Below are 119106 nucleotides of genomic sequence, written 5' to 3' on the forward strand. Positions count from 1 at the left end.
CTTTATGTTTTGTTGCTTTCAAGGGTAAAAAGAGAGTATAATGGTCTTCATTCCCCTTCATCCCTACTCCTCTCCTTGTGCCCTTCATTATTTTCTCAATCATCTGCCTATGCCCCATTACCCCTAGTATCTCTTCCTTCCCTGTTCTCTGAAGTTTCTCCTCCTTGGAATGTCCTTCTCCTTTTTCTCTCTTTCTCCCTTTCATTTTCTTTCCTAGACACCACTTGTCACCAGACTTTCTGCTTCACAGACTCCCAGCCAGCAGCTTTCTACATTCCTCATCTTTGCTTCTGATAGTTGCTGGGTATTAACCTTTTGGAAAGAAATCTCTTCTCTCCGATACCCTGTAACCCACTGCATCTGGAAGCTGATGCTGACACAGCTGCAGCCACAGCAAAGACCTCTAGCAAGCTGCCCACTCTTACGGCTACTGCTGCAGCCTCACAGCTGCTACACTGCTTCCCAACTCCAAGGCTGAGGGGTGTTTTCTTTCTTTTTGTGAGTTGGATGGGGGTACTTTGAATTTTGCATCAATTGTAATTCAGTGGTTACTCCTGAACTGCTCCAACTCAACAGGAAAGGAAACCAAATGCAACTGTGCTGATCCCAGATTTGCAACCTATATCCTTCAAAAGAAATTTAAGAAGTCATGCGCATATGGCAGTGAAGAAAAATCACAGAAAGGGATAGCATGTTACACAGTAAATATTGACAGATATGCAGCAGATATGTATCCCACTCCTTGCTTTTGCTCTCTCTCTTCCTCTCATCATTATTCTATCTCAACAGCCAGCCCTGTTTCTGCTTTCTTCCATCTGGCAGCTCTCAGAATAATCTCACCCACCTGTTAAATGAGAGAACGTCAAGTTAAATTTACAGCAGGGCCTGGAAACAGGATGCTACAGAAAAGTATTTTAATTAAAATCCTCTAATTGAATGCATGTTTCCTTGTGAAAAGGGAGCTGCCAAGAAGGGCCTGATGTCACCACCTCTACTCCCATTTGCCACGAAGGGGGGCAATTGAAACCAGCTCTCAAGGTGGAGAGAGGAAAGGGCATTTCCAGGGAGTCTTCCAGGGTCGTCCCTGCAATGCTGCTGGACAGTTCACGGAAGCCTTGCCCTTGTACCAGAATCAGAGCAGACGATGATACAACAGCTCTGCTTCTTCTGATCATTATCTTTGCAGAGTAACAAGCTGCCACATGTGTAAGGATGTGGGGTGATACCTATGTGAAACCTGAACTCTGGACAGAAATCCAACAAATATAAAGCCTGCCTCTGACTTGGAGATGACCATGGCGTGAGCTCTCCTGGGAATGTTTTGTAATCAGCTTTGTTAGGCAACCAATAGGGATTTCAAGACCCATCTTTCAGAAGTTACTGGAATAGATGCACAGACAGAGAGCAACATTTTCACATAGAAAGGGAGGTGGAAATTGACAGCAAGAGACAAAAGTCCAGGGCTACCATTGGAAGAGCCTGGATTACCATGTGTGATAATGGATGGGGACAGCGGACCCTCATCTGGACACACTGTCAGCATGGGATCTGCTGCAGGATGTTAAATGTGGTGTTAAACTGCAATTGTCCACTAACTGCACAGCACTCAGAGAAGGAAATAACAGACCAGCTATGTTCAAACAAATGAGAGTGGGAGCCAGAAGGAAGTATTTGGGAAGAAGAGGGAAATAGCAAGTGCTGTAGAACTGTGTCACTGCAGTGTAACTCTAACTCTTCTAAATACTATGCAAATCCACTGACACGATGTACTTCCTGTAACCACAACACCTCTGGCTTTTCTTTCCTTGTTGTACAGTAGTTAACTGTTATGAAAAAAAAAAAAAAAAAAAGAGTTACACAGAATAAACGCACAGTACATGTCTCTATCTGTAGTAACAATTCACAGCATTCTGCAATATTTACAGTTTTTTCCATTAAGTTTTCTACAACACAAGGAGGGGAAGTTTGGCACCACTGCATTCCTCTGTCTCCTGGCTGGTAAAGGTCACTTCCCGAGAGCCTCAGGTCACAGAGGAGAAAAGTTCCCGGCGCCTTCAGGTGTTTGCCAGCCCTCCTTCCTTGACAACAGAGAATCCTTTCATAAAACACATTCATTTTATTTTTTGATATTTTTATGCTTCATTGGCCTATTTAGAAATCGGAAAATCTTACATCCCCTCTTGAGAAATCTGGCAGGCATGTTTGGCTCATGCTGGGAAAGCAAAACCACTGGCAAACCCTCCAGCCTTTGCCAAAATGTAAAATGGAGAGTCCAAGGGCTAGAGGCATTTTGAACATCCGTTGGGAATAGTGGGGCATCGTGCATAAAAGACTGAAGACCTAGGGAAGGGTAAAAGATTTTTTTGCACAGAAGATTCCAGGGTGCAAGAGTGACTTTCAGAACAATGGTGCAGCTCCCAAAACCAGTAGGTAGGCCAGGTTTTTAGGGCAGTGGCAACAGAGAAACCAATACTTGTACTTTTTGCCTTTTGAGTGTCACCTACATTCTTGTCAGATGGAGCTGCTGCTGCCTTGAGAAAGTGCTGTTCAGTCTAGAAATACAGTAGCTCTTTGCACACCAGGACCCATATTTAGCTATTTAACAGCAATTCATCAAATGTACTCTGGAGAATGCACAAGCATTGATTCATTGATGGGCAGCAGAGCTGGTGGACCAGTAGTACAGGGCCAGGGCAGCAAATGTGGGGGTGTTGAGACTAGGGATAGGGGTTGGAGAGAAACTCTTGGGATGGTTTGGAAAAAAATTGCTGATGATAGAGTTTACTCTGCCAGGCAGAGCTCAAAATGGGTATTTGTGTACACATAACAACTTATAGAATGCAACATAATAGAAATGTCCCATGAGATGCTTACCATAGTTTTTTAAGAAACACCTTGTAAACATGCTCCATGGTATGCAGAACAATCTCAGTGTTGAACAAGTGCACAAAAATGGAGAAAAGCTGCTGAGGGGCCTAAGATTTCCACAAAAATATTGCTCTATAGCTGCATTACCCAAAGTGTATTGCTAAAAGTATTAAAAGAACCTGGAAGTGGGATTCAAATCCTCAGCTGATGAAAACATTTCTGTAGTTTGCAAAATTTGCATTTCACTTCCTGCTAAAATGTCTCAGAAGAGTGCAGACACATGGGAAAAAGTTAAGACTCTGCCTAAAATCCTTTAAGTAATCTACAGCACCATGAGTGTTCAGCTGTAAACTTAATTTGGAACATATGGACCTCATGAGTAATTTTGAAGCAATCAGAAGGTAACAGCTCAAGATCAAGAGACAGAAAAATACAGCTAGTGCCATATTTCAAGCTTTGCACAGTATACTCACTTGGAGTGCCAGGAATATCCATTCCTGCCCAGTTGTTATCAGGCTGTTAAGCTGATATATAAAAGACAGTGAGAAGTGTTGTCACTTGCAGCAGGGATCAACAAGGCTGACTGAGCTCCAGAGCTGCAACTATAACTGGAAGAGTCAGTGTCATTTTCAAGGGAGTTTTAGAAGCAGAATAGATGATAGGAAAGAAAGAAAAAAGCAAAAGCTAAAAGAGACCAAGGTTGAAAGGAACTTCCCAGCAATCATTTAGTCTTTCCCTAATGCGCACAATGGGGAAAACCTATGCAAGACCAGGCTGCTGTTTCAATAAAGCAAATATTCACCTGGGAAAAAGAGTGCCCAGCTGAGGAAAACTGCAAAGGGAGGTGAGCTGGGCCAATGACTGCTTGTTTTGGGTCTCTTGTTAAAGCTCAGCCCTGCGCTGTAGTTGGCCTGGAAAAGCAGCAGGGTGGCAATGAAAGGGGTTCCAGTTGGTAGATACTTGTAAGAGACAAGCTTAGCCAGCATGTGGTGATGCTATCTGGCTGACTTCTTGTGGCTTTTGGCAGCCTCAGTAATTGCAGCCAGCATCTGAAAAAGTCGTGGAGACTGAGCTCGACATTCACTTCAAGTTGTCACTCCAGGTTGGCTGTGAGGCCAAGCTGTGTGGCCAGAGCCCTGTGTGGATGTGAGAAGCTGGCCCTGCCTTTGGTTAGCTTGCCTGTGCTCCTTGGAGACATAGCTCCAATTTTTAACACTGCCAACATGGAATGTCTCACTGCTCTGCTGACCATTTTTAAGGAAAATGTTAATCACATGTATTAGTTACAAAGAAAAGACTCTACAGTCCAAACCACTCAGGTTAGTAGCATTGTTACTGGCACACTGCAGAGCCTAAGGCATGTCTGAGTCATTACCGTCAGCTAAATGAATGTAATATTTTTAGTGAGGGAGTGTTGCGTTTTGCAAACATTAAGGCTTTTAATGGAAGAACCTGTCTAATGTGAGTGCATATCTGGGGATACCACATTGTCACGTATGAACTGTAAAACAGAGGTTTGGGTTCTCCAGAAGCTAAAAAAGGATAGCTCTGGCAGTCACTCACCCAATTATCTGTGTGACACCACTGAAGACCTCCTTTAAAGAGAAAAGTATCCAGGCTTCACGCAACAGCAACTGGATGTGTGCCTACTACCAGAAGGTAACAAAGTGCTTGAACACTTTGGGGTGCTTGAGGTCTGAAGAGTGCACAGATACTTCCCATTGCTTAGCAGCTGCTTAACCTTCTCCCAGAAGTCTGTAGGAGCTCAAGGAGTGTGCTGGGCCTTCCACTGCCAAGTAGTCAAGCAAAAAAGTCCTCCCCATTTTACTATTAGTAAAGTATTACTCAGCTAAGGGTTGGTGCACTCCTGAAAATGCATTCAAACAGGGGCTTCTGGAGACAGATCATCTACTCTTCCTGCCCTGTCCCAAAACTGTGCTAGAACTTACCTACTCTGAGCCATGCACTAAGCTGTGTAGGCCCACAGCTAGTCAGGGGAGGGGAAAAAATGTCCCACCTCAGGCACTACTATTCCAGGAGTCTGTACCAGCCCTACAACTCCTTCTCCAAATCCCCTTTGCACTGACATTGGTTTAAGCATCATGTAACTAACACTCAGCTTTCATTGCTTTCCCCTATTTCTTCATTTTCTTGCCCAAAGGGACAATTTCCCAGCTTCTGACTTGTATGTGGTTGTTTCAAGATCAAAATACATCTGTCAATCCCACATAAAACAAGGGCTCCATTTCCTGCTCTTTTCTTCCCTGGAGAGAGAAGAGTTGCTGCTTTGTCTTTGTGCTTTTACCCCACTCATACTGCATTCCCTCTTACCTCTTCATAGTTCCTCCTTAGCCTTTTCCACAAATTTCCTTACTGCTGTACTCCCCTCCTCTCCTCTGTAGCTCTTTGATTTTCATGTCCTCATTCTGGACCACTCTGTTTTGCTTTGCCTCTGCATTTCTCTCTGCATTCCCTCAAGTTTACCCATGCCCACTGCATTTTTTTTGGCATCCTCTTCCCTCAAACTCCTTGGGCTCTCTTGTTTATCCCCAGCTGTGACTATAGCTAACAACAGCTCTTCATGTCACTCTCACTCCCCTCCCTAATTCCCTGCCCGCCTTTCCAAGAACCTGCCCCTTTCGTCTACCTTTCCAGGCTCATTCTCCTGTATCTATAAGCAGCCTGCCAGACTCCTGGGGGCTTTTGTTTCTGGGAGCATCTGGCTGTTGGAAAGTTGTTGCCATCTTGGCTGAGGACCAGCTCAATACAAAGTTACTGGGAATGACTGCTCTGTTAGTTGAGAGCCTGATAGAAAATGCTGAAAGACGAAGCCGTTCTGGATAATGTGGATTTGTGTCAGCAAATACTGAGGGGAAAATATCAATATCAGGTAATTCAAGACTTGTTAGATATGTTTAGAGGGTGTGTCCTCTTTCTTGTTCCTTTCTTGGGTTCCTCATTTTCTCCTGAAAGTTGTTCATCCTTTACTCTGTACCTAATGACTTCTGCTTTTCTTTTTTTTCTTTTTTTTTTTTTTCCTACCATTTTTTCCTCCCTAGTGTTTAGGTTATAATGAGGGGTAAATTAATTGAATCGACAAGAAAGAAAAAATAATGAGTCTCAAATGAATCAAGACAATATCCAATCACAAGTACATAAAAATCTGATCTTCAAATACCTGTGAAAATCATGGAAAAGAACTCAAAACCAAACTGCATGTGAAACTGCAAACAGGATGGAGGTGGGGGGGGGAGCAAAAGGAAAATGCATGACAAATCCACATGAAGTGTCCCAGACAGCTTTTGTCTGTGCATAAATGGTTTTATGGGATTCTCTGCAGAAAAAGGAACAAAAAAATTAAGGAGTTGAGTTCAAAAGATCAAGTTGCATTTTCATTGATCTTAGACTTGTAAGAGCTACCCCATCAATCACAGTTGCTTAAAAATTCCTATTAATGGTCTCAAGTGCTGGGGCTGCCCATATGGTTCATCTTTGTAACATTTGGGCATCTCCCTGGGAGCAGTGTGAGATCTGTCAGTGTCAGAACCAGACACTCTGTGCTCATCCCCACATCCCCACAAAAGCTGTAAGGAAAATACTGTCACTGTAGGCCTGAATACCTCCATATGATTCCAGACAAAAGTAGCAGCAGAGAATGAGAAAATAATAAAGACCAAAGGATTTGTCTTTCATAGATGCTGGGGACTGCTGCAGACCAAGATACAAAGACCACTGTCTGTTCCAGAATGTGTATGGCACAGCTTCAAGCTAAGGTTGCCCAGAGAGGTTGTGGAGTCTCCCTCCCTGAAGATATCCAAAAGGTGCCTGGACACAGTCCTGTGCAATGTGCTCTAGATGACCCTGCCTGAGCAGAGGGGTTGAACCAAGTCATCTCCAGAGGTCCCTGTCAAGCTCAGACATTCTGTGATTCTGTGAAGGTGCTGCATGAGATGAGGAAAACATGCACAGGGGTACTAGATGTGCTTTTACTCAGTTGAAGAAGTTGTCTGGCTGTGGGCTTTGGCATATGGACATCCCTATTAATATGGACAGAAATTAGGAATGTGCTTGATGCTAAACACACATTAAAGCCTTTCTGCTATTTCAGACTAACCTATCTATCCAAGCTGGCTCCGAACCCTTAATGTCATCAGTTTTCCCTGGAGGCAACTTACTTCTAAAGCCAAAATTCAACAAACAGATTATTCCTTCTAACAGGCATAAATTTCTCTTGGTAATAGGTTCTCCTTCTTTCTTGTATTGAAGAAATTGTCATGAGGATGCATTTCTGGACTGGATCTTCATCTTAGGTTTGCATGTACATCTTAGGGAAACGTACACTGAGAGTAATTGTGCTGAAGCCTGACTGTTATGAATTAGAGCATTCACTTTGCCACTGTTGTCCAAGAAGACGTGACAGAGTAAGTAGGAGCCATTAATATGGCCAGGAGGTCCTGAGTTTGGTCCAGCTTTCTAGAGAGAAACTGTGGTGGTTTTACCGTGCTGGGCAGCTAAACCCCACAACCGCTCTCTCACTCCCCCTCCTTTAGATAAGGAGGGGGAGAAGTAAAGCAAAGAACAACTCACGGGTTGAGATAAGGATAATTTAATTAAAGGGAAATAATTATAATAATTAAATAAAGACTACCATGAACTAAACAATTTAACTAAGGGGAAAATAAAAGGGAAAGGGGAAAAAGGGAGGAAAACAAACAAACAAAATAAATGAAAGCTATATGGAAGTGCAGAGGAAAGAAATTACTCTCTACTTCCCACAAATGAGCCATGATTGACCACGTCCTTGAAGCAAGGCCTCAACGCACGCAGCCGGTGTTCGAGAGGAGGACCGACGTCTTCTCAACGAGAGCCCACCCCTCCCCTCTTCTTCCTGTTTCCACCTTTTATTGCTGAGTGTGACACCACATGGTATGGAATATCCCTTTGATTGGTTTAGGTCAGCTGCCCTAGTGATGTTTCTCTCCTCACTTTTTTGCCCACCCCCTAGGAGGGTTAGAGAAAGGCCCAATGCTGTGCCACTGCTGCTCAGCAGTAGACACAACACTGGTGTGATAACACTGCTGTTCCAGCTACAAGTACAGAGTACGGCACTGAATGGGCTGCTGCCGGGAAAGTTAACATTCCAGCCAGACCCAGTACAGAAACCTACAGTGGTAGGAAAATATTCACAAACCCTACTCCTCTCACACTCTTGTTTTCCCCAACTGGATCACAATTTGTTTTTAAAAAAGGGAATTACCTGTAGCTAAACAAGGTCAATGCAGTGTCAGAGACAGAGTGGCCACTTCCTCTGCAGGAGGGATGAGAATTACATGGGATGCAAAGCTCAGGTGCTGCTCACACAGGGCCAGGGCTGAACGATGGTCTGCCTCCTGAGGGGCAGGGGAGGTCTAAGCAGTGATAGTATGAAATATGCTATAACAGAAATAGTTTTCTGGAGAAGTAGGAATAGAGCTGAGATGTCAGCGGTGTCAGCCTTCCCTCCTCGAATACCCAACCTGCTGCAACAAAGTATTTGCAAGCACTTTGGATTAAAGTTCAGCTTATTGAACAGAGGCCTGGCTCAGGCCAAGCATGCAGGGACTTTTTCCTCCTTCTCATTCTTTGTATACACATACAAGTAAGCTTTTTGCAAGCAACAATGCTGAATGTCTGTGCAAATTCACTATTTCTCACATTTTCACCTGGTCTCCCTTACGCATCAAATTTTTGAGGGGACAAGAAAAGTGGTCTGCATTTTCTGCACATCTGTTTCTTTCCAGTTCTACAAAGTTTCTCTCTGTAGCTTCAAGAAACCACTTTGGTTATTTTCTCCTGGCCAGTTCGAGCCTGCCTCAACTGTGCTCAGAGCAGCAAGTACACTTTTTCTGGTGGCTGCCTTTGGATCCCGGCAAGATGCCATAGTCAGTGAGATGAGAAATGGTGACTTCATGAATAAGGGGAGGGAAAAGAGGGGGCGAGACTGAATTTTTGGTTTTCTACATTTAAATCCCATCAGGCTTTGTGTTTTCATTTCAAATTCTTTCCAAAATACTGTATCTATTTTCCTCCAAGATACTATGACTGAAATGACTTTATGTTTTGAATCTACTGATTATTTTTCTAAATAGAAAGAAGTTATTTGTCTTTAAAAGCATTTAAAAATCAACACCCCCCCCAGGAAAAAAAGAAAAAAAAAAAAAAAAAAAAAAAAAAAGGACAAAACTGACTTAGAAATAAAGCAAAAAACTGAGAAGATATGAGTGCTGTAGAAACAGGCAGGTCACAAAAGAGTTAAAGTTCTTTACATGTGGCCAAGTGAAATAAGACCTGGAGGGATACATGGCTCTCCCTTCAGCACCTCCTGGACTCTGGGGTGTGGGCTTATGAAATGCCTGGGAGGCAAAATTGGCCCCCATTGTGTCTTATTTAATTTGGCTACTTAAAGGACTTTTTTTTTTTTTTTTTTTTTTTTTTTTTAAATTTGGCTTTTCCTATAGCTCTCACACCTTACTTTAATGCAAGCACCCTTTACATTTCAAACGTGTCTTTTCCCCAAGTTTCCACACCATATTGTTTGGACAACTGTCTTTTCCTCTGTGCACTTACACAATGGGTGTTGTTGCAAGCATAGTATGAGAATTACTGCCTGGACTACCAATGCTTGGTGGTGTCAAGCAGCATGTGACAGTCTCTTCCTCCCACCTGACTTAAGTGTTGGAAGTATAAATGAAGCAACATTACTTTTAACGCAGTACCAAACTGGCAGAGGTGGAGCCTTTTGTGGTGGTTTTACCGTGCTGGGCAGCTAAACCCCACAACCGCTCTCTCACTCCCCCTCTTTTAGATGAGGAGGGGGAGAAGTAAAGCAAAGAACAACTCACGGGTTGAGATAAGGATAATTTAATTAAAGGGAAATAATTATAATAATTAAATAAAGATTATTATGAACTAAACAATTTAACTAAAGGGAAATAAAAGGGGAAGGGGAAAAAGGGAGAGGGAAAGGGAAAAATAAAAAGAAGGGAGGAAAACAAACAAATAAAATAAATGAAAGCTATATGGAAGTGCAGAGGAAAGAAATTACTCTCTAATTCCCACAAATGAGCGATGATTGACCACGTCCTTGAAGCAGGGCCTCAACGCATGTAGCCGGTGTTCGAGAGGAGGACTGACGTTTTCCCAACAAGAGCCCACCCCTCCTCTCTTCATCCTGTTTCCACCTTTTATTGCTGAGTGTGACATCACATGGTATGGAATATCCCTTTGATTGGTTTAGGTCAGCTGCCCTAGTGATGTTTCTCTCCTCACTTTTTGCCCACCCCCTAGGAGGGTTAGAGAAAGGCCCAATGCTGTGCCACTGCTGCTCAGCAGTAGACACAACACTGGTGTGATAACACTGCTGTTCCAGCTACAAGTACAGAGTACAGCACTATATGGGCTGCTGCCGGGAAAGTTAACATTCCAGCCAGACCCAGTACACCTTTGTCGTCGCTTCTACCAGTGATTACAGTCTTGCAAGAAATGGAGTAGAGACTGGCATAGAGTATATATGGCCTTAGGCAAATCTTTTTTTCTTTTCCTATGGTCTGTAAAATGGGCTATGCTGCCTTGACAAGCAAGGAAGATGCAGAGATTGCTTATTTAAAACCTCTAAGTGCTATGACTGTTGAAAGCAGAGGAAAAATTTTCAAGTGCTATTGCAAACAGGAGGATGTAGGTAGTTTTCTGTCTATATAAAGCAGCAAAAAGCCTCTTCAAAGTTGCTCACCATAAAATAGAATTTAATAGAAAATCTATATTAAGTTTTCTTGCTACATGATAATCTTTATTAAAAAATTAATGTTGAACTAGTTTGCTGAAAAGCAGTCAACTCATTTTTGCACTGAAGGAGAAGCAATCTGTACTTGCAGCATTAGAAATGTGTTCACCCTCAAGTAAGTACTTATCTAAAAGGGCTGTCATGGAATAGTCAGAACAAGGCCTAGAGTGGATGAGAAAAGTGCACAAAAGTCAGAAGTGCCAGCTGTTGAGACCAGGCCAGAAGGTTGTGGGACCACATCCGTTCTTGTCACTGCAGACTGTCATTCAATGGTAACTGGGTCAGGAAGCACCATAGTTTACAGCACTTTCCACGTGTGGGGATTGCATCAAGGACAGAACTTCTTTCTGCTTAGTGCCACCAAAAGAGTCCTAGAAAGGAGGTTCTTGCTGCTACACCTCTTTGGGGATTGAACACCAGCAGCCAATAACATTTTTCTTTCTGTTATTGCTGTGAAAAAAAAAATCCAGGAGGAAATCTGAAAAGCCAGGAAATGGAAATGAATGGCTGGACACTGTGGGATTGCTACAGGCAGCTCTGGTTCAGTGAGCTTTGCTGGGCTGCTGCTTTACTGGCCTGGGAGATACATTATAAGATGATATTTAGAAATCATAAATAATCTCATTATATTGCAGCTGCTAGTGTTCTGGGAGATATGGATAAAAGCAGTGGAGAACTGAATTAAAGAACCCCCCAGCGGCACAATTGTGGCAACAGCTGAAGGAAGAAAAAACATAGATATTATGGATGAATGAACCTAGAGAATTTTTTAGGTTTGGATTCAAGCTCAATTGCTCTGAGAAATTGTGAACTCCTCACTTTTCCTCTTAGGAGCAAGTCATAGATGCTATATGTTGCTCCTTCTGTTGTAGAACTCTTGGACTAAGAAGTGGAAAACAGCATTAGCATTGGGCATCTAGCTCACAGACCACCCAGGACCACTCCTGCAGTACTTTCCTGAGCTTTAGAGCTGTGACAATTCCACAGCTAAATTCGGCTTGTCAAGCTACTTTACTTGATATTCTCCCTTTCTTTCTTTCTCTCTTTCATTCTCCCTTTCTTTATCTATTTCTTTCTTTCTTTCTTTCCTATTTTTTGAATGTTTAGAGTATTAATACAAAAAATCTAATAAATCATATTTTTTGATTTCAGAGAGAATGTTTGCTTTCAAGGGCTGATTTTTTGCTGACATGATTTTTATTTTTGTAGTCAGAAGCTGAAGAATCACCATTTCCTTTGGACTAGTTCATATCTTCCATTCAAGAGGAAGAATAGTTTATTATGTGTTATCCATAGATGATATCTGAGCTACTAACAGATCATTCTTCCAGATTCTATGTTGTCATTTTTCCTATGTGTGTATGACTAGTTCTTTATCATTTTTGATAAATGCACTTTATTTTTCTTTTCTGTGTAAATTTCTTCAGACCAACAACCTCCTTTTGTATAATCTTTTATTCTCTTACCCTCCCCTCCCCCACTCAGTTCACTAAAACTTGGTGTTGATATTTTCTGATCTTCTGTAAAGTTTGAGACTTCTCCCATCTTCATAATATTCAAAAAGTAAGAAGTTAGAAGTATTTTATGGATAATACTACATGTAGAAACATGTTACAAAACTGAGCACAAAAGTGTATGGAAGTGGAATTGATTTTTATTTAGTTTTCTAAAGGAGGTAACACTGCCAACTCACACACCAGATTCATGAGCTCCAACACATGCACCTCTAAGTATTATGGGCAGAATCACCTGCATACAAGGGATGATTACCATTGAACCTTCCTTTCATCTTCTGTCTTTCTTCTGGACAGGTCTTTTACACCTTTCAGAAGCCATACCCATCATAAATCTTAGATGACATTGCTGCACTTCATCTTCTCCTTCCTCATTTTGGGTAGCTTGCTATTAAAGCTTGTCTTCTTGTTGGTTTACAGGAATATAAAAGTCACACAGTGTGCAGTAACATTGTTGCCATCCTTCCATGGCCAGATTGCAGGTCTTCTGCTGTTAAGTCATTGGTGCTGTGATGCTGGTGAAAACAACACATTCCTCAGTGTTTACCAGTTTCACTGCTGTTGATCACGTCCCTGGCAATCAGTATAGGTCATTATCTGAATCTGTGCTCTTGTACTTCTCTGGTTCTTTTTTATACACACATCTGCATTCATACTTCCTTTTAACTAATCTTAATATTTCCATATACAGATCTTTGCATAGCAACATAATATAAACTGTGGAGTACAGTGCTGGCCCTGCTTTGGATGGTGTTGGCAGGCTGTACTTAAATTTATGCTGAGTTAATTGCACCACAGCTTGTTTCAGCTTTACTGGGAGAGGCAGATGCAGGTAATTACATCAAGGCTCCAATCACTAGACCATATTATTTATTTAATATATCAAATTGGCTGCAGTTTTCCTTTATGTTCGTTTCTGAGCCAGTAACACCATCTTAAAATGCAATGGTATTAATGTGCAATTACCTGAATGCACATTAAGGGAAATGTTATAAAACAGTTCAGGTAGGAAAGAAACTAGAAACCATGTCACCCCTCCTGATGTCCTGATTCTTACAAAGGAAATACTGGGAAGGCAGTGAGTGCTGCAGTGTGTCCCAAGGACTGTCATTGGTGTGATCTGAAGGGGGAAACCCATCCTTTAGTGAAGGCACCTACTGTAAGAACTTGTACGGGCAGCCTTGCCTGAATCAGCACCAGCTTCCTCATCGTCCTAAAAGAAGGGCTAATGCTTTCTGCTCGCAGGCCCAGATAGGTCAGTTCTGGGTCTCTGCAGTATTGCTGAGTGCAGTCAGCTGGAAATAATGCCCTGAAGTATGCTCAAGGGGATACATGAACTATCAAGAGCCCTGTATGTGAAAGTGTCCAAGAGGAGCCCACAGAAGTCACTCAATATCAGCAGAGAAGGGTATTATCCAGCTGAATGGCAGAGCTTTCAAAATGCTCTGCAAATTTAGAACATTACTGGGATAAGAACAGCATCTGTAGGAACTTCAACCAGTGTAAAATTACACAGGCTCCTAATCCTTCTCCCCCACAGCATGCAATGAGTTCCATATTGAGACAGAAAAAGACTAGCTCGGTGTTCCAGAGATAGACCATTGCACAATTAACCCTGATGTGGAGGTTTATTGCTCCTCCCTGAATCAGCTGATGCTGACCACTATCCAGCACAGGAGCAATGCTCATCACTGGGCTGTCACAAAACAATGACAACTGCATGCAGCAATATAAGCTGCTGTTTTCCAGTCTAGTCCCCCTTTCAGGCATATCAGAATTATTGGGGATTTTTACTGTGGACAGGAGTTAATATTTAAAGAGGTGTACATAGCATATTGCTCACACCATCTATGTGAGAGTTTCAGGGACCATGACTGTGTTCTATACAGGTTGCTAGATAACAATTACAGAAAAACTAGAAGGAGCATTCAGAAAACTGAGTGAGCCACAATCCCAGCAAAAGTTTTGTGGGCCAACAGCAAGCTATACAAATCCCTTCTCAGCAGAGCAATACATGTATTTGTGATTGTCTTAGAAATGGTCCTGTCAATGGACTCAAAATGCTGGGTTAGAGACCTGGCCAAAATGTCTGGGCCTGGAGGCTGATTCTCTAAAGAAGAAAAAATGCTGAAGGAGTCAGCTGTTCCTTGGGTGGAACTGGCTTATTTATAGTAAATAATCCCTTAACCGCACCAGCACCCTCCTCACAAAGTTCTGTCACTGCTCTTATAGCTGCACTCCTGGTGTTCCTGTAGCATATAATTGGCATGCTCAGGAATTCCTCTGCCTAGCCCTCGGGTGCACTTTCATGTTCTTGTTGTTTTGTTTAGAATGATGTCCAACAAGCAATGTTGAAAAAAATTCATCTGCTAGTGCAGGATAGTGTCTAACATGTTCTGGGTGAATGTTTCTAACTGTGTTGAAAAACAAAAACAAAAATCTGAATATATTATTATTATTATGGCAAATGACTGTCTGTCATCCCTTACCAACATCAGTAAAGCTTCAAGTAGTATGCAATAAATCAACTGCATTGGAAGATAATCTGCTGTAATTTTTGCCATAGTATATTTAATTTATTGTCACAGACTGTGTACCTTAATTTATTTTAATGTCTGTGCCCTGAGTGTCTTGCTTGAGTACACAGCACTCACATTTCCTCCAAGAACATTATGTTGCACTGGAGTGCAATGTTCACAGCTGCACTGACTGTGCTCACAGTAATATTTCTGTCCTGAGCCTGTCAGTGTGTTAAGGAATGGAGCTAAATAAGTGTTCAAGGCTTGCTTACAAACCCGCTGCAATTGTTTTTGCTTCTATCCTCTTCATTTTTGTAACAATTTGCAAGGTTTGCATTTGGAACAACCTGTGCTGTAGGATGAGGAATCTCCTATCATAGATATTCCCACTATGTTTCTTGGCATTTGGATTGGACTTTTAGAAAAGGGCTCTTCTTCCAATAAGTACATGATGTTTTGCCTTCTAAATCTGCAGCATCTAACTGGGAGATGCAGACACTTCCCTTCTGCACTGGAAGCCAGAAGCCTGCATGGGCTGAGAACAAATGGGTGAACCCAGGAGCAGTGGAATAAAGACCTCTGGTTTCTGCAGTATTTGGCCTCTTGGTAGATCCTCTGGTGTCTAACAAATGAAAATTGTTGGGGGTGCATGCAAGTTTTCTGGGGGTTGATGAGGCTTTAAGCAGGTTGTCTATTCAGGAGAGAGTTATGCTGAGAGGATTTCACTTGTGCACCTGTGTATAACACTAGGTGATTTATTTTAATGTGCTTTAGCCTGTTATTTTTGATGCTGCACTCCGAACACTGCTCTACTTTTGCTTTATTCAGTGACAACCAAGGAAAGAGTTTATATTTTTTCCCATTTCAATGTTAGCTTGTTTTTAATCCTCATAGAAAGTTAGTGTAACTTTCACACACAGTCATATTTGCGTTATAACTCTACATCACAGAATATACAACCCTTGCTCAGCTTTTTTTCCTATCCTGTTTCAGTCCTGATGCTGAATGTTCTGGTCCTGGGTCAGCAAAACACATCTTCCATATACTAAGATGAAAAAATAACTAAGCTGTCTTATTTTTAACGTCACATAGCTATATAGGACCTAAATAAAATAAATAAATAAATAAACATTTGTAAATACAGTCAATAAACACTGACCCTGAGGTCTGTAATTTTTGTACTGAAGGCAATTGGACAGAGTAACATTACCTCAGCATGCTGAAGAGCTTGGCAGGATCAGGGACAGCCTGCTCAATACCTTGAAGGATTATATCATTGAAGAGTCTAGGTGACGATTTTAAAGCTCTCCCAGTGGGTTCCTATTAAAATGCATGGAAACTGGGAGTCTAGTTCTTCATGCTAATATTGAAGGCTGTGCCCTACATCTGTCTTTTGCTTTTTCAAGTTACAATTTTTGATGGAATTCATTCTTTGTTTTAATGAAGATTAGAAACATACATTTTGATATTGAGAAGGATTTCAATTTGGTCAGATCACATTCTATTATTAGCTGAAAGACAGGCTTACTCATAAAGACTTAAATGGAATAAATATGAAAAAGCAATACTTTGGTCTTGAACAGTATGATTTCTTTCCGTGATACTCAAAAGGCTGCACCATCCAGATGTATGAGAAAGTTTTTCAGCTAACTTATTAGGCTGAAAGGCAGTGAATCAGATGGGTGTAAGGAAGGCACTTGAGTAATAAACTGCCAGCAGCATGCTGGTGTTGCTTGTTACATATTTTGATCACAGCAAAACATTAGCAGTGGAGATCAGGTCATTCCATAAACAGCTTCAAAGTTAAAAAATGCTTCTACCACTTGAACAGGAATTGAGCAAACAGCTCAATCAGCTGATTGCACTTGTAAGAGAAACCAAGCTGTAAAAGTCAGCTTTAGCAAAATTTGTTAGAAAGCTCTGAAAGACTGAGCCAAACAAAGAGAACAGGCAATATGACTGTAATGACATAAATATAAAACAATGGATACTGAAAGAAGACCAAATGTTTTATAAATCTATCTAAAATTTTCTTTAGTTTTGTCTGTTCAGAGGGAGTCTGGATGTGGCAGGGTACACCTCACTAATGACCTAGCCCCAGTGTGAGGCAGCAGTTAATCAGTGAACAGTTCTTTCCCTCTCCTCCCAAAGTCCTGAAGAAGTGAGGGTGAATAAAGGACGGTTGCAGGTGCCACACCATGCCATATGATAACTGAAAAAACTCTCCTGCATGCCACATGCCAAGCTTATATGTGCCCATGGTACCACATCTCCAAACAGACACTGGAATCAAAGAAAAAACTTCATGGGTCAAAGAAAAGCTATTTTGAAAAACTGAGTGTGTCTTGGTGCTCAGGTTGTGAGAGAAGAAGCAGAGAACTTCCTGATCTGCATGTGTGTATCATTCATTATCTTTAGGATTCATGGTCATGAAACCTTTCACAGTCATGGCCTTCATACATGACTCTCTTACGTAGACAGCAGAAGGAATTATTTGTTCACGCTACAATTAAACTGTAGAAATTATTGCCACAGGATGGAATCAAACACGAAATCACAGTAAAATTTAATGCACAGAATGAAGAGTATTTGTGAAAGATTCTGAAAGGATTTTACAACAGTTTTAAAACACCCTGTTTCTAGTTTAAATCCAAAGTCGATTATTGGGAGTAAACAGAAGAAAACAAGGGGAGGGATGGATTCTCTCTCATGAGAAGTCCCTACAGCGTTTTTTCTGAAGCCTCCCAGACCAGACATAGTAAAAACCACAATACAGTCAGACAGACTAGGCACAGTACTGGGAATGGTATTTGTATGTTTATTTTCCCCTGTAAAAATAAAAATGAAGAAATGTTGCAGAATTTATCTTTCAAGATCTTTCTACCTTCCTGGTGTTGTTATTTTTTTATATTATTATTTTTATTCTTATTTCTTTTTATTCAGAAAGGAAGTTTACTGACACAAGGAAAACTGTAAATTCTACAGTCATAACTCTTACAGCCAGGTCTGTGGGGCTTCAGCTCCCCTACTGCTTTCAGTATTAATGTCTCAATCTCATGTTAGAAATGCAGTGCAAATTAAAAGATGAAAAATACCCAAAAATTACATCTTAAATGATATAAAAATTATATGATTATTTGTAACTATCATTTTTATATATTAACTGTGAAAAATGGCTCTGAAGTGCTTTTTCTTAGAGTTTAACAATTAAGATAACAACTCTAGCCGTCCTTACGACACACTCCTGTGAAGGCAGGCACCTTACATATCCCAAGCACTCGATTTAAAAAATAAAAACAAAAATGAGAAGACAGAATTTTTACTGTAATAGAACTCCCTGGGAATGTTTGCTCATTTCTGAAGCTGATCAGGTCACTGAAAAGTGTTGTGTTTTTTTTTTGTTTTTTTTTTTTTAAAAAAGAAGTCTGATTGTGAACTGTATCGGGGGTTTCAGTTGTGTAACGTATCATAGCTTTAGTGAAATCTTCCCAGTAAACAGATTTCTGGGCTGGTAGCTGCCAAGCAGTATTTCTGACTGCTCACACTCCTCCTGAGTGGTCGGCTTACAACTTCCCAAACACACATCCATGTACATGCTTGTGCTCTCTTTAAGTGTTGTACCTAGACTTCATAATTTTGTACCATTTCCTCTATGATGTAAACATGCATGGCAGTACTTTGAAAATGTCTGTCTTTAGAAGACCATCAAGGAAGCCTCATAGGTAGGAAAAAAAATGAAAAAGGGAAAAGAAAAAGAAAAAAAAAAAAAAAGGAAAAAACACAAAGGGAATAATTGCAAAGATTTATTTAGCGCATTCTGTGCTTGGCACTTAGAAACAGAGTTCCGTGCATAGGGCAAATCTTTATACACCTTTTTCTTCATACATATTTTACATACCATTTTTATTGCCCTCTTTTATATTCATAATATTGACTCCCCCACTAGGCATATAAATACATTTATCTACAACACCTCACAACAAATCTCAATAATATCTGTATTCTGTTACTTGGTATTTGCATTTTCACACAACTTAAATGCATAGCTTGCACCAAGCTACAATTGTTTTCTTATTTTTAAAGGATTTGAAGAAAAAAAAATGAAAGAAAAAAAAAAAAAAAAAACAGAAAAGAAAGTTGTCGAAAGGTGATCTATTTTCTATTTGGTTAAACAGAGGTCACATGGCAGGCAGGAGGTTGGAGAATACTCAACCTCATTGTTACTGAAATGCTAATGGTTTTCTATGGCAACTCTTGCATGCAAGGTAAGGGAGGCCAGCTGTACTGCTGTAGAGCAGAGCTCTCGTTTCTCATTGCTCTTCCCTGTGAGCTCAGTCTGGAGAATTTCCTCCCATTGAATTGAGTGCTAGAGGACACATGTTTCCAACAGAGGCTGTCATTCTTTTGGTTTGGATGCATCCCTTTGGGTAATGTCAACAAGAGCTGAGCTCTCTCTCCCCCTGTGCATCTTTCCAAAGATGCTTGTGTGAAGCTTCCAACTCTGCTTATGTCTGAGGTTCACTTAGAAGTTACAACTTTTCTCTCTCCTCTCTCTCTCATCTCTGTCTGCAGGCTGAGTGCTGGTAGGCTTGACCCTCACAAAGAAACCAGCTGTCACAAAAATACAGAAACCTTTTTGGGAAGAGAAGCTCCAGTTCAGCAGTGCCAATCCTGTGCTACAGTAGGAGAAGGGGTCACAGGCCACTGATGGCTTCAGAAACAGGCTGAGCGGCTCCAGCAGTGCGGAACAGTTCGGGAAGGGAAAGGCCTTTAAAGCTTTGGCCCCTCATGAGCAGTGCTGCTTTGAGAGGGCAAAATCTTGGGAGACTGCCTTTGTTCAACACCCAGAGAAAGCAACATGAGGACACAGCTCCCTCCACACCAAGAGCTCACACTAGCTGAGAGTTAATGCATAAACTGTATATTTGGTTGCTTCACTCCAGCTTCTCACGAAGTCATGCCCTTCTCTCTGCAATGTCCAGGAAGAGCAGACACTTGATGGCAGCTCCATAGGCCCTGGGTTACAACAAGCTGCAATGGCTGTCAGTGGAAGCTTTCCACAAGGTTTGGTGGTGCATATCTAGATGGTTGTGTTCTTATTTATTATTACAACATTAGTTCCTCTATAAGTTTGAAGGCAAAAAGGTACTGGGGTGGGTATACCCATGGAAATAATGAAGGTCCAGCTGCCTTCAATGCCAAGGAGAGGCACAGCTTGTTAGACCATGTGCACAGACATCTGTGATGAGGAGCCCTGAACAGCACCGTACTGTCTGTTGTCGCAGGCATTGGCTGTCTGTTGGTTGCCAGAGGGGGGGCTGATCATGTGCATCCCATGCTCCATCCCTGTTGAAAGGTATTGCCTCTCTCCGAAAGCCCCCCCAGACGGGGAAGAGCAGAGTAAAGTGCTTTGGGAAGTGGTGAGTTTCTCTGGGCTTGCCGCCAGCCTTGGGGAAGCCGGGAAATTGTATCCATAGAGGTTGTAGGGATTGTGCAGGGAGAAGGCGTTGTAGGAGCTCTGCTGCATGTGGCTGCCACCAAACATGTGTGAGGAGGAGGAGGTGGACGCAGGGTTGCCTGCTTGCATGACATACTGAAACTGGGAGCTGGGGAAGGACCCCAGCTGGCTGCCATAGGCCTCCATCTTGCTGTTGCTAGGCAAGGAAGAAGGAGTCGGCATTCCTGAGATCAAAGATGGAGTCCTCTGAGGCATGAAGGTTTCGGAGGGCTGTGAGGCAGAAGCAGTGCCGCTCTGCAGCCGGTTGTAGCTGCTGTCACCGAGGCCCGGGTAGCTCTGCAGGGCAGCCATGTTGCTTCGGGCACACGGGGGGTAGTCGGAGAGGTTGAGGTTGCAGAGCTGACTCTCCCGGCAGCCAACGTTGAAAGTGTTTGGGGCCAGATGAAAGGCTGGAGGGGAGCAGGATGGAGAGAGAAGGTGAGAGGAAGCAGAGGGTGACGGAGTCCCTGTGCTGGAGGTTGTTGGGGAGGTGCCTGTGCTGCCTCCTGCAAAACAAAACACATGGGAGTATGTTCAGAGCCTGGGATCACATGTGCAAAACAAGACAGTCTCATTAAGAAACAGCTTAGTTTAATAAAGAAACAAGGGTGGTAAAATGGCCGCTGGAAAACTCAGGCTCTCTTGGCAAGGGCCTTCATTTTATTAATAGCATCCCTTGGTCTTTCCTGCTGCTTTTTTTGTTATGATTTTGCTTTTCAATGGGGTTTTCTTTCCTTGTAAAATAGGAGAGGAAAGCAAGCAAGCCACAGAGCATTGCAAGCAGGGGGGAAATCTGCAAGGAAGTACAGCTCCATCAGTCAAGAGATCTGCCTTGTCTCCTCTCCTGGTCTCCAGGAAGACCACCAGTCAGCAGACTGTATGGCCCCACTACAAACATGCTTTATCATCTGCTCTGGGGGCTTGTGGCAGGAAGTGACTGAAAACATGTTGGACTTCTACACTGTTCAACAGCTTTCTTGGATGGCTCGTGATGCTGTGGTACTGATTTAAGCCAGAAGTAACACTAAAATGAATGGACACGGTTTCAAGCTATAGCCTGTTCCACGGAGCCAATGAAGGGGATGTGTCAGGATTTTCACTCATGTTTTAACTTTAAAATGGATTCCATATGATGTATCACTGATGTTAACAAAATATTGATGTATATGCTTGTCTGTGGTTTCTATATATATATAAAAATACATTATTGTTACAAATGGTAAAGTTAATTATTTTGCACAGCAGGGACGTTCACATGTTCTTACTTGGGGAAAACAATAGTATGTAATACCGCCAGTAACATGGAAAGTATGTGATATGAAGAAGATGATGTCACAATTCTGAATTTGAGAAGAGATTATTACAGCCAAGATTATGAGTTAGAGAAAGTTTCTCTGGTCAACCAGGAAAATCAGTTCTCTGCTTAAGGGAATGATGCTTTCTGGTGTAAAACTTTTTTTTTTTTTCTTTTTTCTTTTTTCTTTTCAGTTGAATGATTCTCTTTGTATGAGCTTCCATTTCTGCATTACAGCAACTAACACTGAAGATTCTTGTAAAAGGAGCAAAGAGGTTCTGGTGAAGTGAGTTGACTAGTGGATCAGTAGTATGAGTGTAACTAGGAAAACAACTGGTAAGGCAGCATTTTGGAAAGGCTAGAGGATGACAGGTGAGAGACTAAGGGATTAGAAAAGAGTGGGTGACTGGAATTTAACCAAGGCAGAAATTGCACATTGATGGTCCAAAGTAAGGGGCAACTTTATCTTGGGTTGTCTTGTGGATGCAAAGCAGGATTTTGAGACCAGTCTAGGTCTGATGCAAAATGGGGAGGAACTGAGAACAATGCTATGTGATGAAAGGAGATGGGGTGATGGTTGGGATGGACACTAGAAGGACAGGTTCTGTGTCACTACATGGTGATGACAATTATATTTGATTCTTTCTAACACTTCTAAGATAAAACTTAATGGGTCATTAGGGTGAAAATGTAGCTTTGAGAAATTAATGATCTTTCTTTCTTTCTTTCTTTCTTTCTTTCTTTCTTTCTTTCTCTCTTTCTCTCTTTCTCTCTTTCTCTCTTTCTCTCTTTCTCTCTTTCTCTCTTTCTCTCTCTCTTTTTTTTTTTTTTTTTTTTTTTTTGAAACAAAAGCCGTAAAAAAGAAGAAAGGCAGCCTTGGGTAAGCACAGCCTGGACTGGCTGCAGTGACACAGGTAGCATCAAGAAAATGCAAGTTTCTGTGCTCCTAAGTCAAAAGTAGTCACTCCCATTACCAGTCACGGGGATGAATACTTATTGCTGACTCTTTTGCCTTTTACATCAGAAGACTAAAAGAGAAACATTGTGTCAAATCTCTGGTAGAATTAAGAAGAAATTTTCAAATTTCAAATATCATCATGAATTCTCTATATTCTCTTCTTGACAATGCTGAAATGCTCAAGCCTGCTACTGCATTATAACTCCAGAGTCCGAAGATGTTTTGTGTGTTTCTAATTGTGTATGGATTATAAAAGGTACAATTCCCTGATTAATTTAAAGTCTCTGACAGATAATCTCTGATTAATTTTGTTGTGGTAGGTTAAGAGAGTACCTCCTTTAGCCTTTTTCCCTGTCTCTCTGCTATGGGTAGTCAAAACTGCAACAGGGTCGGCAGAAGAGAATGTGTGCCCCTACATAAGGAGTTTCATTATGAAGTCTATTTTAGTTCTGGCAAGAGGGAGGTAAAAAGGAGAGCATCAATGCCAAGGAAGTCTGAAGCAATTGCTCATGGAAAATTATCTGGGATTTCTCATATGAATGACACCACACTAGTCAATTGACCCCCAACCTCCTTTGTCTGAAAGGTGCATATAAACCATACTTTGGACTCCACCACAGTGTACTTTCCTTGCTAATATTTCCAGACATCAGTTCCTATTATCATCTGCAGAGCTTCCTCCCTTCAGGGACTCTCAGTCCATGAAGTCCTTACCTAGTGCACTGGAGGTGAGCAAGCACAAGCTGAAGCTACATCAAGGCCATGCCCTGTACAGCAGCAGAGTCTCATCAGGCAACTGCACAGAAGAGCTTTAGAGTAGTTTGAAAAATCACTGCCCTTCAGCTGATTGCAGGTAACTGCACACATGCCCAGACAGTTAGAAGAACAAGTGAACCCGGTCAGTTTAGCCTGCCTTCTATGAACAACTCTTAAATCTAAACATTGGGTAAAGAGCTTTCCTTTTAGCACCACTCGCAGGGAGCTATGCAACACCTGGCTGCTGCTCATCTCAGCTGAGTTAGCCTCTCAGTCCCCTACTCCAACTTGATCACTGCCATTATCTGACTGCATCAGCTGCCTCCAGCTGTTGGTACAGTTGGACTCAGACAGACATAATTCAGCATTCCCTGTCTCTGTAAGGACAGGTGTGGCTGAGGTTTCTCAGAGCCTGTGCCATAACTTTCTAACAAGGGTGGGAACCCCAAGATGCTTTGTCTTTAGGATTTTACAAAGTACATGTACAAAGTGATTCTCTCTCTGAGTGCAAATGCTTCTTAAACAGCTCAGCATGCTTCCATGTATGAGCTACTTTAGCCTAGCAGGTCTACAGATGTGGGTGACAGGTTCAGCATGGCCAGCTTAAAGCCTGGAGACTACTCAGCCCAGCGGGACAGTGTTTGGCACACAGCCTCAGCCCCAACATCTTCTTCCCCCCAAATGTGAGCACGGCATAGCCTGAAGGCCAGACAGTTGGGAGCCATCAGTGCTGCCTTAGAGGAACCACAGCCCCTTCTCTGACACACACTTGACCTACTGGTATCTTCACCATGTGATAGGCATGTGCCTGAGCACCTGATGGTACAGGATAGGGGCTGGAGCTACTAGTCATTTATTTGGCTTGCAGTTCTCCTCCTGGCACTTTGCTTGAGCTAATAAGCCCTCCTGAGAGGCAGCTTATATTCACTTGGGCACAGAGCCATGCTAATACAGCTCTCCAGCTTTCCAAATGGAGCTGGCTGGGAGCTGGCATGTGTCTGGCCAGCATGGAGCACAGACAGGGGAGCCTGCCCATGTAGATGTACCCTAAGTTACTCCTGAAATGTCTGGACATGTACATATACATAAAGTGTTTTTCTAAAGCATAGGAGAACCCAACTCTTCATGGGTTTTCACAATGTTCTACTCTTGGACACAGCAGTAAATTAATGTGGTGGTATGCATGCAGGAAAATGAATTTGAACAAAGAAGTAAAATTCCTTTCCCATTCTGTGTACTCGTGTGTGTGCACTCTAAGTATAGCTTACAAATCTTTCTCTCCATCTTCCAAGTTCCTGTACCTTTGGTGGAAGAATAAAAATTAAGTTTTTTGTCCAAAGATGGAAATCTGAGATTGTTATAAAGGAGAGATTGTGCAGATTGCCAGGTGATCTGACAGACTGATAGATTATGAGGCCAGAGGGAGCTACTATAAATCAACTGATCTCATGTCCTTTAAGATCCAGGCCTCGCACTAGCCTGGATTTAGTCCTGTTTCATGCATCACATTCCTCAGTCCTGGTTGATGCCTACTTGCATCTCCAGGTGTCTAAACACCACCAAATCAGATGCCACTCCTGCTTCCACATTTTCTGACAACTTTTGCCTTGCAAGCATAACTGACACTCTGAGGTCTTCCTCCCATTTCTGTCTTCCCTGAGCTCCAATCTAAAAGCCTTAGAAGGACTGAAAAGTCCTCCTTCTTATGCCACCACTAAACTTTCTGAGTTCTCCTGTAACCACTTTGGAAAACTAACAACTTTGATGTCTCCTCCTAGGTCTCTCACTGAGGAATGGCAGGGCCACCAAGTACATAACATGCTGCAGTCTCCTGTCATTTTTTCCCAGTATCAAGGACTGAAAAATTCCCTCTTCCAGGGGAAGGAGAGCCATTTCTGTCTTCACAGTGTAGCTGCCTTTTTTCTCTCTAGAGCCTTTGGCCAATTATCAAATTATGAAACTGCTGGTAAAATCTTTAAGAGGCTCAAATGAGACCCAAAAGCAACCGCATGTTAAATTGTTGTGTTGGTAGGGGAAATATAAAGACTGCTTTGTACTTCTTTGAGATATAACTCACAGAAAGAATGGTTACAGCAATAGAATTAAAGGGGAAAATATGTATTATATGGGACAAAAGACAGGAATGAAAGGAAACTTCAGTAAAAAAAAAAAAAAAAAGTTCAGTAAATCATAGAGAAGGATTTTTTTTTAATAAATTTGCCTCAAATTATGGGAATCACTGGAATTAATGGTAAATCTAGAACAACTGAGAATTATATTTTACTTCTCTTTAGCTGTTATGGATTCTGCAATACAAACTGACCAGTCAGCAAGTTAGAGATAGGACTTGACTCAGACATTCTCCAAAATAAAATACTTTCAAGATCTAATGGTGAAAAGCAACACTTTTTTCTAATGTGGACAAACACTATGAAAAGTTACAATCCAGGATTTCTGTTTTCAATTCACATTTATATCCAGAGCACCAAGAGGGTTTTCCCAAGAGAGACAACATCCCCTTCCAAGTCCCCACAGGCTAACTTTAGCACAATGGTTTCTCATATAAATATAGTTTGTGGGGTCTGCTCCACACAGTCTCAGAAGACTTGTTGGATGTGACTTTGTCTTGTGCGTAGACAGCTTTAGAACAGCATACACACCATTTTTGTGAATTAAACATCAGTTCCTACAGAAATATTTCCTGTTTCTCTTCTTCAGATATAGACAAATCAGGACTGGAGAATGATGAGCCCCGCAGTATAGCAGAGAAAATTGCTCACCAGTGATAAACAAGCACTGTCTCTCACCTGTACAACTATCATCTGAGCACAGACATTAATATGTGAGTCACAGAATGGAAGCTACCCCAGAAAATGTCATTGAATTAAAAAGGATGATGAAAAGGACTCCTTATGACACACACCTTTCAGAAAATCACTACAGTAGCAAAGAACATTGCAGAATATGCTGCAACTTTGCAGCTGATATTAACCGACATCATGGCGATTCCTTTGTTGGTAACAAAAGTAAACTGAACTGAGAACTTCTTCCTCCATTCTTGGTGGAGTCCACTTTGGTCCAACATAGGCCTTGGAAGCTCCAGCACATTAGACAATAAATAAATAAAAAAATAAAAAAAAAAATGGTAAAAAACAATAAAACCCTGGAAGCATAGTGGATCAAATTTTCTGTAGAAAAATAGAGTAAAAAGTGCCATGGCATTGTGTCAAGTTCAGAGCACATACCATATTCTACTTTTAACAAAATAACATGCCACTCTGAAGAAATGGTGCAAACCTTCAAATTACCTTTGCCTTCCTTAGTTTCATGTGAAATCTGATCAACATTCATAGAATAATAGAGATTTAGGCATCAATAATTAGGCTTCAGGGTAAAAGCCTCCCTGGAATAAGAGATTGCTTCAGGCTCTTTTCAGGTCATCATGGAGTAGCACAGTCTTTAACTCACAGACACTCATGGCACAGCTGGGAAGGTATTTTAATTTATTTTCACTGTGAAAAATGAGATCTTGGAGCACCAGAAACACCCTTTCCCTAAAGAAAAACTGTCTGCATTTCTACCAAGATGGAGCTGGAACCATTTGTTCCCTGTTGCTTTGTTTAAATGAGGCAATATACTAGCCATGTGAAGTATGCAGCAAAAACCAGCACTCCATCCCAATAACTCTGGCAACAACTGCTGTTTTCAATCTCTTCTTCAAGGTCAAAAGAATCAGGAAGATAATTGAGACCAAACCCATACATCTGACCCCTGCCAATAGCCTAGACCATTCACAATTGATTTCAAAAAGGAAGAAGCATCCAGATTGTCTTGGTGGCACTGCTGAAAGAACTGATGGCTGCTGCAGTCAGGAGGCAAGTGGCCAAACAGATGCATTCATGGGTTCTTCAGCTTCCTTTGACATCAGCAGTTCCACTCTCTTGGGAGACACTATTTTGGGGATCTGGGGTCTCAGACAAAGCCAAAAAGATCTTTATGCCTTGAAGTGCCTCTGATGTCAAGTTCTGGAGGACTCAGGCTTACCTCCACTTTACACCAACACGTTTGTGCATTTGTGGTATTGTTTGCAGATGGGTGCAATCAGGGCAGCTCTCTGAACACTATGCCAAACAAGAACAATATACCAAAGGAGAAATGAGTAACAAGCAGTACAGACAAATGTTGGCAAGACAGTGGCGAAGCCTGCAGAAATAGGGTAATGTTTATAGACAGAGAAGCTGGAAAAGCAGCAACATCAGCTCAGATTATGTCTACCATCTGCTAATACATCATGCAGCCTTAAGGTCTGTCCAAACTGACCACTACTACAAGAAAATACTGTTGTTTTCCAGAAGCAAATAGGTGAAGTGAACCTCTTCCACATGGAGGAGAGGGAGCCTTTTGCGTGTATCCTTGTTGGCATGAGACTGCAGCATTACAATGTTCTCTCTCTCATAGGAAGACAGTAGGAGCTGTGCTCAAATGCCAGTTTGTACACATGTGCTGCCGTATCCTACCAGAGACATCAAGAGCTCTCCTATGACAGAGGAGCACACCCCTCTTTGCCTCTGCTCTGCCCTATTAGACATATTTCAAGCTTTATATGCTAAGCTTAACAGCCATTAATGATTTTACAGACTGCCTAATGGGTGGCCTACCTACCTGAGATCTTCAAGATAAGATCAATGGAGATGCTCAACTTGATGGAGAACAGATTGAATGTACTGAAAGCAAGCGGTAGAAGGGCATCAGCAAAGGCAAGTGAGGAAACCCCACTTGAAAGAAAAGCTGCTTTGAGAGTTCAGCAATTGGAGCTAAGATGTTTGACTCTTGTGGATTTGGTGTACATGTATCAAAACAGTGTTTTAATGGGGAAGTTAAATTTTATGTTCTGTAAATCTGCCAATATAACACATTATATGACTCTCAGACTTGTCCTGAAGTCCTACTTAGGATGCAATTCTTCTCACCAGAACTTTTATTTTTAGTTTTTGCTCAAGTCATCAGCTTTCATAGGAAGGATTGGATACTGATCACTGTTCTAGTATTGTCACAGTGTCTATCTAGTCTCTATGTCCTGGCAAAACTTATAGTCACAGACAGTGATCTGCTCATCTCAACATCCTGTGGGAAACTGTATATCATATAGGAGCCAGCAATGGCTCTTTTTACTCTTGGAAAGTGACACAACCCAGAGTTACCGGAACTCCTATTTTTTTTTCCCATTCTTTCTCTCTCTCTCTCTCTCTCTTTTTTTTTTTTTTTTTTTTTAATGTTCCCTGTTAAAATCAAGAAACTGAGCCACGTATTTTTAATAATGAGAATCTGGATGAGGTTCAATCTAAATTTTGAAAATATATTCCAATTAAAGACTTTAATAGATTCTTGGCTTTCCCCACATCTCATTGCCATGTGTATTCAATAATCCCAAGCCCCCTTTTTCCCTAGTAATAAGTAGTAGACTGCAGAGCGGGTGACATCATTCTCCAGAAGGTCAGCCTCTCCTAAACTGCTGTTTTCTGATCATCTGTAAGGTTTTGTCTGGGGGCACTTTTATACAGACTGGCTGCAGCTCTGCTCTGACTGTGTCAAACGTGGTGCTTGTTCTAGTAAACCTGTGATGACTTCTGCATTGCATGCTCCAAAAGAGAGGTTTGGTGCTCAGGTCAGGAGGGTTCACTGACAGAAATGACGTTCTCCTTGTTGGTAGGGCAACACAGTGACTGTGATGACCACAGACCTGCAGAGGCTTGCTGATGCACTTGGCTACACCAGTAAGAAATGGGAATAAAGTTTGTGGACCACTAGTGCCCACCACACCAGACATCTGTGTTACCAGTTGTGGTATCAGGCTCTCCGGCTTGTGTGGCAGCTGAAACTTATCATTGTGTAAATTAGAAAGTTATTTAATCCTTGTACAAAACAGCTGCATACAGTGCTCCGAGTATCAATTCTCTGTGTTGCTGTGGCCCTTGCTCAACATATAGCTCAGGCCAAGTGAATGAGCAAAACACTAGGATGCATGTTTAACAAGAGAAAGGGTAATGTGGAAAAAATTATAATACCTTTAGATAATTGTATCATGTGGCTGCATCTGGAATATTCTGTGCAGACTTGTTTTTAAAGAAACGATTAAGGACCTGGAAAACCTCCCAATAGAAGAGAAATGAAATGACTGGCTCTATTCACTGTGAGAAGCACGGAGTAGGGACATAAAAACCTATAAAACAATTAATTATATTAAGAAGGTGGATGGGAAAGAACTGTATTCTGCTTATCTCATTACATTCCATAAAAAGGGATGAATGTTCAATTACAGTAGAAAAATCGGAGTCACCTGAATGAAGTGTTTCCCAAAGTTGCACTATAAAAACATGGAAACCTCAGTTACAGGAATCTATCAAGGCTGAGTGACACACAGCTAACACATATTCTTTACTCAGCAAGATAATATAGGCCATGAGGGTTTAGCTCTTGATCTTTTTGATTAACTATGCAAAGTGAGCTTTCATTCTCAGGCATATTCTCTAGCCAACACATTATTCTACCTTTCTTTCCACTGAATTATAACATTAGTTCCCAGCCAGGAATTGTCTCCCAACTTCTTCCCACTTTTCTTTTTTCCTTCTACACCAAAGATTGCATGTCCCTTTTTATCACAGTGTTACATACATTATCCCTTCGCCTGTGCAGTGGCTTATCCACCATGACCTCCAAATCCTTGTCAGTGTCAATGCTTTCCAGCACACTCAGTAGATATGTACACCCTACGTTTTGTTCCTAGACACTTGATATTGTATCTGGCTGAACTTAAAGCCATGCTTTGTTTGAATATGTGCAGGTTACCAAGCAATCCCTATTGCTCTTCATACCCCTGTCCTCATCATTACTGATGACTTTGCAGTCTTTATGAGATTTGCACTTCTTAGCAAATGCAGTTTTATTTGGTTCTGGATCGGTTAGTCCAGGAAATAGTCGTTGCAGAGAAACACTGGTACTGTCCTCATCAGATGGTGTTTTCATGTTTAACATCAGCTTTCACATTTATTCGTCAGCTTTGAGATCAGCCTGCCACTCATTTCTTCAAATACACTAATGCTAACTTTTTCAAGCTGGCACATGTGGCATTAAGTTAAATGTTCTCTAAAAATCCTTCACACCATTTATTTCTAATAAGCAAGTCAGATAATCAAATCAGATTTATTTGACAAAACTCTTTTAGAAAAGGCAGATAACACTTTTTATTTCATGAAAAAAAAAAATACAAAAGGGGAAAAGATAAGAATCCATAGCAATCCTCAGCATGTAAAAATCCATCTGGAAAGCTGCAAAGTCACCATATTTATACTACTAAAGTCCCAAGCTTCTGCCCCAGAAAGCATCACTTTTCCTACCACAGTAAGGGGGACTCTCCATAGAAAATCAGGGCTGAATTCCAGAGTCCCTGCAGGGAATCTGTTCCAGAACTCCACTAGACTTCATATAACTGGAGCCTGTTACTTCTTCTTCTGTCCACCACAGGCAGCTTTTATTTCAGTGCTATGATATCCTCCCCCATCCCCTCTCCAGCCTGAATAACCATGACTTGCTTCTCATTGGTAATCACAGAATCACAGAATCACAGAATTTTCTAGGTTGGAAGAGACCTCAAGGTCATCGAGTCCAACCTCTGACCTAACGCTAACAGTCCCCACTAAACCATTTCCCTAAGCTCTACATCTAAACGTCTTTTAATGTTTCTTCCTAGGCACATGGCCATTTTTACTGCTCTCATCTTGACTCACTGCAGTAAGCATGCACTCCTCTTGAGTTGCAGTAGACAGACACAGCTAGGCTTCATGTATTTGTGCTGGCCTTTGGTGACTGTCCCAGCAGTCAGGTATTAAAATAAGGTGTGTTTGTACTTTGGCTTTGCACCGATTGCTGAGACCAAGGGTCAGCATGGCACAGCAGCCACTGGAGAGGGGAGCACTGTGATGCAGGGAGTATTTCTGATGCATTATCTTAAGGTTCTTCTGCTTGGCTAAACGCAAAGCTCAAGAGCACTGTTTTTCAGTAAGTTATTAAGTTTTGAGACCAACCTGTGGACACAACCTTAGTTAGGGACTGCCCTATTCTTAGTGGTCTGTAGTGCAGTGGTGGTGGTCTGCACTGCTCTGGTTGGTCACATGGTACTGGCTTGCTTCCTGGTTTTTCAGCTGCCAAACTATATTAAAACAAGCTAAAAATACATTAAATATTTTCCTTTCCTAATATTACCTTACCACGTAAGCAAGAGCTGGACTTGCCACTAGGATGTTATCTGATAACCAAAGGGAGGGGAGGGGAGCTGTGCAAGCCCGAATAGGAGGTGAGACAGGCCGGCCAGCTGCCAGAGGAGGGAGGCTGCTTCAGCAAGGGTGATCAGGAGGAGAGGCTGTTATGTTTCTATTTAGGTGGGTGATGAAAACTTTTCTGAATCCCTTCTTTAACCCATCTCTGACCTTACACCCCACCACAAGTGCTCCTCTCCACACATTCCCCTGAGTTTCTTTAAAATATCTCCTGCCCCATGCTGTGCTGGATCTTCTCCTGATCCTGCCTGCCCAGTGGGCAGCCCCCAGCCTCTCTCTGGATTAGACCATGTCATCCCCAGGTGGATGCAAGGTCTGGAGGAAAGCTTTAGTTTGATGTCCAGCTGAAGCTGAAGAGACTGCAGAATGTGCTCTGCTACACATGGCACCCATTTATTTTTGACTCTTTAACCTCACAGGTGTCACATCTAAAGACACTTCGGGTTTGTTTCTTTTGTTGCATTTATACTGGGGGAAAGAAAAAACAAAACAAAACAAAGCAAAAAATATGTTGCACCAATACACTGCTCACAGTGATGACCATGTTTTGAACTAGAAAGAACTGCAGTGAAGTCAGTGGGTAAATCCTATCAGCACAAAATAAAAATGGTATTGCAGCCTGAAACTAGAGATGAAAGCCCTGTTTAAGAAATGAGAGATACAAAGGGCAGAAGCTATGAAAAGACACAGTACGAACAACTGGAAAATACTTGGCCTACCCAATAATTCTTCCCAGCCTCATTCTAACAGTCTTTCCAGCAAGGCCCCCGGCTTTTGAAAGCAAGGCAGTGTGATCCTGGGGGGATGTGTACAGGGCACATTTCTGGTTTCCTGAAGCTTCCAGAGGACATACACTCCTTCCTCTTGGGTTCCCACTTAAATGGCAAACTCTAATTGTAAATGGTGAACAACATGCCTGACATGCTGGAACATTGCCTCTGTCTCTCTTTGCTCTTTTTGTGCTTATCTCAACTCATGCCATGCATGTGTACTGGTTCACCCAACACTGTGCTCCTTCCTGATCCATGTTTGAGCTCTGAGGACACCAGGGAAGTGATGCAGCTGCATCACACCTTACAATGTACAGCTTGCCCTGCGTTTCCTAGCTGACATCCATCCTCTCTGCTCTGTGTCCTTTCACAGACATCAAGAGCTCAACAAGGCATGCGACCCCTTGCCCCCAGCACAAAGAGAGATCACTGCTCTTGCACCCTCTTCCCCTGCTTTTTCTGCGGCTCTTTGTGCAGTTCTTTGCATGCCCTTTGTACGCTCACCTTGCTGCTTCTGCATGGTAGTGAAATCTTCAAAGGTGAGGGTGCGCACAGGGGGCCTCCAGAAGGCGTAGGTCTCCATGATGGCCTCCAGTCCCGTCCTGTGGAATGGAAATAAAGTAAGGAGAGAAGAACATCAATCAGCTGGCAAGGATATTGGCACCAGGGAAGGAGGGCTCTCATCTTGCTTGACAGGCTGCCAGTGGCCACTAAAAGGCCACCGTGGCATCTGTGAATTTCGCAAGCAAGCCTTCCCACACGGGTGCTGGCTGCTAGAGTAAAAAAACATTTCCCCAGTCTAAGATTTCAAAAGCTCCTAACAGTTTTTCAGTGGCTTTTTCTTTTTTAAAAGGATCCTAAATTTTCATTCTGCTTGGGAGGTGACAGCCAGCTCCTCAAGGCACACTTTTTCACAGAACTGGCTTCCACACTTTATGGACAGAAGCTGTCATACATGCAAATGTGGGAGACTGGGGATCCAGCCTACAGAACCCGAAAGTATTTTTGTGAATGGCCTTTCCCTGTCACTTCCCGCTTCTGGACACTGTTCTGAAGTGCTATTGGAAGTCGTCCAAAAGAGAGTCTTGTTGGTTTTGGATTTTGACTGGAAATAAGTAAGAGGCTTTTCATAAAAAGGTTGGTGGCATCTCTGCTTCGGGTCTCTAACTCACTGTAGATAAGGTACCAAAGAGAAAAAGCCAAAAATCAAGTGAGAACAAGTTTTCCTCTTAAAGGTCTGGAGTCTCAGGTTTGTTTTTTTGTTTTGTTTTGTTTTTGTTTGTTTGTTTCATTGCAGAACGTTAGCTCTGCTGAAGTGTCTAACTCCACAGGCTCACTGAAGACATAAGTGTATTACCAGAAGATCCCCATGTTCTTTATGAGACAACACACTGTCTCTTCTTCCCAGGAAAGATTCTTCTCTGCAGACACTGAATTTTGCTCTGTTTCCCATTCCTTGCCTTTCCCTGCATCTTTTCCTGTAGGAGGTTATAGCCCTTGCATGGGCTTAGCACAACTAGAGATGCTTTGTCAAATGCGAGAACATATCCTCTTTCAATGCAAAAGTCTCTAACATCCCCAGAGCCTCTCATCAGATGTTGAGCTGATACTGGAGCTGCCTTTTGCTTCTGAAAATGTCTTTCTGCACGTGCCTCTACTCACTCAGTTAACTTTCCAAAGTCTCCCCGGAAGCTCAGATGCTTTAAATACATTGGAGTTGGCAAACCAAACTCTGTATTTTAAGAGGAGGTTTAGAAGTGAGGTTGTTGCATGGTGTTTATTAGCTGCTAAGCTGTTAGAAGTAGAAACAGAAGACATCTCTGCATAGCAGTCTCACACTAGCACTGAACACATTACAACAAAACTATTTAGTTAATACAGTGGCCTCTGCCAGCTCATGGAGCTTGGAGACAAGGCAGTGCAGAGCGTGAGCCTGTCTGCTAAGCTGGGTTCTGTGTGCAGAAGCAGCTTCAGACTACCAGTACCACCCCCAGGATTTCCTGTGCTCCCCACATAAGGAAGCCGCACATGTGCAGGCTCCGGCTGCTTCTTGACATGCACAACCAGGAAGAGACGGGTACCAATCTGCATCCTTTTGAAACAAACCCCAGCCCAAATGCCGGGGGAGGATTTTCTGTTACCGTAAAAATCCGGAGAATAAAATGCCCTGAGCAAGTCAATGTAACAAGATCGACTGCTGAAAGAATCAGCCTTGATGGTTAAAAATGAGTAATCTGTCCTGAAATGCAAGCTGAAAGCTCCAGCCCTGCAAATCCAGCTGTTCTGCATCTGCCACAGGGGTGGTGCAGGGGAGCAGAGAGGCCAGCTCACTGAAGCCAGTGTTTGCACAGTCTGGTTCAACCATGAATCCTTGTGCACGTAGCCTAGCACTGCACCAGCAGCTGACTTGTAGCTCTGTTCTCATCTAGATGGAGATATAAATACACCTTTCTCTTTTGGGTATAGGTAAAAACAATAGATACAAACATCATTAAACTTCTTGGCCTGGTTAATGGTTGGACTTAATTATCTTGAAGGTCTTTTTCAGCCTAAATAATTCTAGTATATGATTTTGCTCCCTTCCCATAAAAACAACAACAACAACAAAACAAAACAAAACAACAACAACAAAAAAAGCTGTTTCCTTTTGACTTAGGGAAACAAAAAACAAAAAACAAACAAAAAAAAGCTGTTTCCCTGTGACTTAGGGAAACAATAAGCTATTGCCCCTGCCTCTTCTTCGAGCCTGCATCATTCACAGCTCAAACTTAAAATTTCTAACTCTCAGTCTACAGCTTTCCCTTGTATCAATACAGTTCTCAGAAGAGAACTGTATTTCTAAAAGAAAATGAAAAAAAAAAATAGGAGATAATAAAAGAAGAGAGAAAAGAATAAATGAGAAATAATATACTGCTTTCAGGGATCAGACTCCGCTCTTTCTATTCCTGCACAGGATGCCAGGGAAGAGAGGGATGCCACCTGGGACCCATCTCCTACTCCTGGACCTCCAGGGTAGCAGGTCTAAAACAGTCCCTGTGACACATACATGGCTCCTGGCCCCCCACATCCCCTCTGTAACTGCCAGCCTCACCAGATTCACAGCTTGCCCTGCAATGCTCTGGGCAGCTCTACAGCCACCACTACCTGAAGAATGGCCGCCAAACTCCACAGCAGGCTTAAAGACACCTCTTCACTCTTCCTTCCCCAAGTAAGAGCCCTTCGATCCCACAGAAGCGTGCACAGAATTGTACATCTTGAACGTACATGACAAAACACCCCAAGTGCATGGTTGACAGCTCAAAGTTATGTCCAATTCTCCTACACACAAATTTAAGCCCCTCTATAACTAGATTATCTTTTTTTTTTTTTTTTTCTCCTTTGTGCTGAAGTAGTGTTCTGGGTGTTTTTGAAATATTACCTGAGCAGAACACATATGTATTGAACTTTCAGATTATTCCATGGATCAGACAAGATCCAAGAGTCAGCAGCCTCATATATTGACCTGCTATGCACCTATCACCCCATTTAATGGAGTCTTGCAGCAAAGGAAAGCGCAGCTGTACAAAAACTTATTGGGTGAGAGTGCACACCACTTTAACATAACTATTTTTGCAACTCTTCAGCAGCAATCTTAACAGTTTCTTTTGGGCTTTGGTGAGAGCTGCTGGTACCAAGTGTGCTGAACATTATCCATGTGGCATCCACTTTCTCTTCCAAAGAACTGCACTGAAAAATTGACTTCAAACTGTCTATCAGGCCATAAAGCTTCCCCTCTCACACCATCTTTATGAAGGAAGTAAAACAGTATCAGAAGAGGACTCACTGCCAGCTTTATTTTAATAAGGTCAGTCCTTTAAAAGGTATCCAAAATTTGCTCTCCTTTTCATTCATTTTTTTTTAATTTATTTTTAGTGCTATAAAGTTCTAATAATAGGCAATAAATGAAACAGTTCCATTGTCTGAAAAATGAAAAAAGATGTACAAGCTATCTGTGCATGTCCATAATCCATCCCATATGGCCGACCTTGCCATTCCTGCTACATGCAGGATTCAGGTCATCATTTCATAGTTCAATGGGGAAGCCAAGCTATTGGCTCCAAGCATCCTCCTCACTCTCTTACCCTAGACAAAAGCTCTAAAAGCTCTTCCAACACAAACAACTTTTATTCACCTCAGCTGCCCACATCTGAAAGGAAAATGCTGTTGCTTGCCTTCAGCTTCCTTTTTTTTTTCTTCCATCACCCTGCTGGGTTTCCAGACTGTTGCCCCTTCTGGCTTCCTCCTGGATAAGGAGCTCCCCTAAGCATCCCACTGTCAAATGAACTTTACTCAGCCTCCAAAAATAGGATCTGGCATTAAACCTGCACCCCCACTACCCAAACATTTGGCTAGCTGATCCCCATATGTCAAAAACACTGCTTCTCAATCTCTTGAAGTTCATGAAAGCAAACAAGTAATACCGGGCTTGTAAGTACATTGCCCCCTTAAAGAAGTATCTCTTTTATCTAGGTATCCTTTCACCACCAAGATCAGGTCTCTTCCTTTACTTTTACAGATGCCTCATCTAATAAGAGGTAACAGACTAGGCTTTCTCACACAGCCTAGCTCCCTAACCCACCAAGCCTGACAGCTAAGTTGCTGAACAACATTTGTTAGTCTTAATTAGTTTTATAAACAGTACGACCCTATAATTTCTGCATCAGGCAACGAGAGTGAAACAATATCAGAATAAGAAATGAGTGAAGGAAAATCATCCTTCTCTGTTTCATGGAAAAGCCTCACCACGAAGAAGACAGGCAATGTCTTAGGGAAGAAATGGCCCAAGAGTTCCTCTTCTCCCATCATGCTTTGTTTTTCCCAGTTTTTGCATCTTCTTTTTAATTTGCTAGCAAACTCTAACCATGGCTCTGGTTCAGCAGACCAGTGTGGCTGGGATGGGATGCCCTGGAGCAGTCTCAGGTGTTCTGTGGCCCCTACTGCTGCCACACTGTTTTTTTAAGCTTATACAGAAAACCTGGGCATATATACCACTTCCCTTCTTCACAAACGGTCCCTTTCTCAAATTACCCTGTTTCTTTTTTTCAAAGGAGGCCTAAACTTTCAGTGGGATTTTCTCCAGCTACATTCTGATGCTCTGTAGCTGACCAAAGCTGTGAGGATGCAGGAAGTTGCAGAGCATCTTGATGATTACTGTAATTGACCAGCAATTCTGATGAGATTAAAAATTCATTAGGGGAAGAGGAACCATCCAGCACAGCTAAGAAAAATCACATTTAGTGAAGCCTTTCAACACACAGCTTGGATCTTAATGATTTTCTCCCTCCTATGTGTACACCTACATACATGTGTCCTCTTTAAAGGTAGCAGCTGAGTGTTACAGTGTCCTCTGCTAGCTGACAGCAGCAGTGCAACCTTAGCCAGACCACTGCTTGTGAGGCAGGCGTCTGACTGCTTATATATGCTTGCAAATACCTCTGCCTGTTTTTTCTTCCGAAAGCCTCAGGCTTCTCTCTTTGATGTGTAATACCTTAAAGATTTTAATTCCTCTTTACATCAGCAGAGAGCCTTACTGAGCCCTCCCCACAGCTGCAGCCGTGTAGCAATTTCCTGCCCTTTCTTAAATCAATGAGCTACAAAGATCAGTAATTCCCAACCTTTTCAGGAAACTGTCCAAATTCACTGGGCTAGGACCTTATTAATGCCTTCCATGTTCATCTAGCCCACCATGTACCTGGAACTGCATCAATCCCTCTTCTAAGCGCAGCTTCCAGGGCAGCTGCATCTGCACACAGGGAAGACCTTGTACAGGGGGCACATGCTATTTCCCCCACACAGGGAAGGAGAGAACAGGCACATGTGACCAATGTATCAGAACTAATACAGCAGGGATTAAATGAAGGTGGTAATGTCGTTTCACATAGCTGCTTTAAGATGAGAACAGAGGGCTGATCTAGGAAGTTGCCTAGGTCAGGACATTCTCTTTGTGAACATGGACAGCGTACTATTTAAATGTGTGACTGGGGGGAATTGCCCACTCACTGAAGGCTTCCTATAACAAACCATGAATGAGGTAGCAGTCCTGGTGAAAGCACTCAAGAGGACCATGCAAGTAAAGCTGAATTATAATGCCCATGGGGACAGCAAATGAAGGCTGCACACACAATTTGCACTCTGGTCTGCATGCTCAGAGCCTTGCTTTACAACCCTAGTGTTCTTGTAATGTAGTCATATATGCCTAATTTCATCATTAATTTAATGTTTAAAGGCTTCGTCATGCTGATTTAAAGGATGCCCACAACATTTGTAAAACTGAAATATTTAGATCTGTTGAACACTGTTGGAGTCATGAATGGCAGAGAAAGTTGAAACTTTTTGCTTGGGCTTTCTTATTCCTTTTTTTTTTTTTTTAATAACACCATAATGTCTTCTAATAATACAAAAGCTTTTTTAATTAAAGTTCCTGCTTTACTATTGTGTCATTAAAATACAAGTTATTCTAATAATATTTAAGGTATTCCACTTAATCTTTTCATAAAAATACTGACAAAATTAAGCAACACAAAGTGAAAAACTTTGACATCACAAGAGAAAAACTGAAATGGTTCAACACTAGAACATTGTTGCCCTTTTATTCCAGAAACCTATCAGAAAGTTATTTTCAGAAAGTTATTTTTTCTTCTAATATAAAGTAAGCATTTGTGGTCCAAGTTTGGGATTTTCCTGTGAAAATTAACAACTAAATCTGCCTTTTAGACAGCATTTTGCATAAAGGAAAAGAAAGAAAGAAAAAAAGTAGAACCCCTCTCCTAGGACTTTCCATATTTTGCAGAGTATTATCTTGAGACCTATTTGTTTTCCAGTCTATGGTCCCCCATTTTTCCACCTCTATTTTTCATTTTATTAACAACAACAACAACAAATCTGAGAAACACTTCAGTATCTTCACAAGTTCCTTCATTTTTCCTAATGCTATAATAATGTGTACTGTAGTGCCATACCAGTAATACATGTATTAATAGCTTATCAGAGAAGCTAAAGAACATTTTAATGATGTTCTAAACAACAAATGGAAAAGTTCAGAGGAATGTGGCAATAATAGAAATAAGCATATATAAATACATTATTAAGCTCAGAAAAAAAAAAAAAACTGCAAAACATATACAGAAGAAAATAACCTTAATAGTAGCAATTATTGAAAAGATATAGAGGTAAAAGCAAATATTTAATTAAATATCTGACAACAAAAATACATGGTCACATAAAAAAAACAACGTTGTAAAGCAGGAAAGCAATGCTATCTTGACAGGTATGTTGTTTAAGAGTATCTAAAATATTCTCTTGGGGTTTTAGGAATACAGCTACAAAGTTTCCCTCTGCTTCCAGGCAGAGAAAAGAGCAGCACTGGAGGAGACTTGTGAAGAGAAATAGATCAGTTCAGCTGGATAACCTGAAAAGTATTTTCTAAGGAAGCCATCGCTACATCCTGTATCTGTTTAGACAGTTAGACAAAGTGAAACAGCTCTTCTGGTTCTTCTAAGAACCAGTCTGTAGCAACCTGCTCCTGTAAAACTGACTTAGTACTGAAAAACACATTCCCTGGCCTTACGTACATTCCATGTGTGATAATCAGGGGAAAGAAAGAAGATTGTTAAGGACACACAAGTTCTCCTTACCTGTTTCTCCCAGAATCTCTGAAACCTTTAGCGAAAGGGTTTCTGTCAATTTTTAATCTGGTGATCTGTAAAGGAAGAAAAAGAAAATAAATTAATCTCTTTTTTTTTTTTTTCTTCAACAAATGACAATTATGGATGATGACAACTCTTTCTGAAGCCACCTGCACAACTATCTTCCACACTTTTTGCACCAGATTCATGTTGAAGTCACCCTTCCATTGTGCATGACCAGATTATCCATTTAGAAAATGAGTGGTGCCACATTAGAAAACATGTCTTTGCTCTGGGCTCTGAGAACCCACTGGGTGCTGGAACTGAAAAGCTGTTCCAGAGGGAGAAGCACAGGGGACCTAGGACAAAACCCTCAGAGCTACAACCCAACTGTCACAGATTTCAGGAAGCAGGCATACTATTCAGGTTTGCCTAGTATCTGCAATATCCCAGCACTCCCAACACTCCCAAATCCCAGCAGCTGGATGCACTCATGGAGCTTCAAACAATGCTGAGGAGAAAAGGCTGAGCAAAGCACAGGCTACAGCCTCCAAAAGACAGCAGCTGGCCACCTCGTCACGTGCACAGCTGTTGTTCTGCTCAGCATCTGGGTGGCCCTTCAAGAGTTTTCTGGTGTGGAAACCATTTTTTTCCCCTCCTCTAAACAAAGAAGAAGATGGCCAGACTTAGTGCTTTTTTGGGGGGCGGGGGGAATCTTCCTTCCTGCTTTAAAGTTTAGCATAAATTCCATGTTGGCAAGAATGGAAAATAGTATTGATATGTTGACTTTGCAGCCTGTGCTATCGTGCTCTTCCTTGGCCACTGCTTAACCTGCTACAGCATGACACCTTCCCTGTGTCAGCCTTGCCTCGTCCCAGATACTCTGCCTCTGGGGTGAAAAGGGACCAAGACGCCCCAGATCATGTTGCATTTAAGGTGATTTTGCTGAAACTGCTCAAAAGGGACGAGTCTGATACAGACTGATTTGAAGTAGACTTGCAGGTGGTTTGCTTCTGTCGGAATAAACCCTTACTCCTGGATATTAGCCTCAGATCTGGAATGCAGCTCCTATTTTTGCAGAAGCTTAATTTGTGAACTTAATTTCCGCTAGCCTGACTTTGCAGCTGTCCAGGGACTTGTGTGTACAGAGACAGATATGTTCTGTGGAGTATGGAGTTACAGCAGAGGGAATCCCTGTGGTGAATTTGCTAAAATTTTATGACTGTTTCCAGGGACACTTCTCCCAGTAAGGCAAAGTTTTACAACCACTGGAGGGCATGCATGTGGATTCAGGGGATTTAAATTTATTTTTAATAAAATAGTTTTTCCAACCTATCAGAATCTCCTTTACTGATGTTATAAAAATACCACCCCAAAATATTTTTTGGGAAAAATAAAAAAAAAATAAAAAAAAATAAAAAGAAATTCAGTGCTTTTTTTACAGTAAGGTGTCTTACAGAGATTTCTCCTTTAGCATCCTACTGTTTACCTGTGAATTTTCTCTTATAGATCTGGTTATTAGGCAAGAATTACAGACTTTAAAAGGCTGTCCTTTTTTATCCTTTCTCTATCCTCTTTCCATGTCTGGTCTACAATTAAAAGTTTCTTCAGTATTTGTATCAGAGAGGAGAGAGGAGGGGCAAAAAATTACAAAATGCTGCAATGACAGCAAACCTACCATTGTAGTAAAATATTTTTTAATTCTACTTGAATAATTTATTCCATTTTGGATCCTGACTAAAGACAGTTCAGGGGGACTCAGAAAAAATTAGGACTAGGTTGAAGCAGTCACAGAAGCACCATAAGCATGTGTGCTCTCTCTTATATGTAACAAAATACAAACTCTATAACCACTCACTGACTAAACATGACAATCTGCCCTGAGCTCACTTGATGTGGCTTGGTCCAAGAATACCAAGTACAATGATGTCCACCAAACTCATGAGGGCATTCTCCAGAAGCTCAGATGCTGTCATGGAGAAATGTTTACCTCCCTATTTTTGATTCAAGACTCCTGTGGAGTTTGTGGCAGAAAACTGCATAATGTATTTTCCTAGCAGACTTGTTAAGTTATTCTTCTTCCAAGCTGGTTTCTGCCATCATTCCACCTCATGACAATACCTTGCGCTCTCAAACTGGACACTACATTATTAACACAGCAAAAAGCTTCATCAACTGAGATTTTATTTGAAATGGCTGGGAAAAAAATCCTTTACACAAAACTTATAATGCTGTCACAACCCCCCATATGGAGGAGGATGGCAAGAAAGAGAAATGGGATGTGTGAAATGGCACTTCTCACCTGAGGATAAGATAGAGAGTATGCTGCACAAACAAGATAAGAGGAGCGTGCTGAGCCCAAAGCATGGCAGAGGTGATGTGAAGACTAGGGGAAATGTACAGAGGTAATGTGTGATTATGTGGGTATCTCAACATGTACAATTCCTATAGAAACAATGAAGCAGGCCATGTCCTTCAAAGACCAGGACATCTTTCAAGAGGCCACTGAAGGAAAAGAGGGAGTAAACTTGTGTAATCCACACAAACCATTTCCCAAACTTCTTTCTTTGCTAGTGTCTCAAATGCTTACATTTTCAAATGCTCACATTTTCCTGACAACTGTTTTCCTCTTAAGGATATATTTTCTTTTGAGAAGATAGGGATAGACAGGGAATTCTGTAAACTAATGCTAGTGTGGACTAAATTTACATTTCGGTTGCAAAGAAGTCTAGTTCAAGAAAAGGGGCAGATCAGTCACAAAGATCAGTAGCCAGTGCCTCTGCAGATAGGATCCCACTGCGGCAATAACTTTTCCTTATATCTATAGTCAACAGTAACACTCTCCACTGGAAACTGTGCAGGATCTGAATCAAATCTGAATTATGCATGAGAACTTCATTTAATGTGCAATAGATAGACTGCTGTTGCTTATATTCAAAGGCTTTTTTTTTTTTTTTGTCAGCAAACTGATGACACTCTTCTTCTTTAAGATTTCTACCTTCATTTAATTAAAAAAAAAAAATATATATATATATTTATTTTTTTTTTCCTCTGTGAGATAATGGATCTGGACTGGTGGTACTGCCATAAAATCACAGTGCAGTCAGGACACCGGGGTTTGTACCACAAGGAAAATTAGCAGCAAGGAAAAATGAACACAATGCACCTCTTTGTGGATGTTCTCACCTAGTTATTTTGGGGAAGAAACATCAGTCACCTTACCTCCAGGATGGTTTTCTGGCTAGATACTTCATGTCTATTGACTACTCCATAGAAAACATTTTCTCTTTGTAAAGAAAACCACAGTGGGCTTGTGGACAATGTAGCTCATGTCTTGAGCTACATTTCTTAGAAAAAGTTAATGTCTCACAAACACAAAGAACACACTGATATCTTTATGAACACCCAACACAAAAGGAGCTTGAAGGCACACAACTTTACCTGTTGATTTTGGTAGGCTGTCACAGTGGTGAAGACAGTCTCTGGGAAGTTGAAGGTTTTCACCCCATCTCCTGAAGGAACTGGCTTTGTAGGAGAAAGGTCACTGCTGAAGTCCTTTCGGATGACATGAACACGGGGCTGGTACTTATGCATTGAATGTAAGATTATCTAAAGGAAAAAAAAAAAAAATAGAGGAGGAAGAAGAGGTAGTGGGATTTTTGTTTGTTTGCTTGTTTGTTTGTTTTTCTAAAATTTCTGCACTACATCCAGAAGTATGAGGAAGCAGGGGAGGATTAAGGGCTAATGCAAAAGAAGTTACTCTTGTCTTACAAGTACATACGAGACAAAGTTCATGCCACATGCAGATGCTGCGTCAAAGTGGACTTTTCGGGAGAGAACGGGGATTTACTGCTTTAGAGGGCCAAGCAACATTTTAAAGAAAAGCACTGAAATAGGGAAAAAAGCTCAGCCATGGAGAGTATCTACAGATATGCGTGGCAATCAGGTCAGAGGAGCATTAGAGCAAGAGCAGCATCCTTCTCAGTCCGGGATGAGGGAAGCTGGGGCAGGAGGTGCTAAAATTAGCTTCTAACTTACATGGCCTTGATCATCAAGTTCATTGTTGGTCAGCTTGAGCTTGTCAAAACTGACCACCTGCCTCATCCAAGTGTCTCCAGAAGCCAGTGAGTCAGGGTGGATGTAAACCCTTGGGGGCACTGGGGAGTCAGCATTGCCAGCCACCATCCACTTGGAGCTGTGGTACACATACCTGAAAGGAAAAGGGGTGATGGCTAAGGAAAGTTGTCACTCACTCACTAGAGGAACAATTTTAGGGCTTCTCCTCCCCTGCCACCCTACCGCACACACCTCAAGCTCTCATTTGCAGTCAGGGGGGAATGTGCTTTATTGCAACCTCCTACCTTCTAAATGAAAGCCAGATTACCCCTGAGCCACTTGTTCAGACCTGATTCATTATTAAAACCACCTTTGCAGTTATTTTCTCTGTAAAACTCTGCCACATGTGCCTTCTCAACTCCTTAACCCTCTCTGAGCCAGAGGCTAGAGAATACTAGTAAACAAAGTCCTCTCTGAAAATATTAATAAACGCCCCATAATTTCTGGAAATCTGCACTGGATGCCATACCAGAGTGTATAAAACACATGTGTTCATCCAGACAGGACAAAATCCTATGGATACCACAACAACTGATAAAACAGAATTTCTCATTTAAAATGTCACAAAATAGGAAATTCCATTTAGTGTTGCAAAAGTAAGGATTAGAGGAAAAAAAAAAAAAAGATCTTTTGTGTTCCTGACCTAACCATCCAATATGTGCCACAAATTACTTTCCTACAGCTTTCTCTGGAGATTTTGTTTTTCTTTCTGTCCTGTGGCTCCTTCAGCTTAAGGTATTTCACAAACAGTCCTGTTAACACTTCTAGGTCGTGCCCTACGCTGCCCTTCCTTGGGTCTCTACTCAGCTCTGTGAAGCTATTTCAGTCCTTACCTACAAACAGTGACTCATTTCCTGTATTTTCAAAAGAAATGCAAAGAAATAAATCCATTCCTTTCAGTGCTAGCTTGTTCGATGTGGCTGAATAAGCTAACAAGGACAGAAACAAAGTATAAGGCAATATACACATTTTCAATTTTAGCACTGAACCATACTGAAAGGGAGACAAAAAAAAAATGTCTGAGTATCAGGTACCACCCTGATACCTCCCAGGAAAGTCACTTTCCTGAGAAACCTCCTGGATGATCTGAGAGCAAAATTAATAATATATAAATAAGTAATATTTAGCATTTGAGGCATAGTTCTTGAATCTCTGAAGTTTGGTACAGTAAAGACTATTTCGGGAAAAGACTTGCTCTCAAGAGTCTTTTAATGAGTCTAGATAAAACACCTCTGTCTGGATAGTATTCTGGGGTGCAGACCACCATGAGTTTTCCAGCATATTTTTCTATGGTGCAGATCCCATTAATACCAGAGAAATCTCCTCATCCCATCTTTCAGTTCAGTGGTGGCAATTCACCAGAGGTTTTCCCAACAGCTCCATGCTGTAGATCAGGATCTTCAATCCCAGTTGCTGCTGTGCTGGACAGTAAATGCTTTTAAAACAAAAATTACCCAATTTTGTTCAGGCTAGACCTGAGGTACCCCCCATTTGTTCATTGTCCACTTGCCCATTCTTTCTTGCTGAGGTAGGTGGTTTTAGAGGATCTGGACTCCAGTGCCTCCCCACACTCTTTCTTCCTAATATCTAATCTAAATCACATTGCCTGTATTTGTGCTTGGGATTACCCCAGCCTAGATGCAGGACCTCACACTTGGCCTTGTTGAACTTCAAGAGCTTTGCATGAGCCTGCCTCAAGCCTGTCAAGGTGCTTCTGGGTGGCATCCCCTCCCTTCAGTGTGCCAACTACACAACTCAGCATGGTGTTAGCAGACTTGATGAAGGTGCACTCAGTCCCACTGTGCTTGTCACTGACAAAGATGTTAAATAGCACTGGTCCAGTACAGAACCCTGAAGATCACTGGATCACCACTCTTCACAGGTCATCAAGACCTAGACATCAAGCTGTTGACTGCAACTCTTTGAGTGTGACCAACCAGCCAATTCCTTGTCTACCTAGAGGTGTATCAGTCTCAGATAACAGTCCAAATGTGCAAGACAGTATATTAAACCTCTGTATTTTTTTTTTGTATTACAATTCTGGTCAAATCAATTAATGGTGTAAACAGAGTGTACTCCAGCATACCTTTGCAATAGTGTGTAATGGCATATATCTTTCATATGCTTTCATTGACACTGATCCATCACAATGTTTCTATCTTTACACCTAAAAAGCTTACCTGTATCTCTTGTTATCCACAGGCACAATATCCATGGCAATATAATACTGCTGATGGGGATCCAAACCTGTAATTTTCACTCTCATGGCTGGAAACATTCTCCTAGAAAAAAAAGAAGAGTAGAAATAAGGAAGAAAATAGTGAATAAAGAAGCTGAAGGGGCTCTTACCCCTCTCTGACACCAGGAGCATGCTACTTTACAAAACCCACTTCTTGGCATAACTCCTCTGGGCCTCTGGGTTCGGTGTAGTTAGCAAAGATTGTGCTGGTGGTGCTACGTATCTTTTTTTTTTTTTTTTTTTTTTTCCATTAAGAAAAGGAATAGCAGGATAACAACCTGTGGGTTACAATAATCACTCCCAGTCAAGCAGTCTCTGCTCCTGACTTGTAGCAGACAGTTCTGTTACACTCCGCACAAATTGTCCCTCAGGTCAGGCCTCCTCTCTAGGTATTTCAGTACACAGATGGGCAGTATACATTCTTGGTTCTGCTTTTCCATCTAGAATTATGCTTTCATGTCATACTAAATGCAGAATCATTTTTGTTCTGTGTTTTTGAGAAATTCACATTTCAGTATGGACTTTGGTAGTGCTAGAAAGCAAAACCATCATCCTGAAAGATCCTCTTGCTTTTATGCTTACAGATACTTAAAAAAAAAAAAAGTCCCTTAAATGAATCTGCTTATTAGGCGTACATTTCACACTTAACAAAAACAATGGCATTATCACCATGGTTTCCTTGAAGTCTAGTCAATATTTTGTGAAAAACCTTTTTTAAGTGCTGTGTTTTCTGTGACATATGATCCAGTTCTGTCTTAAGATTTTTCACCTGATAGGTAAGTTATGAAACTTTTCACCAGCAAAAATTAGTTTCCAGCCTTTCTTTTCTTGTCTGAGCACAAGTTTAGCTGTGCTGTGTATTGGTCACTGTTCCAGAGATGTGTGTTGCTAGACAATTATTTCAGAATACAATAGACCAGAACAATGTTAATATCAAAATATATCAGTATTGATGTAGCTATGTCATAATTTCTTCTTCTTCAAAATCCTCTGGTTGCCAATAATATAAATGCCATTCTATACTCCTCAACCAGCATGGTGAGTAAATCATTTATGTCATGTGTTAGGAGTCAGAGATGTACACATGCCTGCAGGGCTATGACCCCATTGACATTATGGAGACGTGGTGGAAGCATGATTGATGTGAGGTTCCTATGACTGAATCCCCATTTTTAAAAAGGAAAAAAAAATAAATAAATGAAAGACCTAGGGAACTACAGGCCAGTCAGTCTCACTTCTGTGCCTGGCAAGATCATGGAATAGATCTTCCTGGAAACTAAGCTAAGGCACATGGAAAATAAGGAGATGATTGGTGACAGCCAACATGGCTTCACTAAGGGAAGATCATATCTGAAAAAATCTAGTGGCCTTCTTATGATGGAGGTACAGCGTTGGTGGATAGGGGAAGTGCAGCCAACGTTATCTACCTGGATTTGTGCAAAACATTTGACACGTACCCCATGTCTCCACTGTCTCTAAATTGGAGAGACATGGATTTAATGGATGGACCATTCAGTGGGTAAGGAATTGGCTGGTTGGTTACAGTCAAAGAGCTGTGGCCAACAGCTTGATGTCCAAGTGGAGATCAGTAATGAGTGGTGTTCCTCAGGGATAAGTATTGGGACCAGCGCTGTTTAACAAATTAGCTGGTGCAATGGACAGTGGAATTAATTGCACCCTCAGCAAGTTTGCCAATGACACCAAGCTGTGTGGTGCAGTTGACATACTGGAGGGAAGAGATGTCATCCAGAAGGATCTTGACAGGCTTGAGAGCAAAGCTCTTGAATTTCAAGAAGGCCAAGTGTGAGGTCCTGCATCTAGGCTGGGGTAATCTCAAGCACAAATACAGGCTGGGAGATGGGTATATTGAAGACAACCCTACTGATAAGGACTTGGGGGTATTGGTGGATGAAAAACAATACAAACTGTCAATGTGCATTTGCAGCCCAGAAAGCCAACCCATATCCTGGGCTGCATCAAAAGAAGTGTAGCCAGCAGATCGAAGGAGGTGATTCTCCCCCTCTATTCTGCTCTTGTGAGACCCCACCTGGAGTACTGCATTCAGGTCTGGGGCCCCCAACACAAGAAGGACATGGATCTATTAGAAAGAGTCTAGAGGAGGACCACAAAGATGATCAAAGTGCTGGAGTACCTCCCCTATGAAGGGAGGTTAAGAGAGCTGGGGACATTCAGTTTAGAGAAGACTTCAGGGAGACTTTATAGCAGCCTACCAGTACCTAAAGGTGGCCTACAGAAAAGATGGGGAGGGGCTCTTACTCAGGGAGTTTAGTGGTAGGACAAGGGATAATGTGTTTAAACTAAAAGAGGGTAGAGTTAGATTGGATATTAGGAAGAAATTCTTTACTATTAAATATCATTAAATTCATGATGAAAAAAATCCAGAAAAGTGTACAATAAATCTTTGTCTCTTGTTTCTAGGGGGCCTCCCTAGGAACAGTCACGACATTTTTCCTTCTATTTAGCAAAGAGTAGTGAAATGTATGAGAAGATTTACATCTCCTCCCAACATTTTAGTTTCTCAAAGTATGGACACAGCCTGGAGGAAGGAAATGGGAAAGTTTGTGAACATCTCCAAACTTGTCTTTCAAAAATGTACTCAAAGGATGCAACCATGAGAAGTTATATTATTCTTTCCCATCTGGACCACATACAACCACTTGGAGAACAGGGTGGGAAGGAGGAGGTCAACACTCAGCATTCACCCTGCCCATAGCTCTTCCTTTTCAGGCCATGGAGAAGCAAAGTTCTGATCTATTAGTAACTGAATCTGCCTTGGAAAAGGGCATTCATCGAGGGGGCAGTAAGAACATCACCCCACAGCTGCCAGCACATCACTAGCCAGAGTTATGAGAGACATAAAACTGTCAGAAAAATTGTCTGCAGAAACCTTTCAAAGACAGACATTTGTATAGCTGATGGTGTGAGTTTGCTAGAGGAACAATTTAGAGGGGAAGAAAGGAATAATGGATTAGTCTTCAGTGGCTTGAGGACATTACCTTGTTTCTACCACAATGGCTCATTAAATCTACCAAGCCAAATGGGTACAGGATGTGGCATTTTACAATCCAGCTCTCATTAATTGGATGGAGGTGGCTTGGGAGAAGCTTAAGAGGTAGGTCGTGTTTCAGAGGGTTGATGAGAAATCCAGGATTAATTCTGAGTCTCTTTGGGTCTAAGTCTGTGTACTATTTTTGGAAAACTGAACACTGTGTGTTCCCAGCAGCTCTCTCCAAAACTGCAACCCTGTGTAATGTTTCAGTATAGCTTATGGGGTTGTTTGCTTATGAAATAGCTTGTAAAAGATTACCACAGACCATTCAACAGGCTTAGGGGCTAATCTCTAAAATGATCAGAGAGTGCTCAGCTAATCCCACTGCTTTCTCTAATGTTTAAGTGTATTTTAAAGTTTTCTAAAAAATTAAGGTTTTGTTTTTCTGTGGGTGTAAACGTAACTCAGGTTTCTTTGACATAAGGATGTGACCTGAACCTATCACAGCTGGTTTCCAGCAGCACTTCTGTGTGGAAAGGGGAAAATGGAAAACGTAGAGATAAACAGTAGTGACTGAGTGACATAGGTGGAATCTGGGATAAGTCCCGGTGCTCTGTTTTCTGTTGGCTGACTCTTTGTCTCCCTAGGCACCAACCCTATAGAAAATAGAGGGTTCAAAGGTCTGGAAGGAATTCAGGTCATTTGAATATGGCTGTATTCATAAACAGTCAAGAACCTTTCATCCAGAAAAATATCAGTTGTCTTTATAGTCAACAGCTCAGACACGAAGGCTGTTAGTTTTCACAGGGAACACATGATGACATTTGATACAGTTCAGGAGGAGGTTTTATATCAACAGCAGTTTGGGATGGTCAAGTTATTTATATATCAGCTTTACCACTCAGCAGGAAAGCAATCTTCCTAAACTTAGGCTGGAAATCTGTACACATATATACAGTACCCATTTAGGGGAAATGTGACATGATATGAAATAAGTTATTTCAATTGATTTAGAAACACTTAGAAGAGTTTTAAAAAGCATTCTTGTAAGAAACATGTGCCTCAGCCTACTCAATCCCTTATTTCTTCCATAATGAGAAAGAGGTTTATTAAACTCTGAAAGCAAAGAAAATTAATGATACATATAGATCTTTTCATTAAAATAGTAATTGCTAGCATGGTAGTGCAATGATTTTAAAAACCATGTTTGTGAATTTGCAGAGATAGAAAGAAATTAAATTGCAGCAATCAGCTTTTTTTTTGTTCTTGTTGAAACTATTCATTTAACATGAAATCATAGTTTTCATTTAAGGAAACTGTTCAGAGAAAGTTTATGTGTATATCCCCAAACTGTATTCTTTTTCCCAGTAAAATAATCTTCAGTTTCTCACACTTAGGAGTCTCAAAAGAGACAGCCCCTAACCCTGCCCCTGGAACTAGCATATGTAAAGCCTTTGTCAAGTTGGATCTGTCTACAAAGTTGGCATGCTCTGAGTGGGCTCATGGGCAAGATTACCTCCAAGTATCCTTTCCAACATAAATTCATTCTCTGTTTCACAGTTAAGTTTTTGAGACGGCACCACTCATTAGGTGATAAGACATTAATGGATACCTGGCTGGTTGTCTCAAAATGCAACTGCAGTTCCTTAAAGCTGCTTAGACACTGGAAATACACCTGTACAGACAGTTTAGTGAGCTAAAGTCAGAAGACAATTTAAAAGGATCAACACAATTTACTTTATAGCTTTCATGACTGTTCAACTTAATGATTTACATACCATGTAAACAAAAACTTAACTTAAATGGGATTAAATTTGCCTAAGGGTGACATATGCTAAATGTAAACCATAAAATGAAGATATGTGTTCTTCAATTGTGCTACAAGACTGTTTATCTTTTGGTACAGACTTATTGACACGAACAGAGGGATTAGTCACTTCCCAGTCATAAGAAAATGGGATTAAGAAACTCTGAAAAATATTCAGGCTGATTTAGGCTTGCAGATTAAGTGTGCATAGTGTTTACAACATACCTGAATTTACAGTGTTACCTGAAGTTATAGCTATTTTTATAACTCATATTTCCTTGTCTTTATGTCTGGTGCCAAATGTATATTTATTTATAAAAACAAACCCGTGGAAGTGAAAGTGAGGGACAGGAATGGAAGGGAAGACAAGAATGCTTCCTTGTTTCCCTCTGCAGTGTGAGAATATGTAGAGAAGTGTTGAGAGGAAAAGTTGATGCAAGGCTGGGAGAAAAAGGATTATTATAAGGCAGAAGCAGTCCAGCAGATCTTCCCAGCAGCTCCCCAAAGGGACATTTTCTAGAAACTGGAGAAAGATTATCTGATCCACTGGGCCAAGACCTCTGGGCAACAGTCTGGTAGCTGCATCCTGCCAGCCCTTGCTCTGAGAAGTCCTCTCCACAAGTCCCTTTAGTATCAACAAAGCTTTGAAACAAAATCCCTGGTTTTTACTCAACTGAAGAGGACCATGGGGCCCTTCCCTTCTTCCTTCCATTGGAAATAAAACAGCCATTCAGTAGTGTAAACAGCCCTAAGTACATGTTTCAAACAACTCTGGCTCATAGTTTCTGGGAGGGAAAGAAACTCCAGTCAAAATACCATTTAACCTATCAGGAGGCACTGAAGAGTCAGGAGATAGCAAGGCCACCTCTTCCATTCACTCTGTTGTGTTTTTTTTTATCCCCACTGTTTTTGCTGAGCCTGGCCTCAGCACCCAGGTTTGAGCAATCCCTCAGCACAGATATGGTAACTTTGATAAGACTCATGCATTCATTTCCCTCATTGCTGAGAAGAAATCCTGAATTTGCTACAAGCAGAACCTATGTCCCAGAGGAATACCTCCTGTCTGTGTTTCTGTGCTCAGTCACAATCATCTCCATAAGAGGTGGCATTTCCCTTCCAGAGCAGTACTCCAAACATTCACTGTAGTGGAAGTGCATCCCTCCCTCAGTAATAATTGCACATTTCTTTCTCATTTGGGCAGCACTTCTGTCAGCAGTTAACTATTGGAGCTGCAGCTCAGATGATCATGGTCTTTAGCTAGATAATGTGGGGAGGGATTCAGATTCCTGTGCTAATGTTGCCAGCAAGCATGAATGCATGGTGGAGGAGAGTAGAGAAAAATAGTTAAATATGTTTTTAGGAATAGTTGCTTTAAATCAGTATGACCTGGGGCTTAAGGTGAGTTCATTTTATTTTGTACAGTCTAAGGCTGCATTTCAAACAAAAAATAGATAAAAGAGATTGCAGTTTTGAATGCACTGCAGCTGACAAAAAGCCATTTGCATGTTTTGCACAAAGAACAAAGGACTCTTGTTAGAAGAATCTTATTAAATTCTGAATAACAGAGTTCTGATAGAAAGGAAGAAGGAAAAAGTTCTAAGAGAACTTTATGAAAACAGAAAAAAAATACAGGTTTATAGAAACAGACCAAAAAAAAAAAAAAAAAAAAAAAGACATCTATAAATACAGTATCAAGAAAGAAAAAAATGAAGCAGTATTAAATGTGAATGGGAGTGGGAGTTTGAAAGCTAAGAAGTGTAGTATGCTGAACATAAGCAGGATATAGCTCCAGAAATATGTTTGAAATGAGAACGTAGGTTAGAAACTAGATTTAAACAGTAAGAGTAAAAAGACAATGTGAGGTCAGGCAGGAGCCAAACAATGCCTTACCAGTCACATAAAATTAAGGAGCAGCTGTAGTCATAGGCAACTGAGTCTGTAATTATAAAGGCCTTGAAAACAAGAAGGCCTTGCAGGACTCAGACAGGGTTTCTGTAGGGAAAGCAGCAAGAACAGAAAATTGTTCCCTTGGGAAGGAAAAATTTGCAAAGAAGCTGTACATCTCTATTTCAGTAAATAATAGGAAATCCTCAGGAGATAACAATTCAGCTCTCTCTGCCAGAAATCATGCAATCTCATCTACTGGATATATCATGTATCATGCATCCCATAGAGAGAAACAGGACTGCTGGATATCTCTCACCCATCACAGACACATCCTCTCTGAAAGAAGGTTTAACTAAAAAAAAGGTAAACTTTTAACTAGTGCATATATTTTTTTAATCTATAAGAACTGTCACAAATAAGTAGATGTACTATGTAGCTAAATCATTAAACTTTGTGATAGTTAAATAAGAAACATGGTCTGCAGAAAAAAATCCCTTCCCATACTGTTAATCTAACCTCTGGAGAAGAATACCATCAAACAGAAAAATATATGTATGTTTAGTAGCTAACATAGAGTTTGTGTGGGCAGCCAGTGATGAGCCTGATGTCCATGAGGACTAAAGTAATAACAAACATCTCCTTTCAGGGAGAAAGAATATGATTTAGGTTTGTAATTAATATATTATTTGCTCAGTAAGTTAAGCTCTGTATTGTGCTACAAGTTTTTTTATAAGTGGAAAAATTGTCAAGACTGGAGCTTGCAAATGCTCTCAAGCTTGGCACTTGAGAATGCCATTAATGGTGTTAAAGAAAAAAAAACTTGAAAAAATAATTTCTTACAGTTCTTGCATATTTCCCTGCATCTATTCCCTACATATATATATATATATTGTTTTGGACTTCTTAAAATAAAGTTAATGTCTCTGTCTTCCTTAACATGTGCTGCTAAACATATCTGAAAGGTGGCTAAAATATAGACTTAGATATTTCATCAGAAAGTGCAACTAAACAAGGCCTTCCCCAGAGCTTGTAGACTTTTCTTCAAAAGCATGAAAATCAAAATATTTGAGCCAAAACTTAGAAAACTAAAACAAAGTTATCTTATATTGGACTAATTGAAGAAAAAAAAAAATCAGGTAGGGGAAGCGAATATAAATATGAAGTGAGATGCTTCTTCACTAAATGAAAGCATTTTTCCCAGCATGAGGAAAATGGAATTGGAATTGCAGTTAACTGGATTTGTTGTTCATCATGTTCCCACATGGAAGGAACTAAGTACATCTCACAATAATTTTTAATCAGCTTCCTGTTATTACTGTGCAATTAGGGATATGTATCTATTGTTCATTATGATGATATGCAATGTGGAAAACTGTATTTGTCAAACAGAAAGGCAGCATGCATGACAAGTTCCATGAACCATTGCTGACATGAAACGTCTCAATTCATAAATGTCGAAACAATAGTTTTATATCACAAGTGTCAAAATACATACTTGAGACTGTTCCAAGCAACAAAATAGTGGTTTATAGCTTGAAGACAGCAGAAGAAAATTTTCAACAAAAATGTTTTCCTTTTTTTTAAACAAAAAGAAAAAGACAGCAATTTATTCAGTATTGCAATTTTTTAAAAACTTTATAAGAAAATATATAGTTTTTTTTTCATATGTGTGTACCAAGCAGACCTAATAGAAATTCTTCTTTTTTTTTTTTTTTGTACTGATCCAAAGTATTTAATGTAATTATTTGGTATTTCCCCAGAATATTTCAGGTTTTTTTTTGTTTGTTTGTTTGTTGTTTGTTTGTTTGTTTTGTTTTGTTTTGTTTTGTTTTCCATAAATCCTTCCTTCTCTAAAACCTCTGCAAATACTCTCAAGGCTTCTGTGAGAAGGCGTGTTGAACAATTTGTAAAACTGCAGTGGCATTGATGTTTCAAATTTTTTGGTTACTTGTAAGAGTGACAGAGCACTGGAACAGGTTGCCCAGAGAGGCTGTGAAGTCTCCTTCTCTGGAGATATTCAAAACCGGTCCGGACATGATCCTTTGCAATGTGCTCTAGGTGACCCTGCTTGGCAGAGGGGTTGGACCAGATGATCTCCAGAAGTCCCTTCCAACCTCAACAATTCTGTGATTCTGTGACTCTATGATCTTCATATCTCTATGGTTCTGGGTATTTTGCTGTGCACTGGTGTTGATGGGCTTTGAGATATTTATGCTTCTCTGAAGCCTATACACTCCATTTATTGTAAGAGAACGAACTATAATTAATCCAGCAGGTAACGATGTATTCTTTTCATTTTCAGATGCAGTGTAGTGCAGGCAACAGGAAGGAGGGAGGTGATTGTCCCCCACTACTCTGACCTTGTGAAGCCCCACCTGGAGAACCGTGTCCAAGTTTGGGGCACCCAGCACAAGAAAGAAGTGGACCTATTAAAGCAAGTCCAGAGGAGGGCTACAAAGATCATCAGAGGACTGGATCTCTCCTATGAAGAAAGGCAGAGAGAGCTGGGTATGCTCAGCCTGGAGAAGAGAAGGCTCAAGGAAGGCCTCATTGTGACCTTTTGATACATAAAGGGGTCTTACAAAAAAGATGGAGAAGAACTGTCTACTCAGGTAGATAATGATAGGACAAGGGGGAATGGTCTTAAACTAAAGAGGATAGATTTAGACTAGACATTAGAAATAAATTCTTCATTGTAAGGGCAGTGAGGCACTGGAACAGGTTGCCCAGAGAAGCTGTGGATGCCACATCCCTGGAGGTGTTCAAGGCCAGACTTGATGGGGCCTTGGCCAGCGTGAACTAGGGGGTGGCATCGCCGCCTATGGTGGGAGGGTTGGAACCAGATGATCTTTAAGGTCCCTTCCAACTTGAGCCATTCTATGATTCTATGAAAACAAACTCAGAACCAATAAATTTGGTTCCTCCAGTGTCATATTTAATGATGCTAAACAGATTATTTAACCTGTTTGGGTCTCAATTTCACCCTCTATGAGAAAAATGAAAATTAGTAGTTTTCTTCCCTTCTGTTTTGACTTCATTAGTGAAAAGATGTCAGATAACAGCAAGTATAATTATTTCTTTGCCTTTTCCATTTGAGGCAAAACCAGCAGCCCGTTCTGTATTGATTCAAAATGTTTCCTTTTCTAATAAGACAGCACTTACAAAACCAGGAGCTAATCTGGTTCTCATAATCTTTGGGGATATCTGGGTTGTTTGTTCAAGAAAACTTTCCTCAAATTAACTGAACTTCCTGAGGCTTCTGAACACTAGTGACCACTTCACAAGAACATAAAAAAACAAGTCCAGCAGCTCTGGCAAATTCTGAGATCACTGACATGAAACTTAATTATGAAAAATCAAATACTGAGGTTGTTTTTTTCCCCACAAAACTATGGAAAAGTTGCCTTCTGCATTTCTGCGGAAGGGACAGAAAAACTCCTGTGATAGCCACATGGTTTACTCTCATTAATCAGCCCTGTCCATGGTGCTGACTTTCTTCGTAACAAGATTATTAGGAATTAAAATCTCATTGGGTGGAGGTAAGAATCTTTACATTAATGCAAACATGACTAAACCATTTGGGATCTTTAATAGCTTGAGGGATCTAGAAATTTTCAGTTTTCTTCAGGTTGTGTTTTGCTGAGCAGATTTTTATCCATTATTTAATAGTAGAGAGCAATGAGGATGTTATTCTCAGCTAAGAACTGCAGTGAGTTTTATTAAAAAAAAAAAAAAAAAAAAAAAGGTTTATTAGTGGCTCTTCCTAACTGCAGTTGGCATGAGATTAGTTGCAAGAGCAGAGGGAAACACTAAACTTGCACATTTTTGATACAGGAAGTCATTAGCATTTTATCTATTTAGAATTGCAGGAAGACATTCCTTTGGTGCAAAGGTGAATTTGAATTAAGCTAGGCATGAGATTAAATCAACTGGCTCATGAAGTGCTATGGGAACTTGAAAGGAAAATCAAATGGCTCTCTCCCAATTCATAACTCAACAAAAATATAGTACAGCTAGCAGCACAATGATTATTTCCTGTTTTATTTGCTCTAAGGAGAGTCTATCCTCAACTACTTCCTGCAGCTGCCAATTCTCCTTTGGAGCTACTGATTTAAGTAGTAATATGGAACTATTTTATCCTTAAAAAGATGGTAGGACATACAGCTGTGAAAATGTGACGACCATTCCCCAGTCACCCCCCACTCCCCATATTTACTTCCATGGACATATCAAGAAGAAAAACTATTTCTTTTTTCCTCAAGGAAAAAAAAAAAAAAAAAGTGTTTTTTTTTTTTTTTTTATCTAGACAGAAAGCCAGATATCTTACCTGCCTGCTTTCGTGATAATCATCTCTGTCCCAATGTCATGAAATCTTTTCCACAGGTCAGCACACTGCAGTTCTACCTGGATCTCTTCCATGGATGAAGGTGGAGGAGGCTGAGGACCTGTTCCACCAGATGTAAGGTCAGAATGGGAGCCAAATGAACAGGATGTCCTTTCTGCCAACACCTCTGTGTCTGACCCAGTGCTCTGCTCTGAGTCTGTAAAATAAACATACCAGGTAAGACACTGTGGTTCTACCTACTGTAAGTAGAAAAGGGAGGGAAGAGGAAAGCCAGTAAAGGAACTGCTGAAGAATGGTACAATTGGCTTTGGTATACATATATATATATATATATATATGGTTTGTTGTGATTTATGAGCTGATTTTTGTCTTTGGGTTTCCAATATGACATCTGGCATTTTTATAAAGTTTTAGAAACAGCTGAAAAAAGACCCTCAACATAAAATATAAATAGCAACAAACACCACCACAATGCCAGGAACAGAGCACAAAATATAGATGGGAAAAAAAAAAAATGAAAAAAATAATAATTCAACCCATAGTTTTAATCCAACATTAAATTGTCTCACTGGAAAACTATATTCCATGTAATTGAACATCCTCCCACACTACTATTGAAGAATTGGTTATGTTTAAATATTTTTCCCCTTTTAATACTCTTGTCATCAAAAATAATGAGCATTTTCTATTTTGCTATTTGGCAATACCATTTTGGAAATGTGTTTTATTTGCTTTTATAATATTTTTTTGGAAAAATTACATTTCCTGGGAAAATAACCATGCAGCATTTGGTGAGGAATATGCTCTAGGCTATTGAAGGACAAAAAGGAAAGATAGTAAACATATGGAATACGTTACCAAGGAAAGTAATTGAAGCAAACCACATAAAAGACCACATGAGACAACCACCTCCCTCTATGGGGGAGAAGAAGAGAATGGTTTGCTTAAAAAATAAGCAAACAAACAAAAAAAATGAGGTCGGACTACTGTAAAAGCACAGGTGTGTTGAGCCAGGTAGCCACTTCTTTGCCAAAATCTCTCAGATATGTATTTTAGATAGGTATGGTATATATATAAATATATATATATATGTATGGTCCTAGATCTCATATGATAGGGCTATGGTGGAATTTTGCAAATAGTAATGCTACTTTGCAACAGGGTGCACACCTGAATTACATCATTATTCACAATACATTCTGCAAAGCAATGCACTTACATTTGGAATTTGAATTTTAACAAATTGGCACCAGTATTGAATAGATGATTGACAGAGCAATAAAATGGTGTGAAGTGCGCAGTCAAATGGATCAAGAGCTCTGTAGCTTTCAAAAACAGAAACAATGCCATAGAATGTCCTCATTGATCACCTAAATACAGTGAATGAATAGAACAGCTATCATACAGAAACTTAGGAAGATAAAAAGTAACAATCTATGCTACAAATGTGGTGAAATCACCCCAGCCAAAATTTCTTCCATATCAAACAAGTGCCAGAGACTGTCCAGTAACCCTGAAGTCATGCAGGTTGGGTCTCAGATTTACAGTGTTTCTGAGAGACAATATCTCCTGGAGCAGCTTGCACACTAGTGAAGAGTGCCACAGTTAAGAAGAAGCTGGTGAAGGTGTCACCTGCAGAACCCCAAGCCCCAAATCCTGCCACGTAGGAATGTTTTTGGAAAATTTGTACTGCTGCAATGGCACGGACACAAACTGTTTGGCTGAAGATATTTGAGAAACTTACAGCCCCGAGTACCACCAGGAAGCCTTTATCCTCTAGAGAATCCTAGGAGAATCTGACACTGCATAACTGACTTGCTTGAAGGACACTTTCAGTAAACTTTGACAAGAAGTTTCTGCATGTATAATGTAGAAATTCTATAGGACATTAGAAAGGTTTGGTATACACTGCTCTCAACCTTTTTTAATATGTGGTCCTTTATGTCTCCCACTGACATCTAAGATGGGCTGAAGCTGTAAGAAGTCCATCCCTTTTAAAGAGTAGCCAACCAACAGAGGACTATTACATGGAGACCAGTACTCCATCCAAAACTGATATCAAACACACAATCTAAGATAAGATAAGATAATATGAGATAACCTGCTGGGGTTCTGTGCCCACAAGCTAGAGGATCAATCTGAGATTAAGGAGGCATTAAGATATTTGGTGCCTGCATAAGAAGCCCAGTGATGCAGGAGCAATGTGATACTTACCTGCTTTCTCTAGTTCAAATGATTCCTCCTCAAAGGGTTGGAGGGGATAAGCCTGAGTATGTATCACTGCACTAAGGATATTAGTTTTTGTAGTGATGGTTAATCACTCTATCCTTTAAGAAGAAGCAAGATAATACTTCTCAAATAACTCTAAGACCTTTTTGTATGATTACTCATGAAATGAATCGTTAACAATTGTCTTATATCTTCTTTAAGCTCCTAAGAAGGTGAAGGTAAACTACCATGAGGGTCTGAAGAGACTGAACCTAGGGAAAAGCTTCCATTATGGAGTCCTCCTCCTGCAATGATGTACTCAACTAAGGGTTCTCATATAGAGAGACTATTTTAGGCTACACCATCCGTGCTTGGTTCAGACACTCACAAACTCTGTATGTCCTCTGAAGTAGTATAGTAAATGGCCAACAGATGGCACCTGGCTAGATACTGTCCCAGAATCATTTCAGCATTTCCCAGACAGCCTTTCAAAATGGGCATGTGGATGGAGTCCCAGGGATCCCTGAGAATTGACTGGAATTGCATGCTGCAGAAAACTAAACATCACAGACCTAAATCCCCTCTCACTGACGTTATGCTGATATCACTAAACTGACTGCAGCAGTCTTAGGAGACTTTTTTAACAAAGATGGAAGTGAAAGGAGAGTCACATCCTTGAATATGAATTGCCATGTTGGCATGAGCCAATAACTGCAAAAGGAATTGCCTAATTACTAATATATCAATATCTACCCAACCATGCAGTACCACACACAGGAGGGGAAAATAAAATTAAATAAAGAAAAATATTAAAAAAAAAAACTTTTTTGTTGTTGTTCCAAGCTTGATTATTTTCTGCCTTGAAATATTATCTATAATTACTGCCGGATTAATGCTCAGAACAGCAAGTACCCCTTTTTATTCCAATTTTGGAAATGAAAGAGATGGAATCTCTAGGATTGCTGCTTTTAGTTCAATCTCAGTAGCTTTGTGGCTCTTAACTGGAGTCTCTATGTAAATTAGGATTCAAAATTAATGAAGAGACAGGCAGCAACATCTGTAAGTGAGCAACATGCAGAGGGGTGCAGAGTGACCCAGTCTCAATGCCTCATACTTTGTGGTGGCTGGCAGCTAGCCCAGCTCAAGCAACTCTGCTGCACTTGCAATAAAGCAAGCCAGGAAGAAGATTTGAGTTTTGTTCTGACAGTCAAACTTGGAGCTTAGTTTTCTTCATGCATCAATTTCAATGGGATGCAACTTCACTAAACTCAAAGGCACTACTTCTATTTTACATTGGTGTAAGCAGGGGGGGAAATAACGAATAGCTTCTGAAGTTATAAATAAATAAATAAATAAATAAATAAATAAATTGTCTGTGAACTCACTGAGGAACAGGTTGTGGCTGTTACTACATATTGTGTTCAACTGAAGGACAAACAGAAAAAAAAATAAACAAAACCATAACAAAACAAAACAAAACCAAAAAATAAAAATAAAAATAAAAATAAAAATAAAAATAAAAATAAAAATAAAAATAAAAATAAAAATAAAAATAAAAATAAAAATAAAAATAAAAATAAAAATAAAAATGAAGAAGCTTTCTATAGCTTCTTCTGGTTCCAAAGGAACAAGGGGACAAGATAATATTCCTTGACTTTCCTTGACAAAGTGCCTTGTAAAAAAGACCATATTCTGAATCCAAAGTCTAGCCATAGGGAAATGCAGAACCAACATGGACCGATTCCCTTCAGAGTTAGGAGACATCTTCTGACTGTTACCACAGGAATTCTGGTTCTCTGGTGCTGTGATAGGTTGCAAACTTTGTCACTTTTGGCATATGTTAGGGAAATGGCATTTAAAATAGTTCTATCATTTTCTCTTGCTAGGATACAGTACAGTCCATGAAAAAGGATGCTCCAAAGCCAAGCTCTTCCACTGATTGTAATTAGCAAAGATGGGAGTAGATGCAGCTGAGGTTTCTAAAGCTACAGTATTACACTGGACTTTCAACTGAAATATTCTCAGGTCTATATGTTCCTTATTGATTTTATGGGCATCCATGAACTTCCACCTCCTGATCTTACATACCTTTCTCTACCAGCTCCTTCCCCTCACCTGAATGCTCGAAGAAGGACCCTTTCTGCTGCCCCATAGCTGTTGAGGTGAACATCTCCAAGCTCCTGCTGACTGAGCAGTTCACATCACTCTACCACTTTCATTTTCCCCTTGTTATACATCTCTTTCAAAAACTTCCACCCATTTCCATTCCTGGTGGTTCTTTTTTAATTTATTTATACATATTTTTTATTCTGATGTTTCTGTCATTTATTTCTGCTCTTCTGTGCATAGCCAGAAGAAAACACAGCCATTTTGGTCTGTGTGGAGAACAATCCTCTGATCACAGAAGAATGCCAATGATCAACCCCTCCAGACTATATCACTCTCCTCAGAGGTGAAACAGAGTAAAGTTTATAAAATATTGCCCCTTGTTACAGGCAGCTTGCTGGACAAACAAGCTGACCAGATAGTTTTGATTGTGGGACTTGACCTGATCTGTCAAAAAGAGACAGGTTCTAGCAGGCACTATATTTCAAGGAGCTTCAAACTATCTATTGTGACACTACTAAAAAGTTAGGGGAGAAGTCTCATAGGTTTTGGAAATGTTCAAAATAACTCTCTAAGACCTGAAGCATAGCTTTCTCTCACTGCCACTGTGTTCAAGGCTGTTCCCTTTCTATTGCCCTGTTGGATGGCTTCTTGTTATCTCTTGTTACCTCACTAACCACATATCCAGCTGGGGCAGTTTAATAGTGCTGAACCTAGAGGAACAGAAATTTCTTGGCACTTTCATCAACTCGGAGTCTATCAACAAGACCCTAGGGTCACTTTCAGAGCCTGCAGGGATACTGTGGCCATTGCTGAGATTATATAGGAACAGCCAGTTCAGATTTTTCTTTCTTAATCCTTTTCCCATTTCTGCTATCTCCAGATCACCCTGGGAACCATCAGCTTATGATTTCTTTTGTTCCACAAATTCCCAGGCTTCTTTTTGGCAGATAGGAAGGAAAACACCATTCTCAAAAGCATAGTGACTGTAAGGTCAGCATCCCTGCTGAGTGTCCCAAGACGATGGCCAATAACCCCAATCAGCTTCCTGCTCCAACACTATGTGTCCTGAGATAAAAGCTGTCTTATACAAAGCAGTAAGCTGCTACTGACTGCCTTATTTTTACAGTTCAGCTGCCTAGTATTCCTCATGTGAATTCCCTCTATCTTCATCAGTCTGGTACAGGAGGCAAACTGGTATGTGAGACATTAAAGACATTAATTTTCTAAGCAACTTCATACTTGGATCTTCAGCAGAATTTTCTCTGCAGCTGGAACACAGCAGGGATACTGTGCCCCATATTTAACCACTAAAACAAAAAGAGTTCAGTTTAGTCCTTGACCATATCATGCAGCTCGTGCACTCAGCACATGTTTTACTCCAAGGTATCAAAGAATGTAAACTACAAGAGTGAGAACAATGACAAAAACTTTATATACATAAAATACCACCTACCCAGAGAAGCCCAAAAGTCTTATTCTCTTTCTCTGTTTCTCTTTCTCTCTGTTTCTTTCCCTCTTTCCCTCTCTCTCTCTCTCTCTCTCAGTTCCCCCCCTCCCATATTTATGTGTAGATATCTGATGTAGATCCTGTCAGATTCCATTAGCATAAAGATTTCTCTTGAGTGGAATGTGGCAGCTGTTACAAGCTGTTAGAGGTTTTTTTTTTTCAACTGTTTATTTTAGTTTGCAAGGTTTGTGAACATTCAGTACAACAGGTGGTCCTTCCCTCACTCCTGCAGTCAATTTTCTGGCAACCAGTATCTGCAGCCTACAGAGATGGTACAAAATCACGGACATGCAGAGCCAGAAAAAAATTGGGGGTTGACACTTTTTTTCTATGAACTCAGCTGAAATATTAGAGAGCTTTGCTCTTGCAGATGCTGCTGCCACCCAATAAAGTCAGTAGCGTGGGAATTATACATATAGAAGTATGAAATTACTGGAATCTGGATACAAAATATCACAATCCTATGGAAATAAAAGTGTAGAAACACTAAGTCTGAACAGTCCAGAAGAGTGGAGGTTGGCCTGGCCATGATGTGGTGGTTGCTGGTGCAATGACTTCACATATACAGGTGGCTTCTCCTTTATAACTAACACTTGGGTGAAAGCTAAGTGAAGCCCCCAGTAACCTCAAAGTTACACTAGAAGCTGTGCAATAGCAAAGGCAGCAGGAGCAGCAGAGGTGAAGCAGGCTGGGGTTCAACAGAACTATTCAGATTAACATGATTGCATTTTACACAGGTGGTCCAACAATAATATTTGCTTCAGGCAAATGATTCTAAACTATTTCTGGGTGATTTTAACCATACGCACATGGTGCACTAAGCAAATAACACAAAGATAATTCTGCAGGTGTCCTTACATATTGTCTTATCTCCCTGAATTGTTTTCCAGTCTTTCACCTCCCCTACCATATTAATTGTGCTTTCTTTGAGTAGCTAGAACTTGTAACATTTTTATTAGTGACAATACTAACTTTTTATTATGTTATTGATCACAAGTTGAAATGAATTTCAGGATTTACCGGTCTGATGGCAGTACAAACATGTCCAAACTGAGAATTTCATTGATGCTAATGTTACATTGCAATCTCAGACAGCCTAACACTGTATTCAAATAATTCATTTCCAGCCTAAGACCTTTTTGTGAAACCACAGCAAGACAAAATGGCATTAACATCAGGAAAAAAAAAAAAAAGCACACACACACCAAGTCGAAGCTAGAAGACATAATTATTTTTTAATTGTATGGATGGGAAATTGTGATATAGATAAATAAAGAAACCTGATGTGGTCAAAAATGAAAACAATTAAAGACAAGCTCATTCTGAAGTGAAGAGTTCCTCTGGCATTTCAACCTGAAAGGTTTCTTCATCCTTCTAAATCATAATTTTAAAAGGTGTTTTCATAAGATGACCTGAGCCAGCAAAGCTTGTGAAATATACTCAAGCTGATGTCTCTCCTTACTGAAATAAAGACTAAATATAAGGCCTGTATGACAGGGAATAATTACATATATATATGTTTATCTATGGCAAGCACTACTAGTAGAAGACTATAAAAGCAAACACAAAGACAAAAAACACAGTGGCTTTGGCTCTAAAAGCAAGTCTTGCATCAACTTGACTTTATGCTGCCAAGAACAGACTGCCTCTTCCTTGGCTTATTCCAATTAAGACTCAAAAAAGGATACAAGCCCCAACAAAGAAAAAATCACCGTGATTCACTGGTATGCTCTGACTGTTCTACTACACTCCAGCAATGCAAAACAGCTGTAAACTTGGTTTAACCAGCAAGTTAAATTGGGTTTATGGCTTCTCAGTATTGGCAAAGAAGTACAAAGCAGCTGGAGTTTACTAGTACACTTAGCCCTGGGGGTTCACCCTCTAAAGTTAATTCTTATTCCAGCCAGGAAAAGGAACATCAGTCACAGTTAAACTTTAAAGTGATTTTTAATATCACAATCCATTGTTTTGTTTTGTTTGTAAGTTTGTTTTTGTTTTTTAGGATACAGAGATAAAGCATATTTTGCCCACATGCAGTTTAGGACCAGGTAATCAAAAGTCCAGTTCCAGTTTCAAGCTTGATCATCTAAGGATGGAGATGTTGGCTGCTGGGCTCTGAAGTCATCCTTGACAAATATAAATTCTAATTAGGGAAGTGTAAGCTAGGTGACCAAGACTGTTCTGAGTAGTGTCACAGCATAGGATTTCTTTGAATACTTCTCACCCGGTCCAAAGAAATTCTCTTAAGAAAACTGCCAACAACTTGTCAGTCTGTGCTTTAGACTGTCCATTACAAACAAAATATCCCATTGAATGGATGTCAAAAAAGTCTGTTTTATTAACTCTCCTATCTCTGGATTGAGCTATCTTGTTTGCTTAGAAGTATTCAATAAGCATAACCTTCCTCCAGCAAAGGTTTCTGGCAATCACCTATCAGGAGAACAAACACCAGTAGGTAACAAAACTTGACCTGGCATATGTTGCTGTATTATTGTCTTCTAGAAAACAAAAATTAGCTTAGGTATTGAGTATTTCAGACTATCTTTGAAGAAAACGTAATTTGAAATTTTGGTATAGAGAAACCAAGAGAATCCTAAAAGTCCCTGAGGAGATTCTCTGCAGCTGTCACTCAGTATTTCCTTAGGACAGGAAAAAAACAGCACAACTTCACAGAAGACTGCTCAGTACCAAACATCCAGAAAGGCCATTCATAAAATGGAAAAAAAAAAAAAAAAAAAAAAAAAGGTATGAAAAGAAATACAATTCAGCTAAATCAATAGATAATATAAAAGAGCATAAAATTCAATAAAATTCAGAAGAGCACAGAGAATGGCAACTTTAAAAAAAAAGTATAAGAAATACTAGGGAGAAAGTGGGATTATTAAAAGAAGAGGGAGGTGAAATCGATGACAACTTTAATCTGGCCAAGATCCTAAACCGTATACACTACAAAGAATTTGTCTGGCCAATGTCCAAAAGTTTGTGTAAAATTAAAGAGTGAAAATGCACTTGAAAGTTAGGGAGAGCTAAAAACATGAGAGACCAGGCATTAGGTATATTATATGCTGCAGCCTGTAAACATAGAGTCATTATTCTTATAAATAAAACCATACAACAAATGTTTAGAGACCAGCCTAAACCAAAATGTTGGCCCTAAATAACCACAAATTGTGCAGGAGTTTGAAACTAGATCTTAGCCCTGGGTCAGGCCCCTCCCTGATGGGAACCGGCACAAGCTCTGGGACAGCCTGTTTCTGGATTCTGTGGCTTGGGAAAAAAGAAAAAAAAAAAAAAAAAAAAAAAAAAGAGAGAGAAATAGAGAGAGAGATACTGAGAGAAAATCATTTGTTTAAAAAAAAAATAAATGGCTAATGGTGCCCAGCCTGCTCAGGGCACCATTAGCACACAGAATTAATGCTTCAGAGGTGTCAATTCTCTCTGAGACCAATGTGATATTGCCAAGAAATCTAAACTGACTGTGAAGTCCCCAAAGTATCAACATCTTTTTTGTAGGTATGAATATAGTACCAAAAAAATAAATAAATGAAGACTAACATTTTAAATATATGCTAGCTGAAGGTATTTTGTGGCCTACTAACCACAGAGAAGGAGACATTACATATGTTTCCCTATACCATGGTGGTTATCATGACAGCAGTATCAGGGATCCAGTTGGCAACTTCATAATGAGAAATGTCCAATCTTTTCCTGAGTCCTACTGAGCTACTGGCACTGTCATCATACAGCAGTGAGTTCCACAGTGTAATTATGCACAGAAGAAGAGAAAGGGTCCTTTTGCACTTTAAAAATGCATTGCCTTTTTAGTTTGACTGTCCTTTTGCCCCAGTGTTATAATGAGATAAATACCACTCTATGTATTTCTTGTATTGCCTTTCAGAAGGAAATAATTAGGAAATTTCCATGGAAATGGTTTTGCAAAATGCAGCTCCATTAAGCTGAAGTTTAGAGTTTAATTTGTTTGCTTTGTGCACAATCTAGAATTTTCTTTTGGGAAAACTAATTAGCAGACTGGTTCTGTTGAACCGATGTTTGGATTTGTAATAGTTCCACAAATCATTAAACTCATTTTGTTCATCCACATGCTACATTATCCAAGCTTTCTTTCAGACCACTTATCCACCCACACACTCCTTCTGAACCAGACTTTATTCCAGGCACTCCAGGACAATATCTGCCCTAGTGCAATTCTGATTACACTCTATCTAAACTTCTCAACCATAATCCAATATTTCATTCATAAGGGAGTACTTCCATAGCTCTTACTATTTTAATTGTCCACTCTCTGAATCCATTCTATTTTTATTAGATACACACAGAGACAGGTAAATACGTGTATGGGGTTGGTTCTTAAAAATGCATTTGGCTTTTAAGTTAGTGACCTGCCACTGGCTCACATAGCAGAAATTATAGTATTTTCATCGTACTTTATAGGGATATTTCTTGCAACCTAGCATTCTGTTCACTGTTTTCATCACTTCCTCAGAGTGACCAGATGTTTTCACTGAACTATTCACAATGAACCTGGGTTATTTTTTACAAGTGATAAACATATTCTTCCTGATGTTTAAGAACTTCTTAATGATTAAATTGATGCAGAGATAAGCAGAAAGACAGATACAAGCAGCATATTAACAGCAGCCATAGTTGGTAGAAGACAGGTAAAGGGATGCCAAAAGTGACCTTGGGGTAAGAGAGGGCAGATGAGTTGACTTCCATACTGTGGAATTTGACCAGTCAAAATAATCCCATGCAATTCTGTGCAGTGCATACAGAGACAACAATTCCATGAGAGCCAAGATGTGGCTCCATTTAGCAACCAAAATGTAAAGAAACCCTGTAGCTAGAGACTGCCCTTTCATGTATGGCAGAGGAAGGAGACACTGAGTTACATTCCTCCTCAGTCCAACAGACGGGCAAGAAGAGGAAGGGAGAGGGAACAGATAAACACAGGCTTCATGCCCATGCCCAGAATGCCAGACAATACTTCAGAGGTGACCCAAAAGCAAGTGTAATCTGTTCCCCAATAGAGCCACAGCGCAACAAGGTCATGGCTGAGAGAGACTTCAGGCCTGCCACAGCTCCACTGCACCAAAAGCTTGGAGGCAAAGAAGAGAAAGGAAATAAAGTTTCTTGCACTGCTCAAGTAGAAAACAAGGTGAAGTTTCATCTCTCCCATCTGAGCACCTTGTGAGGTAGCACAAAACACATCACCCACACTCATAGATTATCATCTCCCAGTCAAGCCTTCGGTGGGCAACTATCCTTCGCAAAACACAGCGGAGAATCAGGATGGAGTACTGCATGGTTTTTGAGTACTTTGCTCATAAAAAAAAAAAAAAATGTGGGAAAAACAACAAAAACAACAAAATGTTAAGAACACAGGCAGAATAAGTTTTAGGGACTAAACATATTTCTTTTCATAGGAAACAATTTAAGGAATTAAATGTCCAAAATAAAGATGGCTTATAAATGATTGCCACACATAAATACTAAAGGTAAAGAACACCAAAGGGGCAAAGAAAGACCAAGACTTTTTTTAAGAGGCTATAATCATTGTGGGAGTGTATGCCTACACTAATATTTCAATTCAGATCAGGAGAATGTTTTTGAAGCCAATTTCATGATCATTCCCAGTCACTACTCTTCAGTTCACATTATGGAGTAGTCTTGGAGCAGATGATATTAGTTCCTTCTGGGTGAATCTAAACAAAAATAGGTCCTTCAAAAGCACCCAAAGCATCTAATGCTAATTTGCACCCTGTCCACAAAAACAATTAGAGACAGTATAAATTAACCCTCCTCAAAAGTCATACAGCACAGATATCAAGTCTTGAACACCAAGCCTTTCACCCAGAAGATCTAATCCTCTCTGTCTGCATGGGCTGTTAATGCAGATATTGCTAGTAACTGAGTTCTGTAGAAGACAATTATTCTAAAATCCCATAGATTCTATGTAGTTCCATGGGGAAGTAGCAGCACAAAATTGGTGTTTTATCCTGGAGAATAAGTTCATGCAGTCTTTCCTTTTCCTTTAACATCCGTGCTCCTTGGATGTGTATTTGTGGCTTGGCTTTTTCCCTTTTCTTTTACTGTCTTCAACCCAAACTCCCTAAGTCACATCCTGACATACTCTGCCAACCGCAGTCCCACACATCAAAACCCCTACATGCAGTCAAACTTACTGATTCCAGGAAGTGCACACTGCTGTACTTTGTTGACTTCCACTGAGCCACCCTGATTTACGCCTGCTGAAGTTATGGTCCCAAGAGTAATAACACCTACACTGCACAGTTGTCCCCCATGTGTATATGCTATTATCCCTACAACAGATGCACTATCATGCATGCATACACACATCCCAACATCTGGCAGTCACAAGCTGGCTGTAATAACTCCATGAACTCCATTCATCCTTACAAAACTCACAAACACTTCATCTATATGTGCACTAAAGAGGTGCATAACCTCTTCCACTTCACTGGAAGAAGTATGTGCTCTTAACCTGGCATTCACAGTCACACATACAGAAATACAACCAAGCACTTGCACTTAGTCTTGAAGCACACGTTTAATCTTTCTGAATAACATGGTATGAATGGCTCTTGACATAAACACTTCACAGATGTTGCACATAATGTACATACATATATACCTCTTTATTTCTCAGCCATACCTGTACATGTGCTTACATGACCTTACCTGCTATGAGGCTCACATTTCCACTTTCTGGCTAGAAGTCATGTCAGAATAAAACTGATAAAAGGAAATGAAGAATCACTTGCAAACATCCCGATACAAATTAACTTAAAAACATCCCACTGCTTAGCACTAAAACTGGTACTTTCATTATTCAGAATTTCTGGATGTTGGAAATTTCCAATCTGTATTACTTTGCGTCTCTCATCCAAATCTAACCTAAATGATATATTCAGGGAGAATGTGGGCAAGATCTTCTGATAGTTTGGGTTAGTATTTTATTAAAAATACTTTAATTCAGAATACCTTTGCCTGCTTAGATGTAAATTCTCTGGACTGGAAACAATGGAATGTTCCCCTGTGATGTTCTCAACAAACTCTAAGTTACAGCAAAATAGGCTGGACAGCACACAGTCTGGAAGCAATGAAGTTGTGAAGGTCTCAGGTTTGCCCAATTTCCCCACCACCAATGTCAATGCATAATAACCTATTGGCTTCTGTGACCTCAGATAGTATCCTTTATGGATGTCACAAACAGGGATAGTAATTTTCTGTGTGTATGAATACCCACACAATTTCAACCATGCAGAACTAAACTGTTTCAGAACCCATTCTTTTAAAACCTTTAAAAGCATGTACTACACTTTGAAAATTATATGCATATTTTGAGTTTATTGAGTTTTTTCCCAACCATCTTCTCTCTAAAAAAGTTACTCTTTTTTTCACAGTGGAAATAGCTGGCTGTATCTTACTGCAGATGAGAAGAAATATGCATTTTACTGATTTATTTTTTTTTTAAATACAGCTGAGAAAATGAGGATGAAGTTTTCATGCAGAAAGTAAAAATTCAATATTCTCAAAATGTTTTATGTCAACTACAGATAAGAAAATAAATGTTCAATTTATTTTTTTAGAAGAAAACAACAAGAATTTCTGTCTCCATTAACTTCTACTTTAGCCTTCAAGGATTGAGTTTAAAGTAATGAAGTTTCCAGGCCTCAAGTCTGCAAAAATCCTTTCCAGCTAAATGAATATAGTCCAATATAACAGCAACTTCTCAGTATTCTAGGCATCTTGGAATATCAGCTCTGAATGATGTGATTTGTTCCACATATCTCACTGTGCTGTTAACTATGAAAATTAAGGGTAGTTTTAATGATAATTTCAATAATTATTTCACTAATTAAGAGATATCCAGATAATGCACTGATTTTGCAGTCTTCTTGAGCCTTTGAAAATTCAGTGTTTGGCCTTTGGCCTCACCCTGCAGTCCAGCATTAGAGCTTGCACACTGAGAAACTCATCCTGTGCTTAGTTTCCCGTCACACCCAAAAAAAAAAAAAATATTTCACTAATTCAAAATAATAAGCCCAGAGGTGGAACAATAACTGTGTATACTAACACACCAAGAATCCTGATATCTACCAATCCTATGAGTGCTTGTTACCATTTAGCATATTTGTTTTGAAAGATCTTAATGAAAAAGGCATGGTTTTCTGATATGCAGATGATCCCTCACATCCTTCCCAGGTGTTGCTATAGATTTGTCTTATTGGTCAGCTCATAAGTGTCTCAGAAGAGCAAAGAGGAAAAGGAGAGTTTTAACTGCCACTGAGGTTTCATTATTAGTGGAGTATAAGTGCACAGGCAGCCAATTACTGCATCTCTTTTCAGGCCTCTAAACATATTATTTCATCACTCAATTTATTATCTCTGCTGTTCTTGTGCATCCTCCCATGTCCTCCTTATCACTGAAATGCTGTCATCTGTGTCTCAAAAGTTCCTTTTAGCCCTTTCTCCCCTAATGCATGCAGTGGTTGGAGAGAAGCACTAAACTACAATAAGAGATCCATCAGTTTTTATGGAGAAGAGAGAAGGAAAAGACAGTCTTAAAACAATGTACTTTCCTCCCCATCTCATCACCTTCTCTTCAATCATACTTCCACCACCTTCTTCTTGTGTGGTAAAATTTGATGTGAAAAGCAGCCCAAGCTTGTCTCTAATGCTGCTGAGCTTGACCATGTGGCTACAGGAGGAGGTAGCAATTTCCTTTCCTAGTGCAGTCACGAAGCCCCACAGTGATGCTTCAAAGCAAATCTGTGACCCACCACTTCCACCCTGGAGCCCAGTGGGGTCTGAGAAGCAGCTGGGCTGCTCTTCGGTGAAATGCATTATGGAAGGCAGGGAAAGAGAGGGAGGGAATGGAGGAAAACAAGGATAAAACAGAAGTTAAACAAATGTACAGAGTAAGAAAGGAGAAGGAAGAAGTTTGGGTTAGGATAGTTTATTGGAATTGGTTTGTTGACACTGAATGATGTAAAGCTTAAAGAAAGGGTAGTTCAGAAACCATTGCAACCCTGTACCTTACACCTTTTTCACAACCAGGCTAATGCCCTTAATGCGATACAATTCTTTTTTCCCCCTTTCTATGGTGTTTATCAGACAGTCTTGTTTTTTATTGCTGCTGCACGTCTGACTTGTTCAAGCAGATCAGATCATTTTCTGCTTTGTATGTCAGATAAGAAGGGACCTTGCAACCCATCTCAGCAGCTGGCTTGCCGACTTCCATTTCATGTCAGAGGAACATAAGAACAAAATAGTGAAATGTGGGGTTATTTCAAGAGGTTTCCCTTTGTTGTAGGAAGTACCCAGATCCTGGCTGGTGGGTCTGTTCTTTGTTTAAATCTTACAATGTTTAGGTGTAAAGAAGCCAGCACTAAAAAGCCTTTTGCCCATCTGCAAACTCCCTCTTCACCCAGCTCTGAGCAGTCAGGATGTCACAATGCTTCTCACTAGCAATATGGTGCAATGTAGATAGGTTCTACTGGGGCATGGAGGAAGCAAAAGCAAAAAGAATCAACAAGAACAAACAACAGCAATAACAAAACAAAACAAAACAAAACAAAATAAAATAAATGTGTCTGGCTGAAATTAGATGGTTATTTTCATGGCTGCATCTCAAGGTGTCTTTGCAAAATGCCAGGTTTGCAGCCACAGGTATCTTTTTGCTGCTAAAAACAAGTCAGGATATTTAGAGAAAGGTAAACTAATGCACTTTGTCTACCTCCTACTTGGAAAGTAGGAGCAAGAAGTTTCCTCCAGAATGCAGCAAAGCAAATACAATGTTACATCCCTTCTCTGTATGATTTCCTCTGCAACGGGGGCAAAAGCCACACAACGCTATTACAGCAAGTATTTTACATAAAGATAGCTTAACTTCCTTTTATGTGTCTTATTGTAACAATGTGCTTTTCTTGCAGGGAAGACAGAGCTGGAGAATAACGGACTCCACTGGTTACTGCGTGGGAGGAATCGAGAAGGTCACATTCATGAGACATACTTTGTGTAATAGTTCTGGTGTTTCTAAATTAAGAGGCATCACCAGATGGCCATGGCCATGGAGGCTTTTGTATTATTTAGGTAGCAAGCATGATGAAGGTTTTTGTCTGTTTGTTTTTGTTGTTCTTGTTTGGTTTGGTTTAGTTGATTTTTGTTTTGTTTTGTTTTGTTTTCTTGAGTAAAGGACACCTTATACTGAATGGAAATCACAAAAAATCGGTAAGAACCTTCCACTCAGAGAAGTCCCTCAGAGCACAAAGCAAGTATATTGCTAGAACAAACTGAGGTGCCCTTCCCATTTCCATCCCACCCTCCACCCCTGCATTCATCTACCCTCACACCCTCAAAAATTGCACAGCCCAGGTCTCTTCTTCCAGCAGCAAGCAGCCATTTTGCATTTTCCTGCCCTGAGGGAGGTGGCAGAGCACTCCCCACTCCTTGACATATCCAGCACACATTGTCCCCCTCAGTGAAACCTGAGCCACAGTGATTCCCTCCTTTGTGCATAAAGGCTGACATAAAGAGCTTTTCCCCCCAGGAAAGACAATGGTCCTCTCTGCGAGTAGAATGGGACACAACGCTCCCTCTTCCACTTCATGCTGCAGCACACCCCTACACAACCAGCCAGTAATGGCATCATGCTGTTCCCATGGTACCATGCACCTAAACACATCATGCAGCAATAAAAGCTGTCAGCTGAACACAGAGAAAGAAAAGGAGAATGTATACCAGAGAGTGCTACAAAACAGCTGCTCCTGCCATTCAATAAAGGCATTAGTTATTTGCTGATTTGCAAGGCTCTCCCTCGTTTATGAAACTCATACAAAAACTTCAAAGTCCTGCTCAACAGACTTCAGCAAGTCCAAACAAAGCTTTGTTCTGAGGCCCACCACAAGCTTGCTTCTTACCTCTCTGCCCTGATACCCAGTAGGTGTCTCAGTACTATCAAGAAGGAACCACGGAGAAACTTAGTAGGAAAAGGTATATTGGTATATTAAAAATTCACCCTAAGAATTTGCTCTCTGAAACTTTTCAGTGGCATAGTTTACATAGTTTACTACCTCATGAAATTATCATGTGAACAGCTTTCTGTAGGCTCCACATCTGTCGCGGAGCAATTTTGGCCCTGGTAGGAGCTCCTATATGAGTGTCTACCTGGAACCAGGCAACTGAGAAGCACACAGAAAAAGAGCATCTCCACTTCAGAGGACAAGACTGGCTAACTGCTTTGTGAAATAGGAGGAGAAACTGAAACTCATCAAAGTCCTCATAAAGAGGGACTAGTGTGCATGTAGGAAATGTTACTCCCTTTGAACTGGGCTTTATACAGATTTTGATGTGCTGATTTAAGACCCCGCAACCCATTAGCTACATCCTAAAGGCCTACTGATGCTAATGTTCTATCTTCAAAACTGAGACTAGCTTTCTAGAAAGAATTCGACCAAACCAAAGCTGAGATCTTAACAGCCTACCAAACATGGTCTTCCATTTTGTCTGCATAACCGACAGCATCCTCTTCAGGTCCAAATACTGTTTGCCACATCCATAACCTTAAATGGACACTGCACATATGCAAACAAAAACACCTAGCACAACATTCAGATATTTATGGGGAAAAGAAAGAAGAAGGAAGGAAGGAAGGAAGGAAGGAAGGAAGGAAGGAAGGAAGGAAGGAAGGAAGGAAGGAAGGAAGGAAGGAAGGAAGGAAGGAAGGAAGGAAGGAAGGAAGGAAGGAAAAGCTAATAATTACTGCATTAATATTACACTTTTTTTTTTTAAAACATAAATATACATTTCTATGAAACTCATGAGGAAGGAAAGAGTAGAAGGGCCTAAAGTCAAAAAGTTTATACTTAAACACACTTTTATATAAGTCTTAGGGCAAAATGGATGTGAGAGCATTACATAAGAAGGATGTTGCTACATTTATATGCATGGACCAATACTACTTCCTGCAATAACCTAAGAACAAATCTGCTAGTAGAAGATAGAAGGCATCAACTTTTTAGTTTCTATCCCTGGTCTAGTACTTAATGCCAAAATAAGTAAGCATAATAATGTCCTGTTGAGGTTGCCAGTCAAGAGTTCAAAGGAAACCTCTAGATTTAAAAAAAAAAAAAAAGCTCAGGTCTACCATCTGAGCTGAAGATTCGGTTGCTTTTCACAATGCCATAAGACTCGAGAAAAGTCATGTGTAAGTCAACTTGCAGAGGATAATACACAATGTTAATGGTTGTTAGATAAGAAGATAATTAAATGAAAATAAACCCCTCATCTGTAATTCTCATTCTAGAAGACTGCATTAAAAAAAAAAAAAAAAAAAAAAGAGACTGAACATTGCTAAGATACCTCAATTTATGTCCAACTCTGACAGGTGCCCACCCTGCCTGTGAGATATGTGTTGAGCCATTACCAGAGGTTACTCATAGCTAGAGGTGTGAGACCCAGGCTCATAAGGAGTGCTGGAGTTTCCTCTGGGTTTCCTGCATAGTAAATTTCTTTGCAAGGCTCTAAGCAGTATTTTCTCTCTGAATTCGTTTCTTAAAAAAAAAAAAAAAAAAAAAAAAAAACACATACAGTCAGTAACCTTTCTGCGCATTGTGAAACTGATGCTGAATGAGCAAAATCTTTGCCTTTTTTAATAATAAATGCATAAGTTTTGTTAGTTTTGGCATTTTGCTTATTACAAAATCATTTTTCCAGGGACCTAACACAGTCTTGCCGCAGTTACATTTGTTTACAACACCACTGCAAGGATAAGCTTCCATTTGTCATCTGATCCCTTTGCTGCATCACATCTCTTCACGCTACTCCCCTTTTCTATAACTCCATACCAATATGAAAAATCTTCACCTCTCAAGGACCTACTCAACCTTTTCTGTCCTCACTCTATATCCACAGAAGCCATTAAACGAGTCAATGCCAACATTTATTTCCAGCATGCTATGGGGCTCAGAAAGCATGTCTAGGCCTATTTTTAAAACACGTTTTGCACAGGAGAAGAAACATTTGCACAGCCAGGTCATTACTCACCCTTCAGCTCTTCCTTCAGACTTGACTATACCATAAGGACTTGAAACCCATGAGATTAGTTACAGTACTGCTGTGCTCACGACGATCACCTACTGAACTGATCAGTGTCATCTAATGGGGCAAATCCTCTGGCATAACAATACCACTTGTAATTATATTCTAAAGTTATCTCAGCACAGTCCTACACACAGCCATGCTTACACCAGAACAACTGTGTCTTTTTTTGGCCTAGTTTACTTGTCATTTCCATAAACACACATGTATGCAAGCAAGTGTCAGTGCATAAGATCAGCTGGAAAAAAAAAAGTAATCACCTCATCTCATCAGTTGACAAGTGACACCGTGATTCTGGGGTCACACTGTAGTGCACAAGCACCAGGGGGCAGAGCTGAGACTAAGCTTAAAGATTTGACTCTTATTTTCTGCCTTTCATGCCCGTTTCCCTGTAAACTGATGTAAAACCACTATTTTCTTGCAGGAGGTAATTTATTTAAAAGATGAGAATAACTTCCGAGTTGCCTCGAGTAAGTCAGGAGATGCTCCACAGACTTCAGCATCCTTTTGTGGTTTCCCCTCTCTCTTTATACAAGACTGTACAGAGGAACTTGGGAATCGAGCAGTAACTCCAAACACGAAAACCTTACTGCAGTGAATACTTCTTCTGTCCCATCCCCAAACACTGACCCACTGAATGAGTCCTGTAGACTGCCGATGAAAGGACTGTGTACTACTATTTCACACTCACAGCAAGAGTGGCACAGCACTCGACTTCAGAGGAACTAGAGTATGTGTACCTCCACCTATAAAATGTTTGTTTAACTGCTATATTCAGCTGCTGGAGTAGAGCAAAGCAGCCTTCATGCCGCTTAGCACCTGACCTACTGTTTTTCTGATTTTGTTATATATCTTTAACAGTATCATTGCTATTTCACACTTTATTTCTTTCACAATTCTTATACTGTCTGTGCACTCCTGGTGATTTACTGCTTGCGATTTCCTCCCATTTATTTATGCACTCAAATACTCCACAGCTTTTTATTTCAAAGGTTTGCAGGGCACTCAAATGAATCTGGCAGAAATGTACAGCTCTTGAGAAAAAATTTCATACAAATCAACCATACAGGCCAACACAGTCTGCCTAAGAATGAACAGAGCTTTCAAACTTTATAGGCAACATGTTTGCCTTGATAGTACAAACCACGAGGAAGCAAAAACCCCTGTAGAAACACAGGCTGTTTTAGCGCAGGTTCCAGTAAGTGCTTTAATTTCTGCATACGACTTAGAGCAATTCCACGCAGAATTTGTCACAGAGAAGTATTATATTCTGGCTTCTTCAATGAGCTCAAGCAGTTTCATACTTATTTTAGCCCACCATTGGTTTGAGAGGACTTCCACTAGGGCTTCACATTCCCAAGCAGCAAAACAGACACATTTACTTCCATGCAATGACCTTAAAACCCAGTCAGGACTATTTCTTTGTGCCTGTGCCAAGAGTGTCCTGAAGAAGTCCACGCTGAATCACACTTACCAGAATTGCTCAAATCTGAGCCATTCCCTCACAGGGGGCTATGATTAATTCACAGCTGCTACCTCCCAAGTAACAGTAAATCTATTAACATTAACCATCATCCAGACTGCTTTCCTGTGTAAACTCAAAACCTTCTCACAGAAGGCAGAGTTAGGCTTGTTGACAACACGTGGGAACTTGCACAAACCTTCTCAATGCTTGCAGCATCACTATCAGCATTACAGGAGATAGAGCTGCCATATATTCACACAGCAGCTTCACCTTGTTAATGCTGGCACTTACTCAATACCTTTTGCATCCATACATTTTCAGGATGTCCTGCCCTGCACAGGACTCTCCTGGGTGTGAAAACAAAACAGGATCCAAAGGGAAAGTGATCTGAAAGCCACAGTTGACAGAAGGAGCCTGGGTAGTGGATCCTCCTCCCAGCCTATGTCCCTTCACACTCTTCCCCAGTCTCTTGCAATAAGCAACAGCAAGTGGCAGCTGCTGATGCTGCCTAAGGCTGCAGGCTACCTGAGCACTCAGCAAAGAAATGAGATGGGAAGTTTACTTGCTCTGCTCCTAAAGTCAGAGCATCTGGCAGGGGCCGTTACAGGAGAAGCACAGGTAAATTTTAGGTCCAACACAATTACAGTCTCAGTTAACATAACCTTCAAACTTCCTAAACTGAATGCTCCATTTTGATACTTAATATCTTAAAAACCTGTTCCTTACAGTCATGTGACTCTCTCTGTGGAGCACTTTTTAAATGAAGCAAACAAAGTATGATAAGGACAATAAGGGCAAGGAAAATACAAAGAGAAAAAGGGTGGAAGAAACAAGATGGGGGGCGAGGGGAAAGAAAAACAAAACAAAACAAAAAAAATGCAGACATAATTAAAGAAAGGAATAAAGAAAAAGTAAAGCAAAAAGAGAAAATCTGCCCACACATACACAAAATAATTCAATAACTGCAGACTTGCTAACCAACAAATTGAATCACTGAAAACATTCTCAAGAATTTCCTATGTGGCTTGGAAGCCAAGTTAAACAAATTAGGAGCCACCTCTCCTGCACAGGGAAGACTACGATACTTTCTATTTACTGAAATTAAGACTTTGACTACAGGTTTCACTAAGAGATCTGTTGGCTTGCACACACACACACACACACAGAGAATAAATAAATAAATAAATAAATAAATAAATAAATAAATAAATAAATAATCTCTTAAGACCTTTCTAAGTCTAGAGGTTTTCAGAGGAAATGGGTAGAAACACAGCAGATGGCACAGAAGTAAGAAAGAGGAAAAAGCACAAGAGACTGGAAGAAAGCTACAGATATCAGGGGAAGAAGCCACTAAAAGAAGAAAATAAAGTAAAAAAGCTCAACAGAAAAACATTACAGAAGCTTAGCTCAAACAAGGAAGAAAAATAAACATAAAGACATGATAATGACCTTAGAAAGACATATAAACATGAAGACATAACATAAAGGGGGAATAAACTATGGAAGCTCAAATTCAGAAATGACTGACACTGCTAGATAGATTGAACAGCTTCCCAGAGTTCCCCAAGTATAATTTCTATGCTTTCATGGGATTCCCACATTGCACAATACATGCAATGACGTTAGGATGGACATAAAGCCACATATGCTGGATTATGAAGGAAATATATGAAACTCCTCTAATCTCAAATCTTAACCCACTGCTGTATTTCTCTGTATACATTTAACTCCGTGTGAAGTAGTCCGGTTCTCTTCTGAATCATAACAGTTATATATGTCAATTTTGGTGGTATTTTTCCTCATTTGCAGTGACACTATAGATTTATAATCATTCTCCATCATGCTGTCTTTTTGCACAGGTCATAGCTCAGTTACAGAGACAGCAAACCAAAGGAGAAAAGCTCTCCAGTGTAATATCCAGTCTCAAGTTAGCAGGCTGTTGCAGAGAACCTACAAAGCCAAGACTTTAGCTACTGTCCTGTGGAAGCTCAGGTAGAAGCAGTTATGGATTTATTTGGAACATACACAAAGTAAATGTGCAAGAGAACAAATGACAGCATGAAACCACTGCCATACCATTGGTCTGAAAGCATTGGATGCTGGATATTGTGCCTTCCCCTTCTGCAATCTCTGTGCCCAGAAGAAAAACTATGAGGAGCAATTCAGAAGAGTTCCCTCACAGTCCCTACATGGGAGCCCACTGGCACCATGCTGGCACCCAGAACTGACCTCTGCTGTGCTGAACATGGACATGTTGAGGGACTACCAGGAGAAGGCTTGTCTGGGACCCATGGTCCTGAAGCATCTTTCTCTTGAAGAGAAGCCTGTAACCACGCTGCCTTACCAGGCTTCATAATTGCCCCACACATCTTCATGTTGCACCAGTTGGGAACTCTCAGTAGAAGTGTTTAGGAGCATTTGCAAAATGAGATAGTGACTGAAATTTCCAGGATGCGTCAAATGATCTCTTTATCCAAGCACCTTCAGCATGGTGCAGAAGCATGAAATGCAGTGGCCTTGCTTACCCCACGTAGCTACCCATATAACACAGTACCAAAATAACTTCAGAAGTCCTGCCCTGCCTTTGAGTGGAAAATGTGAGATATGTATATGACTTTATTTTCACTAAGCTTGGGGAAGAATTAGGCAGGGATCAGGTGACATTTCTCCTGCAGTCCCTCCTCCTGCTGCCTGGAGAGGAAGGTGGAGATGGACCATGACACAAAGTTGGTGGACCATGACACAAAGTTCCTGTCATCAAGCAAGACAAGAAGCTGGCTGGTCGTCTGCTGCCCAACCGCAAAGATTTGTGCGTGTGTGCATTTATTCCTACAGAAAGGGGTCCTCTGAGAAAAGGAAGGCAATGGGGAGGTTGGACATTCCTGAACCCGAATTTGTTAATACACAGTGTCAGCACTTTTATTGACTTTGCTGTTCTGGTCCACACAATAAAGTGATGGTAAACTGAAACTATGACAGAAGGTGGTCAAAAATGCTGATGAAATAGTGTTTCTTTAGAAAATGCAATTTTTTAAAAGAAGAAGCCTGTCATAGAGTTATAATTATTATTCATAATGGAAAATATGTCAAATTCCCTTTTTCATGTTGATGATTACAGCCCTTTTTGTACTGACATTTGCAAAAATATCAGTATTATCATGTCCATATATTTTCCTAAAATGTCTTGTGTATTCCCACATAATAAAATATTTTACACACAGTGATGTAGGAAAGACAACAACACTGTGGAGTAAGAATAGACACCAGAAACGATCCTACAGACGGAGAGAAAGGTGAGCAGCTCTTGTTCACTTTCCTCCATAACATGATCTTGCAGGTACCCTGCTCTGCTGTGGGGAGTCTACGTGGACACACATTGGTTAGTGTGAAATGTCCTGAAAAAACATGACTTCTCTGAAAAGCTAACACAAACAAAGGCAGCAAGGGCACCTGTGTTCCCCAGTCTTCAATGATTCCTCATTTCAATCCATTAAGTTTCTCAATTTACCAGCAAAGTAAATCTGGGAAGGTTTTTTTTGTTACTATTCCTCTTGATTTTGGTGGTGGTGGGGTGTTAACCTTGTAATCTGGCCGGCTGAGTTCCTTCCACTGAAATGGATTTTATTCTTGCAATTGCAGCAACACTTTTCCTGGTGGGAAAGCAATCTCTCTCACTTCTCTCATAACAGAAGCTCTCCTGCATCAGTAGAAGTAGGAAGATACAAAAACACCTTTTTTTTTTTTTTTTTTTTTTTTTTTTTTTTTAAGAAAAATAAATTAGACTAAGAAAAGATCTGGTTCTCCACAAAATAGAGGTATTTGAACCCAGTGCTCTTCAAATTACAACAGATTGGTAATTTTAGCACACATTTTTGTTTATTTGTTTGCTTATTTGCAGAGGTAAAATTTATAAGCTGCAGTTCTGCCCTCTGACTAAAAATCACTCTGAAATGGCCTTCATGGCATAACCACAGAAGTAAACAACAGTTCAGAAAGTACCAAGTCATTACTCCCCAATCCCAGTAAAAACCTGTATGCAAGCATAATCTTGATATAAACAGACAGTCCTCTCTGTAATGGTACACTGATGTAACCCAAAGTCTGAAGAAAAGCATTTCCTTTGCCATTAGCAGTAAAATTCAGCATTTCACTGCCATTCTCTGTCATTTCTTCAGAGTTCCCAAAGCAGAGAGCCCAGAGAATCCAGCAACTCCTCCTATGGAGCAGGCAAGCACAAGTCAGCCCAAAGGCGATCTCCTGTACTGCTGCCTTATTTTTGTTTGAGTTAGTGAGGGTTTTTTTTAGCATGAGATTCAACGGAACTGAAAATATCTCATAGCACAAACTTTGCAGCATGCTGTGAGTAATTTACAGCTGCCAAAACCATCTAAATCAAATCCCATGAGGGATTCTTCTTTCTTCAACCCATGCACGTTAGAAAACAAAAATGGCCAGCAGCCATCCTCCTCCTCTTTCGCTGATCAGATTCCTGCAGCTGGAGCAATGTCATTAGAAGCAAGGCGTAGTTTAGCAACACAATTTTTCCTTTCCTTTCCTTTCCTTTCCTTTCCTTTCCTTTCCTTTCCTTTCCTTTCCTTTCCTTTCCTTTCCTTTCCTTTCCTTTCCTTTCCTTTCCTTTCCTTTCCTTTCCTTTCCTTTCCTTTCCTTTCCTTTCCTTTCCTTTCCTTTCCTTTCCTTTCCTTTCCTTTCCTTTCCTTTCCTTTTTTCTTACCAAAGGAAGGGAGAATTTGAGAGGTGAAGTATGTGGTCTAAATTCTCAGTATTGAACAGTATCTTGGCTATACAATTATTTGCAATTGCAATTCACCCAACTGCATGCAAAGTCAGCTCAGACCTGTTAGGATTTAATGTCTAACCGGTGTTCTGTCCGTACATTGTGTGTGATTGTGTTCAATTAGAACAAGGTTTTAATGCAAACAATGAGAAATATATAAAACACAATGCAACTCAAATAAGCACATGAAGCATTTCAGGTTATTGCTCCAAAATAACCCACAGGCAGCTTCAGAAAATGTGCGCCATGATTTATTGATTGAGGAAGTTGTTTCTAAGGAGGCTTTTTGCCCTCATTTTTCAATTTTCAGTTTCCAAAGGGAAACCTCAGGACTATGTATGAAGGCTAGTGCATGTAAGGTGGGGAGTTCACCTTCCATAAAATTCTGGATAACATCCAGGTAAAACCAGGAGAAGAGACAAAATACTGGAAGAATTCCTTGACCATACAGAAGATAGATACAGCAGATATTATCTAGGCTGATGAAATGCTGGCTGAGGTAGGTCACCAAATGAAAATAACAAACCAAAGCAGAAAGGCAGCAAGAAGAAACAATGCAATGAGAGGCATCAGGAATAAAAATTTGATTTCAGAAGGACTTGGTGAACCACAAATGTCACGCTTCATGACTTGAGGGCAAAATTCCCCACCCAGTGCCATCACTGGGCTTGTTCAGTGCAAAAGGAGCCCAAGAGCAGACGTGCACAATCCGGCTCTGCGTGGGGTCCTGTGGCAGAGCAGACAAAGGTGGCAAGGAGAACAAACAGGGACTCTGCCAGCAGGGCCTCCTCAGATGCTGCTTGCTAGAAAAGGGGCTGTGGGGACTCAGAAGAGAAGCTTCACAGTAGTTTCCAGGGTTTCTTCCCTTCATTTCTCCCCACCCACTGCTCAGGCCAGGTGCTAAATATGGATTTAAGCCCCTGCACAACTTCTTTACAGCAGTTATTCCAAATAGCTTGTACTCCTAATTAAAGTTATTTTGTGCATGCTGACAAAAAAAATATTCTGTTCTGAAAATCTACATGAGCACTACGTTGCACAGCGTCGCTCTCAACTCTTACTTTCCTATTTTTCCAACATCATGCTCTTTTCCCCAGCTACAGTGTGGTGGGGCAGGCTCTCCCTTGTATTCTTCCTTTTCTGGAGGGCAGAAGGATTTCAGCCTCAATCTCTACTCTGTCTTGGAAGACTGGAGCAGTGACTTAGTCCTGCAGAGCAACTTGTGACAGTTTGCTTACACTTTGTGTTCCCCACAAATGCTGCTGCCAGTGAGAAGATACCCATTCCTCTTCCAATGCATGTTGCAAATGGACAGTGAGAGACGTTGGCCAAATTTCTGTGGGGATTGACTCCCATAACCGGGTCCTGTTGTCAGTTCCCCAACAAAAGTCAAACTTTTTTTTTTTTTTTTGGGGGGGGAGGGGGGGGAAGGATGTTGTTTCTGTTATTGTAGTTGTTGTTTTTTATTTTGTTTTAAGAAGCTTTTCATTGTCTTTGGAATCCCTTAAGCCAAAAGCAATTTACTCCAGAATTCTTAGTACCACCACCCGCATAGCTTGTGGTAAAAGTTCATATACTCACAAGGTTCTATTCAGAGATATTTTCAGGGCACCAGAAAATGAAAAACTATTTAATAGATGAGGAAAAAATTAGCAACATATTAGCTAAAACTGACATGCAGTTTAGATACATCAGCAACTATTGGTATAGTTAGCACAGAACACATTTGCAGTTCAGGTTTAGTTTTGCTCTGTAATTCACTCTTACATAGTCAATATGACACAAATCATGCCTTCTTAATGCTTTCCTCATACAGGAGTAATTTTGCTCTGCCATCTTCTTAACCCCTTTTCTCCATTATATTTTTGGCTACATTATTTTTTGTACCCCTCTATATGAAGTGTATGATATTTTTTTTGTTATTTTTTCACCATGAAAATTCTGTACATGTTAATTACAGTGATTTTCATGCCTCTGATCCTTCATCAGAACAGTAAAATGCACTTTCAATAGAAGGGCTTTCTGATGAATGTCTCATGTATCCTCCTCCCTCCAGCCTCAATGAATTCTGAGGAGGTTTTTATCTTGCTTGTATTAGCCCCTCTTTTATCACCAGAAGTTTGCCTGGATGTGATCTGTACTTGAAGAATCCCTCCTTTGGCTTTAGAAAGGATTTATTAGAAAAAAATCATATAACTAACATTAATAGACAAGGCAAAATTAAACTTTACAGAGAACTCTCCAACATATGTAAAGAGTATTCTATTTCCCTTTACCTTAAATCTACTCCTTATTTTTTAAACCAACCTCAAGAAACCTGATTTAAACTGGAAATATATATATATATATATATTTATGCTGCTTTAAAACTTATCATCTTTACAAGAAAGCCTCTGCAAGGGAGTGTCTATACAAAGACATTGAGGGAAGTTATACGGAACTAAATGAAGTTGTTAATTTAAAAGGAATTTGCTGAACTTCATTAAGCCATTTATGGGGCTGAGAATTAAGATGACCCTGATCTGATTTTACCAGCTGTATCTCTAAAGACAATTTACATGAGATTTCCATGTAAATTAGTTAATATATTAAAAAATAAACCCCAAAACTGTACCACAAACACACTGCTTTAACCATGACTATTTCAAAGAATTCTTAAATCCTGTCACCTCTTGTGGTGATTATAACTAATTATGAACTAAATGCATGGGATGCAGAAAGAAGGAAGACAGGTCAAAGAAGAAGACTGCAAGGTGGTAAGCTGCCAAAACAGGTCATTTCATCCACAAGTCACTCCTTGCCTAGGTCACAAGGATCTTTGGAAATGCAACAGCAGGGAGGGATTTCCAGACAGAATCACTTGATGTTCTGATGGTCCCCATGCAGTCAATGAATTCCATAAATTGGGCTACCACTTCCACAATACTTCCCACGTACCAATCCCTTTGGGCATGCATCGTGCCTGCATGATTTCTCTACAGAAGGCATCAGACTTAGTCCGGCCATGCATCACACTAAATCCACATCTAGGTTTTTGTGCCTGCTGTCCTGCACTCCTGACATTTGGATATCCAACTTTTTTCCTGATCTTTCTTGCTGTCTTTTGCCCTGCTTGTTGTCCACTGTTACTCACTCTGGCAGACTTGGGAACCTTATAGTTTTCTTGGTAGCGTAAGGATTTCATCTCTTATGCTACAGGAGTTATGCACTATAGCTGCAATAAGTGGCTGTAACAGCTAAGGGAGTTAAGAAAAGATCTAGGTTGTGCTGTATTCATGATTTATGATGCAATGCTGATGTGTGTTGTGAAAAACTTATGATTTGGATCAGTTTTACATTATACTGTTTTCTAAGGTGAAATGAATGCATTTGAGACATATGCCCATTTCTAAAAGGGGGAGTGAGGGGGAGTGTGTTGTTGAGGTGTGTTTTTCATGAAAGAAAACTGGGAAGTATTTGCTTTTTAAAGAAGTAAAGGAAACAAACTCAGAAAATCTACTTGTTTCCCTATGTTTTGTTTTTCTGTGCACACAAAAATGTACGTATATTCATATGCAGTGACACAAACCTCATTCAAATCAAATAATGCAAGGGGTGCTCTGGTATCACCCATTTTCTTTACTCTAGATCTTGCCTTCTCTTACGAAAAAGGAGAATCAGCAGTAGTTACTCCCTGCTGCAGCTGCAGCTTCCAGAGGAGGGAGACTGCTGTTTCTGCTGTGTAGGACCTGCAAGTTGCTTACTGAACCCTCAGCTTGCCCATACAAACAGCTGAACCATATCTCATCCAGTTTTGAAAAGTAAAGAAAATTGCCCTTGGGTTAAGAGCAAGCACACTGAATTTCAGAATTCACTCACATTTCATACAATTATATATCCACATTTTAAACCCCTTCTTGTAGGAAGAAAAAAAAAAATAGTCCATGTTTTATGCACATTTTATGGTGTTTTGTTGTTGTTGTTTTTTTTTTTTTTTTTTTTTTTTACTGCAGAATTACCTGGGTCTCCCAGTTCAGTCATGATCTCTGCTATAAGCACCAGGAATTTTATTCTTAAATCTATCTCCCTCTGTTAGAAGCTGTTACTAGAACCAAGAATTTTCCTTTGGTACCTTATTATCTTTTCTCTCTAAGCTGAGTAGTTGCAGTTCTCCAGTCTCTATACTTCTAAAGACTTTGAATGTCAGAAATAATTTCTATTGCCCCAAAAGTGTTTTTTGCTTTTTTTTTTTTTCCCCTTCTGGTGGGGTGCTGACCAAAATGAACATGCATCCCCCAGGTGGTTGTCACTTGTAAGTGAACCTTCTCCCTGTTTCTTTTCTTCCTCTGTCATCTTCCTCTAACACTGACCCTGAAGAATAATGTTTCCCTCCTACGGGCGTATAAATATATGCAATTATAGTGATACTGTTGCCCAGACACACTGAGGCAGGCAGGATAAGCAAACTCAAGAATAATTCAAACTTACAGAAACCACTTCTGGTTCTGCAAACTGAGCAATCAGGATCTCCTCCAGAGCTTGAAGACAGAGGCAGCACTCTGCTGTACATCGTGGGTGATGTGCACTGCCAGTCCGAGGTCACCAGTGCATGTGCAGGAGCAAAGAATGAAAGCCCTGTGCCCCTATGAATGACAGCAGGACCGAGAGCCCCTGGTCCAGAAGCAGCTGCAATTCTAGTATTACAGAAAACTCTTAGCATGCACCAAGGCTTCCTGATGGCAGGTGTGACTGCTTCCATCCAGATAATCACTTTCATAAAAATAGTTTGCTTGAGGGACAGGGCAGAAGATTAACACTTTTTGTGGTTAATAGTTTAAGGGTCAAATTAAGTTCTCAGGCATGACTGAAATCTGGTTAGAACTGCACAGGTATTTGTATTTAGAAGTGATTCATTCTAATGTCCCATTACAATTTGGATTTGCACAGAAAAAAAAAATAAAAAAAAATATAAGAGTCCATAGGAACAGATAGCATAAGTGAAGCAATGGGCAAAGGAGGTGATTTTGGCCAGAGTTTTAAATTATCTGAATGAGTCAAGGGTGAATTAGCCAAAACCAGCAAGGAAGTCTGCATTAGTAAGTAAGTGTTAAATGTATCAGGGAATTTACAGGCATAACATTCTTCACCAGAAGACAGCAATAAATACTAGCTGATAGCCTATAAAACTGAGAATGTTGAATTAATAAGATCAACACACTCAGATACACTTATAAATACAAAATAACAATTGCTTATGACTGGGACTCAGAAGTAAGGCTACATCATTTAAAAATGATGAAGAACATTTATTTTTATTAGTAACAGAGGAGGATGCTAGATAAATTCAGATCAATCCCCTAGGAATAAGTATTTTCAACTTGGCAGGCTGAGACCACTTGTGCACAACAATTCTAAATGATTTGGCTGAAGAGATCTCTGGCCTGCTGTGATGGACTTGAATGAATCTTGCAAATGCAGGGGAATGCTAAAAGACTAGAATAGTGTTGGTATTCAGTGAATGGGATGAGAGGAGTGTCTCTGATGACGAGCCTGGTATCACTTCTGGGCAGAAGAATGCTAAAGCTGGTAAGGGGTCCCATTCATAAAACAACCAAAGAATGAAGATATAAATAAAGCTATATCACATGATTTGATGGAATATAAATCTTGTCAAATAGGGTATGCTAAAACAGGCGAATGCTAAATTATATATTTAGGAACAAAGAATGAAAGCCAAACCTACCAAGTGAAGACTGTGTTTTGAACAGTGCTGTGTCTGGAAAGAGTTTGGGGTCACAGTGACAAGAAACACACTGTAGACACACAATGAAATACTCTGCCAAAACCAAGTAACAATGTTTAAACTGGGTAAGGGGAAGTTGAGGTAGTTTTAATCATGAATGCAGTATGGTGTTACTACTTCTGGAATACTGTATGTAGTGCTGTGCACAAATTTTCTAAAAGATATTTTAAAAATTAATGGGATGGAGAAAAAAAAAAAAAAAAAGAAAAAAAAGGAGCAAAATTACTTTAGGTCTAGAGAAAATACATTACAGAGAAAGATACATGGATCTCTGCCTGCTTCACATACCAAAGGACGACAGGACAAGTTTATTAAAGTGCAGAAATATGCTTACAGAATAAAACACGAAATAGAAGAGAATTATTTCTGTGCTGAAACGCCCAGTTTCTGAAGTTTTCAGGTGAAGCCTATGTGCTTTTCTAGAAGACACTCTTTAGCCAAACAAAAATGTGACTAAGATATTGCAATCTGTGATACATGGAAAGGTAATGAAACAATCTAATGGTCTCTTTGGTTCTTATGCATCCCAACTGTTTCTCTCTCTTATGATTAGGAGGTAGGTACATCTCCTTGGATTTTCATTAAAATAACAAAGAAACCCATTAGGGCCAAAGACCATTCTTTATTCCGTACTAAGATACCATGAAGCTACAGGCATCTCAGTTCTTTATGAGTCCCTGATGGGCCTTCATGGCCTACTTTGAGCAAGATTTTAACCCTCTTAGTATTAAAAGAAAAAAAAGAAAAGAAAAGAAAAAGGAGAAAGAGAAAGAAAATATTAACTAAAAGTTCAACATGCATTTTCTCTAATGCCATATAATATCAAATATAGAAAGGGTGGATATTGCTTTGTATTGTAGAGGAAGCTGTTAGCATCGTTTAGTGGTTGAAAACAGTAAAATAAACTAGCTAGTCAGGAAAAAAATAAATAGAATAGAATAGAATAGAATAGAATAGAATAGAATAGAATAGAATAATTAAAATAAAATAAAATAAAATCCTACAAAAACCACTATGTTTATATAACATTAGTATGTTATTCAGCCCACAATGTTTGTTGCCTGCAGCATATCCCTGTTGTTAGTGAAAAAGGTTTGAGGTTCAGTATTAAAATATATTGTGCCCTTGTCCTGGTTTTGGCTGAAACAGAGTTAATTTTCTTCATAGTGGCTGGTAAGTTGCCTTGTTCTGGATTTAGAAGAAAAATAACGTTTATAACATAGTGATGCTCTAGTTGTTGCTGAGCAGTGCTCACAATAAGTCAAGGACTTTTTAGCTTGTTCTATGCCCCAGCCAGCAAGGAAGTGCTGGTAGGGGACACAATAAACACAGCTGACCCAAAGTGGCCAAACGGGATATTCCATACCATGTGGTGTCATGCTGAACAATAACACTTTGGGGAGCTGGCAGGGGGAGGCAGCCACTGCTCGAAGACTGGTTGGTCATCAGTCAGCAGGCAGTGAGCAGTTGCATTGCACATCACTTGTTTTGTACAAATATATATATATTACTTTATTATTACTGCTGGTGGTGGCATTATTAATTTTCCTTCCTTTTCTGGCCAACTAAACTGTCTTTATCTCAACCCGTGAGTTTTCACCTTTTTTTTTTTCCCAATTCTCTCCCCATCCCACTGTGGGTGAGTGAGCGAATGTCTGTGTGGTTTTTAACCGTCTGTCAGGTGAAACCACAACACTTGCGTTCATTTGTATGAAAAATAATGAGTCATTACAGTGAAAAAATGTTATTAAAGCTAGTAAGACAAAAGCTCTCTTTAAGTTTCACTACAAAAAAAGGAAACAGGAGGGATCAGTTATCCTACTGAGATCCTCTGAGCTTCAAAACCAACAAGAGTTTGAACCAGAAATAAAGCTGAAATAAAACTGGGAGATAAAGCAGGTTCTTTTGCCTTCAGTGCAGAGGGACCAAATTCTACAATGTCCTTCACCTTCTCCCACCAGTGGCATGAATCCAGAGAATCTCTGTTGACAGGAGAGGTGTTAATGGTAGTTTTCATATATTGATATGAAAAAACTGCAGCAAAGCCTGCAAGAGTAATGATTGCATAAAGTCCTGGATTTGGTTGCTTTGCTATTCTCCTTTGCATCCCAGAGCATTTATTGTTCTAGCTTGTCCTATACTCTCCTCTGTAGGCCCAGATGGAAAGACCAAAGAAAGGTATTTTTCTACTTGTACATTAGTGGGGCTTTACATCTTGCAATGTTTATGGCTTTGATGTGACTTTTTAAGCAAAAGCTTATAGTGGGGCTTTGCGTGGGCAAATTTGCCACATTCTCCCACTTCATGATTTCATCTAAACCATACTCCAGAAGCTCTGGTTTTAATATCCTATTGCATTTTTTTAGTTCAGAATCACAGAAAAATCAATGCACAGGAAAACAACACCCTCAAAGTATATAGAGTGCCCCTGTTAAATCACCATCCTCAAACTCTCTTGATCAGGTCCGATTTCCTCTTTAAACTCTTTTAAAATCTCTTACGAGTCCTAGATATCACTGTAGAGCATATCCTGCTTTCAAACATGCTTTCACAACAGCTCACAGTTTCAAGAGACTTAATAACAAGCAGCACTTCCCCCGTCTGGGCAGCAGAAATCTCTCTAGCGAGGCAGGGTGCCTTCCTTGCCTTGACTTTCAAAGAGAGAAAAAGCTTTGGGGACACCCAAGGTATTTTGTGCTGCTAAGTTACCCCGGATGATGAGGCCCCTTCCATCTGTAGGAAATAAAACTCTGAGAAGACACCCTCCTCTTGGCAATGTGCAGAGACACCATCTTGGACCGGGCACACAGCCACTTGGGTAAAGGCAGCGCTTTAAGCCATGTCCTTCGTTTGATTTGAAAGATACAGCTGCAGATGCGCAGGCGAACAGCTGCAACTTGTGTAGGCTGTCAGGCAGGACAGCAGACAGCATGCTGGTCAAACCAACAGAGCTTTTAAAATAATGATTCCCTTCTGACCCTGGTATCTTGCTCCCCTTTTGCAAGCACCTTCCACTGTAGTGTTCAGTACATTTTGCTAACAAATAATTTCCACTCACTCTATTTTGCAATTGTGCTAGGACTCCAAAAGGCACAAGATATATGTTTGGAGATCTGGGAGGGTAGTAATAGGGCATTTAAGAGAGAGATGATGGACAGGAGAAATTCAGAATGATTAGCCTGCAGCTAAGTGAATAGTACAGAGTAAGAAACAGAGGATGCAAGAAAGTAAACCACATATACTAACGAGCCTGAAAAGTCATCTGAAGTTTTGTCATCTTCCATAAATAAGACGGGATATCTGCAATTGCAAAGGATAGGATTGAATTGGTTATAAAAGTATCAGCTCAACAGAGTAGAATAACATACTTAAAGTATTTTAGAAAAGCAGTGGCTGGAAACTTTGCAGAACAGATGAACCAATTCAGATGATATCATTAAACATTAAATGGTTGACCAGCTTTGGGAAAAGAGAAACAAATGAAAATTATAATAACACTACTGTGCAATTACAAGAACCTCCTTTGCAGACCAATGATGAAAGCTGCTTGAGATGCAATATGAGAACAGATATCATATTGCTCCTCAAGCCATCAAAAGGAAAAGGAGTGGCAGTTTTATTAGTCAAATATCGTCTTTTCATCCTAAAAGAGTGGTGTTTGAAGATGGCAGATATATTCTGATCAAAGACTTCTGAAGGATCATTTTAAAGAATGTGTACTCCATACCATTCCACCCAAGGACAACTTTCTTTTCCTTCCTTCCTTCCTTCCTGCCTTCCTGCCTTCCTGCCTTCCTGCCTTCCTGCCTTCTTTCTCTGCCTTCCTGCCTTCCTTCTCTCCATTTCCTTTCTTTTCATTTTTTTTAAGAATATTTAATTGAAGATAGGACAGACAATTTTAGTCAGTTCATAAATCCAACCCTTGATAGGTCACATTGATCAGGATTTGCCCAGAAGAAGGTAACAAAGCTAGTCACCTTGTTAGATTCTGATGATTTTGGAAGGTGGTAATGCTCATAGATCAGGGGATATCAATTCAGTGAGTAAGGGAGTGTGTAAGCTCACTTATTATCATCAATCATGTTATCCATTTTCCAGAACTGATGTGTTCCCTGTCACAAAAATCTTGTTAAATCATGTTACCTTGATCTCCCTGGAAGTAGTCAGTAAATACCCTCCCTCCTTGTGCACAGTTTTTAAGGACTGTATTTTAAAACAAATTATATTAACTTCAACTGGCTACAACTCTGTTTATAACCCCAGCAAAAGAAATATTTCAGTTATCTAGCAGAAAACATTAAGCTCATTGAAATAAGAAAATTCTGTGGCATGCTTATAAAGCAAAGATTAATATTAAAGTTACCAGTAAAAATTTAATCAAGCCAAGAACCAGTGAAGAAGAGGGCTTGACGAATCCCTTTCAGTCTGAGATAAACAGAAAAGTTCTAAAAATTTTGTAAAAAAATCTAAATGGATTGGAGGGACTGGATTTCCCACAAATCTGTAAAACAGAGCCAACCTAAAGACAAATGTAGAAAAAAAAATGCTATGTAAGGGAAAGATGGTGAACTTTTTTTTTTTTTTTTAATTTTTAAATATTTTTTAATAAATTAAAAAAAAAAAAAAAGTAATATGACAATTCCTTTAAAGGGATGGCAAAGGACATTTGGTAACATGTTGAGAAGAGACACTGGGTGATTTGAGACCAAAATAGTTATTGACTACAGGTCAACTCTCCAAAATCCAACAACTTCTAAACCGATTGAAGGACTTCTGTCCTACAGAATCACACAAGACATACAGAATTCTTGGATAACCCACTTAACAGATGGGAGGTAGTAATATTATTGAAATCCTGAATGTAAAAGAGGCAGCAGAAACAGATGGGTTATGACCAAATATTGTGTCATTAAACCTATTTATCAAGATTGTGCAAAGTAGAGTCCATCTTCCAGAACAATTAAAAAAATGAAAAACTTAAAACACAGAGAGCTGTAAAGCTTAAAAATGGTATAGGTTGGAGATCTTATCTCTGGGTATAGAAGAGTATTTGAATAAATATAATGGGAATTTATAGTCACATCATTAAAACTATGATTTTGAAAATATGTTGAGGATTTGCATTATGCTTGATAAAGATCCTACTGCTTGTCTATTCATGGATTGGATGTCTTCAAGGGGAAGACAGTTGACAAAGTCTTGCCAAAAGCTCAGAGCTGCTTGCTTTGGCCACAAGGCCCCAGTCAGAATTCTCAGAACAAAACAACTAGAAGATGGATCAGAGGCAGGGCCTGTGATAACCTTTTGTGAAACTTTCTGTGCAGGATGCCTTATAAGCAGTATAGTTTGAAACATGCAGGTATAGCTCAGCTTCTATACATAAAATTGTTAGTCAAGATAAAAGTGTTGCATTTCTGCATTCCCTCCCCCCCCCCCCCCCACCAAAAAAAAAAAAAAAAAAAAAGTTCAGATATGAACCTATTGGGCATTAAAGATTCAGTGAGATACCTGGATAGTTCAGGTCTTTTACAATGTAATGCGATATTAATCTGGTCCAACATATAAAGTTTAAAATAAACTAGATTTTTTAAAAAGCTTTAAGAAATAGGACAAGAACAGAGATTCCTGAGATGGGCAAAAAAAAAAAAAAAAAAAAAAAAAAGTGAAAATGAACATACCCCCTCACCTTCTTTTCCTATTTCATTGCTTACTTGTGTGTACCAGACATCACTTTAAAGACTTGAAAAGCTGTTGTCATGAAATTCATCTGGCAATACACAGAGCCAAAATCCAACAGCTTGGTACTGTTGAGGCCTCCCACAATGGGAAGTCTTACAGGCCTAAAAGCGTGGCATATTATTTCAGAGCTCAGTTGAAATAAGGAACCCAGCTGAAGTATGTTTTATACTTGTGGGCAAAGCTATATTCATAGATTGATGCAGAATGAGAACAGCATGAAGAAATTTCTGAGATTACTGCTGCATAAGAAAGAGATTAAGAACAACAACAAAAAATTTATAGTTCTTTATTTGGCCTACCTTGGTATACACAGATAAATAGGAAAAAAAAATAATTTTAAAAAAGTTAAAAAAAGTTTCCCTTCATCTTTTTACATTTACCATCTTGGTTAGAAATAAACCGTTCTTCACTCAATCTAATGTATATATCCCTTTGCATTATGACAGCTGTCACCCATTTAGATTAACTCTTTCTGAAAAGGGTGTCAAATCTTATGAAGAGATTTGTGATAACAAAGAAAGAATTCCTCTTTTCTATCAGTCATAGCCATCAGCAATAACCACATAAGAGCTCTCATCTGGCATTTTTGCCCTTCTGAGTAACTGCTATATATGAACTCAAGGAAAAAAATGAATAAATTGAAAATATTTGTAATTCTAATGAAGAAGTAGATACATCAGCACAGAGAATGAGTGGGGGAATACATAGGCTATTCATCTTGCCAGTATGATTTGCTCAAAGAAAACTTTAATAAAATATACTTCTGCATTGAAGCAGTAACAGTTCAACATATATTCTGTAATGGTGGCTTTTCCCACTGGAGGACCTCATGTGAGACATGCTTCTTTTCTACCATCCTGGTTTGTACCAAACCCAAATATTCTGAGTGGACCTAACAAGAGCCCTAGTTCCTGTGGCAAGCAGCAACACCCCCTGGACCTTTTGGGCTACTCCTCACATTGAATCTACCTTGTGCAGAAGAAAGAGAGGATATTTGTCTTGCTGCAAGACCCTAAGTGTGAAATGATCAAATGTGGAAGATACCATTTCTCCTCCTTTAACCAGTACTTTCCCGCTTAAAGCTGCAGCCTGCTAATTCTGGAAGACCTTGGCAAGAGAGATGGAGAACACCATCAAGGCCACATTTCTAGAAAGGAGTCAGAAGAAGGTAAGATGTTTGTAAATACAACTTCAACTCTTTGCATACACAAAAGGCAGAAAATCACGAGGTAATGAGTCCAAGTCCCTAATCAGTACTTTTTTTTCTTGTCCATTAATGAATAATACTATTTATGTATGAATGATTATATATGCATAATAAAATATTATATAAGAAATAAATTATTCATTTTGCATATGTGTGTTTTAATGTTTGTTAACAGGCATAATTTTTACCTTATGTGAGTTGTATCATGCTAATATTTTCATGAAGCTTGAATATTCTGTTTTGCAATTTCTGTTTGCTGTAGCTGTGTTTTGGTGTGTTGTTTTTAGTTGTCTAAATAAAAAATTGTCTTTATTTTTGTTTAATGGAAGGTAAATATCTTAGGAAGTGCCTGGCCTAAAGATTATGTGCCAGACAACATCTGGACAGAATTATCAACAGTAATGTTGCTGTAGGCAAGATGGTCTAAGAGTATGGTGAAAAAAGCAGAGAAAGGGAGATCTGAAACAAAAAGGAGACACTGGACTTTTAGGGAAGAGATACTAGGAAACCAGCTGAACAGAAAGAAGCTTAAATTGGCCAGGAATAAGCACAAAGGAGCAGACCAAATAAGCTGTTTTAATAATGGATACTTCTTCCTAGCCAGACAGGCACATCCTTGACAAAATGGATAGGTCTGTCCAGCAAACATTTTCTGGGCATTTCATCCCGTTTTTCTTCTCTGCCAAACCTCAGGATGAGTAGAAGTGATCCTTTATTGTCTTAATAGACTAAGAAATTAAAATACAGTAGATGTGCTAGGTCAGATTAAAGTCATGTCTCAAGCTCTTTTAGATTACTGACAGGAAGTCATAGGCACACAGAGATGCTGCAGAGCCTGACCTCATCCGTATGGCTTGCACTGTGCAATTCTTGCTTTTATTGAACAAAAATAAAAGGAATTTATCTCAGATTACACAGATAATGCCTATCTCACTGCTGTTCTGCCCAGTTGGCTACTGCTTTCATACTTCTGTCTTTCTGGGTCAGTCTCACATAGTGTCAACAAGTGAAAATTCACTCAGGTCACTGGAATTGATTTATAGCCACAAGAATGTGGATTTTGCCTTTGTTTTCCTTTGTACTACTTCCCCACTCTCCTTTTCATCTTACTTTTTCTCAACAGTAATTTTTTAAAGATTTCTTTCCCTAGAACTCTGAGGCTTCATGTGCCTGGTAGTGCAAAGGCAGATACAACTGAGTTCAAAGAAAGGCCCAACTGCAGAAGTGACTTGTGTTGTATGGGTCTGGCCTGCTGAGTTCATGAAAGCAAAGTTTCATCTGTTTTTTGGATTGGGCTCTTGACCTGCCATAAAAATAAATGATATCTTCTACAGTTATTAAATGGTAGACTGTTTCTTGTTACTACTGTTGTAGAAGTGTCTCTTCCATATGCCTGTCATTAAAAATAATAAATTGGGCTCCCTTATCTTATTGAGATCTCTTACTTTACCCCCTTGTTTTGGTCTCTTGTTCATTTCCATTTATTGTTGCTGACAGACTTGCACAGTTTGGATTAAAACAAACTGCAGCAGCCCTTCTCCCTCTTACAGAAGAAACACTACCAATTCACACCTTCTTCTGATATTTGCTTTACCAACTGTGCTCTAGGAATGTGTAGTGGGAGTAATATAAAAACTCCTGCACAACAGGGAAGGACTTCTTACAAAGATGGTATTCTCACTACTCTTCACCATTGTTAGAGCATTATTCAGTTTCTCTTTTAAAATGCTGTCATTTTGTGTTACTTTTTGCTATTTAATTCTTAAATATATATATTATATATATTTATTATATATTCTTAATATGCCATGAAACTGCAAATGTCTATTCATACCATGCAATAGCTGAGCAGGGTCTTGAGTGTTTTTAAGATTAAACACCACCAATAGCAAGGTCGCTGTTCTGAAATGACTAGTTATCAATTATCACTAATATTTTCCATGCAGTCACATTACTGATATACAGCTGACACCTAATAGCAGTCTTGGTCCTCTAGATTTAGTTCTTATGCTTCCTCCTACACTGAGCTTTACCCTTCATAGTGACTGCACAACAAGACACAGAACTCTTTTTGATTATTCATCAAGTAGTTGCAACAAATTCAGCAGACCTCCTTCAATTCCAACATGTAAACTGAAAGAATTTCTTATTTTTAGGCTGGGAGATCACAGGTCTTGCTGCACCAGAGAAGAAATCCTTTACCATATCCCACACCCAGATGACAGCTATTAAGAATATTAGCATTAGTTTCCTTCTAATAGACAATTAAAAGCCAAGTGCTGCAAACACATTAATGGGTATGGTGATTAAAGCAGGACTTATTCAAAATAGCATGGGAGCAACCTATTCAACAGGCAGTGTGACACTTTGCACTAATGTCAAGGTCCACAGAGGTCCACAAAGACACCTCTCACACCCCATTGATGTTACACATTTAACTCTCATGGTTAAAAGTCACTTGTGCACTTTTCTAGATAGGAACTCATCCAAAGACAGCTTTCATCTTGAATTTTTTTCCTTTCCATCCTTTTGTTGTGGTTAACTTAGTCCCTTTTTCCTAAATTCTTCTTCTGTGAAGAAAAAAAAAAAAAAAAAAAAAAGTAATTTTTAAAGCCCCTAGTTCCTTTCTATTTGACAAGGTGCATTAACCTGTATTTTAGATTGCCTTCTTAAAGTAGCATCATGCTATGTTTTAAATCAAATTTGAAAAGTAAAGCTTCTCAGGGTATATAACTGATCACTGTGGTCATATTTTTCTTTCATACTAGCCACTATGATCCTATTTTCATGTCAGGAATTACACTGTTTCTGATGTTATGCTAGTCAAATATTAAAATGCTCTAGGAAGTCATGTTGCAGAGTACAATACGAATGCATTAGTCACTTACATGTGCTGAAATGTTATCCAGGAACATTTCCCAACTTCTTCTATATAATTGGCCACCCAGACTCCTCAAAAAAAAACCAACTAATTCATGGACCAAACAAATACAATCAACAATGGCTTTCCCTAACAATCAAGTAAAAAACAATCAAACAAACAAAACAGCAAAATATTTTACTTCTATTTATTACTTTCATTTTTTACATTCTGCTTTCTTGCTCTCAGCTGTAGTTGTGTTTTCAGTGTGTTTGGCAAGTGATCCATAAACTCAGTCCCACAGCTATTGAATATAAGAACTTAATTTTGCTACCATTAACTGGAATAGGTGTGGAAGCTGGCTTAGTTGCAATTATATGGACAGCCATTTGAAAACAAACAAACAAAAAAAATGTAAATTAATATTATCCTTGGCTTTAGCTCTGTTTATATTGAATTCATCTGCTGAGCATTTCTTTACATTTCCTCTGTGGCATTTCCATGCATTGTTCCACTCTCTCCCTAGTGTTCAACCAGAAGGACAATAGGAGAAAGTAGTTCCATATTTCAGCTCTCCGTACACAAATGGAACCAGCCCAGGCATTTTATTTATTTATTTATTTTTATTCCCCAAAAAGATCCCAGGGCAGGAAAGGAATGCTGGATCAGGCCTGTCCATAGTCGTGTGTTCCCGAGCATCCCACAGAGGGATGTTGTTGCTATTATTTTAACAGCAGATCTTTGCTGTTGTTGCTATTTTAATGGCAGATTTTAAAGCTTCCGCTGACATTGGTACAGACCCTGAAGCTCAGCTAGAGAAACAGAGTTGGTGAGCAGATGGTGATACAAAGGAGGAATGTTGTATCTATAAATATTCTGGTGAAATTCATATCCAGTGCTCCATGGAGGAGCCAACAAACTGCACTAAACCCTTAATGCAGGGCTTAAATTAGTCTTATGTGGTAAATGGGTCCTTAATCTGGGTTTCCTTGCCAGGGAGATTTTCTCTCATGGGATCTAGCTATTTATAGAAAACCACCGGAAAAAAAAAAAAAAAAATGCAAGTTTATTCTGCATTATCATTAGAAAAATGTTAGCATTTACCAAATAAGGGGAAACATTTCCCTCTGACTTGTCAGACCATCTAAAGCATCCCAAGGGACAAAGCAGTGGTAAAGGCACATCCATCTCCAGGAAAATGTTCCTGAATGGACTGTCTGAGTTTACATTAAGACAATGTTACAGTGCATCAGTTGAATATGTGACAACTCAAAACTTCTCCCAGAAAAAAAAATAAGCAATTAAAATGACATTCAGTAAAACTCAAGACTGTTTTAATAATACAATTTAATACACTGAACTTCTCAAAGCAAAAATTAAGCCTGAAGTACTGCATTCAGATGGTATTCTTAATTTCGCCATATTTGAGTACATTTTAGTTATAGGATAATGGGTCATACATACAGAGTTTTACTTATCACTTATTTATATATCACTAATGGAATACTCAAATGCTGCCTGAAACAAAAAGAACAGGTTCCTATACATCTTGGCTTGGGGCTGACAGATCAAGCAGCCTGTAAGTGGCAGGACCTGAAGCCAAGCTCAGCTCCTTGCTGTCCTCACCCCCCTTCACCCTCGCCATCAGGGCATGCATCTGGGCAGATCTGCAGGACATGTTATGGACATCTGTGTGAATCTGCAGAACCTAAAATAGGAGTAATGAGTTTGGGCATTTTGTTTATATCTTCAGGTGCTGATTTGATGGCTAATCATGGTATGCTGCACTCCATTAACTATTTCTGTACTTGCCAAATATTATGAAAGGAGATCAAATATTGTAAAAAGGAAATCATTTGTTTAGAAAATCTATGTCAGGAACAAAAGGTCACAGACACTCAGTGGGTACCCTTTTACCAGCAGTGCACTAGCATTATCCAATTGGTTTTGTCTCCTAAAGTGGCACTCAGATCTAAACATTGAAGAATGAATCTGCACAAACAAAAGCTGTGTGGAAGTGTGAAACTTTTTTTTTTCACTGTCCTTTCATAAGCACATAAAATAACTCTAGCCTAAAGCATCTTCTTTGAACACTCGGATGAAAAATCTGAGAGGAGAGATTGTTCATCTATGCATCAAATATTTTGGTTATATTTCTTTGGAAATGAGGCTCACAGGGTTCCATCAGCTGGCCAGTTTTCCCTTTCCTCTTAATTTTCTGGACCCACAGGTCCAGACTGACTCACTGGTCAGCTTCAAGCAAGTTTGACAGAGGGACAGAGGTCTCAAAGGGATACAATTTCTGTAAATTCTGTGAAAATCAATGGCTAAACCAAGAAAAAAGAGTACAAATTAACACCCCAGCTGCAAGACAGTCTTAGCTTCTTGCTCTGTGTACTCATCTAGGCAGGACATGCCGAGACAGAGAAAATGCTTATTTTACAAGGTCTAAATACTAACGTCTTGTCTGTGTTCTGCAAATGGCTCTCAATAAAACAGCTGCACTACTACACTAGAAGAGACAACTGGGCATAAAGATTGCTTCATTTCTCCATAAATTTCCTGCAAATGAAGCCCAAAAACTGTGTAATGTTAAAACTCCTTTCCTCAGCTTTTATCTCAAGTTGATACACAGGAAAAAAAAAAAAAAAAAATCCCACCTAACATCTCAGTCCCCTATTATTGCTGATTGTCATGTTGGGTCTGATGTAATTTTGTGCACTGTCTGTACCCAGATCTGCCAGATGACAGCGGGTTTACACTCAATCAGCTCTGGCACAGTTTAAAGTTAGTATGCTGGACTAGAATTTTGCATTATGGTCATGTATGCCAATATCATACTTTTTTTTTTTTTTCAATTTCATATGCAATTTAAGCTTATAGCTTCAAGTAAATGCATAAATTGCAGCTGATGTATTTTCCATCTCCCAGCGACTTTAGTGAGACAACTTTTCTGAGTAAGGACATAGGACTGGACACAGTTTCACTTTGCTTAACATTCTGTCTTGTGCTGCCACCATGGAAGGTTTATAAAAGCTGGCAGTTTCTAAATGAACTTAAGTTCCTGCATCAGAACTGTTAAATATGCAAAATTATATCACACACCAAGAGAACGAAAATCAAGGTCCCACTGGTGTTCAACGTCAAGCAACAAAAGGGCTCAACAGTTTTATGTTGAAAGGAAAATACAGAATGAAAATAAAGGAACTGATTCCTCACCTCACAGATACAATCATTTCGATACACACCATTTTAATGGCTAGTTCTGCTTAAAACTATATACTTACAAGATGAAAAATTACATTCCTCTCTGAAGGGTCTGTCTCTTTCTATAGTTACACATCACATCTAGAGTTTGTATAATTTAAGAATTAAAGAAATATATTTCACTCTACATCCTGTATTGCTTACTTTGTGCCACTGACAGAACTCTGTGCAGTTTCCATTTCCCCTACAATTAGGCGCTGATCCTACAAACACATAAATATGAGCTCACCTTTCCTGCTGGGAGTGATTTCAATGGGAGACTCTCAGCAATGAAGGACATGAATACATTTTGGCAGGATCAGGGCCTCAGATATCAAGGAGGAAACTGGCTAACAGAAACCACCTTTGCAAACACAATGAGGGGAGCAGGAAAGATCCCAGGAAAGAAAATTAAAGTTTAATACACTTTTAAATGCCAGCCAGTATATTTAAAGGGAGTGTTGGCGGAAGTTGGAAGATTTCAGAACAGATCAGGCTTTCTTAAGTGCAAGTCAAGGGTGTCCCTTTAAGGATTTATGGTATGGCACAGACCACGGTTTGCTTAGCTTGGCTTTTACTAAACTATTATTTTCTTTTGGTAAGAGATTCAGCTACTAAAAGCATAGCTTTTTCCTCTTCACAGCTGTTTGCTCCCATACCATTGAATATCTTCCCTCCAGCTTTTGCCCTTGCCTTGCTCAAGGGATGTAAATGATGCAGGAATTTCTGCTGCTCTGCTTCAGTTTAGCGGAGTGATAATCTTAGGCAAACGCTTGAAATCTGTCTTTCATTAAAAGAGGTTTTTGCACTTCTGTTTAACACGGGGAATTTTTTGAATTGCCCTTCTAAGAGAGAATTTCACCCCCACTTTTGCCTTGAGGGAAACCCTTGCTGCTGCGAATATATCTGCTGGATCCATGGGAATACTGTTGTTGCTGAGAGGCTCCCACCAAACACAGCAGACAGTTTGACATTCATGTCCTAGGTCCTTACTTTAGTTACTTGCTGCAAACTAAAATGGATAAATTGATGGATAAAACAATGCTTCTCCCACTGAAAAACGAGGCAATGCTTTGCTGCCCTAGACAAAAACAGGTGTTCAAATTCCACAGGAAAATGAATGCCATTGCAGGAAAGAAATGGAAGTTGCTTTCATTACCAAATGCCTGAAACTTCTTCCAGAGTAGGAGTCTCCAACTTCCAGCCATCAAACATAGTACTAGTATTGAATAGTTATTGCCATAGTAAACTGTAAGTGCAAAACAGGAACATAAAAGATAGAGATCTCTAAAATGTTTAAAATAAGTTAAAAGTTTAAATCCAGGACTTTACTCAGCCCAGAAAATGATTAGCCTACAATCTGATTCAAATATATACATAGATATACATTCAAAATTTAAAAGTCTACCTATATAGAGAGACTTGCAGACTACTTAAAGAAATTGTATGACAAGTAAAATGGTATGTGAACCCAGATGATTTGCTGTTCACTCTTGGACAGTCACTTTTACTGAACTGGTAAGTGCAGCAAGAATTTCTTTCATGCAAAAAATTCCCAGTTCTTAACAAAAAGAAATCAGAGAGAGAGAGAAAGAGAGAGAACTGCATTCACTAAATATGGGTAACATTAGGTATTTGGAAAAAGTCATTGCCACTGTTAAGCTTCTATTTAAATACAATAATAGAATGGGCTAGAGTTCTCAGCTGTTTGCTGAATTTAGCCCCCCCCCCAAAAAAGAGGCATCTATGGATTCCTCTGAAGAAAAACAAAAGAAATGGAAAATTTAAAATAAGTTGTGCCCTCATAAAAAAAATAACTATTGTATCTGTGCAAGTGTAGTCAAAGTCTATTTGAAGAGAACAAAACTGTTAGATCTCCAGTTTTGAAAACACAGCATGTACAGGGCTCAATTACTGACTGATTCCTACTATTTTCTTACTAAATCAGGAAGCATTTGGGGCCAACAATTTGAATTGGGAATTCTGTTACTTTTAACCAAAGAAGGAACATGAAGAGAAAGATATAACGGAGCTCTGCAGACTCAGCCCTCTTGTTTCAGATTGCTCTCTGCATTCACAAATGAGAAATTACTGCTTTCTCTTCCCTTGCTTATTTTTAAGATATATTAGATGTAACGTTTTTTCTGCCAGTGTTTGAGATAGATTAAGGGGAAACATATCTCAGGAATTTTCCACTATATTTCACAGAATATTCCTTTATAAAATGAAGATCTAACCTATGATTCATTGTGCACTGAAACAACACAAGACCTCTGTTCTACTTCAAAAATCTGTACTTTCATTATTTCTTCATTCTTCACTTAAGGTTTCCCCTGAGCTGAATTCTGAGTTCTTGCTCCAATATCATCAGGGGTCCCTTTGAATTTTTTATTAAATGATGTCAAACTCAGCCCACAAGTAGAATAGTGACAAATTCTGGTTGAAGTCCCCGTTCTCCTCATGACAGAGATAGCAGGGAAGAGTTAAGAACATTTGACATGTTGTGCTCAAAGCAGCAAAGTCTGGCACACTAAATGAAGATCACATCTCAGTATGTACATGGGAAAAAATTTAGCCAACCACAGTGTAAACGGCTGGTGTAAATGCTGTCTTATTAAAGGAAGGTGACTAACCAGCAACACCTTCAAAATATTATTCTTTTTACAACTGCAATGTCCAAAAGCCCTCGATGTGGATTGACACTCTACAGTAATGTTAAACGCAAGCAAAACAGAAAATTGGGCTGTTCCAAATAGTCAACAGCCTAAGTATGTGTAACATCCCAAATGCTAACAATGAATCATCTCTTGCCTCACCAATAATGTGAGATAAGCATCCCGATTTATACAAGAAAAAGTGATTTACGTCATGGCTCAGACAAGTCAGAAAATGTTGACTGTGACTCTGCCATAAAGAAAAAGGGAAGGGGAAAACATGGCAAAAATTTGAAAAACATGGGAAATTTTTGAAAAAAAAAAATGAGAAACACTTGCATTTTTCAAGAAACAAACAAAAAAAAAAAATCAGAATAACTAGTATATGCTTCATTTGATGACCATGTTAATAATAAGCTTTTCCTTCCCATTTATCTGTAGAACAAACATCACTGTGTCATTGCTATAGTGAGTAGCAACTGTTTGGTTCAGGACTATCAAACATTTTCATGAATACTCAGCAAGTGACTGAATTTTCATAAATAAAATAATTAAGGGTCAATTCTTGATTAAATATTTTCATTCGGCTAGAAATCATTGTAATAAGAAAACTGTATTACTATTCATAATTCTTCATTTAGATTATGAGGCCCTCATCGGTCTACATGAAAGAGCAACATTTCCAATAAATTCTGCTGCAGTACAAAAAAGATGCCTTCGTCCTCCCTCCACCCTCACCCCCAGGAAAGACACACAAATAAACACAATAACAAGTAGAAATTTAGAGCAGAGGGAGAGCCTGAATTATCTGTAGTAGTTGATTGTCATAAGTTTAATTACTTCCTTAACAATAGTAAGTGCCCTACGCATAATTTAATTAGCAATCATAAATTGCCTGTAGGTCTATCTATATAGTAAGTAGCATTGCAAGAATGAGTGACACATTCTGAAGGGAACTGAAAACTCCTCTGTATGCTGATAATTAAAATGTGTATAATATAAAGAACAGAAATATCAGATTTTTATACAAAAAGAAAATCAATATTGTACAGCCAATGCACCAGCAAGATAACGTAAACCTAAAATAATTTCATGTGAAACATATATTGATTATAAAAAGGCTGAAGTCCTAAATAAAAGTAATGAGCAGGATTTAAAATACTATTCTAAAGAAAACTCCTATGGAGTTCACTGTAAGGGAAAATGCCTATTTTAAAAGCATTAATTTTCTAATTTCTCCTGAAATGCCTGATTTTTTCACATCAAAACATGGTGAACAATGACCATGAGAAGAAAACTTAATTGGTTGTGTTAGCTTTTTTTGTTTGTTTCTTTCTTTCTTTCTTTCTTTCTTTCTTCCTGAAATTTTCTGCCTCTTTGAGGGGTTTTCTCTTTTTCCACAGGCCTCTTACATATCTAAGCTAACCAAATGATTGCACATTTGTCTGGTATAATATATTCAGTTGCTTTCCAACACCTTCAGAAACTCTTTTGGACCATAACTGTATATTGCATCTCAAGGAGCTATGCCATTCAATATTTTGGGGGAAGAAAACATGAGACTACCCACATGCAAGCAGTAAGTCTGAAAAGTCTCTAATTTCTCCTCGTGCCGCAGCTAGCTGCTGGGGTAGAAAATGAAACCCTGAACACTCCCTTTCTTCCTCTGACCTTTTCTGCTTTGTTTCTCTATCTCCTTCCCAACAGCACTCCCTTTTTCTACCATTTTTTCCTCCTTTGCTGCTGTTATCTCCTCTCCCTTATTTCATGAACATTTTATCCCTGCAAAGCTCATGCACAAGCACATATCGGTACTAGAAGGAAGCGGCCACCAAGTCCATTCACTGGCACGTGACATCTCTTGTGCCACACGGCAAGAGGACAGAGGAAACAAACACCCCAGGCATTTTCCATTCCCTTTTGGGACTCATACGCTCTTTGGTTAAAGGCTACAACTGCACCAGGTTACTTGCTAGCGTGTCCTGTGTGTAGTCAACCCTCTCTCCATTTTTTAAAAAATCAATTATTCCCCAATTACTCTGGATAAATGATGCTCAGCACCTTAATGTTACTCAAGCAATCAATCTGGAAACACTCTTAATAACATGCCACCTTACAATCAAATCTTTCATTCCAAGGAGCAGAAGGGGATTTTTTTCCTCAAGCTTCATTATATGGCTGTATTTCCACAAAAGCTATTAATTATTGACCATTTCTGTAGCTGCACACTGCTGGCAATCTCCACGGCCACCCTCCCTTTCCCCAGCCCAGGCGCAATTTCCTGAGTCCTGGAATAAACAGAATTGCTATGTACAGAATAATCTCAACAGTCTCCGCAAGGGCAAAGCAAGCTTTCTGCCACTCAGCCAGGGCTGCAGGGACCTGCACAGCAGCACTCTGATGTTACAGTCATGTGTGGGTAATGCTCTGCAGCACTGAAGTGAGTAACATGACTGCCTTGCCACTAGGCAGATGGAGACTTTTCTGGAGCTGTTTGATGATAACTGAAGACTTTTTTTTTAATTTGCTCCAAGGAGCCTGGCAGAGGGAAACCCCCAAATCCTACCATAATAAATCTTCTATTTGTCTTTTAAATTCTGAAGTGAAATAAAAACCATTAGGCACCCACAGCCATGCGTCGTATTCTACATTTTCCGGTCTTTCTGCACCCCTCCAGCATAAACAGATTAAGTTTTCTGAAGCAAAAAAACAGCTTCTCGGTTTAAAAATAACACCCTTGCCGCCTGGTATGGAGCACTACTGTATTATATTACACAACAAAAATGCAAGAACCCTTAGAAATTGCAAAGACAGGCATAATCAGAAGCCTTTATCTGATCCAGCCTGACAGCGTTCATTCCATCAAACATTTGACAGAAAACTGAAGATGAAAGGAAAACATGGTCCTCCCACAGCATAGAAGTGGTCATCCTGGCGTTAACCTCACAATCACGATTATTTTATTCTAACAGACAGTAGCAGTATTCCAACAGATTAAGAAGATGCTCCCACTCATAAGACACAGTGATCCCAGTCCTGACAGCTCTGATGTGGGGAGGTTGCTTTCTGGCCATGACTGCCCAGCTTGGGCATCCCAGAGCAGAAGAGCCAGAATGAAGCTGGGGTTTCAGATCTCCATGGCCATTGCACATTCTCCATGCCACTGAAAACAAGGTCACAGAAGCCGAGCTCTCAAAAGTCAGCACCATAAAGTGCTTTGAAATGTAGATGCTGAACATCTTTCAGGATTTAGGCCCTAGTTTAGCAACTGCCTAAGTCTGCTTCCACATACCCTTTGCATTATTATATTTTGCAGTGTCATAGGACACTTCCAGTGTCTTTGTTCACAATCTGGCAGATACTTGATAAATAAAAGAACAAACTCAGGAACAATCACGTATTTGCAAAAGGATGTATCAACCAGAAATTTAGGATCACCCAAACCAATTATTGCACGATATTTTATTACAAGTTAGGGCATCAGCAGCAGAATCCAGACTTCATAGACTGCTTTTTTTTTAAAAAAAAAAAAAAAACAAAACACAGCGAGAGTGTTTCTGTCAAGGTCTGAGCAGGTACAAGGGAATACTCAACAGGTCTTCCCCTACTGCCTTTTCACCCTGATAAGAACAACTGCTTAAAGCACAATAAAAATACATTTTCATTTCACCAGTGCAAAGAGCATTTACATACAAAGCTGACAAAGAGATGGCAAGGCAGTTCTGGGATATTTTTTTCATTAGACTAAGTGATAATAATAAAAATAATGACAGTAGCACCTATGCACAATTAATAACTGATCTTTTAAAGAATCACCTCAGTGGGATGGAGGACTGTCAAGTGGGGTAGATTGGTGAAAAAAAAATCCATCTGTGAATCTCTCCGTCTGTTTCCAAGGTCCCCTCCTCCTCAGCAAATCCAAACCTACAGAACTGTTCTGCAGACATTTCTGGGATAAAACAACAAGAACCTGTTTTTGAAGACTCCCTGACCTATTCATCCTGCGCACCGTATATCACTAAAGATTACCTTATATTTCCTCAGAATTATTTTCTCTTTGTAAGCATCCACACAGTCAATCAACACTTTCGATATCTTAATCAGGAATACTGCTACTAGCTGATGTCGTTTCTTAAGATGTCTCTGATACACAGTTCTTTACTCTCATTAAAAGCAAAGACAGTCTGGTGTCTTCAGTTTTCCCTTCAGTTTTGGGGTAGATTTCTGATCAGGCAGTTCTCTATTTTCCAAAGCTTCAAAAATTACAGGCTTGGTTTTGTTAATTCATTGGTCATGGGAAAAAATGTTCATGCTAGTCAAGAGTGAGTCCAGTAACAGCATGGAGTTGCAGAACTGTAAGTCATTCATAATTATTCTATGTGCTCTGGCCCAGTGATTTTCAAACTATTTTTGCTGTGAATTCCAATAAAAATGCTATAGGATATAGCACCTTTATATGTGCTATACATGATTTGCCCCGCGTTTGTTCTTTTATTTATCATGTATCTGTCAAATTAAGAACAAAAAGCATTGGAAGTGTCTTACGACATTGCAAATTCCTGTAATTTGTGTCAGTTTTTAACCAGCTGGTTAAATACTCTTCCCAAACTCTTTTCCAAGAACTACATGTGTAGACACCACTGAAAATGTCCATTTAACAATACTTGACTATTTTCTATACTTCACAAAAAAATAGAAGCCTTAAGAAGAATGAGCAGGTGCAGAAAAACAACAGTGAAACTGTCCACTGTAACAGGGACTGAATTCCACACTGCCAGAGTTTAGCTGGACTTTTTTTTCTTTATTACAGTGAATTGACCGAGAAAATGTGTCTTTGGAGAAATTAACTTATTTGTGCAGAGTTTGGCAAATAACATTGTTAAGAGAAGAAAAACTAGTAAGTGGTTTAAAATGCCCAAATGCTTGATTTCATTATTTGTTAAATCAAAATGTTGTATTTTTCAGTTGCAAAATAATTTTAAAATTCATTTTTAATTAATTTTTTTTTTTAATTAAACAAGGAGTTTTGGAGAACCGTGTTAAAAATGTTTGCATAATTCAAAAATGTGAAGCAGTTTGATTATATAAAAATAAATTTTTAAAGATTGACCAAAATCTGAATTTTTCTAGGAAGGAAGGAAGAGATAAAGAATGAGAGAACAAGAGAGAGAGAAAGAGAGAAAGAGGGAAAGAGGGAAAGAATTTTCACTTTCTTTTAGTTCAATCTCCACATGCAAAATCCTTCATTGATTCAGCTCCAGGCAGGAGATCCCCCCCTGAATTCCTCTGGTGCTGTGAATCAGCGTGTGTGCTGACCCAAGACATTTGCTATGTCCAGCCTACCCTCTAGCAGCTGTAATTTTGCACTTACACATATACAACAAACATTGGACAATTTATTGTCACGGGTTTGTTTCGAACAGTCCTTTCACCATCTTCACAATACTTTCAGATAGATAGCTCAAATGAGCAAATGGCAAATGGAAATATTATTGTAACAAGTGCTTTTGTCACTTCTTGGATTGATTTACTAATTCATTGTATTCTGATCTTGCAGAATACGCAATTAAAAGATGCCACTGGCATGAATATTGTTGCTGGAACTTGAACTGGCACTGCATTTCCTGTCAGTTTTAAAATTTCTTACTCGGCTTCCAAGGTGATTTCCATTTAATGTTACCATAACACCACTGTATCTTTCCATAGCCCTCTTCACCAAAGTGTGCTATGGCTATTGCCACAGGGAACACTTTGTATTCTGAGAGAGCAGGTGCTTAGCAAGCATGAAGGTTGGAGTTGTCATCTATTCTAACCTGCGTTGGAGCTAAGCAGCAAAGAGCTACATAAATCTATTTGATGAAGGAAAAAAAAAAAAAAAAAAAAAAAAAAAAAAAAAAGAAAAAAAGAAAGAAAGGAGAAAGGAAAAAAAAAATCTCAGCCTTACCCTGGGCAAGGCTGGGCACCAGAGCTCTGCGGAGCTCCCAGCTGCTTCCCCGTACACCAAGGTGCCCACCATCACTCCTCCCGGGGGGACAGAGCTACCACATCCTGATCACCTGCCTGAAAATCCACCGTGCTTTCTCTGTCTGGATTTAAGCATTGCTTCCCAGCCCATTACTGCAAAGTAACCACATTGTTCAGTGAGATGTCAGAAAGCTAAGAGCAAGTACAAAATCCTGTAATTCCCTCAACAGGCACTAGCGAGCTTAGCCTGTCTGGGAAACTATTGATCTCTAAAACTTTGTCAGTTTTAGAAAACTTAAGCCTCTTTCGCTGAGCTTGATTTTATGTCACCAGTGCAAACTACGGATCTCAATACAGACACTAGGGGTGATTTAAATTGCACTTGAACAGATTTTACTTACAACAGGGACTGATGTAAACGCCATATGATCTGTTCTCAATACACCCAGAAATTTTCCGAGTGTTCTCAGATTGATTTTAGTACATTTTTAAACTACTGTAAGCTTATTAATCTAGACCACGATGCAGAAAAAAAAAATACATTAAAAAAAAAAAAAATCTTCGAAGTTTGAAGACATAAGACTGCAAGCATAGAGTCATACTAGAAGTCAGCTGATTAAAACAGGAATACTGATCTCTGTGAACAGGGGTGACTTAAGCGGCACTGACTGTGTTGTAAAACAATGCAAATGCTCTTTCCTGGAAGTAGCACTCTTGGAAGGTGTCTTTCGACTTTTCCATCTGAAAAAAGCATCAGTTTTCTTTAAAGACAGATATAGATAAAGCAGGACACTTCTGCCTGAGGAGAGGCTAGCCGGGCTGATATTTGATATAAGCGCTCAGTCCCAAGTGGGAGGAGGGAGAAGTGATTGATGGTTTGTAAGGAATTACTTGACTTTTGCTTGTAACAGAAGCTTTTTGGATTCTCCCAAAGTTCTTGTCAAAGACAAGAAATGTCTTTGGAAATAACAGCTTTCCCCTTCCCCGCAGATGGAACAAACCTGCGTAAGAATGGTGTAGATATAAAATACCTCTAAAAGAAAGGGAGGCATTGTTTGACGTGCCGCCTCTTCTCGAGTGCTCTGCTGCTCTGCCAGGTTTGTCCCCGGGATGCTCTCTCTCACGGGCCGCCCGACTGCAGGGCGGGCAGTTCACCTCTTTGCAGGACGAGCTGAACAGACCCAGCGGCAGGAGTTCAGCGATTCATCAGGACGCGCACCGCCGCAGAGCCAAATCCTTGCCTCCCGGTGGCTCCTCGGGCTCCCAGGTCAGCGCTGACCGCACTTGCCCGGACCTCGGACCCCGGCCAGGAAGGGCACAAGCACCAGCCCTGCGGCCCGGGGGATTGACAAGGGTCGGGTTTTCACATTTCCTACCATGGGATGCGCAGATACTGCCCCTCGGTACCCCCTTTTCGGGAGGGAAGCCCAGCAGGTGGAGTGAATTCACGCACAAGCACGTTTGATAGAAAGGCGTCGGGTAAATAAAGCCCCTTCTCCAGCATTTCTGCCCAAAACTAAGCTAAGGCTCTCCGACTTACGCCTCGGGGGTAGGGAACATTTCTCATCAGTGAGTCTCAAGCACCGCAATTTGGTATTAAATTTGGTATTATTGATAACACCAAATCGCCCCACCGCAGGAAAGAAGTGCCAAAAAGCCCTCTGCCAGCTCTTGAGACTCTCGCCCCATCCACCGAGCACTCCAACAAAAGCTTCAGCGAGAAGCTACCGAACCTGGCCGCTCCCTATTGAGCAGCCACTGGTCAAAAAATAGGTGTTCATCAACACGAACCTTCAAAAGCATGTATATTTAAACAACCAAACAAACAAAAAACCGCATTTCTTCCACTCTTCCGACGCGCCTGCCCTCTCCAGCGCCTGGAGGGCTCCGGGCGCCCCCAGCCCCGCACCTCCGGGCGCCCCCGGCCCGCCGCCGGCCCCCGCTCTTGCCCCAGCTCCTCTGCGCAGTGCGGGAGGAGCGAGGCTCCGCAGCGGAGTGCGGGCAGGGCAGGACGGCCACTTCTGCCTCACCTCCGGGCCGAGGCAGAGCTTCGAGCCGCAAGGAAAGGAGCGGAGGGCTCGCTCTTGCCAGCAACGCGCGGCTCGCTCAGGCTCTCGGACCTCGACGTGATGCTGGTCTTACGGATGAGTGGCTGTGCTAAACACGTTGCAGCTCCTCCCGTGCATGCCGGATTGTTTCCCCTCTCTGCAAAGCCTCGAGGCAGTTGATTAACGGCGCTTCAGACGACACACGGAACGAAAAACCATTTGTAACGCGATGTCTTCGCAGACCGACAAAAATAAAACTCTAGAAAATGTGTGTGGTTTTTTTTTTTTTTTTGTAAACCGCGTGTTTTTTTTTTTGTTTTGTTTTTTTTTAACACGCGATAAAAAAAAATAAGGATGGGGTGAGTGAGGCGAAGGCTGGACCAGCGAAATTCGTTTCCGTGCACACCGCCGGGTTTCTCCCTTTGTGCGGAACATGAGGGCGAGAAATTGTGAATTTTTATTCCCCACCCTATGCTCTGTGCCCCCGAAGTGTGTCCTCTCCCCACCGCCCGGGAGAGCAGCCGCGCTTCGCGGGGTGCTCCCCTGAACGGGGTCGGGGTCGGGGGGTTTGAAGCCGCCGCCATCCCGCGCTCCTTTCCGCGGCTTCGTGATTAAAATCCGCACACGTGATTAAAATCCGGCCTTATCCTCCTTTTTAAACGAGCCTCGTAAAACAGCACGTTAGCTCTGGTGACGAGATTCACGGCCGGGGCGTAAATCACTCGGATGTGCTGGAGATGTTTTTTTTTTTTTACAAACCTAAGCCATTTATTCGCTCGCTCCTCTCACCTTTCCCCACGCCACCCCCAGCCCGGCACCTTCCCCTCGCCTCTGCCGGGAGGCTCCCGGGCCCCCCCACGGGCAAAGCGCTGCTCCCTGCGGCCGTGGGGCATGGGGAAACCCGTGCGAGACGTGGCAAAGGAGCCGGAGCCGTGCCGGGGAGAAATCTCCACGCCCGGAGCAGAAAGACGAGGATGAAACTTTCGTCTTCCTCGGATGGGGTTTGGTTCCCTGGGGCAAATGAATTTCGACTTTGCGGCCCCTCGTCAGTTCAAATCCCGTTTTGGGGAAGGGTTCGATAAATCGGGCTGGACCGATTTGTTGTTTCCCACGCAAAATCAATCCCTACTTTTCCAGTGGTCCCTGTGATCCATGGGGCCTCTCTGTAAACCCGCCCGTACCAATAATATCTCCAGCATAAAGAGCAGCCCTGTGGTATTTCCTACCCAGAGCAGCGATTCTGAGTTTCGATCGTTTGGGACGCTAGAAAAACTCCCCTTTCCAATTTTTGGCATATCGCTGGAGATTTGGCAAGTTTTAAATACTTTAGGTGTAAAGTTTGTTCTTAATTGGGTCTTGTAAAGATGGAATTTGGTGGCCATTATATGGCCGCTAATCAATTTTCACCCAGCAGCAAAGGTACGCTGCGGAGGCTTTGGGTTTAATGAAGTGACTGCGCAAATTACAGTCGGGAACTTTATTTAAAGTCTATCAACCTCCTAAAAAATGATTTCTCAAACTGTTCTTGATTTCCTTTGCTTTATGAAAAACATCACGTTTGCTTTCTAAGGTTTCAGGCATTTTAGCAGCTATTCTCTCCCGCTCTCCAGTCTGGCGCAGAGGGGAGTTTTCCGTTCCTTTTTTTTTTTTTTCGAATTTATGGAGAAATGAGAAAATTAAACTTGTAGATCAACGAAGAAAAAATATATCCCGTAGAGGGTGGAAATTAATGAGAAACGATTCTAAAAATAAAAATAATAAAATAAATAAAATGAGGAAGACTAATGCGCCTGTCTGCTCTGTTATTGCAAAGCCGATTTTTGTCGTTTCGTTGGTGTATTTATGATTTTGGACGAGGAACACTTTGAAGCTTTTTTTTTTTTTTTTTTTTTTTTTTTTTCCTATTTGACGTTTGCTATTTTGATCCCTTTTGTCCGTTCTCCTTCATGCCCGTCGCTCCGCTGAGCGAGGGGTACCAGGCGGAAGATTTTACCTCCGTCTCCTTACGATATGCACGGGGAAGAGCTGCTGCTGTTACAAGCAAAATGAAATGCCGTTCCTTGAGAGCGGAGCAGGGCGAGGTCTCCGCAGTTCCCGGTCTTTCGCTCCCTTCAAAAACACTTAACAGATTTTTTACAACAGTCTTTTTTTTTTTTTTTCCTCGTCGATCTCTCTGTTTTTCACGGCGGGTTTTAGGCAGCTGGTACAGTAATGTCGCGGGGAATCTCATGCAAAAATAACATATATATAAAATAGCATATATATATATAAGCATATATATATATATATATATATATATTAAAGGTATTTTCTTCTCTGAGTGCGGTGGAGTGGATTTGGGGCGAGTGGAGGAGACCGCTGCCCTTTCTCTTATGGGGTGGCGAACAAAAATCGCTTGACCTTTCCCTCCCGCACCCCAAGTATAAAAAAAGACGTAAAGAGGAAATATTTGAAGTCCCTTTTTCTCCGCACAATGCAACTTGCGGGAGCAGCGCCGCTGGCTCCGTCCCGTTTCGCAGCGCTTGGGAGCGGGGCCGGGGACCGGGGGGCGGCGGGGGCAGCCCGGGGAGAAAAGGACAGGGGACGGGGGGGCTGAGCAGCTCTAGGGCTTTGCTCCAGCCAAATGATCGCTCCACGCTACAGGCTCCCTTTCAAATAAAATAGTATTTTTTATTTTTTTTTAAGGGGAGTCTCGTGCTCTGTCCCCCCAGACATCTTGCAGTCGGACCAGTGTCCGCGGCCCCGGCGCTGCTCCCCATGCCCCGGTTCCTCCCTCCCCGTCGCCACCGGCCCCATCCCGGCCGCTGCGCTCAGCCCCGGCGAACCCGATCCCAGCGCCGAGGGAAGGATCGGGTCCCCTCCCGGTGGGGTTTGGGGGCTGTGTCCCCCGACCCAGTGGGCACTCAGCCGGTCGGGGAGCTCCGAGACAGGGCGAAACGCGTGTCCCGGGACAGCCGGGAAGCACCACCGCGACCCTGCAGGCGCGGAAAGGGAGGAGAAAGGGAGGAGGAGACGGGGGGGTGCGCTCCGCTCCCGGGAGATCAAGGAGTCGGGGGGGGAAAGAGCCGCGGTGAGGAAGAGAAAACTCCCTGTAAAGCTAAAATAATATAACGGTAATGATAATAATAACAAAACCCGAGAAATCGCCGCAAAACGTGTCATCCCGTCCCGTCCCCCCCCCCCCAGCCCCGGATGTTCTCGTGGAGCCGCAGCCCGGCGGAGCGGGGGCAGCCCCGGCCCGGGGAAGGGAGAGGGGCTGGGGGGCACTGAGAGCAGAAAGGAGTTGCACTAACCGGGGTTGAGGTCCAGGCACTGAGTCGGGTCTTCATTGTCCCCTAGCTGGCCATTGGGGCTGAGGCTTTCCATGGACAAATCCAGCCCCTTGTCCTCCCAGTCTCGGAGTTTCCTCTTTTTATTTGTCCCAATCAAGGCTTCTACCGAGAAAGCGTGCGCTCGGGAGCTGAGGGCCACCGCCGATCTTCGCCTCTCACTCATCTTATCCCCCAGCCCGGACCCTTGGGCAGATGAGCAACCAGTGGCTGGGAGCGCAGAGCTCGGGGACCAGAGGCAGAGCCTCTCGCCTCTTTCTCCCCCCACCCCTCCCCAGCTGCACCCCCAAGAAGAACCAGCCCTCAGTCTCCTGAAGGAACTACATGAGGCTGCAGATACTCCGTAGGCAGAGCCGGGAGGGTGTGCACAGCCCAGGTCCCCAGCACTTGCTCAGAGGGGCTGCAGGCTGGATTTCATCTTTTTTTTTTTTTTTTTTTTTTTTTTTTTCCTTCTCCCCTTTCCTTCTGTCTCTCTCTGATTGATCCAAACTTCTGTGTTTTTTTTTCTTTCTTTTTTTTTTTTTTTTTTTTTTTTTCCTCCGAGAGTTGGGCAGGCTGCGTGCGCCTGTCAAGGAAAAAAAAAATTAAAAAAAATGTCCCCGGCCAATCGGAGGGAGAGATCGGGAGAAACCCAAAAGCTGCAACCCAATGGGGAAGGGAGGGAGACTCGGGCTTCGGGGCTAGGAATTTTGGCCATCTGAGTCCTGGAGCACCGGCCGGGAGAATTAACTCTTTGAAGAGCGGGGAGCTGTTAGGAAGCACATAGCCCTAAACGCAGCGAGGGAACAGCTCCGGCGCTTCTCTCCGCCGCACCCACGTTTCCTAGGGGCTTCTGGTAACCAACCCCCCTCAAATTATATACGTATATAAAAACAAACAAACAAACAAAAAGTACTCGAAAGGGGCTTGAAAACCTGGGGGTGTTTTTAAAGCGTCATTCGTGCTGTGTTTTCCGAGAGCTTGCCGGTGTTTGGCCCAGCAGCGGAGACTTTTGCGTGTGTTGAAGCGAAACTTCAGCACGGTGCTTGGCCGGGCTGCGGGGGGGCAGACACCCAGACCCGGCACCACCGGCACGGGGAGCCTTTGGAAGGAGGGGTCGTGGTCTTTTATTTATTTATTTATTTATTTATTTCTCCGTTTCTTTTCGCAACTTCAGCTCCAGAGAGAACAAATCCTCTAGGTACAAATCCCGGGCAGCTGCCTGGATGGTATCCAACATTTCATTTCGGCTCCCTCTGTTCGCTCTGCCCCCAAACCCTTCGGGCTGCTCACACACCCCTGGGTCGTGCGGGGCGCTGGGGGATCGCAGTGAAAAGGAAAACCGGGGCTGCATTTGGAAAGGGGAAGGAAGCACCGCGATCGGACCACCGAAAAATACGTGAAGCCAAGCAAAACACCGTCCAGGGAAAACGTAGCGGAGAAAGCCGCCGGGGGTTAAATCGATCCCAAGGATCGAGTAGAGAGAGGTTCAAAATAATAAATAATGATATAGCAAAGGGCGGAATTAGTATGGATCGAGCGACTCTGGAAAAGCGGGAGAGAGCGCACGGCAGACTGAGGAAGAGATTATTTCGGGTCGGTGGCTCCCAAATGCTCCCCGGAGGCGCGGGGGCATAAAGGAGGGACAGGAGGGAAGGGGGCATGTGGGGGATCAGTTCGTTTACCCCAGCCTCCCCACTGTGTTTGCGGGGTGCTGCAGAGCCGCTCGGACGTCCCTCCCGGCCTAAAGCGCGGGGTGGCGCAGGCACGGCCCCAGCCTGCCGGGGCGAGAGATTTTGGGGCGAGAAAGGAGCGATTTCTTCGGGAAATCCCGAGAAAGCTGAGCGTCGTTATCTAGGCCGAGGAGCAGGTTTTGTGCGTCCCCATCACCCGCCCTACACTCCCCCCTTCCCCCCCACCCCCGCCGCTCCTTTCCCCTCCCCTCCGGAGCATCGCCTTTGACAGGTCGCTCGCAGAGGGCTCGGCGCAGGGCACGTCACCCCCCCGGCACGGGGGTGCCCCCCAGCAGGGCCGAGGGGAGCCCGGAGAGCCGGGGGAGAGGGGAACGAAAGAGAAAGGCACTTGGAAGGAGCTCGCGTTTTAAAGCGGGCTCCGGGACCGGCCGAGGAGCGGGGAGACGGGGAAGGGCGCACGGCTTTCGCCCCGGTCCCTCGGCTGCGTGTCCCACGGCGAAGGAGTGCCTCCCAAACAAAAACCCGTTTCTCTATTTCCGAAAGCCTCGGAAACACCCGCCTGGGAGACAGGCGGCGAGGGAGGCTTTTATAGAGGCTGGAGGGAGAATTTAGAAAGGGAGCCCAAGAAAACAGAGGATTATTTATAGCGTTTTAGCGAGAGGAAATGGTGTTGGAAAGGCAGGGCGATTTAAACGAAATTCGGGGGCTGATGTATGAGCTTAGAAAGACAATTTTCCCGGGTTTAAGTGTGGTTTTACGGGTCGCCGGTTTAAAGCAGCCCCGAGCCCTTTTCGCATCTCTTACCGCCGGGCGCTGCCGTCCGTCCGTCTGTCCGCCCAGCCGGGACGGACGGAGGCTTCGCAGCAGAAACGCGACCGAGCTCCCGTGCCAACGCGCCCCCTGACCGGCCAGGCCCCAGGGAGCAGATCCCTTTGCCGGGGGCTGGAGGGCAGCTCCCCACGGTCCTGGCAGCGGCGGCCGGGGGCGAGCCTCTCCCTCCCCGCCGCAGCCCCAGGGCTCGCCCGCCCGCTGCCGGTGCCAGCGGGGCGAAGGGCAGCGACGAGATGCGCCCGGGGAAGGGACGGGGCTGCCCCCTCGCAGGAGATTTCTGCCCGTGACCCCCCGCTGGAAATCTGGGGTCGGCCTGGAGCCGTCCCGGGCTCAGCCACGACGCTCAGATCCCGCTCTGACCCCTGGAGAAGAAAGCACCCCCTTTGCCTGGCCTTTCTTCCAGACCCGCACTCGCAGGGGTAGCTCCCATTAAATCCAGGAAACTGCTCCCTGGAATAAAGTGGCGGGAGCAAGGGTCGCAGGGCCAGGCCCTGGGGTTTATAAAGAAATCATTCACTCCTGCTTCCCGGTTGTCGCCGAGCGAGCCTGAAAATATTTGTTTATGTATGGAAATATTTGCAAAAGAGAGAAATAAGGGGAGCCGGCTGCGGGGTGGGAGTGCTGTCCAGATGTTCTGCTCGCAGAGCCTGAGCGGAGCCAGTTTCAAGCCCTGCCGCACAACAAGGGAAACGTTATCGAAGGTCCTTTAGCCAGATCTAGGGGATTTTTTTTTTTTTTTTAAGTTAGTAATTGAAAACAATGTTAAAACTAGTCAGCGGGTGCGGGCTGAATGCTGTCTGATAACGCGAGCGAGTGATTTACTGGACTTTAACGCAACGCCGATCGTCCTTTTAAAACGGACCGGAGGATTTCGGGGCTGGCTCTCTCGTAAGAGGCGAGTTTAAGGCGAACAGAGTGGCCGCCTGGAAACGCGAGCGAGGTGATGTTCCCGGGCTGCGCGGGGTCATTTACTGCGACTGCGAAAAAAAAAAAAAATGCGCCTGCAATTTATTTTTATGGTCTACACAAACGGTATTGTTGCGTATTATTAACTAATTCATAATTATACCCCCATTACGCCGTCGATTCGTTCCCCTCCCCTCCCGTTTCCCCGGTTTTCTCAGGCTTGGAGAATTGAACCACCGCAAAA

General features: G+C 40.8%; 1 protein-coding gene across 1 annotated transcript; it reads right to left on the reverse strand.

Moving 5' to 3' along the window:
- Positions 1 to 18030: 18030 nt before the first annotated feature.
- TBX15 (T-box transcription factor 15) lies at positions 18031 to 115763 on the reverse strand. The gene is made up of 8 exons (XM_082784526.1): positions 115417 to 115763; positions 57379 to 57592; positions 46289 to 46390; positions 44031 to 44202; positions 43434 to 43601; positions 40002 to 40066; positions 32833 to 32930; positions 18031 to 20723 (listed from the first exon to the last, which is right to left on the reverse strand). Exons 1-8 carry the CDS (start codon positions 115616 to 115618, stop codon positions 19939 to 19941), a joined length of 1806 nt encoding a protein of 601 aa, XP_082640652.1. The 5' UTR covers positions 115619 to 115763; the 3' UTR covers positions 18031 to 19938.
- Positions 115764 to 119106: the final 3343 nt, after the last annotated feature.

This window comes from Aythya marila, assembly GCF_965140915.1.
Source record: "Aythya marila genome assembly, chromosome: 1".
NCBI classification, from domain to species: domain Eukaryota; kingdom Metazoa; phylum Chordata; class Aves; order Anseriformes; family Anatidae; genus Aythya; species Aythya marila.

Bases quoted from the DNA above. Each gene is read 5' to 3' on its own strand.
- TBX15 (XM_082784526.1), bottom strand. From the start codon at position 115,618: ATGAGTGAGAGGCGAAGATCGGCGGTGGCCCTCAGCTCCCGAGCGCAC. The intron at 46,391-57,378 runs GTAAGATATCTG...TTTTTTTTCTAG, and splicing joins ATTATCACGAAAGCAGGCAG to GAGAATGTTTCCAGCCATGA. The intron at 43,602-44,030 runs GTAAGTTAGAAG...TTTTTCCTTTAG, and splicing joins AACTTGATGATCAAGGCCAT to ATAATCTTACATTCAATGCA.